The sequence below is a fragment of the Nicotiana tabacum genome, chromosome 16, assembly GCF_000715075.1.
Source record: "Nicotiana tabacum cultivar K326 chromosome 16, ASM71507v2, whole genome shotgun sequence".
Lineage (NCBI taxonomy): Eukaryota > Viridiplantae > Streptophyta > Magnoliopsida > Solanales > Solanaceae > Nicotiana > Nicotiana tabacum.
In genome coordinates, this window is record NC_134095.1 from 66,708,740 (window position 1) to 66,852,918 (window position 144,179).

Sequence of the window (144,179 nt, forward strand, 5' to 3'; positions counted from 1 at the left end):
ACTTCAGCTCCTGGGCCTTTGGCCAATTCCAGACCTGCAATCATGGCCTCATATTTGGCTTCGTTGTTAGTCAATCTTGCAGTTTTTATAGATTGCCTGATTATACTGCCCGTATGTGGCTTCATAACTATATCGAGCCCAGATCCTCATACGTTCGAGGAACCGTCAGTGAACAGGGTCCACACCCCGAAAGATGTGCCTATTTTTAGTAAAAGTTCTTTTTCTACCTCGGGCACGAGGGAGGGCGAGAAGTCGGCCACGAAGTCCGCTAGAATTTGGGACTTGATAGTCGTTCGAGGTTGATACTCGATATCATATCCCCCGAGTTCGATGGCCCATTTGTCCAGTCGGCCCGATAGTTCGGGTTTATGCAATATGCTTCGAAGAGGATATGCTATTAAAACACAAATACGATGGCATTGAAAGTAAGGTTTCAATTTTCGTAATGCACTTATTAATGCAAGAGCTAATTTTTCTAGGTGCGGATACCGGGTTTTGGTATCTACCAAGGTCCAACTTACATAATAAACAGGAAACTACGTACCTTGTTCTTCTCGAACCAGCACACCACTTACGCTATCTCGGATACGGCCAAGTATAAATACAATGTCTCATCCTCTTTGGAGTATGGAGTAAAGGCTGGCTAGTCAGATATCGCTTCAACTCCTCTAGGGCACGTTGGCATTCCGGAGTCCATTCAAAGTTGTTTTTCTTTTTTAGTAAGGAGAAGAAATAATGACTCTTATCCGATGATCTCGATATGAATCGGCCCAAGGCTGTTATCCACCCGGTCAGTCGTTGCACGACCTTCACGTTGTTTACCACCGTGATTTCTTCGATGGCCTTGATATTGGCGGGGTTGATCTCGATTCCCCTATTTGACACTATGAAGCATAAGAATTTGCCTGAACCCACTCTAAAGGCACATTTCTCGGGATTAAGTTTCATGTTGTAGCATTTGAGGATGTCGAATGTCTCCTGCAAATAAGTCAAATGGTCCTCTGCGCGCAGGGACTTAACTAGCATGGCATCAATATAAACCTCCATGGATTTGCCTATTTGTTGTTCGAACATTTTATTAACTAGGCGCTGATACGTGGCTCCCGCGTTTTTCAGCCCGAAGGGCATTACATTGTAACAGTATGTACCATACTTCGTAAAGAACAAAGTCTTTTCCCTATCCCCCGGGGTTCATCTAAATTTGATTATAGCCCGAGTAGGCATCGAGAAAAGTGAGGGTCTAATGATCGACCGTGGCATCTATCAAACGGTCGATGTTAGGCAATGGGAATGAATCCTTGGGGCACGCCTTATTTAAGTCTTTATAATCTACGCACATTCTTAACTTATTTCCCTTTTGGGATATACCACCACATTGTCCAGCAATTTAGCATACTTTACCCCCCTAATAGACCTTATTTTGAGGAGTTTTGTTACCTCGTCCTTGATGAATGCGTGTTTTACTTCGGACTGGGGGCTTCTTTTTTGCTTTACTGGTTTGAAACTGGGTCGACACTTAGTCGATGGGTGGTTATTTTTGGTGGGATACCTGTCATATCTAAGTGGGACCAAATCGATGTTATTAATAAGAAATTGAATGAGTTTTTTCCTGAGTTCGGGGTTTAGCCATGTTCCCAGGTATACCTTCCGATCTGGGAGATGTTCGATCAGAACAACCTGCTCTAGTTCTTCAATAGTCAACTTTGTTACATCCGACTCTTCGGGGGCAACGAAGGTTCGGGGAGCGAGGAAATCTTCTTCTTCATCCTCAGGGGTATGTTTGTCTCCCGGCTCTTCTGAGGTAGAATGTATAGAATATGATGTTTCCCAATGGACCGCGAACATTTCTTTCACCGCATGTTATTCTCCATATACTATTTTTATGCCTTCCTTTGTTGGAAACTTCATCATCAGATACAGAGTTAATAGTACTATCCTCATGTTGTGTAACCACGGCCTCAGACACATTGACTGAGAGGGTGATCTCCCGCTTTGTAGCTTCACCGGCCATGTTGAAGTCGTTGAGGCCTCGGAAGGTAGGTATAATCTGATCGAGCAGTCCGAGCTGCTCTACACCTTCGACCTGATTACGTTGGTCGAGCTACCTAAGCAATCTATTGTACCTCATATCACCGTCAATGACATGAAATTTGGCATCCTGAACTGCCTCGGACACGTTGAATGGGAGGGTGATCTCCCACTTTGTAGCTTCATCGGCCATGTTGAAAATGTTGAGGACTCGGAAGGCAGGTATAATCTGATCGAGCAGTCCAAGCTGCTCTACCACCTTTGACCTAATTATGTTGGGCGAGCTACCTAGATCCACGAGTACACGTTTAGTTTGAATGTTATTCAAGAGAAAAGAAATTACCAGCGCATCGTTATGTGGTCGAGTCGAGGTCTCAAAATCTTCCTCGCTAAATGCGAGGATGTCTCCGGGCATGCGGCCCCGAATTGACCCTTCCGTTGTAGCGAACACTTTTACCCGTTTGATCACGGGTCCCTGGGGGATATCGGTCCCCCTAATGATCATATGAACGATGTGTTGAGATTTTCCCGCTTTATTTCTCCTGTCTGCCTCTTTTTCTTCCCGTGTGGGATTTTCCCTAGTTTCCTGTTGACTTTCTTGGCGTGTATTCCCGTTAATGTGCGTATTGACGTCAACGTGTTGGGCGTTGTGTGAGACAGTACCCGTCGGGGTCGGTTCTGGCATACTCTCGGGGTTTTGTGGTGGTACACCAGTACCTGGAACAGCTACACCATTCTCTCCATGGTCCTCAAGACCGTCGTTTCACATACGTTTACTAGGTTAGACATTTTGACCTAAAATCAAATATTCTTAGACAAGAAGAAGTGTGAAAGATAACTTATGTTATTTAGTAAACCAGCAAGAAAACAATCACTATTATTTGTAGCCCCACGATGGGCACCAAACTGTTTACCTTCAAAATGGTAATTACAATTAGATTTGATTTTATGGTTCTAAAAATGCGAGATCTATTTTTATGCTAGTTTTTAGGTGATAGATGCTAAGTGTAAGACTAGAAAACAAGGTAAGAACTCGAAAGCAGTGTGTTTAAGAAAATCGATTGGCTGAGAATCGGGGCCTCGAGCCAGGCTATATGGGGTAGGGGTGGGCATATATCGGGTAAAATCGATAACCCGAACGGTTAATTATTTATTGGGTTAACGGTTCGGTAACGAGTTAAATTTTTTTTTATATTGGGTTATCGGTTCGGGATCAGTTTGGCAATTCTGTTATTGGGTAAAACCGATAACCCAATAAGGATTAACTAATTTACTAGTTTACCCTTAAGTATATACATACTAGGTTTTATAATTCATAGTTCACTCTTTGATTTCCCTATTCTTTCTTAGTTTCTCCGCCTCACGCCCTCACCAGTCAGCCCGTCAAGACTCAAGCCGGCGTCAGTCGCATTTCTCAACTTCTCTATTTCACTCTTCAATCGCATCTTCACTTCATTTCTCAGATCCATCAGATTCAGTCGCATCTTCACTTCACTCTTCAGGCGCATTTCTCAGCCGCATTTTTCAGCTTCATCTTGATTCTTCGTGTAAGTTTTTAGTTGCTTCATCTTCATTTTTTTCTTAGTTTGTTTGAAAGCATTCTAGCTCTGGATTTTTCTTAGTTTGTTTGAAAGTTGAAGTGAGATTTGTCGTGTGCTTTAATTGTTGAGCTATTACAAAGTTATCTTGTATTAGTTGTTATAAAATTTGTATTTCATAACTAATAAACTTTTTAATCTATATACATAATTCTGTCTTAGAGTAAAAAAGTAGATATCAATGTACAAAGAGTTACTGCTAGTCATTTGAACAAAGAAGATCTTAAGAACATTGTTTTTACCGAAACTGTTTTATACATTGCGAAACAGTTTTTTACATTGCGAAACTGTTTTAGTTGTTTTATCTAATCGGGTAAAGCGATAACCGAACCGACAATGATTGATAACCGATTAACCGATAACCGATAACCAATATCTTATCATTTTGGTTATCGGGTTATGATATTTGTAAATTGATAACCGATAGGCAAAACCGATAAGATTCATAACTGAACCCAATCGAGCGATGCCAACCCCTAATATGAGGCCTCGGGGTTGATCAAGGTTCTAAGCTATGACTGGCCGATGAAGGTCTAACAACTTTGAGAGCTTTGATGAGGGCTCTTTATGATCAATAATGAGCAATAAATGAAGAACAATTAATAGAACACAGTAAATGCAAGCAATAAATGTAAATAATAAAATCAAGGGAGAATGTGTTAGAGAGCAGAGAATATTTTTGTTCTTGTATTGAATGTTGTACGTGATGTTGTATCTCGTGTAATATCATGTGTGCAAAAAATAGTAAAGGTCCCCTTTATATAGGAGGAGGGAATCCCAACATAGTACATGTGCATTTATTATAAAGAAATGTAGCTGGTACAGCTACTTAGCAGTCTGGTACAGACTGGTACTATTCTTGTAGGTGTTGTCAGTTTGGACCATGTGCCTAGGTAACTTCCCATTTATCCATGACAACCACCAACTCGTGCTGCCCAGAGGTCGGGTATAAAGAACCCTCGAGGTCAAAACCTCGAACTGTGCCCCCGGGCCTTCGAGGCCTTTCGAGGTGAAGCTATGGAAAAGACATAATGACCGCGAAATTGGGCTTTCTGATTTCGCCCATATACAATAGCTTTTCTGTGATCACTTTATCATCAATAACTAAGATCGGTGATCATTCTACTCACTTTGTGTTTCTTATACATGCTATACATAATCCTTGTGGTAATTATACACATTTTCCCTCATTACCGAACATATTTTTCTTTTTTGTATCCCATGCTACTATTCGGGTTTCAAATCTCTAACTGGACTTACTAAAAAATTTCACATCACCCCTTAAACCAAAGGTCTTATATTTGTGGATCCTTCTCTTTTTGTTGGGATCCAAATAACTTTCCTTGTTCTCTGCAATTTGTTGCACTCTACATCAATGACGACTCATCTTCCTACTTACTTCTGAGTTAGGAAAAACTATATTATTCACATAACGGAAAGCTAATGTATTCACAACTATCATACACAATCTTAATAATTTAACTCTGCTTACACTATCAATCTTGGAGAAACTACATTTCGATAATTCCTAAAGGCTATTCTTCTATAGTTTGCTCTTTTACTGCTAGATGGTTGTTTTTCCCACTATCACTGTACTTCGGATTTAACTTAAACTCTTTGGGTTCTAACACACATTCGGTATTTCAAACTGTTATCCACTCACTAGAGTTAACCTGGCTAAATGAATCAAATTGTACCTCTACTAGCTCTATTGAAATTGCTAATTCATTTTATCAACTCAAAACTTACTTATTATTCTTTTACTAAACACCTGCTAGAATCACGTTTTCTTGTTCTACTTTGGATAATTAAAGTGAGGCATAAGGTTATTTCTAACTTCCCTCACCATCCGACCCTGTTCTACGGTCGCATACTTATTGTTTTTTTTTTGGACCATGTACATGGATCACACTTAGGGAAAGTTCATCTATCTTAAACAAAATTAGAATATCTAACCCCCAAACTTTCTATATAATACAAAATCACATCATACTATAAACATTTGTGGTAATCACTTAGTCACATAACCTAAGGGGAAACTGCCATATCTTTTATCTTATATCAGTAGTTGCTTCTTATAGTAACTTACTAACGTGGTACTTCTAGTTCTGATTTGAGTAAATATGAACAACTTAAAATCGATGCTTGAAATTCACTATATTTGCATGAATTGTATGAAATCACATCTTTGGTAATATCAAACGTTTCGAACTCCTAGGTATTTTAACCTTAGGCTCTTTTCTGTCCAAAACTATAGTGACCAATGTTAGGGCCTGACATCTGAACTATCATCATCCAACTTGTGGCTCAATTTCCAGAAATTAAATGAAGTTGTTCTAGGAGATAAAACACATATGAATACACTACTATGCACAAACTTATCCTTCAAAGTATACCATCATCTGATAAATCACTTCCTGCGCCATCCGGTGAATTTTGGTCTTAATCCAGACCTAAAATATACGAAGATTTCGTTACAATCACTGTTTCTTACATTTTCTTTTAGCACCCATAGGCATTACTGTATACCCACAAGTAACCAGAATTTTTATACACTGAAAATTAGAGATATGGTAACTGAATAACTAATAACCGGCATCCTAAATAACCATAAACTTGCTAACTGAAAGATTGTATAACTGGTAATTAAGGTAAACTCATAACCATAGAACATGATAACTGCCTTTTTTTTACTTTTTGATAAGATTATGCTCTAATATGTACTACTACCCATTGCATCCCACTTTTAACATCATCTTATGTCTCATATTTACCAATCTATACTCCATAATTACCCAATGGTCAATTACCCTCTCTAGGAACTTAGGTTTCTCCTGTGTGTCGCTTGGGCATCCACTATGTTTGAAATTCGATAGGAAGAGAATGTTAACTATTGCTCTAAGCTTCATGGCACGATGTAGAGTAGAAAGAAATGAGACAATCCTAGATGTCTTGGTAGTTAACCGTTTATATGAGTGGCCGGCACACACATATAAAGGAAACTCCACTAGACACAGCTTCATAGACTCCTTAGGACTCTTGAACCTAGTGCTCTGACACCAAGCTTTGTCACACTCCGAATCTGGGCTTGGACGTAACACGACACTCGGTGCCTGACTACATATGACCGAGCGAACCAACTGGCTGGCTGAATCAACATGTGATATCATAACATATTGAATGCAGAAGATAAACTAACACATGTTGGTATATGAAAGTCTGGATGATATAAATCAAAGTGCAGAAACGCTAATACAATTCTGAAACATATTTGTAGCCAACATAGCTTAATATGAAAAGCCTGCGACTCTGTCTAACTGTTACTCTAGTCTATGAAGCCTCTAATGAAGTAATGAAAACACTAACTGTCTGAAAATACTGAAGATTGTAAGGTAATGATAATGCCTCGAAAGAACTAAGGATCACCAAATAGCTGGTACGAGAATCCTACCGCTCTGAATTGTCAACCTGTAAATCATTACCTGCATCGTGAGATGCAGGCCCCGGGCAAAAGGGATGTCAGTACATTTGAATTGCACTGGTATGTAAAGCAACTGAAAGAAAGAACTATAAATGTTGAAACCGATACTGAGCTGATAATTGAGAATTGATAATTGATAACTGAAATGATAACTATTCAAACTGAAACTAAAATGATAATTGATAACTGATAACTAAAATAATAACTGATAATTGATAACTGAAATGATAACTGATAACTGAATTGAACAAAGGAAGTAAAAATATGAATACTCCATCTTCTGAATGATGAACAACATGTTTATCTAAATAAATAAACTGCGGCCTCAGGGCCAATATATATATGTGCACAATTGCGGTCTCAGGCCCAAGTATACGTATACATAACTACGGTATCAGGCCCAAAGATGCAAAAAGCATAAACTGCAGCCTCTAGCCCAAATATGCATAAAGCATTAACTGCGGCCTCAGGCCCAAATACAGGTGTTCAACAATCAGGGATTTATAATTAGGAACTGAGAATCATATTGCAATACATGATAGTGAAATACTGAATCACACTGAGTTACATGTGTTATACCCCGTTTTAACACGGGTCAAATCTAGAATATAACATATTGGTAATTCTGAAGGTTTAATTAATTAAAGAGAGTCGCCACCTAATTATTTTAACGGTGAATTAGGACACCAATTATAGCTAAGTAATGCTTAAAATTAACTCTGTTTTTATGGTCTGCTTAACCTTAAAAATTCTAGGTAAGAGTTCTACTTAATCCTATAGGGAAGGTTGTAAAAGCACCCTATGTGATCCGTTAATTACAGTTAACCGACCAAACTTAGGTTAATTAAGTCTAAGGTATATATATAAGTACATCATTTAGGTGTTGGGTATCTAAAGAAAGTAGCTTATAACTAATATATGCGCATGTTACTTAAAATAGTACACTACTAGAAATAGGGCATGTGGCAATGAACATTTATGCAACGGTAACAGAACCGTTGCCATACACTATATATATCAACGGTTAAAACCGTTGCCAATAGGGCTGGAGGATTTCGCTACTCTTTAATAATCTACCCGTTGCCATTGTACAGGAACCGTTGCCATAGATCTTACTGTAGCAACGGTTGTTACAAACGTTGCAATATTTGTATCTATTGGCACGGTGTTGGGGAAAATTACCTATAGGGACGGTTATGGGTTCCCTCCTTATTTTCCCTCTTCTATTTTGCCAAACCCGCCAAAATCTTTTCCTTAATATTTTTTTTACTCTTATTTCTTATTGAAAATATAAAATATCAGCTTTTTCATTCCCTAAACAACATGTACTCTATCAGACCCTAAACCCACTTCCTCTCTCCCTAACTCACGCTAATTATTTCGCAATTTCATCTCCTCCCAATTTCACTCCCAATTTCGCTCTCTCTCATCCAAATTTGTAACATAAACACTGCAATGAGGGTTCTTAGCTATGGGTGGAATTTAGCTTTGTAAAATTAAATACCCAATAGATTCATAAAGTAGCAGAATCGTGGGGTCTCAAAATCAGTTAGAAATCAATAGTTGAGATTTTGCAAAGTGTATTCGCAGAGACAAAAAGGTTGGGATCTCTTTCTACCATCAGCGTATGTTTTCCTATTTTTGGCTAGTTTCAGATTTTCATTTTTCTTTGTGATTTTTGTTTGCATGCACACAAATTGGTGGTCTTACTTTTTTATTTTAATTTTATATGCATTTTCTTTATGAGAGTCTTTAATTTATTCAGTAACTACAATTAGAAGCGAGTTTTCTGTTGGCAGATTCTCCGGAAAAGATCGATTCCTTGAGCGTGTTCACATAATTAGTTTCTCAGTTAGCTTCAATCGCGAGAAATTATTTTTCCAAAAGGCACACTGTGAGAAATCGCTAGCTGAAGAAGTTGTAAGTTCTTATTTTCTTATTTAGATATATTGGTTTTCTTTATTCTTTAGTCTTTTGGGTATCAGTGGTGTATATGTTGCTTTAGATTTATGATTTGAACCGAAACTGGTATGCTAGGCTTTGAATCGTTTGTTCTTTCAAAACAAAAAGGAATCATTTTCCATTTTTTAGGTACAGGGTAAAAGGGTTTCATTATTTACTGCTTTTAACTTATGTGGTTCATGTGGATCAAGATAAGAATGTATCTGTTAGTTCTATTTAGTTGCAATAAACTAAATATATGATGCTTGCATAGAAGGAAAAAAAACTGCCCCTTTTTAGATCTGCTCATGTTTTGTTGTAGCTTTGTATTCTTTCTCTTAAAAAAAACTACTATAGTTTAATAATATATTGGTAAAAAGATACATTAATTAATTAGTGAATGTAAAAGATACATGTATTGTTTTTTGATTAATTTGGTGCAAACTCAGGTACTAGTAAAAAATTTCAGCCTTCTTTTTCTCTTGTAGATGTGTGTTCCATGATAGCAATGTTTGAATATTTTAGAAGAGATAATATATTCCAAACTTTTGTTCAATGTGTTTGTTCAAATATGTATCACGTTTTTCCCCTTACTCTTCTGCTCTTGTGTTCGTCAATAATAGCAACATCACATATTAGGAAAAAAGAAAAGGGAAATTGAAAGGTTCTAATCAGGTGCTGGTACTTATTAAGTACATAGAAGTGCACGGTGTCGTCTGATTTAAAATTGGGATGTAGGGAGTATCTGCTTCTATTTTATTAGATCGTTACTTGTATTTAGTTTATGAAAAATATTCACTTTTATTCTAGATGTAGGTTTAAATTGTTTGATGGTAAGTCAATTTATTTGTTTGTAAAAGCTAGGTATCTGTTTTGTGAGAGCACTTCATACATAGATGGGCCTCAGTAAAGAAACATACCAAACTTCTACATCCTACTTACAAAAAACACACTCTAATTGCTATATCTATATGGTGCTACTTATAGAAAAAGTGAGCAGGAAATTATTTGTGTAATTTAAATTGAGATCTTGTTTGTTCAGATCATTTTTTATATCTGTAAAAGTGGTTTATTGGTTAAACCCCTTATATGCATATGCATTACAGTGAAAGGATCTTATTTGCTTGTAGAATACTTATAGTTTGTAAAGATTTAAAGGTTACATATATTGATGAGAACTAAATCGCCATCCTTGAATCCTAGATTAACAGAGTACTTGATCATGGTTTATTTGATAACATTAGTTCTCTTTAATTTTTTTGTAACTTAGCTTAACATAAATCTTAATTTTGGTGATTTACTAATATCTTATAGGAATTAAATGGATTATGGAGATAAAAGTTGGATGAATCTCCTAAGATGGACGGATGAGTATATTCGTGGAGTAAATACTTTTCTTGATAAGGCATTTGAACGAGCTTCCCAGGGAAATGAAATATTATGTCCTTGCAAAAAGTGCATGAATCGCAATTGGCATTATAGAAATGTGGTGGAGGATCACTTGGTAGTAAATGGGTTTGTTGCTGGTTATACCAAATGGGTTTTCCATAGGGAAGGATTTTCCTCGGCAAATCCACCTAATCCATGCAATGATGATGATGATTTTGACATGCGTGACGATATTGACGAACTACTTCATGATACATTTAGAAATATAAAGGGTTAGTCAAGGCATGAAGAAGGAGTGAAAGAGGGACTATCTGAAGATGCAAAGAAATTTTTTAGATTGGTTGATGAGGGAAAACAAGAGTTATATCCTGGGTGTGAAAATTTTACTAAACTAAGTTTCACCATTCGGCTATACTTGCCTAAATCCTTGCATGGGTGGAGTAATGTAGCATTTTCAGACATGCTGGACTTGATAAAAGAGGCATTTCCCTTTGCTCAACTACCAGAGTCGGTTAACAAGGCTATAAACATGATAAGAGATTTGGGTCTTCATTATGAAAAAATACATGCATGCCCTAATGATTGCATGCTAGTTTGGAATGACAATGCGAAGGCTGATACTTGTTCTGTTTGTGGGACTTCAAGATTGCATGCTATAAGTGTTGGTTGAAGAAAAACTACTATGAAGCCTATGCCAATGACGAACTTCGAATGGAAAAAAAGCCTTCCTATGTTTCAGAATCTGAGTTTAAGTACCTTCTTGAATACTGGAAGTCTGATAAAGCTCAGGTAAGTTATAGACACAGTAAACTTGATTTTGGACAAAGAGAATGAGTAATTCTTTTGAAGTTCATTCCCCGTCTTGTCTTTGTGTCCAACACTTTTTAGATTATCAAAATGCACAAGGCAGGAATGTATTAGATGTTTAACATAAAAGCTTACTTGTTGCAGCAAACTTCGAAAACTAATAATGAGAATCGAAAAAAGTTAAAGAATTCACACACTGCTGGCAAAACAAGTTTTGCCACAATCCGCGAGGTTCGGTATTTTCTCTTATTTTTCATTAATATGAACTTTTTAACCTTACTTAGTAAAATTTTTATGCTGACTTTCATGTAACTAGAAAAAAAAAGAAGGAAACTTCTGAGGAACCATCAAGTAAGGACATGTTTGTGGCTACGAGATCAAGAAAACCCGGTCGAGTATACAAGGAATCATATGAAGATACAATGCGCAAAATTGTACAAAGAGTTCTACTTTAAATCTTGTCAAGATTATCTTTTTGGTCCTGATTGTTAACTCAGTTTTATTTATTTGTATTTTCTTCTCTTAAATTTTATTTGTAGGCTGAAATGGAGCAAATACAAACTCAAGAAAGTGAAGATGATAACCAATCAATTGATGCATTTGCAACAGTCATGGGACCTGAATATCCAGGTCGTGTAAGATTGTATGGTCGTGGGGTTACAAAGACTATCTTGAAACAAAAATCTGGAAATTCTGGACCCTCTTCAAAGACTACTGATGAGATAATGGAGCAAAAAATGAAGGAAATGGAAGAGAGAATGCAACAAAGGATGCAGAAAAACTTCGAGGAACAACAGGAAACTTGGCGGCAACAAATTACACTTAATGTTGTTGCACAACTTCAGCATATTAACCCAGATTTACGAATTGATCCTAATATGCTAGCATTCGGTGGTCGTTCACTCGGAGAAGCTTCCTCTGCACAACAAGTTGCAATTCAACTAATCAATCGTCCATCTACTGGCAGTACTAATCAAGGTGTGTACTTAATTATTGCAAAATACTGCATCTCTGGATGCAGTATTTTAATAATTCTTCTTCTTTACACATTGTTGCTGTCGTTCTCTTTTATTTCTGGATTGAATATTATTAATAATTGGGACACATCAGGAAATGAAGCTTAAATCTCAAAAACTATTAGAAAACAGTGAAAACAACCTTAACAGAACTTCCTTAGATGAACTTCTGTTTGTTATTTTTGAAGCCAAAAGAGAGAAGAAATGGAAAAAAATGTTAAGCTTAATGGAGTGATTAGCTTTTGACCACCGCTTGTCCCATGAGAAGATGATAAAAATGTATCTCTTTAATCTTAATTGTTGGTATCTTTCTTTTTATTTTATTTCTGGAATTTATAGTGTGTTCAGTTTCAGTATCTATTTGGCAATGAGATCTTAATTTTCTGATATTTGATTAATTATCTGGGGTACTTCTTGTCGATTTCGGATATTATTCTGTTTCAAGTTGTCATTTTATGCACTTCAGCTTTATTGGACATCATGCAATATGTTCTTTTCTTTATTCATTTGAGTGCTGAAATTATTTCTTAAGGAATTCCTTTTTGGCCATGTACTACTTGAAATATGAAGGATATCAATGTGCTTATGTGAACTAGTTGACAAATTCAAGTAGTAAAAACCATATCTAGTACTTAATTTTCTCTCTAAACATGTAATTAGACCAACATCTGCTTGGAAATGCCACCAGTCCAACATGCCATGTACAGACTTTAGAAGAAGACAACAGGCCACCCACATCCAATGCATTGCAGACAGTTCTTGTGGCCACTCATAAGCAGCAACAAAGAAAATGAGGTACCAATCTTAATTTCTTTGATGTTACAAGCCACACAGTTACACCCATATCTCATACGCTCCACCTCTGATTCTCTTCTGTCATTCACAACACACAGAGGCAGACTACTCACGCATCTTTTTTGATTTCATGCTTTCCTATCTTCAACATGACTTTCTTTGATGATATTGTTAAAGCCAAGTTGAATATAGATGTCTTGTTTGTGTCAAGTGGTGTCACTTTATTTTATTTATCCTCATATTTGTTTCTTCCTTTTAATTAAATATACATATTTAGTATAATTTTTTGACCAAGCGATGTCATGTGACACCACTTGGCCTAAGGTACATCCGCCCCTGGTTCTATGGAAAGAAGTTCAGTAGGCCTGAAATTTAACATTGTAAGCCATCTAGCAATGTCCACAGTCTGCCACGTCTACTTCAGCTATCGATCAGTTTTTTTGTTTGATTATGTGGAAAGATTTTCCAATATGTAGATGCAGCAAGTTTACAACGAGAGTGACATGTAGAATCAGCAATTTGGCATGTGAATTCATTTGCTAGAATTGGTCATTTAGATTTTAGTCTAACTCTGCTAGTCTACTATGCATAACAGAGCGAGAAAGCAACTTATCTCCATTTGATTGGTTCTACTCCTTCTAAGTATACTTCTTGGTCAACTAAACTAGAATGGGTAACGATAGAAAGTTAATATATTTTCATGTAAATTCAACATTTCGAGACTTATCTTGCATCTGGTAGTTCATAATTGGTCTTTTAGGTAGTTGTTAAAAATTTCACTACACGTGCGATGTCCAGCGTCCTTTATAGAAATGGAGAGGTAACTAGTTTAGATTTCACTTCATAATAATGCAGTGCTCATAATAATGTCAAAAAAAAATTGTGTGTCTGGTATTCTTAAATCCTTTAAAAGACTTGACCTTTCATTTGTTTTTGAATGGTTAACTAGCATTTAAAGAGATAATGATTTTATTTATCCTCTTTTGTAGATGGAGAAAATGAAGAAAGGGAAGATTAAAGGAATGAAGATCCTGCTTAAGAAGATTTTTGGATTGTTGCTGAAACTCTAAATGTTCTAGGAATCTTTTGTTATCAAACATTTTGAAACTTCTTTAACTTTTGGATTGTAAAACTTATGTACTTGGTTCTTAACTTTTGGATTATTAAACTTATGTACATGGGTTCTAATATTTTGCTTTTATGGATATTACAACTTGGATTGTAAATGTTTATGATTAGTTTTATTTTGTGATTTATATAAATTATTGTGTATTATAATTTAATGTAAATATTTATTTACTATCAGGGAGTATATTGTTGGTTCAATTAAACCGTTACAATAGCTTATCTCAACCGTTGCTATAGGTAACAAAAACTGTCTCAATTAACCATGTAAACTGTTGCTATGATAGGTAACCGTTGCAGTAGGTAAACTAAACCATTGCCATAGGTACTATAAACCGTTGCAATAGATAACGCACACCGTTGCATTAGAACCTATTAGATTGTTACTGTAAAGAACCCGTAGCAATAGTAATTAAACCGTTGCAAAAGCGGCAAAGAATCGTCGTAATATCCTAACTTAACCGTTGCAATAGAAAAAATAACTGTTACACAAACATATATTGCAACGCCTTTGAACCGTTCTAGTTGATTGAAAATACTCGTCACAGTAGAATGATAAATAACCGTTGCAATAAATTGCTATAGGGCAACGGTTTTCGAAACCGTTGCAGTAGAGCTACTGCAACGCGACCTAGTTAGACGGACGCAAAAACGTTGCGATAGCTCTATGGCAACAGTTGTCTATGCGTTGTCATAGGTTTATTTTCCATTAGTGGTAATTTGTAAAAATGACTTAACAAGTGAACTGGATCAGCCAAGGCCTCTTTATAAGTGTTGTAAAAACTTATAATTGACCGTCAATATTTAAATGATCAAAATGGGACAAGACCAGTAAGTATGTTAGCCGAGTAACTATCTATATTTGAAAAGTAACTTTTACAAATAATATTTTTCTTTTCTTGTAAAAAGAAATATGTGTGGAATTGCTTGGCAAAATGTAGCTTCAAAGATGATAATAAGAATCTATTTTCAAAGATAGACTAAGAGAGTTGGTAAAAATTGTTTTGCATATACACTTCTAACAGTATTTAGCTTATTCTTTTGAAACCCGTTTGACTCCTTATAAAAGGTGTCTGAAGCATAGTGTTAAGCTTCCTAGAAAATGAATAGTTAATAAGAAAAGAAAGTTATAAGATTATCGATCTTAGATTCCTTATTCTAATTATCGTATCCTATGTGATATAAGTATAGCAAAGAACCTAAATGTCACGACCCAAAACCTCACCTGTCGTTATGGCGCCTATCGTGGTACTAGGCAAGCCTCGACTCAACATCTCAACACAGTAGAAATTTTCAATAAGGGCGGAATCAGTTAATATTAAATAAAAACCTTTTTAAATAGAATATAACTCCAAAAGTACTAAACAATCCATCCCCAAAATCCGGTGTCACTGAGTGCATGAGCATCTAACTGATAACAATATCAGACTAATAAAACATTGTCTGAAATATAAAACAGTACAACATGAAAGGAAAGGAGAGTCAAGGTTAGCGAACGTCATGCAGCTACCTCAATAGTCTCCTGAGTCTGACTCCTCAATCAACAACCCGTGACCAAAAGTGCCTGGATCTGTACAGGAGGTACAAGGGGTAACGTGAGTACACCAACTCAGTAAGTAACAGAAATAAATAAGGAACTGAGAATTAGTGACGAGCTATGCAAATACAGTTATCTCAATAACTTTCAATTTAACAGTTTAAGTCTCATCAGGGCATACTCAAGTAAATCAGATATCGAATATTCGAGAAATATGTATGACAAGAACAAATAGCAACTAAGTTCAGTAATTAACTGAAAACAAAAACGGCCTCTCAAGGTAACAGTCACTCATCTCATCTCAATAGCTCAATCACACGGCTCTCAGCCCTCAATAATCATACTCAATAGGTACTTGCGCTTACTGGGGGTGTACAAACTCCGGAGGGGCTCCTTCAACCCAAGCGCTATAAACTGCACAGACAACTCACGTGTTGCACGGACAACTCACGTACTATAATAAAATATTTGGATCCGCACGGACAAGTCACGTGCTGCACGGACAACTCACGTGCTATAATAAAATATCTGAATTCGCACGGACAACTCACGTGCTATAGTATCAATAACCTCACAATTAGGCCCTCGGCCTCACTCAGTCAACCATCTCTCCAGTCTCCCAGGCTCTCGGAAATCATATAAATAGCCCAAACAAAAGTAATGTCATGTATCAACAATGAACAGCAAGAGACAAGGGCATAATAAACAAGAAAAGCTATGACTTAGTACAAAACAACAACTAGCAGCTAATTCAGCAAGTACACGACCTCTCAGGTCTCACCAATGATCACATAAGGCCTAACATGATTTCTAACATGAAGTACAGTCAATTTCCATGAAAAACAGAGGAAACATATATTAAACAATAGGCCAGTTGATTCCACAGTCTCACGGGACGAACCAAGTCACAATCCCTACGGTGCACGCCCATACGCCCGTCACCTAGCATGTGCGTCACCTCAAAAAAATAGTCATACGACATAATATCTGGGGTTTCATGCCCTCAGGACCAGATTTATAACCGTTACTTACCTCAATCCGAGCAAAATCCTACTCTGCAATGCCTTTGCCTCTCAAATAAATCTCCAAATGCCTCGAATCTAGCCACCATAATTCGATTCAGTCAATAAAAAATATAGGAATTAATTCCATATGAAATTCTACATTTTTTATTAAAAATCCGAAATTACACTAAAATTCGCCTATGGTCTCGGAACCCGAAAAAAATTACGGAATATGAACCCCCATCCAACCACGTGTCCAACCATATAAATTTTACCAAAATTCGACAACAATTCGGCCTCCAAATCATCAAATCTTATTTTCAAATCCCTATGCCCAAATTCGCGATTTATACCTCAAAAATACGTAATCTAGCCAGGATATTCAATAATAATTCAATAATATTGACTAACAATGATCACAAGGGACTTACCTCAAAAATTCTCATGATTTCTCGCTCAAAATTACCAAAATCCAAGCTTGAAAATCAAAAAAAATGTGAAGAAACCCGGACTGATTGTCCTATAATCTGTCCAAAATTTGGGGTACTATTCACGCGTTTTTTACGGTTCACGGGGCACGGTTCACGGGGTACTGTTCATGGGCACTGTTCATGGGGTACTGTTCATGGGCACTGCTCACGGGATGTTCATGGGCATTGTTCACGGGACTATTCATGATGCTGTAAAAAAAGGCAGCAGCTGCCCAAAGAGAATTTCAACAACTTTTTTCTACCCGTTAACCTTCCGAAATCCACCCGAGGCCCTCGAGACCTCAACAAAATACATCAACCAGTCCTAAAACATCATACGAACTTAGTCGAAATCTCAAATCATATCAAATAACGCTAAAACCGTGAATCACACCTCAATTCAAGCATAATGAACTAGGAACGTCCAACTTCTATATTCGATGCAAAAACATATCAAATCAAGTCCGATTGACTTCAAATTTTGCACACAAGTCATAAATAATATAATGAAGCTATGAAAATTTTCGGAACTAGATTCCGACCTCGATATCAAAAAGTCAACCCCCCGGTCAAACTTCCAAACTTAAATTTTTTATTTTCGCCATTTCAAGCCTAATTTAGCTACGAACCTCGAAATAAATATCCGGACATACTCCTAAGCCCGAAATTACCTTACGGAGCTATTGAAATCATCAAAAATCCATTCCGGGATCATTTACACATATTTCACTTTCCGGTCCATTTATTCAACTTAAGCTTCCAAAACATGGATTGTTCCTTCAATTAAATTTTGAATCATCTGAAAACAAAACTTGACCACTATCGCAAGTCATAATACACAAAAAGACGCTACTGAAGACTTTAAATAGCTTGACGGGATAAAAATGCTTAAAACGACAGGTCAGGTCGTTACACTAAATAATTACATCCAAACTTGAGATAAAACCCAAATACACAAGCAAATTGACAATCACAAAAGTTAGATAAAATGAATGGCAAAAGAATTAAAAGAAGAACGCCATAGGTGCCCCCAAGCGTTTCGCTTGTTTTCTTGCTATTTGGTGCATTCTAAGAAAGACGGTGTAGGATGTGATGACTCCATGCTCGGGTAGTGTTGAGTCTCTATGAGACTCCACTGCTAGAGTCTTGAATTAAGACTCCATTTGCTCCAAAATGTACATACAGAGAATGGGAAAAGGAAAAGAAAATTAGGGGAAGGAATTTAAGTCTGTGATATACAAAAATGGAACACACAAGACAAGTCTATCTGCAACAACCTAGAAGCTTGAAAACAGTAGCATACTACATAAAAATGATTCTTAAAGGGAAGTAATGATTTATAATATGAGTTAAGGGAAAATCAAGCAAACAGGGATACTTTCTACTACTTTACGTTATTTAAAAATAAAAATGCGAGAAAAAAAATCATACCCAGTAATAAGATCTCTAAAATAGAATATATATGAGTGCATATTAGTATTCATTATTAGCTCAAGGGAATGGGTCCTAAATAAAGTGTTTTAAGCCTGAGGTCTAAAGGAAAAGTTTGACAGCATGCGAAATTGAATAAACATCTTCAAGTCCTACAATTATGACCTCTAGATTTTTTCTACAAAATATCACTCCTACCACCTGAGAACACCATAACGTTTTAACAAAAAAAATCCTTTAATTTACACAGTCCAAAAATGAGTGAACGACGACAAAATTAATTATCACGATGACTAATAAGTTAAATGTGAACTGTTGAACTTATAAGTAAGTTATTTAGTTACGCGATTTCAGATAATCAGGATCCCCAGTATATTAAAAAAATAAAAGATTCAATTCCAGAATTCACTCATATATATTTAGCACTCGTTCTTAATACATTTTAGGATACTTAATCGAGATAAGTGAAAAAGATTATGCCTTGTACAATCTGAATAACTTAAGGCTTAGTTTCAAGAGACATATATTCAGTTTATTATCCTCAAATTTTACATATATCTTGATCATGTTTTGAACATACAAACATTTTATATGAGTAAGGTTCAGAACTATCTACTATTTAATTTGCAATAAACATACGGACAACTGAAGCATGGTCTTTAAGAAAGAGAATCCTAGAGCATGATCTCTAATGTATGACCAATAACTAAAGAAAAACTAGAACATATCAGCTAGCAAAATTAGATATTGATTTATGCATCATTAACTATCACAAGAATACTCAAAATACGAGGAGCAAACCAGAACTAGCAATACGCTTAAACAGATGATAAATCTTATACATGTTTTGACCAGAAGCAAAAATGGGAAAAGAAGTGACCTTTTGCGGTGCAGTGAACTTGGGGCGTGCAAATAGGTCTACTGTTTTCAGTCTAAGATCCGCTAACTGGAACGACAGTCAAACTCCGAAAACAAAGACGGTAATGCCTCTATTATATGTTTACAGAACCAAGAGAGAAGCAAGCTTTTGGAAAGTGGTTTAAAGGAGTAAAAATGGGAGAGGAGTAACGGCACAAGGGTCTGAAGCGGCGGATACCAAGGTGCTGAAAATAGTCACAAAGTCTGGTATTTATAGGTGTAAAATTAGGGTTCTTGCTTCCTTTGAGCGGGAATTTGAAATTCGGATTTCAAAAGAAGTCAAATGGATCCGTTTGAATTTTAATGTTGAAACCTTTTAGATGGATTGGATCTTCACGTGATTCTTCAGGGATATGCTTCAGGTTACACTCGAAATGGTGAGATATGCTCTGCCACGTATGGATTTGAAGGTCAAACTTTGGCTAAAAATGGAGAAAAATGCCAAGAGAACTCTGCCATAGCAGAGAATGAAAGGGACAATGGAGAGTGGGAAAGGGAAGGCTTCTGTTTCTGAGAGAGAATAAGGGACCCTAGGTGATTTTTGGAATTGGGCTTTTGAGACTTAAAAATAAGGGATTTTTACGTACCTATACCATATACCAAATCTTATTATCTTCATTGTTTAAGGATTGTGTTAATTACATTTAAGCATACCAAATTACCATTTATATACCATAATTCCTTCATTTATTGTAGGCGTGATTTTAGGACCATATTTTCACTTTATTTCGTTTACCCGCCTCTCTCTCCTCCCACCCCCTACGATTTACCTTCAGTTAATCTCCCCTCCCTCTCCCCCACGATTTACCTTCAGTTTTCCCCCCATTCTCGTACAATCTCTTCTCACCCACAATTACCATCACTTTCTTATCCATTTAATTACCTTCAGTTGTATCCCCCACGATTTGAATTCACTTCCATCTTTGACCTCTCTTTTTTTTTGGCAGTGGTTGAAGGTTACTGGTTAACACAGTCGATTGAAACTCGAAGAAGAAGAAGAAGAAGAAGAAGAAGAAGAAGAAGAAGAAGAAGACATATTTCCAGAATTTGTAGATATTTTGTAGTCAGATTGTAGTCAAATTAGAAAAATTGTAGATAAATTGTAGACTGTCTTTTGCAGAAGATTTTGTAGAAGCTTTAGTCGTTTTGGATTTGTGAAAACAGAAAATAATGCATCTACAATTTATCTACAAGATATCTACAAAATAGATACATTGAATTTTAATATCCAAATTCTCATTTCAATTGTAGCATAATTGGCATTTTCGATATAATTGTAGAATATTTGTAGAAGTTTTAGTCTTCCCAATCTACAATTCATCTACAATTTATCTACAATATATCTACAATTCTACAATTTAACTACAATTTATCTACAATTTCTGGAAATACGTCTTCTTCTTCTTCTTCTTCTTCGACTTTCAATCTAAAATTCAGTCAAAACCAAGTCTAATCTTCACCAAAACCCCTCAAAATTGAGATATAAAATCCTAAACATATTCTGAATTACTTACAACAACACCCAATCCAAACAAATAATGATTTTTGAAAATCCAAATTTGAATTCAAAGCTTTCAAGCTTTTTAATGGCTATCAATGGTGGAAAATATATGGAAGAACAGATGAAGATGAAGAACAGAAATCTCCTTTCCGTTTGATTACTAGAGCTTCAGTAGCTTGCGTTTTTTGAGAATTGTAGTTGAGTGAGAGAAGAGAGATCTCTTTCCGTTGAGGAAGGAGAGAATTACGCAGCAATGAGATCTCCTTCCGTTTCAAAATTCGAATTTAATGTTGACAGAATCACACGCAGATCTGGTGCCTTCATTTTAGCGCATTTTTTATGGCAAAATCTACCTATTTTTGGATTGGTATATAATTTGTAGTAAAAGTGTGGACTACACGGGTAAATAACAAATTATGAACATTTTTGGTAATAAGGTTTGATATATGGTATAGATAGGTAAAAATCCCTAAAAATAATCTAGTTGGGATGATTGATCAATTGGCCGAATTGGGCTTGTTCTTATGGGTTTGAAACTGAGGGATTAAGGGATTTTGGGGTTAAGGATTGCATTGGGTTTTAGGTGACTAAATATTGTACAACTCACTTCCTTCTTCAAGTCTTTCTTTGAGCTTCTAATTCTTACTAAATCTCTTAATTAATTTAGTTACTTGATGTTTCTTATCAAAACATAAGATTTGCTAGCATTTAATTTTATAAAATAACTATTACATTAATTGTGAAATAAAGAGTGATTAAAATAAATACTACTATTTAATTAAATGAAGAAAAGTGATACACTTTTTGCAAGAGACAATAAGAATGATATTAAATTAAAATTAATAACAATAATAATAGTAATATCTTACGATGATGACGATGACTATGATGATAATAATAATAATAACAAAAATAATAATAATAGGGATAATAACAATAATACTAATTAGATCTATTTTGGAATAATAACTGTAAAGTAATTATTCTTAAATTACTAGTAATATTAGAAGCTTAAAGAAATAGTTTGGAGGAAAGGAGAGCCAAAATTGGATGTCAACAACATGATACTGGAATACTGGATCACACTGAGTTACATAATACTAGAATACTGAATAGGACTAGACTGAGACATGTATTCTTGAACTGATTATGAACACTGAAATTTCAATTGTTTATGGCATATTGAGTAATTTATACTAAAACTTAAAGGCATCAAACCCAAATCTATATTGAATACGCACTGAGCTCACAACGTTCAGAATGAAAGTCATGAACGAGTTATGAAGCTAAAGAATATAAGTTCTACAGCTATTCAAGGAACTAGGCTAAACTATATTTCTGAGGCAATTAGTAACATCGTAAAAGAAACGTAGTGTAGGGAGAATAATTAACGTTCCCAAACATAGAGAGTTAGCCTCACATACCTTAACTTCTTACTCTTAAGCATAATACAACATTCGTCAACCCTTTGAACTTTAATCTATATCAATACAAGTCAAAGGGATTCCAAATTAGCAACAATAGTCATGTTTTGGTCACTTAGGCATTTTATCAAATACTTGGTGAGAATAAAGCTTCGTAGTCCTTATTAATGGTGTCTTTACACCCAATAACTCATTCTCTTACTCCTAGATAAATTTTAAAGTCTCAAATGGTTATAATCAACATTATTCTTTATCACCCATAAGGTAAACAACACCCTTAATCAATAATCAACTATTAACACCCTAAACCTATAATCCTTCATGGTTTTCTATCAAACTCATAAACTCATATCTCATGAACTAGAGTCTATAATCATTAATCCAATGCTAGAATCAATTAGAGGATGAAGACATTACCTTTTTGAAGTTCAATCCCCTTGAATTCAAGTTCTAGGGTTCCTTCTCTCAACAATGATGTCCCAATCGAATATCTAATGATATAGAGGGTTTACACATGTTAATAAAATGTTGGGAAATTGAAATTCATTTATAATCACCATTAGAACTTACCTTGGGTGGTAGAGGGACCCTTAAGAAGTTAGTTTTTGGAGAGTTCCCCTTTCTAGAGCAAGTTTTTATGTTTTGGGGTTGTGGAGGACGAAGTAGGGCTTTAAAATGACCCCCAAGTGCGCTCCCGTGCACCTGCAGGCCCGACCGCACAAAATGGCAGTAACACTGCCACAAAGTGCGTGGCCGCGCACGGGGCGCGTATATTGTGCACTGTTTTGTAAATACACATAACCTTTTGCACAGAGATCCGTTCGGGTTTTATAATATATCGTTGGAAATATATTTCAAATACCTACAACTTTTATCCTTTGAGTTTTCTCAAATACCTTACACATTTTCACTAACTGCTGTTGGAAGACGAACATTTTGTAAACTTAGTCGATTTTGTCGAATCTTATGCATCTCACTCTCCATCTTGATTCTGGAACAACTATTTTCACCAATAATCATCCCTATAGGACTTCATATGTCTAAAATATTAAATAATACCCATTTAACATATCCACACCTAGTCCAAATGTATGGGGTGTTACAAGCTGATAAGGCGGTGGTATGGAGCAGAAGGATGCAATAAGAAGTTGTTGCCCTAAATCGCACACACAAGTATACACGGTCAATCAAGTAATAAAGAGTGAGTAGAGTATCGTTCCCACGAGGACTTGTGATCCATTATCAACTAAATCAAGCAAATTCTAATTTATCGAGTCAAAAACACAAAGTGATTTATGTTTTGATTAATTCTACTAACTATAGTTGCGAATAGAAAAAGAATTAACTAACTAGCACACTTAACACGAAAGGTTGAATTCACTAAGAATAATATTTAGGGGTCATGGTTGGATAATAATCATATTGAATTCTTCAATCAACATGACTTATCAATTTAGCAGAGTTATTAACCTACAAGGACAGTAATACTCATAGAAATTTGATAATTTTTACTCGCCTATTTGATTTATTCTAAACCCTATATTTCTATGAGATTAGAGATAAAAAGAACGCATTAACAATTTCTTGCACAATTGGCTAAGCACGTTAAATAGGTATATTTCTATCCGTATTCGCAAATTAATTCCTCAATCACTAGGTTCAAGATCGTACTCTATTCAATCCTATTGCAACCAAGAATTACCTCTTTCAATTTCAACTCAAGATTCATATATAGTATTTAATTATTAGCTAGGCATTAAAATAATCACGATCAGGATATGAATAAACAATCCAATATGATTAATTAAATCATCAAATCAATCTCTGAATATCAACATTCATGTAAACCATAACCCAGAATAAACGAGTTTAGCCACACATAGTCATGGTAGAAATCTCAATTAATTATCAAGAATACATAAAAATCAATAATAGAAGGGAAAAAGCAGAACTCAAGATGAATTCCATGGTTTTCGAACTATGTTATGGCTTTTCTCTGCTTCCAAGTGTGTTCTGCCTCCCTAAAGTCTTCTCTCCCTTCAAAAAGTGGCTAACTATCATATTTATATGCTTAAGGGTTCAGTTGGGGAGAATTTGGCTTCTCTTAATTCGAATGATTTTTTTTGCTCCGGTCCCGGTCTGGCTAAGTGTATCTCTCGATGTCCCAGATTTTTGTCTTCAGCTTTTCTTTCACCAATTTTGCTCCTATTTGATATGTTTCCGTGCAAATTAGTTCCTACACATAAGAAACACGTAATGAGCATATTTTAACTTCAAAATTAGTATGAACTCCCACAACTCACACACAAATTAATACACAAACACACTCAAAACATGCATTTTTCACCCATTATCAGAAGACGAGAAGGTCCCTTAGAGGGCTTGGCCATAATTACCCCTTTCCTGATATAGGGAAGAAGGTTGCCCTACCGCTGGCTCTAAAGCAGGGGACTCCAAATCTTGGTCTCCGAAAACTTCTTTCAATGGCTCAAAACTGGGGACTCCGACCCCACGTCCTCCAACTCAACTGGACTGGTGTCTCGAGGATGCTCGGATCGGGAGATAGTTCTGAGAAAACCCTGAACAACATCAGTACCTATCAGAAAATTGACCTTGTTCTTTTTTTAGGGAGACTTGCTGGAATAAAAATTGGAGGGTTGGGTTCTTTTTTCAAGGCAGAATTTTGCATGTCCCTTTTTCGAGCAGAGTCAATGGAGGTGGGAAGCTTTATCAACATGTGCAGAGTTGTTTTCCTCATAGGGATGCCTAGAAAGGAATAAAAAAAACGTTAGGTTAAAAAGCTCGAACAATTGAAATATAGTTGGTATGAATACTTACCATGATCATTGGCTCGCCACTCTAAAAACTCATATAGGAATCTCCAGGACCTCTCCGCTATCTAAGAAGACGCCAAAATCTTTCCTACCGACTCTTTAATATTCTGAATGCTTCTAGGGCTACTAACGTGGATGCCATACAAAGACAAAGAAGATCAGAGCAATTAAAGAAAAGGGGAAAGGAAAATGAGGAATGTTGGTACAATCAAAGGAACTATGGTTACGTTTGTCATTCCACCTCTCCGAAATAAGCCCATTCTCGGGCTTGACCAACTTATGAGTGGGGACTGTAATAAAACTATCAAACCACCCCTTATTGTGGTCATCCTAGTCATCCACAAGGGTCCGAGTACCTCGACTAGCATCAAAATATTTTTTCCCTGAGCGAATTGGGGGAAAACAAATGTTGAAGGTGCAAGAGAGAGAATGGAATGTCAGCTACACTTACTAAGAAATAGAAGCACGCACGAGCCTTCATACATTTGGCCCAACTTGGCCTAAGCATACATTGAAATGGCGATAAAAGTCAAAGATCACATGATCCATCGTCGAACCAAAAGGTGAACGGATAAGTGTAGATAAAGGAGAAACCCGGTATGTGATCGGAAATTCTTCGCCTGAGGGACGTGAATGGCGACACAATCACCCCATTGACAATCACGAAGGATCAGGGAAACACGTTCTTCACAGACGAGGAAATCTATGTTATTAACATGTGAACTCCCACATTGCACTACTGCCTTGTTCCACACTTCAATTACTTCCTCATAATCCTAGCTTCTGGTAAGTACCTCCAAAATTGTAGACTCAGAGGACTGCTTCATTTTTTTTTGTCTTTGTGAGATTTGGGAGCTTTTTTACCAGAAGGACCAGCAAGTGAAGCCTCCATTGAAGCGATAAATGCAGAAGATGGGACGTTTTTTGGCGAAGGTAAAGAAGCACCACTGGACAAAGGCGTAGAAGGATGGTTATCTCTCGAAGAGAAGCCAAAGCCTTGGGGATCCATGTGAGTTACAAACAGGGGGATAGAAGAAGGAAGAGTTGATCAAAAAATAAGGAAAACAAGAACAGCAGAGAAGAAAATCAACAAATGGAGTTTGCGTTAATGGAAAGGCCTACAACCCAATATATACAAAAACAACAACCCAGTGTAATCCCACTAGTGGGGTCTAGGGAGGATAGTGTGTACGCAGACCTTACCCCTACCCCGAAGGAGTAGAGAAGTTGTTTCCGAAAGACCCTCGGCTCAATAAGACAAAAGGACAAAAGAAAACAATATTAGTAACACCACAGAAACAATATGAAAGAAATATATATATAAACATCATGAAATCAAGAGGAATGATACCAAGCAAAAGCAAAATAGTATCCTTACCAAACTAGTCCCCCAAAGTTATGACATAAGACAATACTCAGCTACCTCTAGCCTACAACCTCAATACTCGACCTCCACATATTCCTATCAAGTGTCATATCCTCAGAAATCTGAAGCATCGCCATATCATGCCTAATCACCTTCCCCCAATACTTCTTAGGCCGCCCTCTACCTCTTCTTGAGCCCTCCACAACCAGCCGTTCACACCTCCTTACCGGAGCATCTGGGCTTCTCCTTTGAACGTGCCCGAACCACCTGAACCTTGCTTCCCGCATCTTGTCATCAATGAGAGCCACGCACACCTTCTCTCAAATATCATCATTCCTAATCTTATCCATCCTACTATGCCCGCACATCCACCTCAACATCCTCATTTCTGCTACCTTCATCTTTTGGATATGTGATTTCTTAATCGGCCAACACTCAGCCCCATACATCATGGTCGGTCTAACCACCGCTTTATAGAACTTACCTTTGAGTGTCAGTGGCACTTTTTTGTCACACAATACTCCAAATGCTAACCTCCACTTCATCCATACTACCCCGATACGGTGCGTAACATCCTCGTCGATCTCCCCTCCCCCTTGGATAACTGACCCAAGGTACTTGAAGCTGTCTCTACTTTGGATGACCTGTGATTCAAGCCTCACATCCACGCCCACTTCCCTCTGCTCAGCATTGAACTTACACTCTAGGTATTCCGTCTTTGTCCTGCTAAGCTTGAAACCCTTAGATTCAAAAGCTTGTCTCCAAACCTCCAGCTTCTCGTTAACACCGGTTCGCGTCTCATCAATTAGAACTATGTCATCAGTGAATAGCATGCACCATGGCACATCCCCTTGAATGTGATGTGTTAACGCATCCATCACCAGGGCGAATAGGAACGGACTGAGCGCAGAACCTTGGTGTAACCCCAGAACAACCGAAAAATCCTCAGAGTCGCCTCCCACTATCCTAACCCGAGTCTTTGCCCCATCATACATGTCCTTAATCGCCATAATGTAGGGAACTAACACGCCTTTTGCCTTCAAGCTTCTCCAGAGAACTTCTCTAGGAACCTTGCCATACACTTTTTCTAGGTCAATAAACACCATGTGCAAATCTTTCTTCTTATCTCTGTACTGTTCAACCAACCTCCTAACAAGGTGTATAGCTTTTGTAGTAGAAAAACCCGACATGAAACCAAATTGGTTGTCGAAGATGGATACCGTCATCCTCAACCTTGCTTCAACTACCCTCTCCCATACTTTTATAGTATGACTTAGTAATTTGATACCCCTATAATTGTTACAGCTCTGGATATCACCTTTGTTCTTATATAGTGAGACCACCATACTCCACTTCCACTCATCTGGCATCCTCTTCGCATTGAAAATAACATTCAACAACCTAGTCAACCACTCCAAACCTGTTTTCCCCACACACTTTTAAAATTTACCGGAATCTCGTCAGGCTCGGTCGCTTTGCCTCTACTCATCTTACTCATAGCTCCCACGACCTCCTCAACCTTGATGCGCCTGCAGTACCCAGAGTCAGCGTGACTCTCAGAATGCTCCAATTCACCGAGCACAATATCCCGATCCCCTACTTCATTAAGAAGTTTCTGAAAGTAAGTCTGCCATCTCCTCTTAATCTGGGAATCTTCCATCAATACTCTCCCATCGTCGTCCTTGATGCATATCACTCGGTCTAAATCTCGAGCTTTCCTCTCTCTCAGCTTGGCCAGCCTAAATAACTTATTCTCCCCTCCTTTTTCCCTAGTTCCTTGTACATACGACTATAAGTCGCAGTCTTAGCCTCCGTGACCGCCATCTTCGCTTCCTTCCTAGCTACCTTATACCTCTCCATGCACGCTCGCCTCTCCCCTTCACCTATGCTCCCCCCTAACACCCGGTACGCCTCCTTTTTGGCTTCCACTTTACCTTGTACCACTTCATTCCACCACTATTCTCCTTTGTGCCTGCCGGAGACACCCGTTGAGACCCCTAACACCTCTCTTATACAGTTTGCTGTCGTTGACCACATAGAGTTTGCGTCACCACTGCTCCTCCAAGCTCCCATAACCGACAACCTCCCTTCCAACTCTTGAGCTTTGTCCTTAGTTAAGGCTCCCCACCTGATTCTCGGTCTTCCTCGAGCCGACATTTTCCTCTTCTTCACCATAATACCAACGTCCATCACCAAGAGCATATGTCGCGTCACTAGTATCTCACCTGGAATCACCTTGCAGTCCTTGCATAAGCCTCTGTCGCGCCTCCTGAGTAGGAGATAGTCAATTTGAGTCTTCGCCACCGTATTTTGAAAAGTAACCAAATGCCCCTCCCTCTTCAGAAAGCAAGAGTTAGCAACCACCAACCCAAAAGCCTTAGCGAAGTCCAGTAACGAGGTTCCTCCTTCGTTCATCTCCCCAAAACCGAAGCCTCTATGCACTTCGTCATACACTCTTGCGTTCGACCCAATATGGCCATTGAAATCCCCTCCTATGAATAACTTCTCATTAGGTGGTACCTGATGTATAATCTCATCCAACCCCTCTCAAAAGCGTCGTTTAACCTCCTTATCGAGGCCCATATGAGGCGCATAGGCACTAACGACGTTTACGGTGCACTGACCAACCACCAACTTAATACTCATCAATCTATCATTCACTCGTCTAACCTCAACAACATACTCTCTAAGTTCCCTATCCACCAATATACCCATTTCATTCTTACCCTTCTGGGGAGTTCCAAAGTTTATACCCATCCGCCTCCCTCGCACTCGACCCTACCCACCTTGTCTCCTGGACACACGCTATATTGACCCTCCTCTTCTTGAGGATCTTCGCCAGCTCTATAGATTTGCCTGTCAATGAACCTACGTTCCATGACCCAATTCTCAATCGATGGACACCCTTGTTCCCTTTACCTCCATTACATCCCAACCCACCTCCTAGCCCCTGCTCTACCTCCCGACCCACCCCCCACACGCCCCGAGGATATGAACTCACTTGATCATCCCAGACTGCAGCCACTATAACTACAGCGGACTAGGGGTAATCTCTAACAGACACCACAGAACAAACTAGAATAAGACAAGATGTCACTACAAGTGCCCTAATATAGTGACTAAACTAATAAGAACTAAAAAGACAACAATTTTACTAACACAATAGAAAGAAATAGGCAAACAGGAGGTACCAATTCCCGTGAGTATAACATGGGAATTGTCTTAGTAGACTCGACTATATTGCGTCCACCTAGCTCGTTCGCGTCCAGCTCCTATCGTTCCTCGCTGATACTCAGGTTGTTCTTCACCGTTTGCACGTGCCCGTCCTCGCCGCCCCAAGCCACCGATCCAAACTGATATTGTCAGGCAAGTCTTGTTGCGTTATGTCGGAAAGTTGTTCGGGAGTCGCCGGAATTTATGAGACCTGCCGGAAATCTGTACCCACCTGAAAATAGCTTGACCTCGCCGGAAAAGAATCTGCACCTCTGGCTTAAAGATAGGTCTGGTTTATGTGTCACCACGACAACGAAACCGGGCCTTAAACCTGACTGTGGTTGTCCCCGCTCGCCGGCGACTGATCCGTGTCTCGCTGGAGTAAGAGGGGAGAAGACAAGACGGGGATGAAGGAGAGGCGGGGTGAGAGAGATGGGCAGAGAGGGAGAGGGGTGTTGGATGATGGGGAGGAGAGAGGGGCGCGGGGACTTACATGGGTGGGGAATGGTCGTCGGCGACTGAACTAGTCGTTGTTGAGCTCTTATGTTACCGTTGGCAGTGAGCGTTCGGAGAGAGAGCGTTTCGGAGAGAGAGCGTTTTCAAAGAGGGTTCTACTGAGTTGCAACCCAATATATATAGGTGGGAAAATTCTCCTTTTATAACTGCCAAAATCAGGAAAGATTCCCTATCATAAGTAGCCGTCATTACCTTTAAACCATAATAGGTGAGAAGTCCAATAAAAAATGGTCATGTGTTCTTGTGTATTAATTTCGGATTGCGCATGAGTCGCGTCAATCATGAAGATTGAACTTCGATGAGACTTTTTCTTGCAAAGGAAGAAACCTCTGCAAAATCGACTCCTACCAAGAAAAGAAGACTACCACTTATTATTGAGCATTCGTCATCGAGTCGCCTAATAAGTTGGGAACTGACTATATGGGTAAAAATTACCCTCTCCATGCATCTTGACTGAAAAGTTCAATGTGAAAATTAAGACCTAGAAATCAAGTGACGGGATCCGTTGTCGAATTCAGAAGATTCTAGGGTTATGGTCATAGAAGGGTCAAGTATTCGAGAGGTGGTCAAATAAGTTTGGAGACTTAGTCAACCTTATCCAATGGAAGCCACCTATGTTATGCCGGAATGGAAGCCACTATCGAGGATCCCGCTATCCACTACCTAATCCAATGGCGTGCTGGCTCAAAACTTGGAAGGACATTTTTCTTCTCGCGACTATAAAAGCTACTCCTACGCTCAAAAGGAGGATCGTCGAATACACACAGAAAAACTCTCTGTAACAAAAACACTATCTTGCGCTAGACTTTTTCTAACTAGGCATTGTAATTCAGTCATACTAGTGAGCATAGATCGCTCAGGACTAGAAATAAAGAAGAATTTTCTCTATCGCATTATTTCACTATTTCTGGTTTATCTTTCTTTATTTTTTATAATTGCATCGAGGCAAACAGATTGCTAGTGGCCCTTGAAAAATACAAATTTGATTGTTTTATCTCAAAACCAGTTTCTGGGTTAAACAACAATTTTCCCATTAAGTGCATAATAAGTATTACTTTGGTGCTAGTCAAACAAATTATTTTTTAAAACTAGTCTAATAACCCGTTTTTCCAAGCTGCAAAAATCAGCTTATTCTGAGAAGTGCTTTTTTTCAAAAGTACTTTTCTTAAAAGTAATTTTGGTGAGAAGCAGTTTGTATTTGACTAATTAATTTGAAAAGTATTTTTGAGCATCAATTAGTGTTTGGTCAAGTTTAAAAAGCTGCTTCTAAGTGTATTTTTCTCAAAAGTGCTTTTAAAAAAAGTGCTTCTCGAGAGAAACTATTTTTTCTGTTTCTCCTCAAAAACACTTTTTTCCTTTCAAAAGCTTGGCCAAACACCTTAATTTTAGAAAAAGCACTTTTGATAAAAAAAAAAGCACTGCTGAATTGTTTGGACCTTCACTTGGTGCATCAAAGACCTGCAATCATGTATAATATTATTAAGAGAAGTGTTGCCATTTTCTAAGCAACTAATGACATTCGTAAATAGGCGAACAAGCTAGCTCACAAGCTGGCTAAATATGCTACTCAGGAAGGCATCAGCAGGGATCTGACAATTATGTATCATCCACCATCTTTTGTAACCACTGTCTTATCAAACGACTATGATGGGTCTACCCCGCAGTCAAGAACATTAGCAAAGATGCATGCGATAGGCTTGCATCATTTGGAAATAAAAATATCTTTAGAGACAGGAATTTTCTTGCTTATTATTACCAATTAATTAAATAAGTTTAGCTTCCACCTCGTCTATGCTTTATATATATATATATATATATATATATATATATATATATATATATATATATAATAAGATCCCTGCTTATCCAAAAAAAAAAAAAAACTTGGCCAAACATACTATAAGTCTTTTAGACAATACTTAATTAAATATTATATGGTGTAATTTATTAGGATCTCGATAAAAAATGGCCACTACCCGATCAATATTTGACCAATAGCCAACACAACTATTTTGTCAGCTATTTGACATAATTAGCTCCTATTAATCAATTAACCGATATGAGTAATTTTTCATACATTGGAGGTTCATTTATCAAAATTACCGTCTAAAACATATCAAAATTGCTAGTGTGAGCACGTGATCTTTGCCTCATACGAATTACTCCAAAATAATTCCCAAAATTAGGTCTTTTCTTTAATTATGTGTTATTTTTAGGAAATATTGTGCGATTTTCCTGTTTATTTGCATAGATTTGTGTGCATGTTTAATTTTATTAATACATTAAAAAAATAAAAAAATATATATAGCATTTGCATTTAGGATTGGATTTTTATATTTTTGGAATTAATTAATAATTAGGCGTTTTACAAAAATAAAAATTCAAAAAATAATAATAACATATTTTTGTAATTTTAGTTAAAATTGTGTGATTTTATTTTAATTTGTCATTTAATTATTTGTGATAATTATTAGTTAGAGTTAATTAGTATTTTTAAGTTAATTTGGTGTTTTATTATTTAATTTAAGATTTTGAGTTAATTTTTGAGAGGAATAGAAAAGAAAAGGAGTTAATAAAAGAGGAAATCAAATTTGGGCTAGAAGATACTCAAGCCCAAACAAAATCCGTCCAAACCCACGCCAAACCAGCCCAGACCCATCTACCATACCTGGTCCACCCCTACCAGAACCAAACGACGTCGTTTGGATATGTTTCAAACTGGACCGTTGATCTCAGCCGATCAAACGGTCCCAAAGCTTTGGCCAAACCCGACCCCGACCCGCTTACCCTAAACCACACCTGCCCCAGCACTACCCCAAAACGACACCATCTCCAGGTGATGAACTAATCCAGGCCATTGATCGTGCCTGATCAAACGGCCAGGATTAGACCATCCCTTCCGTGTATAAACTTAACCCCTCTCCTCACACCCCCCTAAGCCATACCCTGTTCATCGTCTCTTTCAGAGACGGACCCCAAGCAACCCTCCCAAACCCTAGCCGTCCTGAAACCCCTTCGTTTGAAAGCCGGCGGCAACAACGCCGATGACCACCAAAATAACACCTCTGAACCTCCTAACCACCCTCTCCACAAATCACTTAACTGTTTTGCTCGAATCAGACTCCAGCTTCTCGAATCTTCAATCGAAGATTCGAGTAAACTTGAAACTCACCCCAACCAGTCCCAAACTCACACCAAGGCACCCCCTGACCACCCTCGTTATGGATCTGTTAACCGTTTTGCTCGAATCAGACTCCAGCTTCTCGAATCTTCAATCGAAGATTCGAGCAAAACCTGGACCTACCCCAATCTACCTTGAACTCACACCCTGACACCCCTTTACCTCCCTCATGACCAAACCACCGTTGGTTGGGTTCGAATCTGGCTAGAAACACTCGAACCCCAAATCGAAACAAACAAAACCCTAAAAAAACCAAATCTGGTTTCTGTCCGAATCATAAGAGGTTTTGGGTGTTTAACTGACCTTTTGAGAACACTCGATTAAGGTCCGTTTGACCTCAAAAGAAGTTCAAATTCGAGTCGATTCAAGTCCGTCTGTTCTTAGTTCTATCTAAGGTATTTTTCCTTTTTGTCTTTTATTCTATTTTCTAATGTTTTAAGTGTCTGTTTATGTGTTTGGTATTGTTATATTAATTTTTCAGTTTTGTCGATTATTCTTTCCTTCTCCATCATACCTTTTTATTTGGTCGAATTTGTTTCTGTTCGCTGTTAATTATAGGCTGTGTAGTCAATTCGAATAAGTTCGTCGATTAATTTAGCTTTATTATAAATCCATGTTCTTGTCATTGTTACTTGAATGGCCTGATTATCTATTTCTGAGTAATTGCTGTCAATTGTTGTAGGCAATCATTTAAATCAGTTATCATCGATTAAGTCAAGTTTTATCAGTAGTTTAGTAAAATGATTTAAGGTCGAATGTTGTGTGTGCTTGATCTGTGGACATTTAGCTACAGCGCATTGTCAATAGGCTGACAATAAACCTGCATTCATGTTACCTGGATTCATGTTCATTTTTGAGTCAATTTTCAATTTCAGTTTAAATAATTCTGCTGAGTTCTGTGTTGTGATTTAAATTCAGTCCATGGCATTCAAGGGGAACTCCACCTTAATCATTCAGATCGTTAGGAGAATTGGTTATAGCTGTTAATCAAATTAGTTTTAGATAATTGCTAATTGAGCAGATTTTAGAATTAAAAGTTTTAATATAGTTGAATAATTATATTAGGGGCAGTAATATTAAGGGTTTTCAGGGGTGATTTGGGAATGAAACAGTTAGGATAATATTTAAATATTAGTGTTTTGTTAGTGGGATATTAATGTCTTTAGATTAATATGGTAATGGGGAACAAAAGGGAATGGGGGGCTAAAAATAAGGAAAAGTTTTCCTTAGTGGGATTTTAAGTGGAAAATTCAGATTTTTAGTGAAAGGGAGGGGGTAAGGCAGTAAGTATAAGAAGGCAGAGAGAGGCTTATAGAAGGGGACTGGAAAAAAAATTGAATTCTGAAAGCTGGAAAAAGTTGAAAAAGAATAGCTATTTTCATTATTTGTCTGGTTTAGGATCTGAAATTAGTTAGAACTTTCTTCCTTTTACTTCTGCTCTATACTTGGGGAAGTATATAGTTGCTGGCTATTTGTGGCTACACTGCTGGTTGCCATTTCTGTTTGCTACTACTGCTGCTGACTCTCTTCTTCTTCTTCTTCTTGTATTGACAATACCAGGTGCATGCTTCGAACTCCTTTGATGTAGTTCCTTGAAGTTCACAAAAAATGGAAATATTCATAGATTTGTGTTTATTAGTAGGCTGTTTGTTGTTTATAATTGGATGAATTGTTAGTCAGTTATACCTAGTCAATATTGGCTATGCGTTTTACCTAGTCAATATTGGCTATGCGTTTTGTATTATGTGAACAATGGAAACATACGGATTGTAATTAAGAGCTAACTAAACTGCTATGTTCATGTTGACATGCTTTTAATTTACAAATTTGAACTGCTAGGCTCATGTTGATATGCTATTAGTTTATAACTTTGAGCTACTAGGTTGTCAGTGTGCCTTACCTAAACATGATTTGAGCTAGAGTTTGTGGTTATAACTGTTGCACCAGTATTTTAGGAGTAAGCTTACTTAAAGTATGATTTTGTGATTGTTGGCACTAGAACGTATTCAGCCATTGGTTAGCGTATCTGTTTATTGGTAGGCTTAAGGTAGAACTCAATTGTTATAAAGTTTTATTGGTCTTCTGGATTAGTTGGAAGTTTGATTCCTATTATGGCTCCACCTTGGTGACTGATTGAAATATGTTTGTGATTTATTGTTTACGGCTAATTGACAAAGGGTACACTCTATTGTTTTTTTATGTCTATACCATGTTCTTTCCAGGAGTCCGGGCAACAAAATTCATTAATAGGAAATATAACAACCCATTTCTTCATGCTTGAATACTAGTTTGTTATTGTTACAAAAAAAAGGGCTTATGTCTAAAGCGACGAAAACAGAGGCGAACGAACTTGAGATTTTGAATGATGTCATATAATATTTATTTGGTTGTGCTGATATTGGTTCTGAATTATTCTGTTAATGAGTCATTTCGATAATTGTTTAAGACACAAGTCCATTATGAAATAAGGAATGTATAGCCTTGCAACTCATTTGGGCCAGCTGCCAGCCCAATGCCATTTCAGCTGCACGCTTAGCTTCAATTTAACACAAACCCAATAGTTATTAAGTTAGTTTGAACATTAACCTAATAATAATTAGAATTCCTTTAAGCTCACCTTAATTAATCAGACTCTTTCAATTGGTTTAAGATGTGCTATATTAGCCAGGCCAACAATTATGGCCCTCCCTTAATTAACTTTAATCCTTTAGAAATCAAGGCGTACCATTTAGTGAATTTCCATGGTTGCGCAAAGTTAAAAACGCGTAGTGGCTTTTTAGGGCGATATTTTAATAAAGTTATTTTCATAAACTTGGGTGCACATTTATGTGACCCAAATCCAAATCTCAACGAAGTCGAAATATGTCGCTAATCACGAGTACATTGATTGTGACGTGGTTCGAGATGCATTTCCACGACATTGCAAATTCCTTTTAAAAAAAATGAATGAGACGAGCCTCGATAAACAAAAGTACACAAGATGTAAACCTCTACACGTGTTGGTAAAATTACTTAGACTTCGGGATGGACCGTTTAGCAAAATTTCGCGGCCTTACCTAAAATAATGATACGCTAGTCGCTTTAGGCGCATATTTAATAATGTTATCTTCTTAAACTCGGGTGCACATTTATGTGACCTAAATCCAAATCTCAACAGAGTCGAAATGTATCAATAACCACGGGTGCATTGATGTGACGTGGTTCGAGATGTATTTTCACGATGTTACAATTCTCTGTAAAAATAAAAATAATAAAAGCGGTACACAGTAATAATTTGCACACATATTCAACATGTATTAAAAATCAGATAAACAAGCTGAATATGACAGTTGAGCGACCGTGCTAGAACCACGGAACTCGGGAATGCCTAACACCTTCTCCCGGGTTAACAGAATTCCTTATCCGAATTTCTGGTGCGCAGACTGTTAAACAGATTCATTCTTTTCCTCGATTAGGGATTCAACCAGTGACTTGGGACACCACAAATCTCCCAAGTGGCGACTCTGAATCTTTAAATAAAATCCCGTTTCGATTGTCCTTTAATTGGAAAAACTCCCTTCTACACCCCTTCTTAGCGGGGGGTGCAGCTGAAAAAGGAGGTGTGACAGCTCTGGTGACTTTGCTGGGGATAAGAACCCAGAACTTCTGGTTCAGGGTTCAAAATTCGAGCTTAGATAAATTGTTATATTTGGCTTTATCTGATTTTGTTACCTGCTTGGGCATAATGTGCCAAATGATGCTTTTACCGCTTTGATATTATCTGAACTGTATATAAATTGTGCCGAAACCCTTCTCTTCTTACCTCCGGGGAGGAGCTTGCTGGTCGAGACTCCCTATTCTGTTAGTGTCATACCTTGAAATAAGAAAGAGGTAGGACAAGTTACAAAGCCGGATGATCCCGCGGGTCCCGAGTATGCAGCCCCCTCCTCGACTCGAGTTGTCCGCTCGGGTACACATTCTAGAACAAATACCCAGGTTACGAACCTAGAATAACTCAGCTTCATGTCGGATCCCTAGTAGGAGCGTTTGTTTGTATCATGTGCATTTGACTTTGGAGGCTCAACACAGGGGTTGGGTCTATCTAGGACAGTGTACCAAAAAATGAAAATGACCATCCTGATGCATCTTACTTGCTTCTACTTGTGCATTTATTTGCTTCGGACTTGCGTGCTGACCGACTTTTGAATATTTTGAGGAAAGAGAGATAGAGGTACGAGAATTAAAAAGAGTTAAATCGCATGTTTTGAAAACTAGTAGTAAACTCTGCCGAATTTTTGAGAAAAAAAAAGAAAGAAAAAAAGAAAAAAAAAAAGAAAAAAAAGGTTTTGTTTATGAAAAGTTTTTTCATTGAAAAGAGTCTTGTTTTCAAAAGAAGTTTGTTTTATCTGCTCGAACTACGCCGTTTTGATTCTCACAGGGTGCGGGATACGTAGGCAACCCTCATCGGGTCCAACCTCCCCTTTTGCAAAAATAGCCAAAAAATTGTCAAAATTTTAATTGTCAACATAAATAAATCAGGTGATGCCGTTTGGGCAGGAATAGCCGAATGTTCCCGAAAGGGACGCCGGAAGGCTGACTTTGCATAAACGACCACTTTTAGTCATTTTGGATTTTTGACCGGCTGACTCACCCAACTTTAAAATCTTCGTTCCCGAAATGCTGAAAAGCCGTGTGCGGAACCGGATCTTCCTTTCAGTCAGTGTGTTGAGTCAAATAAATTTCATCTCTTAATCACCTAAATAAATGTGCAGGATGAGCACAATGCAAAATGAACCTTTTTCAATAATGACTAAAACCTCTTTCAAGTTGCGATTATGGTGGGATGATTTAGGTGGTGAAGGGCAAGATGAGGTCAAGAAATATCTGAAAGGTCTTACGAGTTTATTGGAAATCCAGCCTCGGGGGGATATCATAAGAGCTTTGGTCACCTACTAGGACCCGGCGCACAATGTCTTCCACTTCTCCGATTTTAAACTCACCCCGACTTTGGAGGAAATAGCCAGGTACATCGGAAATGCTGAAGTTCCGTTGAGGCAAATATACCTAGTTGCTCCAAGAGTTGTCACTGTGCATCGGTTCTTAGATTCGTTAAAGATACCTAGGACGGTCCACAACCCAGATTTGGCCGCAGGTTTTTGTAATCCGCGCTTCATATACGACAGATACGGTCATGTCGGAGGATTCAACAACCCGAATAACAAGTTATGCAACAAGGGTAACCATCAGAAGTGGGACGAGCATAGACGAGTGGCTTTTATGGTAACCTTTTGGGGCCTTTTGGTATTCCCAAGGAAAAACGGAAACATTGATCGGAAAATAGCCGGGGTCGTCAGTACTTTTCTCATTCAAGACAAAAGCACTCTTGCGCCTATGATAGTATCTAATATCTTCAGAGCTCTCACAGCCTGCAAAGCCAGAGGGAGCTTCTTCGAAGGGTGTAACTTGTTGCTACAAATATGGATGACTGAGCATCTCTGCCACCGTTCCCAGCTCTTGAGTTATGGTTCCTCGAAGAAAACTTGTATAGAAGAGTTCTACACAAGAATCCAGTGGGCTAGTCTACCCAAGGGAGTTACAGCATGGACATTATTCTTTCGGGCCCTCACCGCCAGCCAAATACAGTAGACACTAGGATGGTTGCCCGTGGATGAGATCATCCATATGCCGGCAGCTAGGGCCCACTTTCTATTGATGGGGCTCAAGAGCCTTTAGCCTTACGTAGCATATCGGGTTTTGAGACAGCTCGGGAGATGCGAGACAGTGCCTCAGGAAGAAGATCTTAGTGCTAAAGTAATTGAGATTAGCCCTTATGGACAATTCCCTGAAGCAAGAGTTCGTCAGATCTAGAGTGAATGCCAATATTTAAAAGCAGATACTTGCGTGCAGGATCAGGCCAAGGGCGAAGTGGCGCCAGGATACCTTGCTTGGTACATAAGAGAACTTGAGCACGAAAGGCCAACCAAAAAACCTCATATTCAAGAGTTCGTTGAGGCATCACAAGAACCGTGGGACTGGTTGGCCAAAGAGCGCGAATACCGGGCCGAAGTAGGCAAGCTGAAACAACAGATCAAGGATCTGAAATTTGAGAACAAGGTGCAAGTTGCTGCCGATGAGGGAGAGAAGAACAGGTTAGCCCAAGCAAATGAGGCTCTCAAGGCTCAGATCTGACAAATGATGATAGATGCTGACAATCAACAAAGGAGTCGGTCGGATGAAAGATTGATTTACGGACTAAAGAAGGAAATCGGTGAATGCCGAGATGATTTGAAGAAATCTGAGGGTACCATATCACAACTCCAGGTACAATGGGCAAAGAGAACGGAAGAGCACACACTGTACCTACATCAGGCAAGGAAAGATTACGAAAAGACCATTGTCGGTCTAAAAAGGAATGTGACCACCCTCGAGAGCAAGGCGGCTAAACAAGCCAGGGCTTTTGAAACCGAGAGTAAACATTGTTGTAATCTGATGGCCTCAATAGAAGGTGAAATACAACAGTTACGGAAACAACATCTGCATGATTCTCGGGTTATGAAGGCTAGAGGGGATCAGATAGAACGCCTACTCCTAGAGAAAAATCAAACCAGGAACAAGATTCTGACTATTGCTCGCGCTATCACCAGGAAATGTCGGGAGTGTGAAGACATGACCTGCACTACCTTCATGTCAGCAGTAATGATTTTGTCAAACGGACAATGTACGAACTGGAGCAACTTGAAAGGGATCTCGCACCTAAGCCCGCGGCAAGGCCGAACGATACCTCGCGAGCACCAACTTTTGGAGCTTTAATGTATTTGTAGTTCAAGTCAGTACTTTCGTTTTTAGAGTCTGTTGTCTGTATATTCTCTTTTTCATCAAAACGTGTTAGTAGTTTTTTTGTCCGTAATTGGTTTTACTTCAGGTTGTTCTCCTTTCCAAAAATTGTTTAAGTTTGTATTATAAAGTTTCAGTAAAGAAAAAAAAGAATTCCCAAAATTTGCTTTCATATTTATGTGGCAGAACTACGCCCGGTCTGATTCATGCGGGGACATAATACATAGGCAATCCACATAAGATTCAACCACTCCTAAAAGAAAGAAAGAAAAAAAAAGAGAAAAGGCAAAGTGAGTAAAAGAAAGGAAAAAAGGACATAAAAAGAGAGATAAAGAAAGTAAGTCGGAATGACGCATGCGGTCGAAGCAAAGACATGATAGAAATGGTTATACTGCTTAGGAACATTGCACCCCCAACGTGAAATTGCAATATGTGTTAAGCTCTAACGCTAACAAGTTTGTTGTTGATCCAGAGATTTCGAAACAGTTAGCTCGTTAGAACGTTCTGGCAGATTACCATTACCACACAAGATCTAAAGGGCCCATTCTGAAAAGTATGTCTGGTTCGGACAAAAGTGTTGAGGAGGAAAAGACGGAGATGCAAATGATGAAGGAAGAAGTAGACAGGTTGAGACAAGAGATAGTTGGGATGCACCTAGCCTGGGCTAGGGGACAAACATCACCCATACTTCCCCCTACTCCTACCCTTTCACCAGCTCGGACTCCGGAACACCCTTCCACTGGTCCATCAACGAGCTTCCCCATTACCCAATACTATCAGGGGGAAACTTCCTATAATCCCCAAGCTCCACCACCCAAACAAAACCCTCCTCCACCAACTGTTCTTGTTTTTGTGGCACCTCCACCTGCCACATTGCAATAATCATCCGATGAACCAGTGTTTCAGGTTCACGACAACCAATACTATCCTCATGAACTCACCTTCAAAGCACCCGAGCCATATACTTACACCCCTCACCTTCAGCTCCCGGCAGAAACTGAGAGGCCGGCTAAGAATCTGGAGCAGGACGAAGTGCTTCGTAAAGTGAAAAGCCTGGAGCAATCCTTCAGGAATATGCATGGATTGGGCAGCCAAGTTAGTGTGGCCTATAAAGATCTGTGTCCCTTCCCCGATGTTCAATTGTCGGCAGGTTTTAAGATGCCAAAGTTTGATCTATATGTGGGACATGGTGATCCCATGGCACATCTACGGGGTTTCTGTAGTAAGATGAAAGGGGCAGGTGGAAAGGATGAGCTGATGATAGCTTATTTTGGTCAAAGTTTAAGCGGGTCTGCACTGGAATGGTACACGAGGCAAGATCCTAGCAAGTGGTATATCTGGGACGATCTAGCACAAGCATTTGCAGGTCATTTCCAGTATAACCTTGAGATCGTCCCCGACCGTCTCACACTGTTAAAACTTGAGAAAAAGCCTGGAGAGAGCTTTAGGGAATTCGGATTCCGTTGGAGAGAACAAGCAGCAAGAGTTGATCCACCAATGAGGGAAGGTGAAATGGTGGACTACTTCTTAAAAACTTTGGAGCCAACTTACTTTGGTCACCTGGTGATGTCAGTTGGTAAATCTTACAATGAAGTAGTAAAAATGGGCGGTATGGTTGAATAGGGACTCAGGTCCAACAAGATAATGAGCTATTCGGCAATCAAGGCCACAACTCAGGCTATCCAAGGCGGCACGGGAGGTGCGCTCGGGAAAAAGAAGAGAGAGGAGGTCACAACAGTCGAAACAGGTACTTGGTCCAGATCCAGAGGCCCTTCCCCTCGTTACCAAACCAGACCCCCTTACCCAAATTATCCACACACTCCATACAACCCTCCACAACCCTATTATCCACCACAAGAGCCACATTTCTCCGTCCATCACGCCCAAACTTACACCCAGCCTTCGGCTCGCCCGCAATGGCATGCGCTGGCTCCACAAAACACATATCCACCTCCACAAAACACATATCCACCACCAAGGGCCTACCGGAATCCTTCAGGGCCAAGCTTCCGCGGAAATTAGGCTTTCAGGAACGAAAGGGTGCAGAGGCCGAGAACATTCACTCCACTGGGAGAAACCTATGCTACTTTGTTCCATAAGTTGAGGCTGTTAGGCCTATTAAGTCCTGTTGAGCCCAAATTGCCAAATCCCCTTCCCAAAAATCTAGACCACTCAGTAAGCTATGAATATTGTTCGGGGGCTCCCGGGCATGATACTGAGAAGTGTTGGAAGTTAAAGACTGTCGTACAAGATCTTATTGACACAAATAGGATCGAGGTTCAGGCACCAGAGTCACCCAACATCAATGAGAACCCATTACCGGTGCACCATGAGGCCCACATGATAGAGCTAGTGCACGAAGGAAGCCCAAGAAACCCTCACAAACGGTAATGATGATTCGTGCCAGTCCAAGCAAAAAGCCAACCAGTGGAAAGGCAGTGGTACAGTTGGGAAAGGTAGATGACAATCCATTTGTGGTAGTGGGGATAGGTTCGTCTATTGCTGCGAAGAAGCCAGAGTCAGTCAGGGTAGTGCTGCAGGGAGTATCAAGCACACCAGTGTTGGTAGTGAAGGGGGCCCGCATAGAACCAGTTGTTATCAGGCCAGTAATGCAGTTGCCGATAACAAGTAAGAAAGTTGTGCCCTGGAGCTACAGTCAAGTGACGGTGATGCATAAGGGGAAGGAGGTTGTGGAAGAAGTATGTGAGGCCCAGGGATTAACCCGTTCAGGAAGGTGTTTTGCTCCCGCATAATTGAGAAGGGCCAATCCTGTAACAATAAAGAAGCCAGTGACGCAGGAGGAAGCAAAGAAGTTTTTGAAGAAGATGAGGGCACATGACTATTCCATTATAGAGCAGTTGAGGAAGACCCCGACCCAGATTTCGTTGTTATCCTTGTTGATCCATTCAAGCGATCATTGACAAGCATTAATGAAGATTCTGAACGAAGCCCATGTTCCGGACAAGCTCTCAGTGAACCATTTGGAGAAAATAGTGCACAAAATCTTCGAGGTAAACCGAGTGACATTTTTTGATGATGAGTTGCCAGTAAAGGGTACAGAACACAACAGAGCACTCTACCTGACTGTGAAATGCGAAGACTCGGTGGTCACTCGAGTACTGATTGATAATGGGTCCAGTGCCAATATTTGTCCTTTGGCCACCCTGAACAAACTAAAGGTTGATGATGAATAGCGTCTGCGTCCGAGGTTTTGATGGGGCGGTACTGACACAGTGGGTGATATCATACTAGAATTAACCATTGGTCCAGTCGAATTCACCATGGAATTTCAAGTGATAGATATGGCGGTGTCCTATAATCTTCTGTTGGGGCGACCATGGATCCACGCAGCCAAAGTAGTGCCTTCTATACTGCATCAGATGGTCAAATTTGAATGGGATAGACAAGAGATTGTGGTACACGGGGATGACGGTACATATGCCGTTAATGATGCCATTGTACCCTTCATAGAAACCGACGATGACAAGGGCCGATGGGTTTATCAGGTTTTTGATGCAGTCTCAGTAGACAAAATTCCTGAGGGCGGGGGCCTTCCACTTCCCAGAATCGCAGCTGCGACCTTCATGATAGCCTCGAAAATGTTAAACAGCGGATTTGTACCAGGAAAAGGTTTGGGGGTTGATCTGCAGGGTATTGTCCAGCCAGTTTCCTTGCCCAAGAACCTGGATACTTTTGGGTTAGGATTCAAGCCTACCGCATCGGATGTAAAGCGGGCCCGCAAGTTGAAGAAAAGAGTCTGGGTCCTTCCTAAGCCAATCACGCGCCTATCCAAATCATTTGTCAGAGTAGGTTTCAGAAAGTTGTCGGTCCCGAAAGTTCTCGGATCACTAATCGGGCCAGATGAAGATTTGAATGAGGGCTTTGAAAGGCTGTTCGCCGATGTCAACATGATAGAAGCTGGAGAAGGTTCCAGTAAGGTAGACATACAGTTTGTGGGGCCTAGGGCCAATGTCAACAATTGGACAACTACTCCTCTTCCTACTCGAAGGGAGTCTTGGTAGTTGACCCTGATTTTCCTTCTTGTTTTCTGGATTATTCCAGGGTTGTATTCCAGATTCCTTTTTATTTTTATTGCGTTCATCAAAGTGTGAAACCTTGTTATCCCATAATTCAATAAAATAAAAAGTTTCTTCTTTATTCCTTATTTTATTTTTTATTTTTAATTTTGTTTTCTTTTTTTCTTTTTCTGAATAGTTCTCTTTATACTGGTCTTAATGACATGACATGCACAACGGATCTTCAACATAGTCTAAAAGATCAATCTGATTCCGAACTAATTATACAAGAGGTCGATTATGATGACGAATCGGAATACGATGAGGATGAAGCCTTTGAAGAGATAAACAGAGAATTAAGCCAGTTCGAAAAAAAAACCCAAGCCCAACTTAAATGACACAGAAGCCATCAATTTAGGGGATGCAGACGATATCAAGAAACTAAAATAAGAATCCACATTGAACCAAATATCAGGGAAGAACTAGTCAAAGCACTCATTGAATTCAAAGACATTTTTGCATGGTCGTACGATGACATGCCGGGATTAAGCACTGATTTAGTGGTTCATAAATTTCCCACCCCGGCATGCCCTCCCGTCAAGAAGAAATTAAGGAAGTTCAAGACAGGCATGAGTGTGAGATTAAAGAAGAAGTAACCAAGCAGTTGCAAGCAAAGGTTATTCGGGTCACTCGATATCCTGATTGGTTGGCTAATGTGGTGCCAGTGCCAAAGAAAGATGGGAAGATCAGGGTGTGCGTCGATTACCGCAATCTAAATAGGGAAAGCCCAAAAGATAACTTTCAATTACCCAACATCCATATCTTGATCGATAATTGTGCCGGACGTGAGATCGGATCTTTTGTGGATTGCATGCTGCGTATCATCAGATTCTGATGGATGAAGAAGATGCGGAAAAGACGGCATTCATTATGCCGTGGGGGACTTATTGCTACCGGGTAATGCCATTTGGCTTGAAGAATGCTGGAGCAACGTACATGAGAGCAATGACTACTGTGTTTCATGACATGATACACAAAGAGATTGAGGTGTACGTGGACGATGTGATCATAAAATACAAGCATCAGGAAAACCGCGTAGCAGACCTAAGAAAGTTTTTCCAAAGACTTCGAAGGTACGATATTAAGCTTAACCCGGCCAAATGTGCATTTGGAGTTCCATCTGGAAAGCTGTTGGGATTCATCGTCAGTCGGCGAGGTATTGAGTTGGACCCATCAAAGATCAAATCTATCCAAGATTTGCCATCGCCGAAGAACAAGATAGAAGTAATGAGTCTGTTGGGAAGGTTGAATTATATCAACATATTTATTGCTCAACTCACAGCAACTTGTGAACCCATTTTTCGGCTACTGAAGAAAGATGCTGCGACAGAATGGACGGCAGAATGTCAGGAGGCATTTGACCAAATCAAAGGATATTTATCAAATCCACCTGTGTTGGTTCCCCCTAAGCCGGGAAGACCGTTAATTCTTTATCTAAAGGTCCTGGAGAATTCATTTGGTTGTGTATTAGGACAACATGAAATTACAGGAAGGAAGGAGCAATCCATCTATTATCTCTGCAAGAAGCTTACAGTATATGAGGTTAAGTACACTCAACTCGAGAAGATATGTTACGCCTTAACTTGGGTGGCCCAGAAATTGAAGCATTATCTGTTATCATATACTACTTATCTCATTTCACGCTTGGATCCACTGAAATATATTTTCCAGAAGCCTATGCCCACAGGGAGGTTAGCGAAATGGCAAATATTACTCATGGAGTTCGACATCGTCCATGTGACGAGGACGGCCATGAAAGCCCAAGCACTGGCCGATCACTTGGCTGAGAATCCTGTTGAAACAAATCCTGCCATATCAGGCCGAAGCAAAAGGAAAGTTCGCCCCGAATTGGCAAGGACCATTCATCATAACCAGAGTGTTGTCCAATGGCGCTTTATGTTTAACTGATGTCGAAGGGAAATGCGTCGACATGGCTATCAATTCTGACGCAGTTAAGAGATATTATGTATGATTTCTTTTAATTGTAATTGTTGTTGTTTGTACTTGGCATTTATCGGAGAATGAAATGACGGAGGCAATTCTTTCTTTTATCCAAACACTTTAACATTTGCTTCCCCTTTTGAGCCTTAGTTATTCTTTCATATCCCTCTTTTGGAATCAATAATTAAAATTAAAGAAAAAGAGAAGAGAAAATAATGACCATAAAGACCAAAGAAAGTCACAAGAAAAATAAAGGAATTGGGAACTACGTTTGACCTGATTCCTCAAAGAAGGATACGTAGGCGCCTCACGGCTCGGTCATAGTATAACATAGTGTAACATAGTATGCATAATGTAGCATAATGTAACATAATGTAACAAAAAATAAAAATTCCCAAGTAAGAAAAAACTGGGGCAGAAGTTTGTGTTTGTAATTTTGGAAAGAAAGTTCGATTCCAAGAGTTGTACTGTTTTACCCACCACGAAAACCCATATTGATGTCCAAAAAAAAGACCTCTCGATTAGTATTCGAGAAGTGCCAAGTCATGCAAACGGAAGTCGGGGATAGCACCCCGATTCCCGGCAGAGAAGAGGATCATGGACTGGAAATGTATTGATAGCCGGAAAGAATCCCCAACAGAGAGAGTCATATCGGCAGCACTCTAATCCCCAGCTGAAAAATAAAATAAAACGAGAGAGTCTTATCGGTGAAAACCTTCACAGGCACCATAAGGCGACGGGAGTTGAGAGAAATGAGAGAGTCTTATTAGTGAAAACCCCTCGAAGGGCACTATGAGGCGACAAGGCAAGATTGACGGAAAGGGTCCACATTTGGCAATGAGTTGAGTGTTTGTTTATCCCCAGCAAGATGAAATCGTCCGAAAGATTGATTGATACAAATAGACTGGGTTGATTAGTCCGGAATGCACGACATCATCGTTGGGATCTGTTATATAATTCAGATAAGTTCTTTTCTTTCTTTTTCCCCAGCATTTGTTCAGAAAGACTTCTTCTTTTTCTATTTTTTGAAATCATCACTTTTTCATTTGTTGGTTTAAAGACTTTACCTCCCTAGCAGTTTGTTTTTGAAAAGGATTTTCAGAGCTTATTACCAGTTGCCAAGATGGTACAAAAGCACAATGTGGATAGGACGGGCCAAAGATAATGCAATGGAACGAGAAAGACGTTCATTGCAAGACCAAATGATGGATTGGTCTAGGATTCCAGGGGAAATTGGAGAAAAACAGAAAAAACAACAGTGGAAAAGTTATGGATCAAAATCCAAGAGGATCCCCAGCAGATTTGCGAGATGTAGGAACAACTCCGACAGATTATCGACCAAGTTCCGCGATGGTCGGACAACATAGAGCGGGGAGGGAAGGAAAAAGAAAAACCATCCCCAGTAGGAATATCATCCCCAGCGAATAATATTATCCCCAACAAGTTTTTGTAATAAAACGCAAAGCAGGGAAAGGGAGAAGGGAAAACCATCCCCGGCAGGAGTGGCACGACCACTCACCATGTTTTAAACTAACAAATTTTTCTTTGATTTGAAGCAGGTAAATGAAATGTTATTGACAGCGGGAAGACATGGCCACAAAGAAGATTATCAAACTGGGGCAGAAATTTTCTCTCATTACGAAAATTTTCTTGAAATCAGATAGCCACTTAGGGAAGAGGGAAGATAACACGAGTTTTGAAGGAAGTGAAATCCCCATCAGTATACGAGAGAAAGTGATACAAGTTTTAAAGAAAGCAATATTGGAAGAAGCAAGATAAGCCAAGTTTCAAGGGTATTGGTCTTTGAATCAGTATCATCCCCACCATTGTTAAAGGGAGTAAAGTAACTAGTCTTAAAGAAGGAAAATAATTCCCCAGCAGTGTTATCCCCGGCAGGTTTCAAAGAAGTGAAAACACCAGCTTGAGGAAAGTAGTTCCAAGTGGAAGGAAGGCACCAGCTTTAAAGGAAGTAGTCTGTGAAGAAGGAAAATAACATAGTTGTGAATAAAACACCGGCGTTGTCCCCAGCAGTTTTCGGAGGAATAAGACACCAGTTTTGAGGGAAGCAGTTGAAAGAAGATGATTCAAGTTGAGGAGTCAGGAGCCGGCCTGGAGAATGGAGGTGTTACATGTTTAAGAAGCTATTGAAGTGAGGAGCCCACCTGGAGAATGGAGGCTGAATTATTTTCAAAGTTGATGTTGAAGTCAGGAGCCCGCCTGGAGAATGGAGGTGTTATGTTTTAAGAAATAGTTGAAGTTAGGAGCCCGCCTGGAGAATGAAGGTGTTAAAATTTTTAAGAAGTTGTTGAAGTCAGGAGCCCGCCTGGAAAATGGAGGTGTTATGTTTTAAGAAATAGTTGAAGTCAGGAGCCCGCCTGGAGAATGGAGGTGTTATGTTTTAAGAAATAGTTGAAGTCAGGAGCCCGCCTGGAGAATGGAGGTGTTATATTTTGAAAAGTTGTTGAAGTCAGGAGCCCGCCTGGAGAATGGAGGTGTTACATTTTAAGAAATTGTTGAAGTCAGGAGCCCGCCTGGAGAATGGAGGTGTTACATTTTAAGAAATTGTTGAAGTCAGGATCCCGCCTAGAGAATGGAGGTGTTGTATTTTAAGGAATTGTTGAAGTCAGGAGCCCGCCTGGAGAATGGAGGCTGAAATTTTAAGAAGTTGCTGAAGTCAGGAGCCCGCCTGGAGAATGGAGGTTGATTTATTTTCAAAGTTGTTGATGAAGTGAGGAGCCCGGCCTGGAGAATGAAGGCTGATTTATTTTCAAAGTTGTTGATGAAGTCAGGAGTCCGCCTGGAGAATAGAGGCTGGTTTATTTTCAAAGTTGTTGATGAAGTCAGGAGCCCGCCTGGAGAATGGAGGTGTTACATTTTAAGAAATTGTTGAAGTTAGGAGCCCGCCTGGAGAATGAAGGTGTTATATTTTAAGGAATTGTTGAAGTCAGGAGCCCGCCTGGAGAATGGAGGCTGAAATTTTAAGAAGTTGCTGAAGTTAGGAGCCTGCCAGGAGAATGGAGGCTGATTTATTTTCAAAGTTGTTGATGAAGTGAGGAGCCTGCCTGGAGAATGGAGGCTGATTTATTTTCAAAGTTGTTGATGAAGTCAGGAGCCCGCCTGGAGAATGGAGGCTGGTTTATTTTCAAAGTTGTTGATGAAGTCAGGAGCCCGCCTGGAGAATGGAGGTGTTAAAATTTTTAAGAAGTTGTTGAAGTCAGGAGCCCGCCTAGAGAATGGAGGTGTTATATTTTAAGAAGTAATTGGAATTGAAGTCACTAAAGCGGAGGAATACAACAAAAAATCCCCAACGGGAAACAACAAAAATCCCCAGCAGAGGAGGGCAGTTCAAGATTCGAAAGGAAAATAATGCGAAGCTCGCTAGAAGGAAATAAACAGTTCGAGATCGGCGATCAAGGGAGAATACAAGTCAAATTAGAAGTAAAGAAATACCAGAGGAAACACAAGGCAACAAGGCAACAACAGTCACATGACCAAGCTCGAGAATAAATCTTTGTAATTCATAGATCATAGCTTAGTATAACTTCTTTATCTTTCGTCAAAGTGTAATAAGGAGGTCAGTAAGCGGTAACATCAGCAGTAACATCAAAAGGCAGTCCCAGGGTAGTCCCAGCTATCCAAAACTTCCCGAACTACATTGACCTGATTCCTTTATAGACAAGGATATGTAGGAAACCTTTGAAGCAGAGGTTCGGTCAAATCTTTCAAAAAATATTTCCCACGGAGTATTCAAATGGGCAAAAATCGCTCGTATCCTCTCACTTTATCTTTGCACAAAAACTTTTCGTGTTTCCGGACAAAGAGGGGCAGCTGTGAGCACGTGATTTTTGCCTCATACGAATTACTCCAAAATAATTCCAAAAATTAGGTCTTTTCTTTAATTATGTGTTATTTTTAGGAAATGTTGTGCGATTTTCCTGTTTATTTGCATAGATTTGTGTGCATGTTTAATTTTATTAATGCATTAAAAAAATAAAAAAATATATATAGCATTTGCATTTAGGATTGAATTTTTATATTTTTGGAGTTAATTAATAATTAGGCGTTTTACAAAAATGAAAATTCAAAAAATAATAATAACATATTTTTGTAATTTTAGTTAAAATTGTGTGATTCTCTTTTAATTTGTCATTTAATTATTTGTGATAATTATTAGTTAGAGTTAATTAGTATTTTTAAGTTAATTTGGTGTTTTATAATTTAATTTAAGATTTTGAGTTTTAATTTTTGAGAGGAATAGAAAAGATAAAGGAGTTAATAAAAGAGGAAATCAAATTTGGGCCAAAAGATACTCAAGCCCAAACAAAATTCGTCCAAACCCACGCCAAACCAGCCCAGACCTGTCTACCATACCTGGTCCACCCCCACCAGAACCAAACGACGTCGTTTGGACACGTTTCAATCTGGACCATTGATCTCAGCCGATCAAACGGTCCCAAAGCTTTGGTCAAACCCGACCCTGACCCGCTTATCCCGAACCACACCCGCCCCAGCACTACCCCAAAATGACACCGTCTCCAGGTGATGAACTAATCCAGGCCATTGATCGTGCCTGATCCAATGGCCAGGATTAGACCATCCCTTCCGTATATAAACTTAACCCATCTCCCCACACCCCCTAAGCCATACCCTGTTCATCGTCTCTTTCAGATACGAACCCCAAGCAACCCTCCCAAACCCTAGCCGCCCTGAAACCCCTTCATTTGAAAGCCGGCGGCAACAACGCTGGTGACCACCAAAATAACACCCCTGAACCTCCTAACCACCCTCTCCACAAATCACTTAACCGTTTTGCTCGAATCAGACTCCAGCTTCTTGAATCTTCAATCGAAGATTCGAGCAAACTTGAAACCCACCCCAACCAGTCCCAAACTCACACCAAGGCACCCCTGACCACCCTCGTTATGGATCTGTTAACCGTTTTGCTCGAATCAGACTCCAGCTTCTCGAATCTTCAATCGAAGATTCGAGCAAAACCTGGACCTACCCCAATCTACCTTGAACTCACACCCTGGCACCCCTTTACCTCCTTCATGACCAAACCACCGTTGGTTTGGTTCGAATCTGTCTAGAAACACTCGAACCCCAAATCGAAACAAACAGAACCCTAGAAAAACCAAAACTGGTTTCTGTTCGAATCATAAGAGGTTTTGGGTGTTTAACTGACCTTAGTCGAAGTGTTCTCAGTTGAGAACACTCGATTAAGGTCCGTTTGACCTCAAAAGAAGTTCAAATTCGAGTCGATTCAAGTCCGTCTGTTCTTTGTTCTATCTAAGGTATTTTTCCTTTTTTTCTTTTTTTCTATTTTCTGATGTTTTAAGTGTCTGTTTATGTGTTTGGTATTGTTATATTAATTTTTCAGTTTTGTCGATTATTCTTTCCTTCTCCATCAGACCTTTTTATTTGGTCGAATTTGTTTCTGTTTGTTGTTAATTATAGGTTGTGTAGTCAATTCGAATAAGTTCGTCGATTAATTTAGCTTTATTATAAATCCATGTTCTTGTCATTGTTACTTGAATGGCCTGATTATCTATTTCTGAGTAATTGCTATCAATTGTTGTAGACAATCGTTTAAATCAGTTATCATCGATTAAGTCAAGTTTTATCAGTAGTTTAGTAAAATGATTTAAGGTCGAATTTTGTGTGTGCTTGATCTGTGGACATTTAGCTTTAGGGCATTGTCAATAGGCTGACAATGAACCTGCATTCATGTTACCTGCATTCATGTTCATTTTTGAGTCAATTTTCAATTTCAATTTAAATAATTCTGCTGAGTTCCGTGTTGTGATTTAAATTCAGTCCATGGTATTCAAGGGAAACTCTACCTTAATCATTCATATCATTAGGAAAATTGGTTATAGCTGTTAATCAAATTAGTTTTAGATAATTGCTAGTTGAGCAGATTTTAGAATTAAAAGTTTTAATATAGTTGAATAATTATATTAGGGGCAATAATGTTAAGGGGTTTCAGGGGTGATTTGGGAATGAAACAATTAGGATAATATTTTAATGTTAGTGCTTTGTTAGTGGGATATTAATGTCTTTAGATTAATATGGTAATGGGGAACAAAAGGGAATGAGGGGGAATAAAAATAAGGAAAAGTTTTCCTTAGTGGGATTTTAAGTGGAAAATTCAGATTTTTAGTGAAAGGGAGGGGGTAAGGCAGTAAGTATAAGAAGGCAGAGGGAGGTCTATAGAAGGGGACTGGAAAAAAAAATTGAATTCTTAAAGCTGGAAAAAGATGAAAAAGAATAGCTATTTTCATTATTTGTCTGGTTTAGGATCTGAAATTAGTTAGAACTTTCTTCCTTTTACTTCTGCTCTATACTTGGGGAAGTATATAGTTGTTGGCTATTTGTGGCTACATTGTTGGTTGCCATTTCTGTTTGCTACTACTGCTGCTGACTCTCTTCTTCTTCTTCTTGTATTGACAATATCAGGTGCATGCTTCAAACTCCTTTGATGTAGTTCCTTGAAGTTCACAAAAAATGGAAATATTCATAGATTTGTGTTCATTAGTAGGCTATTTGTTGTTTATAATTGGATGAATTGTTAGTCAGTTATACCTAGTCAATATTGGCTATGCGTTTTGTATTATGTGAACAATGGAGATATACGGATTGTAATTAAGAGCTAACTAAACTGCTATGTTCATGTTGACATGCTTTTAATTTACAAATTTGAACTGCTAGGCTCATGTTGATATGCTATTAGTTTATAACTTTGAGCTACTAGGTTGTCAGTGTGCCTTACCTAAACATGATTTGAGCTAGAGTTTGTGGTTATAACTGCTGCACCAGTATTTTAGGAGTAAGCTTACTTAAAGGATGATTTTGTGATTGTTGGCACTAGAACGTATTCAGCCATTGGTTAGCGTATCTGTTTGTTGGTAGGCTTAAGGTAGAACTCAATTGTTATAAAGTTTTATTGGCCTTCTGGATTAGTTGGAAGTTTGATTCCTATTATGGCTCCACCTTGGTGACTGATTGAAATATGTTTGTGATTTGTTGTTTACTGCTAATTGACAAAGGGTACACTCTATTGTTTTTTTTATGTCTATACCATGTTCTTTCCAGGAGTCCGGGCAACAAAATTCATTAAAAGGAAATATAACAACCCATTTCTTCATGCTTGAATACTAGTTTGTTATTGTTACAAAAAAAGGGCTTATGTCTAAAGCGACGAAAACAGAGGCGAACCAACTTGAGATTTTGAATGATGTCATATAATATTTGTTTGGTTGTGCTGATATTGGTTATGAATTATTCTGTTAATGAGTCATTTCGATAATTGTTTAAGCCACAAGGCCATTATGAAATAAGGAATGTATAACCTTGCAACTCATTTGGGCCAGCTGCCAACCCAATGCCATTTCAGCTGCACGCTTAGCTTCAATTTAACACAAACCCAATAGTTATTAAGTTAGTTTGAACATTAGCCTAAAAATAATTAGAATTCCTTTAAGCTCACCTTAATTAATCAGACTCTTTCAATTGGTTTAAGATGTGCTATATTAGCCAGGACAACAATTATGGCCCTCCCTTAATTAACTTTAATCCTTTAGAAATCAAGGTGTACCATTTAGTGAATTTTCCATGGCTGCGCAAAGTTAAAAACGCGTAGTGGCTTTTTAGGGCGATGTTTTAATAAAGTTATTTTCATAAACTTGGGTGCACATTTATGTGACCCAAATCCAAATCTCAACGAAGTCGAAATGTGTCGCTAATCACGGGTACATTGATTGTGACGTGGTTCGAGATGCATTTCCACGACATTGCAAATTCCTTTTAAAAAAAATGAATGAGACGAGCCTCGATAAACAAAAGTACACAAGATGCAAACCTCTACACATGTTGGTAAAATTACTTAGACTTCAGGATGGACCGTTTAGCAAATTTCGCGGCCTTACCTAAAATAATGATACGCTAGTCGCTTTAGGCGCGTATTTAATAATGTTATCTTCTTAAACTCGGGTGCACATTTATGTGACCCAAATCCAAATCTCAACAGAGTCGAAATGTGTCAATAACCACGGGTGCATTGATGTGACGTGGTTCGAGATGTATTTTCACGATGTTACAATTCTCGGTAAAAATAAAAATAATAAAAGTGGTACACAGTTAAAATTTGCACACAGATTCAACATGTATTAAAAATCAGATAAACAAGCGAATATGACAGTTGAGCGACCGTGCTAGAACTACGTAACTCGGAAATGCCTAATACCTTCTCCCGGGTTAACATAATTCCTTATCCGGATTTCTGGTGCGCAGACTGTTAAACAGAGTCATTCTTTTCCTCGATTCAGGATTCAACCGGTGACTTGGGATACCACAAATCTCCCAAGTGGCGACTCTGAATCTTTAAATAAAATCTCGTTTCGATTGTCCTTTAATTGGAAAAACTCCCTTCTACACTGCTTCTTAGCGGGGGTGCAACTGAAAAAGGAGGCGTGACAGCTAGTAGTCAAGGACATGACGGAGATAGCAAAATGCGATAAATTAGGTTAGTGTGAAATTTAATTCCTTTTGTCGTACACCCAAACGAGCTAAGAAAATTATTATTGTCAATCCTAAATTCTCACCTCAATCCATTGCTAGATGATAAGACCTTCATCCTTTTTCCTATGTCAAACCAAGCAAGTAAAGAGAATTTCTCTTTTTTTTTAAAAATCTAAACAAAAGTAAGAATATAAATTCATTTTCACTTTCCAACTTTTTACCTTCTCTCTATCCAAAAAACAAAGGCTAAATCCAAAATTCCAAATCATATCAAGTTTATTTTAGAAACGGAAAAAATTGTCTACTTGAAAACCGAGTTTCTATTGGCGTTCATTGTCGGAGCAAATATAATATACTATCCTCTCTTACCAAAAGTCACACGCTTGATCGATGATACCCATTTAATACTATTAAAACCTTTCCAAAGCGTTAAACAATTCAATTTCCCCCAATTCTCTTGCTCTATCTCTCCCAAAAATCGTACGATCTAGAAAACCCTAATGTGATAAATGCTACTTTAACCCCCAATTCTGCAAACCCTAGAGCTCGTAGCTTTTGATCCTCGTTAAAATTCTCCTTTTTATATCGTTTTTGGAATGAAGAATCCTACGGACGTTTTTGAGTTCAAACTTGAGGAGCAGCCTTCGGAAATCGAAGCTAATAGGTTTTGCAGCAAGTATACATTCACCCAAAATGGTAATTTTCAGCTTTGTAAATTTTTGTTGTTGTAGAATTTAACCATGGTTTCTGAACTGTTTATATTTTTATTTTTTACTTTTTGGTTCATGGGTGTGTAGTAACTTCTAATTTTATGAATTGTTTTTTTTTGTATTTATTGTAATTATATTTAACTGTTTAACTTTTTAGTTCCAAGATGTGTGGGTAACTTTTTATATTGTAACTTGCTTCTGTATTTTTCCTTCAGAAAGTATCATGTCTTTTAAAACTCTTTTATGAACGTTTGGGTTCTGTATTTCCCCCTCAGCAAGTATCATGTGTTATTAAGCTCTGCTCTGAACATTTAGGTTGTGTATTTTATTGTGTAACAACAACTACTTCAATCACAAGCTAGTTGGGGGTCATTTATATGAATTCTCAATTTTCATTTCCCTTCATTTGGATATTGTTTCATTCCGACTCTCAATATTTGGAACCCGATAACATTGAAGGTTCTTTAAATTCTCTATTGACATGCAAATCTTAAAAAAGATTTGTTTTTTCAGCACTTTTGTTGAGTTGGATTCTGTTCCCGTTTGAGTATAAATCAAACTCATGAACTCTGGTAGATGGAACACACTAGTATATTTTTCTTAGATCAAGAGTTTGCTTGATAGAATGTTAGAGTTCGTGGTAAGTATTAGAGTAAAGTTAGCCCCTGAATGGTCAAATGTAAAATTTTAGCTGTATCTTCACATCTATTTAATATCATTTATTGTCAAGTTATCTATTTATTTTATTTTAGTTTATTTTATTCCTTCTTTATTTTTCCCAAGTGGCATCAAAGCCTTTACATCCACGTTTCAAAAATAGATAATTTTGTATCTATATAAATGTGGGGGCTGATCTATGAATAGGAGATGTTGTACTAGCACCTACAAGCCCCAAATTATCAACAGGTTCTGTGAGCACATTAAAAATTCGTCTCAGTGTCATTTCACTGACCAGAACTAGGAGCTCCTGTCTCAATCACTTCTACTATCTGTTCCTCTCGTTAGACCGTTTGTAGCACTCATAGCTGCAATGCTTACTCGATTATTTCCTAATTATTATTATACCCCACTAGTCATATTAATTGGTTGACTTGGTAAATTGGGAGACTGTCACCACATCAAAGTGTTGGGGTGGATTTGGGGTCAAATAACTAAGGGTATTTAATGACGCACTATTGGGAAATTGGTTATAGAGACCTGGGATAGAGGAGAATGCTTTTTGGAGGGATGATTGCGGAGAAGTATGGGGTCTTGGAAGGGGAGGAAGTTCTAAAAATTTCTCACTCCCCTACGGGTGTAAGCTATGGAGAAATATCTTAAGGTTTTTAATGAGAACATATCATTATGGGTGGATTATGGGAGTAAGGTAAGTTTTTGGGGACCTTGTTGGTGCAAGAACAACATTTTGTGAATCATATTTCCAAATATGTATAGAATCTGCTGCCAAAGCCCAAAAGGAGATGCCAATCTCAAAGATATGGAGTTTTCAACGGGAGAAGTGCATCGGATTTTGAGGTTTATGAGGAACTTACAAAATTTGGAGATTACCGAATTTTTTAGTTTGGTCGAATTGCTTCACGCCCCACTTGTGGGATTACACTGGGTTGTTGTTGTTGTTGGTCGAATTGCTTCACAAACTAGAAACTATACTGGATAGCCATGATGTATGGAGATGGGGGCTGGGGATAACAGAGTTTTTTCTGTTAAGTCCGACTATGAGAAGCATTCGAATAGGGAGAAGTCGACTTTTTCACATGTCTCAGTATGGGCCCCTTGGATACTGCGAAAGGTGTGCTCTTTCACTTGACTAGCTACGAGAGGTTTGATCTTGACAATGGAGAATTTGAGGAAGAGGAAAATTACTTGTATCAAACTTATCAAAAAAAAAAAATTACTTTTATCAATTGGTGCTTCATGTGTAAAAGTTCAGGAGAAGAGGGGAATGATCTCTTTTTACATTGTCAAATTGCATTTTGTTTGTGGTGGAAAATTCTGAGGTGGTTTGGACTTCAGATGATGATGTCAAGCACTATAAAATGAACAATGTTTACCTCCTTTAGCACTTATGTGGACAGCATGGAGAGAGAGAAGTAGGAGAGGGTTTTATGGAGTAGAGAAGGATTTGCACACTTGAGGAATACCTTCTTATCCTTTGGTTCGTCCGTCCCAATTTATGTAATACTCTTTCCTTTTTTAGTCTATCCCAAAGGGATGATGTTTTTTTTTATTTTGAGACAATTTAGCTTTTAACATCACATTTTACGCCTACTGAATGATTTGTTGTCACACAATTATCTGTGCCTTGTTTTAAAGTCTCAAAGTTTTTCTTCCCTGCTTAAATTTTGTGCCCAGTCAGACATCACATAAATTGGGCCGCAGGTTCCTATGTAAAAAAGATTGAGTGTCATTTGTAGAAAATCATATCTTTTTTGTAAGGTTTTATACTTTTTCAGTTTCATCCCTTTAACGGAGTTGCTGCCGCTTCTTTTTGTTTCTTCTTTCTCTGTTTCCCAGTTTGTACAAGCAAAAAAGAAATCCAAAAAACAAAGAAGAAGACTGTTAATAACAAATTAGTATTTAATACTTTCTCAGTTTCTCTTGGGTATGTATGTACTTTCTCAGTTTCTCTGTTTCTGCTAATCTCTTGTTTAATAGTAAAAAAACAGCTTATATTTGCATTGATAAAGCTAATAAAGCTTTTTTCCCCTGTTTAGTAGCTAATTAGTGTTTGGTACTTTCTCTAGTTCTTCTAATCTTTTGCTAATAGTAAAAACTCAGCTGATATTTGCAATTATAAATTGATTAATGTCTTCTCTTCCTAATAACAATTTCAATGGCATTTAGCATTTAAAATTTGCTAATAGGAGTATTTTTTTGTTGACTTTTTGATTGTTTAGTTATTTTATTTATTTGTGCAATGCCATTTTGATATTCTTTTAAAATTGCGCTTCACTTCAATGAAGCAGCATTTCGCTTCTTCTCGCTTAAAGCCCTAGGGCCTTTGTTTCTTTATCGCACTTCTCGCATTGAAAAATACTGCTTTTTAGGTACAAATCTTGTATATGGGCATTTTATTGCCCCCTTTTAATAAAATTTATTACTGTATCAAAATAATGAGTAGACATACTATTTCTTGCGTTGAGCTCGTTTATGCTTTTGGTGTTGTTGTGCACTTCTCATTTAACAAGAAAGGGTAGATGCAATTCTAATAAGGATTAACTGCATGATCGAATTTGGGAGAATGACTTGACTGGTTTGTTCCTCTTACCTAAGCTGTTAAAGAAGTGGAAAATAGGGTTTTCTCTGGGGTGAAGTGAATTACAATGTATGTTAGTATAGGAGCATATTTATCAATTAGATAGTAACATTTACTGCGCAATCTGGATTTTGTGTAGTTGTTGTTCGAGAGTTGTGTTACTCATTAGTCTTGATTGGTGCTTTGGTCAAATGAATTGATGGGCGCATTTGGTTGGTTCAATATTTTTGTCGACTATCCATTTATGCATTCTTCCACCTCTATTTGATTATGGGTTATTGGTCATTAGGCAATTTGCAGTGACTAGTTAGATTATTCTGTAAACCCTGGTTGTCTGTTTCCTAAATAGAAGGGCCCATTGTGAGATACTTGAGGTTCTATTGGTCTACATACCTAATTTGTGATAAATTTAAGCCGGTTCCTACTGCCTGGTTCTGCTGAAAAAAAAGTAATAGAAGATCAGTCCTTTGTATTTGTGAATTCATCTTATATTAATTTTGGTTTGACATTTTTTATATAAATTTGTTTATCAATATTCATTTAAGGTGCACGAGGAACCAATATAAACTCAAAGGAGACTGGTGATGAACCTACTGTAGATATGGAAGCAGCTGACGGTGATTTTAATGGTAAAAGTGCTCCCTCAAGTCTGGATGCAGAAGATTGTAGTGATGAGAGAATGCTGAGATTGGGGGGCATTCCAACAATTACTTCGACAAAACAAAGGCGATATCCTGATAGGGAACCTAACAATTGTATAGATGGAAGTTTCTTGGAAGGCAGTTCATATACTGGAACAGCTTTTCAGGTGATTTTCTATGGATCTCCTTCCAAAATATAATGACATTCCATGTTTTTTCTTATTAGCTTTATCATTTTGATAGACTTTTCTCTAAAAAGGGCCATTTCAAAGATGGAATATGTGCAGGATGAATCAGTTGGCACGGATTCTGATGTTGATGAAAGCAGAAGTGATGAATCAGCATCATACTCATCTGCCACCCCAGACAATCATGGTGTGTTCTTATTGCCTGGGTCATTCTGTACACCAATATCACAACAATTCAAATATTGTGTCATCTGCTTACGTAGCTTCTTGTGTTTGTTTCAGACATCTTAGATGGACCATTATCAAATCATCAGTTTGACCAGTGGGGAATGGTAATGATAGCTGCTCAATTAATGAAAACCTTCATAGTGTAATGTAAATAATATCTAGCAATGAACACTCGCTAATCCTGCTCAGTTAGTAAGTGAATGATTGAAGTATCTACAGTTGCTGGCACCAAAGTCTTATCATTTTGTCTATGCTCTATTTCTATCGTTTACATTTTGAAAACAAACTGCATTTGCATTGATTATCGTATTCTCAATGTGTAAATATAAATGCCAAAACCGATAATGATATGAAACCAGGTGAAGTTTTGCAAATAATCATGATGTACTTGTGGAAATATTGACTTTCAGGGACTGTTTGGTACAAGCTCTTCATAAGGATTGCTGTTTGTTCTCTTTTATCCCTTTAACTCTGAGAAAGAAAAATGATACAGTTTTTGAGCAATAGCACTAGTGGAAGGTCCAGGTATCCGCATGCTGGATATTATCTATCTTGAAAAATTCATGCGCTAGGACTTCTACTTTCAAGGATATCTGCTATTCTTTGGCCTGAAGTCTCTTAGAATTAATTATTGGTCTACAGTAGTGAACTCATTTGAAATTAAAATTATTGCATGACTTGTGCAGTTTAGTTTCTTCCATTTTATCCTTTATTTACCAATATTTTTCTATTTTGCAGTTTGAAAACAAGCCAATTGTTTTCTGTCCTGATTATCTCTATTATCGAGGAACATCCTACGCAGTCACAGACACTACAGTAACCTTTTCCAGTAATTGTGTTGAGGTCAAAGGCTCAACACTGAACGGGGATTCAGAGACATCTTGCATTCGCTTTGGAGTTGAAGACGTATTCCAAATTCAATCTCATTTGTCAGGGAGGGTGAGTTTCATAGTTATTCATTTTGGAGCGAGTGTTATCTGATACTTGCGGATGTCATGGGGCTGAAAGCTCTCATTGTTTTGTTTCCAGTTTGACGTGGCTGTGTTTAAGATTCATGTAAATAAAAGATCAACAACACAAGGTGAAAATGCTCACGAGAGTTCTGGTATGCTTACACTCATGCTCTTTTTCTTTGATGTATTCATTTTCTGTTTAAACTCTGGTTATATCTTAATTCTATGCTCTTCTTGTTTTGAAGCTTTTATGTTATTATGTGTAAGTGGGGATCAGTAATGAGGCTGTTTGGTCTGATTTCTGTATCCAGTCCATCCTTCTCCCTTTCGCTCTATGGTTTTTGAGTAATGAACATAAGCATAGAAAATAAATTGAAAATATGTTTATTGTTTGGAGTTTCTTGTATGTGGACCTCTTCACTTTTGGATGTCCTTTTTTTTGATGACCGAGAAATCCGTCTGGGGATCATCCTTTGCACCAACCACAGCCTTTGAAACTCGGTGGATAATGGGCCCGCCTCTCTACCCTTCTCCACTTAAATACCAGGCTTTGCTTTGCATGGTGTGGGGGCTTGAACCTGTGACCTAAGACACAAATCCACCACCCTTTGCCACTTCACTTTTGGATGTCCTAGGGCTATGGGAATTGGGAAGTTGCTTATAACCTGCTAGAGCTGTCAAATGGGCCAGCCCAACCCAACCTAGCCCAGCCCACGTGGGCCTTGGCATTTCTATGGGTACTTTTGGTATGTGCCAACAATCTTTCTTTCTTTCTTAAAACTCTATGCCCAATCAAATGCCACCATATAAAATAGTGGAGGGATTACTATTATATAAAATAAAAATCGCAATGAAATTACTTTTTTCTTTGTTGCAAAGAATCAAACCATTCTATATTGATGACATACTAATTATAGGTAACAGATTCCGTATTGGACAAAGATAATGTAGAAGAAATCACGTCTCTTACCACTTTCCAATAATGTAGAGTTGTAGACAATATCAAGCTATGTTGTCGCACAAGTTTACTCTTCTGTCCTTCACTCATTGTATATTCACGTCTATGTTGCATTTCGTATCTACATAATGCTTCAGTCTCGTCATTTTGTTTCTTAGAATGTGATTTGGTTTCTTGAACTTTATCCATTGTATGCTCACATCTGTATTGCCTTTCTTATATACGTAGTGTTTCAGTCTCGCCAATGTGTTTCTTCTAAAATATTTTGTTTTCTTGAGTTTTTTCGAAAAAAAATTGTTTTGGTTTCTTGAAAACTCTGTTGTATATTCGCAACTGTAATGCCTTTCTTATGTATGTAATGCTTCAGTCTTGTCATTTTGTTTCTTCTAAAGTGTTTTGGTTTCTTGAGCTTCCATCTTTTTGGCAATCTCATTGATAGAGAGGCAAAATATCTTCTTGTCCTCTCTAGATTCTCTTCACAATTTTAGCTTCTACCCCACCGGATAGTAGAGTTTGGTCTTAAGAACCTTCAAGCCTTTGTACTTGCAAGTCTCTTCTCTTAACTGCTTTGTTTTAGGAACCCACTGGATTTTATTCTTCTTTTATTTCAAAAGTGAAGGCTCCTTCCAAAACTAAAGCTTTAACATAGTCTGTATCGAATGACAGGCTAACACTTGTGATTTGCTTCAAATTCAGAGCAAATAATGGTTATTTCTTCTAACTAGTGTGTAACGTGTAAAGAACTAAGCATAGCAATGAGTTTCATGCACACTAGACGATGCACTGCTCTTTGCAAAGGAAGTCTCGAGGACATTATCTGCAATTATGGGGGCACCATATGTTCTTTTTGATGAGATTTTGTGGCTTTGTAGTTATTGCAGAAGGCAAAATTTTGTTGGAGTATGCTATATTTGCAGTTCTGAGATGAATTTGGATTGAGTGAAATGCATTATTTGAAGTTAAAACTAGTCCTGGTTTCGGGCCCAGTAGTTTTCCTGGCATTGAAATAGTACAAGGCAGGAAGATAGGATCAAATGACATCCAAAAGGGCAGCACTCATTCTTGTATAGACTCTTATTTGCTTTAAAACTTCTGATGTTGCTTTTTGAGGATAGCGTGACGCCTTGGCCTTGTTTGATTCTTCATCAACATTAATAAATTATGTTTTTTCGTAAGAATCATGCTTTTATAATGTAAAATGATATTACTAGAAAGAATAATAAAAAAATATAGAAAAGTTATTGAAATGAATTTACTTTCCATCTCCAAGAATAATATTAACATCTCCATTGTGACCTCTAAGAAAATGCAGAATCGCATGAATCATGTGATCATGGCACAATACACATTGCAGAACTGCAGGATACTGATATTTTAAAGCAGGATATCTTTTTCTTAAAGTATTCAAGCAGAATATGGCAGTATAAGAATCTGGTATCATAACTTACGACAACTATGTTCGAGTCTTCAAGCTTACTCTGTTAAACATTAGAGCATTTATTTTGCTGTCTACAGCTTTTACCCTCAAAGTTGTATATTCCTTGCAATGACCACCAATTGATGTGGAGCTGTTTCAGAAATCTAAAATCTGGTTAAGAGTTCAGAACGGATGTTGCGCTGAAATGTTAGCAATATTGTGATGTTGTTCTACCAGCTTCTCTAACCTAAGTTCAGCTGCAGGAGGACAGCAGATCTTGGCTGATGAGCCTTTAATATTGCAAAATCACTGAATTTTGGAGGGGCAAATATTCAGGTTTTTAGAGTTGCTTAGGTTGGTGTGTCGACGTGCAGTGATTTGGAAATTAGGAGGGATACCATAAGATTGAAAGCTCTGAAAATCCTGTGTGCATTCCCTAGGAATGTCCCAAAGATGAGGCTGAATAAAGAATTAAAGAAGCAACAAATGCTTACTTTGAATCCATATGAATGTAATCATGATCTTTCACTATTTCAAGTTCCAGGTAAGGAAATTTTTATAACTTGGCTTCTTTTCCACTTAGAAATGCAAATCAAATAGGAAAGATTAATAAAATGAACTTAAGGCCTAATTGCCATATTAAGAGCAAACATGTTGAGAGATCTAAGGTTGTAGGGAAACTTCAACTCTAGAAACTTAAAAAGAAAACTGAAAAACTTTAAACAACTTATATTCTCAGTGTTATACCTTTGACGCATGCTACAAGGTAGGCCCGTATATATTAATTTTTCTTCTTTCTTTCTCCACTTGTGTTTTATATTTGTCTTAATAGAAAGGATTGTGTTAGAAAGGCTTGTGTTATATATACATTGATGCAACATGTCTAAGAGAGTATGAGGTGGTTTAGTGTTTGCTGCTTGTTTCCTTGAAATCCCTATGGTCTCCCCTGATAAATTTGATCTTGCCTCTGGTAATGAATGCTGAAGTGCTTAATGTCAAAGGTATTGAGGAGGTGGAGTTTGCTGTTAATGATTTTGACTTGTCCGAGAAATGTGAAGCAATTCAATCTTTGGATGGCTACAAAGCAGTATGGAACTAGTGAGTCCTTTCAATCACTTTTTCTCACTTGTGCTATTGCTTTTGGTTGCAGAATTAATGTGTATATTAATTCCTCTTATGTTTTTGCTAGTTTTTGTTGAATGACGGGGAATGTTTTCCAATTGAGCTGGATTTTGAATTGTTACCAGTTCTAATTACTGGGGCTAATTCTCCTTGGAGTAAAATTTTCTCATTCTTCTTTAGTTAAGAGAAAAAAGTTACTGCTAGAGACATATGAATCTGGCTGCTATACTGTGTTCTAGAGTCTCTTGTAGACTGAAATGCCTGGTTTCTTACTCCACTTTCATCCTCAGCTAGTTGGTTCTACCTTTTGAATTTAGTGCAGTGTTGTTTTGATATTTTAATAAGTCCCAGTTCTATCTATTTGCTCACAATTGCTTATTATTGGACATCATGACACTGCCCTTTCCAAATGCATGAACTGTAACATTGCTTCAAGCTCCATCAAGACACTGAACTTGATTGATTCAGCGACTCTGTGTACCTAGGACTTAAGCTCTTCGTTTATTATTTATATGTTGTAGTTGTGTTATTCTGCTCTAATCTTGATCACCTGGTCATGTAGCAATGAGATTGAAGAATGCAGGGAGAATTCACATGGAGAAACATCAGATCAGCAATCTAAGAAATATTTTCCAAGGTTAGTGAGGCAGTTTGTTATACTCTCCGTCTCTGCAGGTGGAGATTTAGATTCTGTTACATGAAGGGCCTCTTTTCTTATTTGTGTTAATAGTTGTCTTGTATCCATACTTTCTTATGAGATTTTAGTGATATTACTTTGACGGATGCTTATAACTTGGTAAAACCACTACCCTTTCTCTGTGCATGTGCAGTATGCAGAGCCATGACTTTGGTACACAGTATTTGGTTTCCATTTTATGGATGTTCTTTATTCTCATTCCATCTTTGACTTGGTAAATTATTCTTGTGGTCAGGGTTTCTTTGTCTTGGATTCTTTTCTCCCTGAAACTCTAGGCAGATGAGCTATAATGGTTGAACTTCTGTCCAACAGCTAGCTTTTTCCATATTCCTTATGCAATAGGTGATCCATGTTTTGGCACCTCCATGTTGTCCTCTTTCTTCTTTGTTTCCCTTCCTATTATGGTATTTATTCATTGAGCTCTTACCTTTGACTGGGTAGCTTAGTCCTGTAGCAGTAGGCAATGAGAATTTGGATGTTGAAATATCTAAGCTGCCTAAAAGATATTCTCCCAGTTGATTGAAACAGTTTGTTCTCCTTTGTATGTGGAGATTTTGAGTGCTGCTTTGCTTTTTTATGCAGGCTTTCTGGTTTCTTATGTGTGTGGGTGTCTTTTCTAAGGCAGAGTTTAACACATCGGGGTTCATTGTTTCACATAATGATCATCAAAATGGGGTGAAAATTCTTCTAAGAAAAAATGGGGTGAAAATACCCATTCTGTTTTTGATTAAAAACAAGTTTATGCAGCAATTGTGAATATCTTCAAAATGTTATAAACCACTAACTACATAAAAGAATCACCCAAGAAGGTAAATACGTTGCTGAAAATCAGAGTAGCATGCAGGATCAACCAATCAAAAGAACCAATGTATACATAGTAAACCCCCAAGTAAATTTGGTTTTGGCACTGTTTTTGGAGTGGGAATAAACTAAACTTTGGCAAGTGGGCGCCTGGGCGGTAGGACTTAAACCCCCAAACCGGTCCAAGGTTCGAGGCTCAGATTCACTGCACTGTGGTGGGCCCAACCCAGACTGACTCAGCTCCTAGGGGGCTGAGGCTGTCCACCCCCCCAAAAGCCCTAACCTGACAGGCCTAGTATACGGTTTAGCTCGAGACCTGCCAAGCCCACTTATCCCTCAAGACAAAGGTATTCTTTAGGATGCTACTTTCAAGATATGACCCTTATCTTGTATTTCCAAGTTTAAATTTGGTTTTGGCACTGTTTTTGGAGTGGGAATAAACTAAACTTTGGCAAGTGGGCGCCTGGGCGGTAGGACTTAACCCCCCAAATCGGTCCAAGGTTCGAGGCTCAGATTCACTGCACTGAGGTGGGCCCAACCCAGCCTGACTCAGCTCCTAGGGGGCTGAGGCTGTCCACCCCCCAAAAGCCCTAACCTGACAGGCCTAGTATACGGTTTAGCTCGAGACCTGCCAAGCCCACTTATCCCTCAAGACAAAGGTATTCTTTAGGATGCTACTTTCAAGATATGACCCTTATCTTGTATTTCCAAGTTTAAAGGGTGCAACCAACTACATAGAAAAAGCTTTTTGTGAAAAAATACACACCTTCGGTACAGATAACTTAATTACTATTCAAATTTATGACTTCGATACAAATTAAATAGTCACTATTGAAAAATTAACATCATATGAATAATTAGTATTAGATTAACTTTCTTACAAGGAATATGTTTGATCCCTTGATCTTGTATTTCCAAGTTTAAGGCCAAAATCAATTCCACCAAAAAAGAGGCTCTTTTTTTTTTTTTTGACAAAGCTCACACCTTTAATAGAAATGACTTATTTACTATTGAAATCTATGAATTTTATACAAATTACATATTCACAATGAACACAATTAGCATCATATATAAATAATACTGTAAAGTAAGATAATAGTTGTCAAAGAAGAAGTTAGCCGAAACCAAGATCGACGTACGATAGCCGAAACCAAGATAGACGTACGATACAAAGGAGGAACTGCAAGAGGAGGGATAAAGAATGGATCAAGACTTTGAAGGGTTAGAGAAGAGAGAGAGAGAGAGAGAGAGAGAGCACAAGATCCCGAGCCGGATTTTAGAGAAACTTAAAGAAAAAGATAGTTTCGAACCTTAAAATTGTTGTTCCATTGTAAACTATATACTAGATTTGAATAAAGGAGATGGTGTAGAATGGACGTGGGTTCTACCTAGATGGAGTTGTATCATTATCAAGGGTAAGGCGTTGGTGAAGATGACATGTGCTGGTGCATGGCTTGGCATTGACAACAGAGAAAAGGCACGTGAGCCTCAAAGGCTTTGGTTCAATGGCAGAGCACAATGCATGATGTGGGGGTTAGATGCAGGTGACAAGTTCGGATCCTGCCGCAGACAAAGGCTTGGTATTTTAGTAAAGAAGGATAGAGAGGCAGGCCCATTATCCATTGTTTTTGAATCTTGCACTAGTTGGCCCTTGGCGATTTGTTGGTCATAAAACAAAAGAAGCACATTTTCTCACACACGATGTGGGTGATGGTTTAGGTTGTGGCTGGGTTATATGTTTATATAAGAGGTGCGATTCAAAAATCTTCGACTAGAGATTAATTGAAGATTTTGTTCTAGTATGTTCGTCAGAGTTCTATAATGGATTCTTCTTTTTTTATTTTTTCGGTGAGTAGAAGAGGGTTTCTTTATTTGATAGGGGATATGGAGAAGCGACTTAACTAGCTTTGATACCATGTGGAAAAAGAAGAGGAGGAGAAAGAAGAGGTGGAAAAGATGATTAAAAGATTTTGGTTATGTCTAGATTGATCATTTCCTCAAGCCGTTGTGGTTCAAATAATTTGTTAATATGCTCTAAATTAGGAAATAATACACAGTGATAGTAATTGATATCCCTAATTACCTTTAATGTGCATGATATTTATTAATCTAAATTCATATTTACAGAATATCTGTGATTGCTTTCATTGGAAGAAAACTGTGACATCGCACTGCATTTATGTGTAGGGATTAAGGAATAGAATTTTGGCTCTGCTCCTGACATGTTCTCCCAGTTTGCAAACTAACCATTTTTAAGCTATGGTTGTTAATCTGGTAAAATTCAGGATGTCATGCCATTTTAATCCTTTTCAGTGTACTTTTAGTGGGCCTCACTAGGAAGTAGTTCAAGGACAGACTTCTTGGTGCAATATTTATAAAATTAATGTTGAATTATAAAAGGGACTCTTTTTGGCTTGTAAAATTTGGTCTTTCTCATTTGAAGTGTTAGTGGTAATTAGATATATATATATATATATATATAAAGCAAGATTTCTTTTCTTACTATCTGATGCTGAAGAAATTCAAAACTTTGCAGTTACGGTGAGCCGCTTGAAGAAGTTTATTATCCTAAAGGAGATCCTGATGCTGTTTGCATTAGTAAGAGGGACTTTGATCTTCTGGCACCAGAAACATTTGTCAATGATACAATTATTGATTTCTACATACAGTAAGTTCTCTTAATGTCATACCAACATATAATATTTGGCCTACAATGAAGAATCATTGAATATTCTGAAGCTAGTCACCTTGCTTAGTGGATGCTTCATACATTTTCTTTTCGTTTTTCTCACAGAATTGAACTTTTGTATGAATAATATGTGAGGACTGTTTGATTTCTATTTTTTTTCCTTTGACTTTAAACTTAATTTCTTGGTTTGCTTTGTGCCACCATTCTCATTTGGTATGAATTGAAACTAAAAATACTGACAGGTATTTAAAGAATGGAATTCCACCAGAGAAGAGGCAACGATACCATTTCTTTAACTGTTTCTTTTTTCGAAAGTTGGCTGACATGGATAAAGATCCAACCAGTGCATTTGATGGTCGTGCTGCTTTTTTGCGTGTCCGTAAGTGGACAAGGAAAGTGGACTTATTTGATAAGGACTTTGTTTTCATTCCTGTAAATTACAAGTAAGAAATGTGAACTAATGTTTTTTTTTCTGTAGAGGTGCTCTTTTGTAGTTAGTTGTAAGTAACTTATCTCGTGAACTGACAGTTATCACTGGAGTCTGATTGTCATATGCCATCCTGGTGAAGTGGCTAACTTTACAGGCAAGTCCATTCTGTTTTGCTTGACTTTTGCATTTGCCTTACTGTTTTTCCTTATAAATTGTTTCGTGTTTTTTAGATGATGATTCTGCAGTTAGCTCAGTCAAAGTACCATGTATATTGCACATGGATTCTTTTAGAGGAAGTCATGTGGGTCTCAAAGATCTTCTGCAAAGGTAGCAGTTTCCTACTAACCAGATATTAATATTTGAGAGAGTTCTTCAATGTTTGCCAGGGTACCATGCAAGAGTATCTAACAAGCAGGGGTAGTAGGCAGTGATGCTTGAATTATCACTGGTCGTTTCACTACCAAGCTATATAGCTTTTATGGATGTTTTTATAAACTGAACGTTTAGATGCTACAATTTTTTCTATCTTGTCTTTAGGAAAGTAATGAGTGCATATGGGGCCTGAGATTATGCAACCACAGGCAATTGCGTTCTACTAAACTAGGTGTTTATGGGGTACATATGTCATGCTCAGCCTAAGCGTACTCAATTAAATGGGCAATCATAACTATTGTATCATCTTAGGGATCATTTGGTTCAACGAATGTTATACGGGGATTATATACTGGGATTGTAATATGGAGATTAACAATCATGAGATTATTTTGTGCATATGTATGTATATACCATGTATAATCTTAAATATGTGTTTGGTTTTGAATGGTATACTATTTGTTTACTATTATACCCCTGAGATTCTTAGTAACATTTATTTGAATTAAAACAATGCTAATTTCCCATGTAAAGTCTTCTCAGTTCGTTGGAACAAGAAGGAATTGATTGGATCAGAGGCGGATCCCGGATTTAAATCCTATGGGTTCAATATTCAAAGTTTTTAGCATTGAACCTATTATATTTTTAAAGTTATGGGTTCATATCTAATGTTTTTGCAATTTTAATGAATTTTTACATACAAATTTTTACTCCGCATCAAAAGTTATGGGTTCAGTTGAGCCCGTTGGTTCAACGCTACATCCGCCCCTGGATTGGATCCAATATCGACTACCTTAGAAATGTGGATAAATAAATAAATCATTTTTACTTGTCCACTATACTAAAAATATGTTTTCACTTTTACTTGTCCATTATACTAAATCAAGAGAAAGTCAATCTTTTTTTTCCTGTTTTACCCTTATCATTAACTACTCATTCCCCAAGACTTTTGAAAATGCTTTCATTGTTATGGGTAAAATTGTAAAATATATACTTTATTTATGTTTTCTTAGAGGGAGTGCAAAGTCAAAAGTGGACAATTAAAAGTGAAAGGGGGAGTACAAAATAAGAAGAAAGATAATGTTGCCTTCTTTTCTTTCTTCTCACCTGGAAAAACAACCATTTAAAAGCATATATAAGTACAGAAGTTGAGAAGGTATCTGTGGTACTTCAACTCTTTCTCCCCATTTGCTTTGCGTCAATGCTATTCCGGTGCAGATTGGTGTCTTTGGTCACCTGAGGGGTAGTGGTTAGAGCTAATATCATCTTGAACCCAATTGTACCTTTCAGAATGTGATACTAGATAGAGTTGTGACTGGAATTAAAATACCTATATATTTTTTCTATAATAATAAGTAGCAGTCATTTGAGGAGATTGTCTTTAAAGTTTTTTTTTTTCTCATCAGGTGTGGAGTAGTTGGATTTGGAGTTTTTTATAGAGCAACTATTAAGATATAATCAGTTGTTTGTTGATTCTACCGATATTTGATAGGAACCTCGACGTGCTCGAACTCTCTAGTCGTGCCTCAGTGTAATCACTTTTCTGAACAATTATATACCCTGCAGAATCATCTGCTTCTCACTTAAGTCTTCATGCTACCCAACCTGAACCGAAGAGGAGTAGGGGAAGATAGACTTAATGATAAAAAAGATGCTTGAAAGATGTTTTATGTAAACAATGCAATCTTTCTACTTCCTCAGAGGCTGAATGTTACAAGTTAATTCAAAGTTTAGCTGGCATAGAGGCACTTGAAAGTTGTATCGTACTGCTTCAATACTCTATGCTGCTGCAGAATCTAATGAGTGTTGCCATTTCCATCTTACTTTCCAGTTATTTTCCTTGTAGATAGCATCAAATTGATTGAATTTGACTTCAATGCTGCCTTATTTTCCTCTTTTAATAACAGCTACCTCTGGGAGGAATGGAAAGAGAGGACAAAGGAAACGCCTGAAGTTGTCTCCTCAAATTTTCGAAATTTGAAATTTCTCTCTCTTGAGGTACAACCTGAAGTTTCGTTGCCCATTCTTATAAATTATTTGCATTCCCATACAAAACTTGTCTCATATGAGGAATTTGAATGTTCAGTATGAGAAAATAAATTTCAAGTTTATGAGATGATGTAATTTTACCTTCTTTGATATTGCCTTTCTGTGTTAGAGACATGGTCTCTAGTTGATTATGATGCTAGTTGGTTAAGAATTGTGGTTGTCATCACCCTCATGGACTCCTTGATATAAACGTTTTGATATAAAATTCATTGAGGGGGAATGGTATAATGGTAAAGTGCATCGGATGTATGACAATTTATTGGACAAGAATCACTATGAAATTGAATTTTGGTAGCAAAGTTCTGTTTTCGGTAATATCATTAAAATCTGTTCAAGCGTTCATATCCTACCGCGTCAAAGGCTGTGGTTTGAAAGAATTTGTACTTCCAAAATTACATTGGAGCCAAATTTGTGATTTGTGTATCTATGGTCTTTAATGTAACTTGGGAGGAGAGTTTTACTTGTACAAATTTAATGGAAGAGAATCACTTTGATGCATTGAATTTTGGTTCCAATGTTTTTTCGTCTGTAGGATTACTACTATCTGTCCAAGTTCATGGCCAACCATGGCAAAGGCTGTGGTTTGAAAGAATTTGTACTTCGAAGAAGAAAATGACATCGGAGTTAAATTTGTAATTTTATATTTTTGTGTCTAAGACCTTTAAGATAACTTGGGATAAGAGTGTTACTTATTCTAAAGAAAAAAAGTCCCTTATGTTTTAAGTTATCAATGTCAAGCACCTCTTTTAAGGTGTTGTTGTTTGTCAAATTAGATTAAGTTGGGTTTGTGTCCACAAAGGTTCAACCAAGTTGATGATTTTGGTAATCTGTCTTTCTTTCTGTTCCACCTTTGGTACTTATGCATCCTCCATTGGTATTTTTTTAGGATCTCTTGTACCTGACCCCTTTTTGATGAAACAAGAATATATTCCTATCATCATTACTAGTATAGCACCCACGCGATGCGCGGGGAATATAAATTATGTTGTGTGAGCTAATTTGTTTGACCACATTATATCATATTGCTTGAATTAAATTTCAATTCCCTTTTTTTATCCGGTGAAACATGCCCAAGAAGAAAATCTTATGAAATTAGAAAAAGGATTCATATGGCCATCGAATAACTTTTCAGTTCCTCACTTTTCTTTGTTACATAACCTACTATATTTAGTATTATTTCATTTGCTATTATGACGTTTTAGCTTGTTTCTTGACTTAATATTTTTGTTAATTCTTTTCTTAAATATAATATAGATATAGATATATATTTTCTTACTCCTAAAACTTTTCTTAAAACTTTTTTTCCATTGTACGCCTTCATCTGAATTTGTCCAAAATATAAATTAATTTTTTTAATAGTTATAAATCTACCGATTTTTTTTACTAATTGGTAGTCTATGCCTAGAGATTAAGTTTTTCTTCTCATTTGACTTTTTATTAAAATTTTGATTTTAAGATTTATTTGTTAAAGTCAACTATCTTTTAAATTATGCTTTATTGCTTGGTATTCCTCTATTGCCTAATATTTTTGGTTTTTGACTTTATCTATTAAGATTTGAGTTACGTGATATTTTACATATGTATGATTTTTATCATTATAACTCAAAAACGCTTTCTGATTTGAAATTCTAATAAATCTTTTTTGTAATATTTTATACCATTTCTTTTCCTTTTGTTCCTCGATTATCATTATTGCTTTATTCGTTGCTCAGTATGATTGCACTATCATGTGAATTTTTTATTAATATGCCTTTAGATTTAATGTCCTTGCTTATTACCTCCTTTAATATAATATAGATAACATATATTTCTTACTCCTAAGAAAGTTGGTTATTAATTTATTACTCTTTTATTTGAAATTCATTTATTGTTCTATATCTTTTTATTTTTGACCTTATCTATTATGGTTTTAGTTATTTTATTTGCATGAATTTTCTCATCATAATTCAAAAGATACTCTCTCTCAAATTTAAATAAGTTTCATCTCTACAATTTTATAATGAATTTTTATTTTTTTCCTGCGAGTAAGTTTATTTATTAGTCACTTGAAATTCTTTGATTGTTCAATATTATTTGATTTTGGTTTTATGAAAAACTACTTTCTCATCTCAAATTTAAATAAGTCTCATCATTTTATATTTTTTTACTTTTTCTTGATACGCCACTTGGTTCATATCAAGCTTGACTACCATCCTTTTAATATATTATCTTCATATCAAGCTTGACTACCACTTGGATTCACTTTCAAGCTTGTTTAATTCCAAAACAGGGTGATTTTTTTTTTCAAGTGAAAATAGTATTTGAAATTTAGAGTTTGTTTGGACATGAATATAATTTTGGGTTGTTTTTAAAGTTTTGTGAGTAATTTGAGTGAAAATTTTGAAAAACAACTTTTTGGAGTTTTTCAAATTTTCGAAAATTTCCAAAATGCATCTTCAAGTGAAAATTGAAAATTTTATGAACAAATGCTGATTTCGAAAAAAAAGTAAAAAATTTTTGAAAAAAGGGGAAAAATTTCTTATGTCCAAACGGACTCTGAATTTATCAATGATATATTGAGTATTATTTATGTACTTTTTCATTTCTTAACTTTTCTACTTCCGGTATAATCTATGACTCAAAAAAAATTCATAGTTAAAACTAATTTTAATTTTTTACTTCATCCAAACTATCTTCTCTTTTATTATTTTGTATAAAATGTATAAGTATTTTTAATATTTTTTTAAGCAATTAGATTTTTCTTCTATTTTATTTTCAATATAAAGTTCTAATTTAGTTTACTATGTTGCTTGTAATTGTTTCATTATTATATATCTTTTATTTTGTGTGAATTGATAATGACTTGCGAGACCAATATAAATAGGGGAAGAGAGAAGAATGTATTTTTTTAAAATTAATTCAAATATGTTTTGTCTCTCGATGCAATTTTATAAGTTTTATCTCGATTCAAATATTTTTGTATATCAATTCAAATATATACAAAATCTTGAAATGATATAATCTAATAAGAATATTAAAGATTTTATATTTTAGCTTTCAATTTCTCTTAGCATTACAAATTATCTCTATAAATCTAACTATAGATATAAATTAGATTTTGTCATAAAATCTAGTTAAATTTTGCTTTTAAAGTGTGAAGTAGCATTTTCTCTATGACACTTGGCTTGACTTCATGCTTCACTATTGTTCTTTTTATATAATAGAAGAAGTTATATTTTGTTTTGGGAACTTTCCAATTTAAAATTGAATAGGTTTCAGAATAAATAATTTTCAATATATAAAATTACTGTTTCCGTAAAAGAAATAGTTAATTCAAAAAGAGTAACTAATTATTCACATTACATAATGCATAATTAATTTTTTAAAATTTAAATTAAAAAAGAAACTAATTATTACCGAAACTAACTAACTTTGTCTTAAATTGTTAAGTGGCTTATTGTGAGGCTGCCACTTAGCTTAATGTGGATGCTTTTTCCTCTCGTTTTAATAATATATAGATTGCAAAGGAGAAATGTAATTGAAGAGTCTGAACAAAACAACATATACCCTTTTTTTGTTACTAGGAAAATACCCTTTGTCCCATATGATCTAAGATATCTTGCTTGCTTCTTCAGGTTAATTGAGAAGTTACCGTTTTTCTTCAAAACTTTTTCTGTATCATATTACGTATCAAAAAGATCATATACACTTCTAAATGAAGAGCAGAAGTTCACGTTATTATAGGAGTTGATTTTATCCCTATTTTGGACCTACTTGGATATAGAGAATTATTCTTGCGTGGAAGTTCAAATTATTATAAAAGTTGATTTCATTACCAACTTCAGACATAATTGCATTTAGAGAATTGTTCTTGTATTACTGCTCTGCGTAATTAAAGTTGTCATCATTGTTAGTGCTTTGAACACAATGATTTAATGGATGATACAACAGCAACAACAAACCCAGGGTAATCCCACAAGTGGGGTTTTGGGAGGGTAGTGGGTATGCAACCTTACCCCTACCTTGAGATGATAGAGAGGCTATTTCTGATAGACCCTCGGTTCAAGTAAAGATGAAAAAAGAAGCAGTAGCAATAAGTAACACCAGCAAGATAATAAGAAAGCTGAGCCCCCAGGGCCTACCTCAAGTGGCAAAGGGTGGTGGATTTGTGTCTTAGGTCACAGGTTCAAGCCCCCACACCATGCAAAGCAAAGCCTGGTATTTAAGTGGAGAAGGGTAGAGGGGCGGACCCATTATCCACCGAGTTTCGAAGGTTGCGGTTGGTCCAAAGGATCGGCCCCAGACGGATTTCTCGGTCATAAAAAAAAACAAAAAAACTGAAGCAAAAGAAATAACAAGTAGTAATAGAAATCTAAGAGTAAGCAAATACAAGACCAACACTTGTACTACTAGTATGGGCAAGGAAAACGCTCGACTATCTACGAACTTTCTACCCTAATCTCGATCTCCACACCCTCCTATCAAGGTAATGTTCTCTGTAAGTTGAAGCAACCCCATGTCTTGCTTAATCACCTCTCCTCAATACTTTTTTTGGCCTACCTCTACCTCTCCTCTGATCCACCAAGGCCAACCACTTACATCTCCTTACTGGGCCTTTTGTATTTCTCCTCTTCAAATGCCCGAATCATCTCGCTTCCCGCATCTTGTCCTCCACGGGGGCCACACCTACCTTGTTCCGAATATCTTCACTTCCTAATCTTATCTATCCTGGTATGCCCGCACATCCATCTCAACATCCTCATTTTTGCTACCTTCATCATCTGAACATGGAAGTTCTTAACTAGTCAAGACTACTCCATGCAACATAGTCGGTCTAACCACTACTTTGTAGAACTTACCTTTAAGTCTTGATGGTACATTCTTATCACACAAAATACCGGATGCAACTTTCCATTTCGTCTACCCCGCTCCAATACGATGTGTGACATCTTTGTCAATCTCCCCATTTCTTTGGATTACTGACCCAAGGTACTTGCAACTTCCTTTCTTGCAAGAGATGGCTTGTGTATTAAGCCCCACATCCACGTCCTCTTCATGAGCCACACGACTAAACTTGCACTCCAAGTATTGTGTCTTGGTCCTGCTCAACGTGAAACCTTTACTCCAGGGTTTAAAGGCTTGTTAAGAAAATAAATCACCCGTAGGTCCCTTTTCCAAATTAAAACTAATATCTCACATCGGTAGTACCAAATGTGACGACTTCCCCTATCTTTGCAGAATGCGCTTAGTGTGACAGCTTCTTAAGTCAGTAACTTTTTCCTCACTCAATGCATTCTGCGAATGATAAACACAAGACACCTCCTACTAAAAAATCTAAATCATTATTAATTTTGGACATAGGACTACATTTTATAAAACCGGTGGTAAGCAATATTTTTTGATTGTCTTGTTGTAGACTAAGGAGCCAATGCTTTCTCTTTGGCATAGGATGTGAGTCATGCTACCTCTATTTGGGCATCAAGAATTTGGGCATGTTTAGTGTGAATTGTGAAGAGAAATCTGAGGTTGATGGGCAGGTTCTTGGACCCAAGTTACTGGTTCACCTGTCACTTAGCTGATAAAAATTTAAGCTCTCTAATGTTTCTTTCACAAAGAAATTATTTATTTCTTGACTCTTATGCTTTGTTAGTGCATCTTTGGAGAGAATACCACCTTACTTGCATTTTCTCTTCACCGATTGTAGCTACCACAACAGCAAAATCTATCAGACTGTGGTCTCTTTTTACTACACTATGTGGAGCACTTTTTGGCGGAAGATCCTGCTTGTATCAGTCCATACAGGATAAAGAACTACCACAATGAATTTGTAAGTGTAGTGCTTGATTTGCACTTCAGTGTTATTCTTCAAAGTTCTTCAATTTTTGTTGTCTTCCACAATTTTAAATCACTTATTGCATATGAATGGACATTAATTTTTTGATTTCCTCTATTCTGATTTGATGCCTATCCTAAGATGTATTAATTGTTGAATCTTTTAACCAGTCTGGGAAATGTAGAGTCAGAAATAGAAACCTTCTTCAGTGAGATAGTTTTGAGACCACTTGGAAGAATTCTATGTCTGATATGTATTAATGTGAGACAAAAATGTTGAGCTGCCTTTACATCTCTGTTATCTTATTTGTATTTGATACATGTTAATAGCCGTTAATAACTGTGTTTTTTTGCGTGTATGTGCGCCTGATATACAATTTGGCATTAACTGGTTGCAGTTAATATTTGTTTTGTGGTGCCCAAAAACTTGGTTTCCCTGCGTTAGTGAATAAATAATGTACTATCCCCTCTTATGTCTTATGGGAATCTGCTCATTACCTTTGTCAGGCAATAGGTGCATAACCACCCTATGTTTTTGAACAGCCACTAACCCGTTCTCCAATTTGTGACAAAAACAAGCTCAGAAATGCAATCAGTCCTGTCTCTTTAAATGTGGTTTTGATGGGTGGGAGATTACCTGTGTGTCAAAACCCACTAGGAGTAGGAGAGTAACTCCACTCCAATTTCTTTCTCAAGGTGGGGTGATTTACTTAACTAAAAGTAAGGAAGTAATTAGTACTATATTGCATCAAGCGTGCTGCTGCTTCAGATTGCTTCTTCCTTATTTTGCTTTCACGAGCAAGTGACCCTGAGAAGATATTGTGCATTCTTACAATAGTACTCTGGTTATTTAGAGTTTCCTCTTTATTGTTAAATGAAAACTTTGGTGCACTTCTTAATTTCTCTCTTAACTAGAGTATACTGAGCATTAAATTTTTTTACTGGACTTATCTATGCTACTGGTTGCACCATCTGAGACCACCCATTATCCCAAGTTATAGAGAAGAAAGAGCAACCGGAAAGAGATGAAGGAGGCAACTACTTATGAATGGATTATGGGTACTCTTTATATCTTTCAGACATCTGTGCCATGAGAATCGAACTATCTCCAGGGAAAGAAAGGAGAATCTAGAAAAAGAACTGTCCCTGCTGTGAATATGAAGAAAATAGATCTTTTCCAAATTGAGGAACTTGGTCTTGTCTAAACAGAGCTCTCTGCTACTTCCACATAGCTGACATAGTATAGTGGTTACCTTGCTTAGTCTAGCATTCGTCCTGGTTAGCAAAGTCCATATCCTTAGATCTCGGATTGGTATACTAATTTTCCTTTCTTCTTCCCTTCTCTGGCATCATTCTTCTCAGTTCTCTTTTAGTGACTTCGATTATTTTATTATGCTGTTTATGTGTTTGTTTCTTGCATTTGTTACTCTTTTCTGGATTCTTGCTTGTATGATTTGGAAATTTATTTTTGGAATTTTGTTTCTTTGAGTTGATGAGTTTTCATGCCTAATAATTACTCTACTTTCTTTTGAATTCAGCTAAGTGTAAACTGGTTTCAACCTCATGAGCCTTCTATAAAGCGCAGTGCAATTCAAAGACTAATCAGTAACCTCCTCAAGAACCTTTCTCTAGAAAATTCTCCCTCTTGTGCGAGTGACAGTTGCTTTCCTGAAGGTGGTCTCAAGACGAGCAATTATGATGAAAATGCTGTAGAATTAGTATCTGAGCAATTTCGTTCATCAAAGAGTTCAGACAATTTACCATGTTCTCAAGCTAATGAGATAAACCCATTTCCTACTTCCTCCCTCGGGGGTGTTTGTGCTAGTGATTCAGGCCTTGTTTTGAACGAATCTTTTGAGCCTGAATCTGATGAAGAGTCATTGCTTGACATGCGCTTTGGTCACTCAGCATCTTTTAACGAGTTCAGGAGTTCATTGCCACCAATACATGTATGTAGTCATATATCGGTAACTACTTTAATAGTTCTCAAATTGGTAGACATAAACATAAAAATAAGTACCTATGGTTATAATGTAATCTTCAGATCATGAAGATCATCATTGTCCTATTTCCTTTCACTTTTCCCTTTCCTTTTGGTTTCAAATGAGAAAGAGGGTGGTGCTATCTTCTACGAGCAGTATACTGATTATTGATGCATAACATAGAAAAAGCTAGCTACTTCATTGAATATGTTCTTAGAATATCCTTGGGTACTAAAAGGTATTTATGGTTTATTGAACGATAAATTTCTTTTCCTTTTTAAGCTTATTTTTATGTTTTAATTTACAATTTTTATCAGTGTTATGTGTAATCCTTATTTTTTTAATCTTTTACGAGCCAAATATTATTTGAAGAAACTGAATGATATGGTTTGATTTATAATCTAATAAAAGTATATTAACATATTTTCTCTATATAAAAGAGTAAATTGTAATATAAGGGATAACTTTGCGACTTGTGAATTTAATGATAGCTTTGTTACATAGAAGTTAAAAGAGGGGAGGTTTAAATGCATGCCTCCAGTGAAAAGAATTCAAGTATAATTTTTGACACAAAATAGAAGAAAACAAAAATTTAGCACATAAAGGACTAAATTATTTAAGTTATAAAATAATTTTATTACACTAAATATCAATGAAGGGAGGTTTGTGTAATATCTGAAACCATAGGGGGTATGTGTTATATGCTGAAATCTCAGGGGAGGTTTGTGAAGTTATCTCTAAAAAAGTAAGAATAAATATAATAATCATATTGAAGAAGGCATTGAAAATTCAATTAATTGAAACATATGAAGTAAAAGCGATGTCAAACAAGCTCAAAAATCATTTTTAAATTTTTTAATTCAGATGAAGATTCTAATTCAATTGGTGACTTATTCTTCTACTAAAGTTCTAATTTCCTGTCCTGATATTCTTATATATTCATCTAAACTTTCCTTAACGATTAGTGTCGCTTGTCATATGCATTATTGTCTAATGTTGTCTTCTCTAAGAACAAGTTATGGGCATTGAGGTGTACGTGGTGCCTGCACTATATTGCCGGTTTAGCAAGACGAACGACCTAACCTATGTTATACCAAGAGTTAGGGGCTGGTGCGTGTATAAATGGCCTTAGCGACACCTGCTTTTATGCGCGGCTGAATAATTACTTGATTTTTTTTCAAATTTGATGTGTGGCATTTAAAACTATTAGTTTAAACACTTGCAGCAAAATTCAGTAAAATGATAATATCACCAAAAAGAAATAATGTGCAACTCCTTGTAAAGAAAATTGGATCCATCATAGTGGGATGAGGTACAGTAAAATTGAGTGAGTCCATTTTCAGCAATTCCAATAGCGCCAGTGATTTAGCCATCTTTTGGTACTTTTGAATGAACTTATCTTTGTACAATTTATGCTTTAAATAACTTGATAACTGTCAACATTTTTTTTTTGAAATGGTAAAAGTTGATAACACAAATTGTTTGTCTCAAAAACAGCGTAAAGGTTAAAATTGGAGTTGATATTATCAAAAAATTCCAGGATTTTTTCTGTGATTCCGAGTTCCAACTGACATTTTTTCAGAAACTTATCTCAAAACTAACAGTTATATTGTCACTATCATGCCTTCCATGTCACAATAGCAAATTGAAATGTTAAATGTCAGTTCTTTTGATTCTCCCTTGCAAGCCCCCAAGCCAATTTTCCTAATGGCCCATATTTACCCTCACCAACACCAGCTCTTCAAAGTTGCAGCTCTTCCCCTCAAGCCCCTCTCTTTCATTAAATGATACGCCTGTAGCTAGAGGACACATTAACATAATGATTGAATGCTTTAAAAAATGCTTCCTAGATGCACTTGAATCCATTGATTGAGTTTTTGTCTGTGTGGGTGAGAGAGAAATTGTGTGTGTGTGTGTGTGTGTGAGAGAGAGAGAGAGAGAGAGAGAGAGAGAGAGAGGGAGGGGGAGAGAGAGAGAGAGAGAGAGAGAGAGAGAGAGAGAGCTGTGCAAGCGAGGAACAGAGAGGTGATGGCAGGTGAACAGAAGCTCTGTTAATCATACAGGCATCAGAATTAATTTTTTAACATTGCAGCCTGACATCTTTTCTCTATGTATGTAAGAATCTTAGTGTTAGTTTTGGAATTACTTTTGAACACGTGCTTGGATGAGAGATATATATAATGCAAGTCTTTATATAAAACTTTTGCAAAGATTCCCTTTTCTGAGAATTCCTTAAAAATGGACGGTGTTCTGTTATCATGGTCATTTATGATACTGATTCACCTTTTGGACATCAAAGGAGTAATCTACAATGCATCTTGTTGACCGCTCCTGCTTGCTTTATTTTTGCTTGGATATTAGCTAGTTGTCCAATCTAAGTTGGATCTCTGATGGACTGATTTTGGTTGTATCATTCCACTTTTCTAAAGGGTCTGATTCTATTTTATATGCATTATATCCATAAATCACATTGAATTAGTATTATTGTGTTGAAACTCTGCTAGAAGTCACAAAGTTGTTGATCTTTTTGAAACAGGAAGAGGTAGAAGCTAGAGAGCACCTTGTGTATGCATCAACTGAGACTGGTCTTCAACATCTGGGTGGTAGTGGATCTGAACCCTGTGCTTTATCCTATTCATCCGGGTCTCTGACTGCTGAAGCTTCCTGGATACCTGGAGTGTCAGTTGTCGAAGCTGTGGACGAGGAAGACTCATCACCAACTACTTCAGTCCACGATTCTGAAAATCCATTGGAAGTTGAGGTTGTAGAACCATGCAGAGTAGATCAAAACATGAATTCAGATGACAAAATTAATCATCCAAAATCTGCATCTGTCAATAATATTGACTGTTTGGTTGATGGCGAAGCCGCTTCTGGCGAGCTGCTGGACATCACTTTGGCACAATGCTCTGCCGAGACACATGATAACAGTGATACTGGTCCTGTCACCTCTTGCCAGGAAAACCTATATGATATCCATGGGAATGGAAACCTTGCCTGTAAACGTTTGCTGCTCATTGGTAGTGGTCCTGGCTCAGAAGCAGATGCTCAACACAATGTGAAAAGGATACGTCTTACACCCTTGGATGAAGGGGAATTAGCATGTAGAAGTAACTTGTTAGATGATCTGCATTTGTAGATTAACCAATGGGAATTTTATCAAGCATTCTTTGCTCTCAAGGCACTAGGAATACAAGATTCTCTGTTAGATGCACACCCCTTCCTGTGAATATATTTTAGTGGGTAATATCTGTACACCCGAGATCTGATTTTATGTAAATGCTCTTAACCCGGGTTTTGGTATCATCCAGTTAGGCACTAATAGGTGCTTGATACACAGTATTTGGACTGATCGCCAATGCTGTCTTATTTTAGTTTCTTATCTATGCTAACAGATATTCAGGTGAATGGTGTCTTATTTTTGTTCCTCATCTATTTGATGCTAACATGCTTATGCAGAAGCACACCCTTTACGCTGCTATATTTGCAGAAACTCTACTGCGGTTGAGTTTGTGACAAGGGCTTTCAAAAGTTGTACACGGTTATAGCTGGAGTGGGACGACTTTTTCAATTAAATTGGGAAATGATTTGAATTGAGAGCTAGACTAGTAATAAACCTCAAGTTAGGAGTTAGCTTAGGATTTTGAGTTTTTACCTTAAAATAATCGAATCCTAGTAGGCGTTTGGACATGAATTCCAAAAAAAAAATTTAAATTTAGAATTTCACTAAAATTTGAATTGAAAATGAAGTTGTGTTTGGTTATAATTTTTGCAACATATTTGGATGTCTTTTTTTTTCAAAACTATGAAACATGATTTATACCCCACAATTTGTAAAAAATATCAAAACCACCACAATTCGATTATCTTACTTGAAATAAACAATCAAAATGTTATTGTTTAATTGTTATCATATTCTGCTTTACTGCAATACACGAAAGATACAAAATTAATATCACATTTTCTAATTCTACCAACACACAGAGAAGGTGCAAAAGCAAGCATAGCCATATATTTCTCATAACCATATAATCAAACTTTCAATAGGCAGAGTTTAAGTATCAACTAGGACTGATGTTCCATCATTAGTCGCCAAAGATAAAGACTGATGGGTCACTTTAAAATTTTTAAAATATAGAGTAAATTTGTAAAACTAAAAACTAGCAAATTATCATTGTCAATTGAAAAAGTGGTGAGGACCAATTTTTCAAATTTAGATTTTTAAGTGAAAGAGGAAAAATTGGTAAGAATAGAATAACCAAACATTGTTTTCAAAAAAAAAATTAGAAAAAAAGGAAAAATTGTGTATGTTCAAACAGGCTCCTAGTATATCAGTTTTAAAATCAATCAAAACATATAATTAGATTTTTCGGTTTCAATTCTTATTTGTTTCTGTTCTTCAGGTTTCTCTGGTCACTTAAAACAAAAATTCAGTCTCGTCTGGTCGCTTGCAGCTATGATAATTTGGTAGATGCCAAGATGTTTAACAAGAATTGACCAACGGACAAACCTATAATTCACGAACACGTTTTTGTGAGTAATTCCACCGTTACATGACCATTATTTGCTGCATAAATTCACAGCAATCTTTTATTCATATATATTCCAATATTACTCAGACTTAATGATCATAACAATAAACAAATAACCAACGAAAGATCTTTAATATGAAAGAAAACAAATTTTTAAATAAAAGAGTAAAGATGGATATGCTCCATTCATCAGAAAAGTATCGATGCAACGGTATCTTAAAACCGGGAAGGAATTTGGGACATCATCTCCAACTTTTGAAATATCAAGCACAACAATAGGGGACATCGAGAAGAGTAATAAAAGTTACACCCTAAACAAATGCTGTAGACCAAAGGAGCAGAAAAAGAAGAGAAAAGCTACATAAAGAGTTCCTATTTAGTTAAGTGTGGGATAAAGCTAAATCATGCAAACTCAGACATTTTGCTGAGGTTGAAATTTTTCATAAACAGATCCCTCCTAGCTGTGTAGTTGCAAGTGTAACCTTGAAAAAATTGCCCCTCGAATAACCCAACAAAAATATGTTTGCTTAACTTATCCATAAAGAAAATGTTATTTTCTCCAACCTGAAAAACATAGCTTGCAACAATAACAGTATACAAGAAATTCATTGGACATAATCTAAAAGATGTTTCCAGAGAAACATCAATAAGCACCATTCTTCTCTACTGGACACCAAAAAAGCTCAACTGCCCAAAACCTACCTTATCAAAATCTAAATCTTGATATTGAAGTAATCATGGTCAAAATGATGCAATCTCACATATCCATCTTCACCACCACTTGAGAAACTGCAAAATGAAATAGGGAGTTCACATGACACTCAAGATGGAAGAATCAATTAACCTGGTCATCACAAAGGCTTAAAACATACTTCAATACATGGAAATTGATCAACATTATACCATCTAGAAGTAAACGAGGATATAACAGGTAATTAGAAACAACACATTTTAACATGACAAAATGAAAGCGGAAAGCAGCATAGCACACATTGGGGCGTTAGCGGACATCAGATAAAAGATAAGATCAGGACAACAATAAAGACATGTTTGCTGGACCATGACATGAACCTCTGAGAATGACATCAAGATATCATTTTTCCTACCACAAGGTTTAGGATGCAACTGCAAAGGAGGAAGTTCAAAGGAGCTGTCTGCATATTTTATTGTTCTTTTCATAGCAGATTTCAAATGTCTACAATAGAATAATGGTCGCAGTAGTATGTTCTCCTATCTCATTTTGAGCTTCAGTTTTTATTAACCAATTGAAGTTGTAATCCTCAAGGATGCAATTGATTGATGGTAAACAGTGACAGACACGTTTCGGGACCAGAATAGTACCTCACTTTCCTATCCTTTTTTCCTTATCCAAAAAAGGGGAAGGAAGCTGAAAGAGGTTCTACTCTGAACTCAAAAAACATTTGTGTTTCTGTACTAGATTCTAGTGTAAACAACAACATACCCCCAGTATCATCCCACATAGTGTTCTATATTCTAGTGTATGTGTTTCTTTTACAACATGAAACCTCTTTCAAGATCTGTCCAACATCAAACAAAGATCCATTTTTATGGCCTTCCTATGTATCTTTTACTTCCTTCACCTCTACCCTTCTTCACTCACTTCACCTCTTTCGACCCATCATCTCCTCACCCCAATCAAACATAAGATGGACACCCACTAGTGATCATGGAAGAGAAGTACGCACATGCACTTGTTGAGCTTGAAGCTACAAGAGAAATGATATATATGTTTGTGTTGTGCACAAAAAAAATGCTAACGTCAAGAACTCTAGTCCACTATGCTTGAGCCTATATTCTTGCACCAGGCATGATGTAGCTACGAGATACTAAAAGTTGCAAAGTGAGGAAAGAGAGATGCCACAAGCTCACCGCTTGTTATCAATGTCCACAGCTGAGAAAAGACGTGACAAACCAACCAAAACTAAAAAAATACCAAAGACAACTACTTGCTCCATTACTTTTCTCATGCAGCACTACACTTCACCAACTTGCTGAAGATCAAATAGATATTAATGGAAACAATGTCCATTGTGCTCTCTCCAACATTGGAGAAAACAAGATTGAGTTTTGGAGTTCCTAAGAACCATTCGCACTGCGTTATCACATGGACAACTTAGCTCCGTTCGACACATCCACCAACATAAGTTCTCAGTAATTTATACACCATGAAAATTTTAAACTCCGAGCATCGAACAATAGCAACAGGGGCATCAGATTTTCAAAACCCCACCACAATGCAGTCACCAAACATCAACTAGAGTTTCCTTGATAATACTCCTACCATACAAAAACTCCTACCAAAAGACAGGAGGCATCAAATTTGCAAACCCCACCAAACACAAGATTTCGCCTTACTGTAAGCTTATCTTAATATGTGCTTTCAGTTACACCTCAATTTCAAACTAGTTAGAATCAATTACATGAATTCTCTTTATTTGTTCAGCTTTATTCAGGCCAATTTCACTAGAATACTAAATAATTTTTCTTGTAAAACAAATTACAGGTAGTCTAAACTAGAGATTCACTAAACTTAGTACCATACACTGACATACAAATCTCTAACAAAACTGCAAAGGTCCCTGACAAATATCTGAACTTTTTTTCAATCAAAATAAATCTTAAAAGCACTTCAAGGAAAATTAAAAAGGATCAAAATAAGAAAGGGGAACAGAGAGTACAACATGGAATCTAAACTAGAGATTCACTAAACTTAGTACCATACACTGACATACAAATCTCTAACAAAACTGCAAAGGTCCCTGACAAATATCTGAACTTTTTTTCAATCAAAATAAATCTTAAAAGCACTTCAAGGAAAATTAAAAAGGATCAAAATAAGAAAGGGGAACAGAGAGTACAACATGGAAGCAAACACAAATCCAAATCTAACTGCTTTTATATAAAGTAGATGATCGCAAAAACAATTGAATTAACTCAATTTTAACCTAATATAAAATTAGGAACCATGGTCCTAACAAAAGTGAGTTCCAATCAAATATGATGTCTTTCTTTTCCTCTTTTCACCTTTTAGTTGAAAGGATCCAAAACTCATTACTTCGTCCAAGGAGAGAAAATAAAGAGAATCATCAAGGACTGCCACACTGGCACCAACAGGCAGTTGGCACATTGAAACAAAAAATTTCACTCTTCTAGTCCAAAAATGGTTGCCTAAATTTCCAAGCTGTCCTAAGAAAAGTCCCCCTTTTTCTTGAACAGGAACCTTTTTATTCATTCATCATTACTTTTCCATATACATGCGATTCAAAGAAAAACTGATTAGGAACCACTATCATTCTTATTAAACTTAATTCTTGAAAAGCACAACTTCATCTTTGGCATATGGAGGTAGCAGTAATACAAAAAGAGCCGAGAAGACGAGAAAAGATATCTTAAAAACCCCATAAAGAAAAAGGCAAGAACACAATTTTTAGAAAAAGTATTGCATTAAAAATCTAGAACACGTGATTCCAAGTCAACTTAAAAAATGGGCACAAGTACGTGAGCACATCCACATATGAGATGCAAGAACATGGAATGATCAGTTACCTTTTCCCGTCAGGATTGAAAGCTAAAGCATTTATTGGTCCAAAATGCCCTTTAACGCCTCCTATCTCTTGTTGAAGAATCTGATGCATTTCCAGATAGAAATTACAAACACTCCGAAATGTTACGAAACCGAATAAAACTCACCCTTTCTCCTTTTTCTCTTTATCGGGGTGGGGGAGATCATTCCTAACACTAAGAGCATCTCTGCTTACCTTGTCATAGAATTTGGCCTCAAACTTTCCAGCACGGTGATCAGTAGTTGTGACAGCTGAAGCATCCTGACCACCTCCCAAAACCACCTATAGACAATGAGGAGCATTAGATTAGAAAGATACTTTAAGAAATATTACAGAAGCCATCGGAGAAACTGTTGCTTGTACAAACATGGTACCAAATTTTTAGACAAGCAAAAGCAAACCGGTGCAAATTGAGACATCCATTTTTGTTTTTTGTGAGTATTTTTTAATCAGTGATATCACAAGAGAAATATCCAGGATTAAAGATCTACAGCAGGATAAACAGATTATCCATTCTCTTGTGATAGTGGACTTGTAACTCTCCACCCAAAAATTGTATTTGAGCTTAAAAGACTCCATAAAAGACTTAGAACACTGACTATTAACATAAAGTGAGCTGCAATTGGCAGACATTATCTTCAAAGATGCAGGATAACTACATGAATATTTGAAAATTTTAACACGTCGCACAACAAAGCACGCTACATAGGGACAACAGATATTTGTACAGTAGAACCATTCAATGTATTAGTTAAGGAGTGTGTCAATACATACATGATTAAGAAGCGGCGACATTGTGACAGCATTCACTGGTCGTTCAGTTGTATAGTTCTTGATAAGAGTTAAAGTTCTGATGTCCCAAAGCTGGAAAATCAGCAGAGAGATTAGTAACTAAGAGGAACTATGAAAAGAAAGAAACAAAGTGTAATTTGGGCGTGCAAAGCTAAAAATAAAAAATGGAAGTATATTGCCAGTGAGTTGCAAGAACTTAGAATGAAACACTGGCCATACTTCCAAGGGCTATAAGGAGCTACCTTTGCAGATTTATCAAGGGAACCAGTAATGAAGTGCGAACCATCTACTGACTTTTGTAGCGATGTAATACCCTTTTTATGACCAACTTCCTTGTCAGACTCCTTCAGTATCTTTCCTGTCTGCAGATTTTGAAAGACCATCAGACCACTACAATAGCTTACAAACAGCCAGAACTATCTTAAAACAACAACAACAACGACCCAGTATAGTCCCACAAGTGGGGTCTGGGGAGCGTAGTGTGTACGCAGACCTTACCTCTACCCGATGGGGTGGAGAGGCTGTTTCCGATAGACCCTCGGCTCAAAACTAAATAAAATTTAAAAAAGAAAAACAAAACAAAAAAGCAGGCAGTGCAATGTAAATAGAGCAAAAGCAGGCCTACCTGACCAAAGAACCTAACTGTTCAAAAAATTTAAATAAAATATCTAGAGTAATAAGACAAATTATCTTTTGAACTTCACATATTGCCAGCATATTTTTCCATGATGCTGAAATGCACCAACGTACCTCAACATCCCAGATACGTATTACAGCATCTTCACCGGCACTTATGATTGTTCTATTCAGGGGTCCCCACACAGCTCTATTGATTCTTCCCTGGGGACCCTTTAATGTGAGCACTGATTCGCCAACCTCTAAAATAATAAGAAGATGACTTATTAGATACTGTGAATGTCAAGATCATGAGATGAAAGTCACGAAGTGCCCAAATTATGGAAGATAAAGTGGGTCACAGCAAGAGAGCAACCACCAGGGAAACAGCAGAAAACTATAAAAGGTATAAATCGTCATCTCGAAGTCCAAAGCATATCAATGCATTAGATCATAGAGTTGACAACTCTGGAAGCATATCTGGCTTAACCCTTGACAACAAACATTCCCTAATGATACGTATCCTTTCTCATTTGTATTAATTGAATAGAAGGAAAACCCTGATATTCATTCACTTGTGCATTAACCGCACACGTCTTTATGGTGGTCATTTTTGCTTTTGATAACTTTCTTTACAAGACAATTGTTATCAATTCTCAAGTTCTGATTCACGTAGCATAAAGGAAAATACGAAAAGCTAATTAGTCAAATATTAATGATAAATGAATTGGATAGAAAACAAAGAGGGAATACAAACTGACTAGAGGAATTTTTTTAAATCCAAAAATGAACTTAAAAGGGGCGAGTGAGAATAAATGTGATCTGTTTTGCCTCCCCAAGACCCCACACCAAGTTCCATATCCCCAATAAATTATTTATTAAGTCAGAAATAACACTAGTAACTCTACAGTTGAAAGGAGAAGTAATTGTAACAGGACAATTGATCTGGTTTCTTTAAGCTGCTTTCTGTGGAGTAAGTATGGGAGTAGCTCTGTACATCATCAGCTTCCAACATGCATCAATAAATTCACTTTACATACCCAATTGTATCATGCTCCAAAACCAACATATAGTAGATAACGGGACTAAGTGGCCAGTGGTAGAGGTACTCCAAACTTGAAAATAATGAGTGGACATAGTTTTATTCCAGTATTCTGGTTGCACTGATCACAGAGAATAAATGAAATGGTGGGATTTCTGCATTAATATTGGTTTTGGCAAGTATTGATGGATAAAGTAGGTGCCAGTATCGAAGTTGGGGTTTGAAACTGCTGTCACTGATGGCAGAATCAGTACCAAGAGGGAACCTTATGCAGGTTAAGTCTCCGCTCTGTTTTCAGCTTGAGAACAGGGGTCAGGGCAGACATATATAGAACCGGGTGGCCTGAGTTGGCAAGTCAGTGAGAAATAGAATAGCACATTAAATCGACATATTTTAACAACTAGTCATATGCTGATATTTGTAAGGAATAACCACATAGTCATATGCAGAAATTTATAATGACAAGCTTTCTTCAACATTAATAACCACTGCAGCCATACCAGGAACAATCTCAACCACCAAAATATCAGCACAAAAGAAAAAATAGAAAAACACCTGATAAATGATGGCAATGATAACACAACACGATAAACTAATTAAGAATCGGCAAAACTATTATAGCTACTTTATTGGTGACTTGAGAAACTATTCACAATATATCTAAGTCATTTAAAATTAGCTCCGTGCTTTATAGTCATAATCAAATAGAAAATGCATCTGTACAGCTCTGACTGAAGGTCATAAAAGAGTCCACTCTTCACATCTCTGAAAAGTTAACACAATGGGCTTAAGAATGGCTACAGTGGAGACATGATACCTGTGCACAAGATACCTGAAACTTCATAGCAAAACAGCTCGCTCAGTGCTTTCACAATAATTCAGTTCATTAAAAAGAAAAGAGAAAACAAAGATAACACATACTATACAATCACAAATATATTCCTGCAATTACTTATCAAAAAGACAACCCAGCGATTAAACAAGATAACACAACAGAAGATCACCCTTAGAGTTCCAGAAACTTACGGTCACTGGGATCTTTGCTGATGCGTTTGACATGGATAGCAGATGGCAGTCCCATAAAAGGATCAGTGGTGATCACTGCGAGCTTATCACCAACCGAAAAATCAACAGACCTAGCAGGGGAATCAAAGTTGAATGTGAACAGTTGGGTACCAGTTTGGACATCCCACAGCTTTGCACTCTGATCCGCGCTTCCTGTTATTAGCCTGGCCGAATCCCCTTTAGCAAACGAGCAACAAGTCAGCAACCACAGATAGTCATTTTACCATAGTATAGTAAACCTTTACCACACACAAATACAAACAAAAAAGTTTCATTTGTTCTCTCGTTCTGTGACTTTGTATATTCATTAACTTTTTTTAGAGAGAAAAAGAAAACATGTCAGCAAGTATTGAACCTCTGAGCTCTTTAAGTTAAAAACTGACAAAACTAATGAGCTATAGCTATTTTAGTACTTTAAATTTTCAATGACCAAAGTGGATATAATACAGAAAGAGAATACTAAGAAATTCCGTGTATTTAGATTGAGAAAATATGAAGAAAAATAATGTAGAGAAATAAAGAGATCTGTGAAAGAAAGCTGTATATTCTTTAAGAAAAAAGACTACTTGGGTAAGGAAAGAAGTAAAAGATAAGAGGACAATAAACCATCATAAACAAAAGAAAATAAATGACTTCCAAAAGTTAAGCGACTGAAGCAACTTGGTTTTGCAGTAAATCAGTAAGACAAGCCCAGGATGATTATTGGATATTCAACTCTACAGTAATCGCATTCATTAGAAAAATCTAAGTGGTTTAGCCAAAAGTGAGTTTAATATGTGAGAACCAAACAATGATCATCTCAGTTTCTTTTACAACCTGGACAAGCCCTTAATGTTCTTTGTTTTTTTTTTTTGAAATGGTAATGTTCTTTGGTTTTTTCACCTGACCAAAATCAATGCTTGGTTATTAGACTAATTATCACTTAATAGGAGATAATCAACTATTTGTCAACGAAATTGATTAATAACTAATTTTTTTTGAATGCCGCGGTTTCTGTGATGCCTTTTTCTCACCTTTACTAATCCACTAGGTAAATTGAGCCTCTATAGCTGAATAAAACCTCGCCGTTGTTACTTCTAGCCTCAACCATTAAGTAATACCCTAGGGAATTAATTGATTTCAAACTTATTTTTTTCTAATCAGTGGATAATCAACGCGCCCTCTACCCTTCTTAAATAAGAGGCTTTTTGTAACAGGGTTCGAACCCGTGCACTTAACCCAGGCATCAGGGTTGCGCTCTTGCCACTAGATCAAATCCCTAAGGGCGATTGATTTCTAACTTTAATAATCTGATAATCGCTCATCTAAATAATCAGAATCAATCAAACATCTAAACCAAACAGGCCCTATACTAGAAAAAAGCTAATAAGCAAACAAAACAAGATATAATGTTAAATAAATCAGTTAGGGGTAATTACTGGAAACGTCGCAACACCAAACAGCGCCGTTATGACCACGGTAAGTGCCGAGACGCTCGCCGTTATCGGCGAACCAAACGGTAGGGGTATGGTCCTTAGCGCAAGAGAAGAGCAGATCCCCGTCTCTGTTGTATTTCAGAAACGTCAATGGCCTTTCGTGGCCCTTCATCAATATCGGCCTCATCTTCTACCGGACGACGATTACTCTGTGACAGGGGCGGCTCTAGGGTAACGCAAGTCCGGACGACGATTACTCTGTGACAAGGGCGGCTGTAGGGTAGTAAGGCAAGTGAGGCCCTTAATAAGAAGCACTACTATATTATTATATTTAGAGTCCGTTTGGCTTAGTGAAGTAGCGGATAAAGATTAGGTGTTAGAAAAACACTTTTAAATACTGAAGTTAATTTAAAAAATAAGTAGTTATGTGTTTGAATAAAAGTGCTGAAATTAATAATAAACAACTGAAGAATTGAGTATACGAAGAATTTTATTTTAAAAAGAAATATTTTAGGGATAGAATAGTAAATATTTTGGTCAAATCTAAAGTGCTTAAAAACTGAAATTTGATATGTTGGGGAGACCAACTTATGACTTTTGACTTATTTTTGGCTCATAAGCACTTAACTTATAAGCAGTTTTAATTTTACCAAAACGCATAGATAAGCCAAAAAGTGCTTATAAGCTTAGCCAAACACCCTCTTAATACTCCATATACTTTATAATTTATATTTATATAATATTTAATAAAAATTTCAAAATCTTAATAATTTTTAAAATTTGATGAAAGTAGGATTGAGTGAGTTAATAGGATAATTTTTTTCTCACTGAATTAAATGATATATTTACCTTCTCAACAATTCTATTTTTCTTTCTTTATGTATAGTCTTTTTTCATGTTTCTCACGATTTTACTTTTTAATTTTAACTCAAATTCTATAGATTAACTATTCCTTTTTGTCATATTTGATTTATCTATATACTAGAAAACAAGTTATTTTGTGTCTCATCTTTTTTAATTAAGAAATCTACGAGACAAATGATGCAAGGGTTCAAACCCCGATGAATAATGGGCTCACCCCTTTACCATTTTCACTTAAAGGAAGAATTCAATATCATATGACGTGCGCCTAACTCATACATCATGAGTTGCGCTCTCAACACTAGATCAAAGTCATGTAGGTTTTATAAAAGAAGTTTCAGGTTCTTTTTAATATATTTTAGTTTTGGGCCACCAGTTTTGTTGAGTCGCCCCTCATTGATGATCAACAATTATTTATAAACTACTGCCCCACTATGAACGTATTGTTCAACCATCTTCATTCACATTTGGTAACTGAATGACACACTTACTGCCTTTAATGTTCTTACCATTGTTGTCTTATCTTAATTGAGACTCTACAAATTTGATTCAGAAAATCAGGGGTGGGCAAATGGCTCTAGTAGGAGACTAGTAAAGCCTTGATTTATGTCCCCAAATTTTTTAATAATGGAGTTTATAATTTTATTTCAAGTTACACAATATTAATATTTATAGAAAAAATTAAAAAAAAGTACAAAAAAATATAAAAAGGAAAGAAATATGTCTACTCTTTAACAGTAAAATATTTTTAAAACTACAAATTAAACTACTTAAATCTTCATATTAGTAAATATATTTTTTACAACAATATCAAAGGTACCATATTGCAAATACATGTCTAACATCTCATTAATTTAAATTACCCCTTTTTAATATAAATAATAATATTACTATGTAAAGTTAAGGACTTATATGTCATTTAAGAATATATACTATAAACAACAAGTATTGAAAAAAAAGGCAAGGTTATTTTTTTTTGCATATATGTGTGTATATTTACTAATAAAAAAGTATTAAACCTCTTATTAAAATTTGGCTTTAGCCACTACTTTTATGGAGTCGCCCTTGCTCTGTGACTTGGCAGAGATTTCGGCGAGGTGGCGAGCTAATATTCCGCTGTGTAAGAGTGACAGGGGCAGGTTGTTTTGTGTTTGGTGAAAGTAGGTTCAACTAGCATTGGGTTTATTTGTAAGGGTTTAGGTTTTGTTTTTCTCAACCCATCAAGAAGACAGTTAGACTTGGGCTGGCTCAATCCTTTTTGAGAAACTACAGATTATGCAAGCTCATAAGCAAATTAGTATCAAAGTTAGCCAATTCATAAAATATTAACAATATTAATCAAATGTTACTAATATCATCTAATTAGCTATTTGTAACCAACAAACGGTCAAACTTTTTGCTTTCATTTGAGCGGGTATTGTAGGAATACATTGAATACATCTTAAGGAGTTTGAATCTTGATTTTGGGATGATTTGGGGGAGTTTTAAGATGGTTTGAATTGAAAATTCGAAGTAGAAGATAAACATGGAAAAAATGATATGTGTATTACATATGTATCATAGTTGTACCAAATGTGTCTCACATGTATATCCATGTATACCAGTGTGTGAGATACATGTGTGATAGATGTGTCACAGAAGAAGTTTTTGAACTCGATTTTAACATTTTTTAAAACTCGATTTAACTATGAATTTTGATAGCAAATAAGTCCAAATCACATCTAGTCTTCCTCAAATTTTGTATATTGAGTGTTTTCAATGAATTCAACCATACATATTGAAATATGTTCCTTTTTGCTTAGATTATTTGAATCTTGTATATTTTTTTTCCTTGTGTTTCATCACCTTGTTTGCTACCGCATCTATGAAAATTCCTTTCTGTTTTGCATCTAATATTATTGATCACGCTTAAAAATATGGAAGGAGATATTTGAGTTTGATTCTTGGAGAACAAGATCCTTATTTATCTAATTTTTAATTTTTGTATATGCTTGGTTAGTTTTGGTAAGTGTGTGATTAATAGCTAGAGATTGGTAGTTTGGGCTTATTTTGGATATTTTCGTAAGATTCTCTTCCTTTTTTTCACGAGTATATTTCCCATGCACAGTTCCCAAGTCCTCCTAAAATAGGAAAAAATCAGGAATAGTTTGATTTACAACTACTAATTGAAAAGTAGCCACAAGTTTAAAAGTAATCCAAATTTAACTACTTATTCATGTAAGATTAAAATCTGAACAAAAAGACTCTTAAAAATTCACAAAAATTCTAGCTTAATATGCTGGAGTTCGAATTTTTTACAAATGAGTTTCCAGCATAATGTGTTGGAGTTCTAACATAAAATGCTGAAAGTTTATACGCATGAGCTCCATAATCCAGCAAATTATACTGGAACTTTTCGTATTTCAGTTAGGGCATTTTTGTCTAGATTTTATCTATGTATAAATAATGGTGATTTTTCATTGACTTTCCAAATATTGGATATTTTTCAATTACCAGTCCGAAAACTGGCTGGCTTATGCTATTTTGACCCTAAGATAAGATATATTTCCACATTCATACTTTACCATAACACACATTTTCTTAATTTTAATCCTATGTAATATAAAGTTAATGTTCGATGTATCGCAAAATTGGGGCATCAACTTAATTTTAAACCCACTTAAGAACGTAGTGAATTAGTTTTGGAAGGGTCCCAAATATGTTTTAATTGAACTTGCAATTCAACATGCTAATTGCCTTCTCATTTAATGTTTGACCTTTTTTATTAAGTGAGTTGAAAGTTTGATGTGAGTTATGCATGTTGTTAATGCATATTCAATTCATTAATTCAGAATTCAGTAAGTTAGAGTTTTGATGTTAATGTTCTCTAGGTTCAATGCACAGTTATGAAAACAATTAATGTACATTTAATTTATCAATGTAGTATTTAGTAAGTTGATATTTACATACTAATATTATATAGATTCAGTCACTTTGCGTGAATGCTTTAAATTGTATTATTGTTAATTATTTCTCCTTCTTTACCCTATTTAATCCCCTAAATTATTGACAATCCTCATAAATTTTTCAATGACCTACCATCAAAAAATTGTCCATGCCATCCATCTCCAATTCTAGTTTCTTAATTTTACAACAACTTATTGCTCCACCATTGATAATTCGACAAATTTGAGTCGTAAGCTTCTTTTCCCTCTCTCTTGCTCTCGCTATGTATATGTACTTTTTTGTATATAACATTATCTTTTATATTTGTCTCTTTTATAAACCAAATCCTGAATTTCCTCTTTGGCAATCAATTATTGGTGATATGATTATGAGTTATGAATTAGGTTTTTGGGAATTAGTTCTTGGTAATATGATTTGTTCATATTATAACGACATGACAGGTCGTTTTGATATTTAACATGTCGTTCGGTTGTTTGGTATCTTGAGAAGCTTCACTATATGTATTATGACTTGCACGTGCGGTTTGATATTTGAGAAGTTCAAAGTTAATTTGGAAGAATAATTCCCAATTTGGATGCTTTAAGTTGGAAGAGTTGACCAAGGTTGACTTTTGAGTAAACGACCTCGGAATCAGAATTTGAAGGTTCCTATAGGTTCATAAGGTAATTTCGGACTTGGACTATGGTCGGGTTAAGTATCGGATGGTCGGGGAGTGTTTCAGCGCTTATTATCGAAAGTTTGCATTTTAGAGATTTTGGAATCTGCTAAGTTTGACTTGGAGTGTGCTTTGGTGTTATCATACTCTGGGCGGTATTTCGGTATATTAGATAGGTTTATTTTGTTGATTGGAACTTGTGCGTGAAGTTTGGTCGTGATCGGGTATGTCTAAGTGTGATTCGGACACATTCAATGAAGTTTGTAAGTTTGAAAGTTAAAAGAAGTTGATCATCGCCTCGTGGTTTGGGTGTTATTCATGGTATTTTGAGCCTTTGTATAAGTTTGAATAAGGTATTGGGGATTTTTGATATGATTGGACGGGGTCCCGAGGGCTTCGGGTGTGATTCAGGATGGTTTCAGATCAATTCTCATTGCTTGGCTATTGCTGGTTTCTGGTGTCAGGCATGTGTTCCGCGATCGCGAAGGAGGTACCGCGATTGTGAAGGTTTGTTGGAGCTGGTGAAGACTTTGTTCTTCGCGATCACGTAAAAGGGGTTGCGATCGCGGAAGGTGGTAGATTCTTCTATGTTCACGTGGTAGGAATCGCGAACGCGATGTGGCTTGTGGGGATGGACTAGTTGGGGGAGTTGTTCTAGGCGATCACGTGAGGGGTTTCAGAATTGCGGAAGAGGAAATTTTGTATGCTGGAAGATTTGCCTTCGCGTTCGCGGAGCTGGGCTCACATTCGCGTAGGCTTGGCTGGCTGTGCGTCACGATCACAAGAGAACCTCGCGTTCGCGCTGAAGGAATTTTGGGACAAGGTTGGTTTGGCCTTCGCAATCGCGAGGGAACTTCCGCAATCGCGAAGAAAAAAGATTTGGGCAGTACATGAATTTAATACGGGATTTAGCTTATTTCTCTCATTTTTCACTTGGATTGGCCGATTTTGGGAGCTCTTTGAGGGGATATTTTTGTTGTCTATTGCAAGGTAAGTGATTTTCACTTATTGTGAGTTAAATAAATACATGGATTATATGTGGATTTAAACATGAAATTTTGTAGAAATTGAGAGATTTTAGAAAAAAACCTAAAAATTATATTTTTGGATTTTGACCACGAAATTGGACATGGAATTGGGAATAAATTATATATTTAAATTTGTGGTGCTACGGGTAATTTATTTTTGAATTTTTTTGGAATTCGAGTATGTGGACCAGGGTTTGACTTTTGGCATTGGTTTGAGGAGTTAGAGAGGCGTTGGAGTTGGTTATCAGGTTTCAGAGCACGATAAATCTCCTATCTAACCTTGAGAGGGGGAACTTACCCCGTAGGTGTATATTTGTTATGTGCTATATGTTTTGGGAGCTACACAACGTATGAGGTAACGAGTGTCCGTGCGTATGCTAGGATTCCTGATTAGTCCCGGGTAGACTTAGACTCATGTCATGCTTTAATTGTAATATTTGAGTTATTCTTGCATGTTTAAATGCTTTAATTTACATTTTTGCCTTAGACTAGACTTATGTAAAGTACCATACTTGCTATTTTAAATATTTGGCGAGCTACTTGGTTAGCATTAGAAATTGTACTTCATTTTACGGACTTCACCCATGTTGTATGAAATTGTCCGAAAAGTTTCTTAAATTTTGTAACTCACACATATATTCATGAGTAGGGCTAGTGACCCATCAAGTTTCACTATTCCTATGCGATCGACTGAATGCCTTAACAATATTAGCATAGACCGGACCGTACAACCTTGGTAGTATTATGAGATGTATCTATAGTTAGTGTAAGTCGACTCTCAGCATTGTACACGATTATTATGGGATTGGGCTAAACGTCTCAACAATATTATTTTTGGTTCGGGTTATATGCCATGGCAAGAAATCGTGCCAATACTCTTATGGGATCGGGTTGCTCGCCTCGACAAAATTGTGCGTAATATCTGATAAGGAGTAAGTGCACCTATGAGTTTTCCTGACTTGAGATGTGGCATATTATCTGGTGTTGACCATTATGTACTCTAGTCAAGGTTGTATCCAATTATTGGGGACTTCATACTTACTTTTCTGTTGAGGATCACGTTATGCACATATATTTGTTTCATTGCTTTTACCTACTATGCCTCATTCTTGTTTACTTTTATTATGCCCCATTTATTGGACCACTACTAAGTGTCAATGTTGAGCCCACATTACCACTTCTTCAGGGTTAGGCTAGATACTTACTAGGTACGCGTTGATTTACGTACTTATACTACACTTCTGCACTAATTATGCAGGTACTGAGATAGGTTCATTTGGTGGTCATCTTGGCACGTAGGTGCAGCTACTGAGGGAACTTTATAGTGAGTTGCATTCTATGTTACGATCCACAGCACATGGAGTCTCCATCTTATTCATTTATTTATCATGTCTATTTTATATTCCAAACAGATGTTGTAGCAGTCTTGTACTTCCTAGTAGATGCTCATGCACTTGTGACACCGAATTTTGGGGATTTAGATCTAGATTCTCGTTCTTGGTTATATTCCTGTATGATATTCAGATTCATATTTTGATCTCGTTTTAACATTTAATATCTATTAGTACTTTTCTATAAAACATATAAATTTCACTTAATTACTTTATCATTTGTCATAAAAATGTATTATGGACTAGCAATCAGCATGTTGTTAAGTTGTTAGCTTGCCTAACGACGATGTTGGGTGCCATCACGACCTATAGTGAGATTTGGGCTGTGACAACTTGGTAGCAGAGCTCTAGGTTCACTTAGGTCTCACGAGTCATGATAAAGTATAGTAGAGCCTTGCGGATTGGTACAGAGACGCTTGTACTTATCTTCGAGAGGCTATAAGATTGTTAGGAGAATTTCCTTTTCTTGATTCACTGTCGAGCGATTTGATTTTGTTAAAGCTTATGTCTTTACTTCCTTCATACTTATTCGAACGCAATGTTGAGCACTTGTTATCAGTTGGGCATCGAGGAGTTGTGGTGGTGCTATAGATGTGGTGCAGAATGTTTTTTCCTGCATATGCGGGCAGACTACTATCATCGCCTTGTGGAGGGGGTGTTATGTCATTTCGGCCAGTGTTAGTGATGCCCATGTTTTCGAGGCTATATACAGTGAATTATGATATTCATGCGTTATTATCGCCCAGTGTTGGAGTAAGTAGTAGGGTACTTACCTATGTGTCGCGGCAGTAAATGATTCGGAAGAGGATTATTCGGTTCATGATTCGACGTTTAATTCTAACAAAGGAGAGGCTAGTGGACTATGGACGTTCACGTTTTGGTTAACGGAGTAACTAGACTTGATATTTCCGAACTTAGTAGAATTCTTGTTTGTATTTTGGTATTGTCGTCCTTATTTGAGTGCATTAAGGCTCTTCAATATGATGTTCTTCATTTGTATGCCTTTGGGGCATAGTGTCGTGAAATGGTACCTAAGAAGCGGTTATCAAAGATTGCGGTATGTGGTGGCTTCAGGGTCGAACCGACGTTTCCATTATCAATAGTTCGAGGGAGATGATCGATAAGGCTCAAAGGTTGTGGTATTTTATTCGTTCGTGCACTACATAGATGGATCATGATTCGAGGTAACATTTTTAGAAGCGAAGGATGAGAAAGAACATAATGGGATGTGTCTCGCGGTGGTAGAATTGTTGGCAGGTCGAGTATGAGCAGCAAAGATTGAGTAGTTCACTTCGGAGGATGGCTAAATCGAAGTGGGTGTAGGAGTATATCATATGGATTTTGTGGCAAGGTAGCCACCTGCTTTGAGAACTCTTAATGTGATTGGGTCATGGTGGGAAGAAGTCTAAGTTTGTGTATTTTGTTTGGGATGGTGGCTTCTATGCTTTGGAGGTTCAAATGTGACAGAAAGAGTTGCTCGGAATGTTGGGGAATGTGAATGCTTGATTACCATTTGGGGTGTAACTATGGCAATGACGCTGGAAGATGTGGACATGAGGTTACACATGTGGGCTATCTCCTGTGAGAAGATTAAGGGTGTATGATTTCTTATAAAGATCCTATGAAAAGTTTTACCTTCTATCCAACGAGGAGGATATCCTACGATGTGGGCATGGATCACTTGAAGAAGATGGTGCGACTGTCAGGAGGTGGTGTGTGCGATTATTGCTGATAATTCAGGATGTATTATGATTAGTGCAACAAGAGCTTGTGAGAAATGTGGTTGGGTAACGATATGAGATTATGGTACCCAGGAGGAGAAGTCATTGTGGGTCATTGGATTTTGCAATTGTGTCTTAAAGCCATGTGGGGAGCCTACTGTCGATGATTGGGTCATGTGGTTATGTGTCTTTGTATTTTCTTATTATCAGTACATTGGTGGATTAGTTATGATCAATGAATTGAACATCAGGTGTAATTCGAGAAAATTGTTTGATTGGTGTGTGTATATTTCACCTTATTGATGTGTATAGGTTGTTGAATAACTCAGATTGGGTATTTCCTTGTGGATGCGACATGCAAGGAAACAAAGTCATTCAGTTGCTTATTTGGAGTATTCGAGTGCTAACAGAGCACTAGTTATTTGGATATATAATCGGGACTGGTTTAGAGTGGGTGACTCTCAACAATAGTTCTAGTGTGTTCAAGAATTAAAGCATGGTGCCTAATGATTTTCAGGTTCGTCGAGTGGCTAAGGGTTGGTTTTGCAGTGGGTTGTAAAGGAGACTTGGAGTTTTCTATGAATACCACAGGGCCTACGGCGTGTGTTAGAAGGATGAAAAAATAACTTCAGATTCACAAAAGATCTTTTCAGAATGAGTGTATCAATTGGAGATACTATTGAGTGCATGAGGAGAGTATAAAGTGACTTATCGGTATTGAGGCAATGTGGTCTTGCGGTTTGGGGTCACTCGAGATGAGTATTGATTGAGGTCCCTTGTGTGCTAAAAAAGAGGGGTACTGATTCTGAAGGTAAGTCAAGAGAAAACTAAGGAGTTGAGTTAGTTTAGCAGTGGTTTGGATCGACGTAGTAGTGGAAATGATCGGTCATTTTGTGCAATAAGGCTATGCGGGAGTTTCGTGGCTATACTTGGGTGCTTGGTAGTCTTTGTGATTTGGTTGATTTGGAGGAGTTCAATCGTGATGGTTTGGGTATGTGCAAATGGGTCCTGAAAAGGTTATGACGGTCTCGACACGATTTGAGGGTTGTGTCTTCTACAGTTATGGGAAGTTGGTTGCCTGCAACGATTCTTTCCCTTGAAATGAGTTAAGTGAAGGGTTCTAGCCGATGAAGTGTTTATTTCAATGGTGGTTCAGTATTTATTATGGGATTCTTGCACTCTCATGTAATAGCATGATAGATGCAGTGAGTAGTGTGGAATTTGATTTGAAGGATCAAGGTTGTGGTTTAATTTTGACAGGGATGTCACGATCTCGGAGGAGCGGGGAAGATTTCAGATGTTTAGAGTATGCTAGCGCTATTTTAGTGTCACCTGAGAATTGTGTTCTGTGGAAGAGGCATTATGTTGATATGCTCAAATTACATTTTAATTAAATAGTGTAAGGCAGTCGGTGTCAAATATAATAACCCAACAAGGTTGGGGTCGAATCCCACAGAGAATATGTGTGAAAAGATTACTCAAATAGTGTGTTACTTGACTAAAGTCGTAATTATATTCGGTTAACGGTAACAAGAGTATGAAATGATATTGGTTTGAAGAAATAGCTAGTTGTAATGTTGAGAATGTAAATAATTTGATTAAAGAAACCAAGGTTGTGTCCCCTTCAATAAAGTGTAATGCTATCAGTGTTAATGATATATTTCTAATGGAAAGTTCTTTTGATATGCAAATGATTTCTAAATGACTACCTAATATTTTTCAATAGTTGGGTAGTATTTTCTCTTTATGATTTTTCCAAATACAAAAGAGTTGCAATTAAGAACAATCAATATATGCCAAATAAAACTCACTTATTCCTAAGCGATTCTATTAAACAAGGTTTAAAACCTTGAGTCTTTGATATTTATTTCTACCAAATTCTAACCCACTTTCTCAAGCAAAGTAAGAATTTAATGGCACTTGTTAATGTTTGCAACCACCAATAATAAATAAAGAATGAAAAGTAAATAAATATCAACCAATCATTATACATATATTCAATGTTAAACGCCCATTAACATAACACCTATTTAGGGTCCACAACCTTAGTATTTAAAGTTAGCTACACATACTAGAATACAAAAGGATGAGAATATTTAATGCCATAAAGCTTACAAAGTGCAAGATTCTTCCTTCAAAAGCTTCCAAAAGAGAGGAATAATAAAGTCTTGTATTGTAGCTCCAAAATCAGACAAGATGCCCCCACAAAACTCCAATAAATCTATTTATAGTGGGTCAAAACTCGGGACAAAAATACCCTTTTCGGTTAAATATGCGACCGCATATCTGTCACATAACAGACATGCGGTCCGCATTCTTGACATAGCCATCGCATCTTCAAACCCTAGTTTCCAGGACTTCATCGCATTCACGTTTTGCGGTCCTCATTGCAGATATGTGATCGCATTTCGCGTGGCATTTTCCACCTTCAGCAACCTTCATGACAAATTCGCGGTCCATCATGCGGCTCGCAAACAGGTTATGCGATCGCAGATTGGACCACATTTCTTGCACTGGACTTTGCCCAAAAATCTGTTGTGGTTTGCGATTCCCTTGAGCATTTTGCGGCCCATATGTTGGATTTGCGGTCCGCATTTCCACATTTGCGGTGCATTTTGCTCTTTTCTTATTTTTTTGATTCCATTTCCATGCTCTTAAATCCTTAAACCTCACACACTGCAAAAACACTAAAATTGCATAAAGATAAAAGATAATTGCATCTAAAACAAGCTAAACTTTAAGCAATTTGTATTAAATGTGCCGAAATTCTCCGGCACATCAACACCCCCAACTTAAACTCTTGCTTGTCCTCAAGCAACTAAAACAACACTATCCTATTCTAGACTCCATCTAAAAGATATGAAATAGTAGTGACCGTGGGCGGTGTTCGCTGTCAGTACTAGAAGCATGCATTTTTGATTGTTTACCCTTCATGAACCATCAATATTTACAAAGAAACTAATCAACTTGTGAAACTTTGAGCCTCGACCAATTTGACAAAATGTTACCCTCAGCTGAGTGCACTTGCATTTGACTCAAAAACTCAACTTTTGACCAACCTCACAATTTGTGTGCCCTCACTAGAAAGAAAGTCTCAAACTTACAATATTTATAATGACAACAAAAAGGGACGAATTCATTAATACACTCACTCTCAAAAAAAGTTTCAAGTGTTACAACATACCATACCATAGACTTGCCCTTATTTTAATTCATCGCTTTATTCTAAGAACGTTCGGTTGGAGATCCCATAAGTACCTTTTGAGCTTGTAATGTAGGTTTAGGGAAGGGTCGAATAACATTTGGGTACAAGTGACTACACCCTCCTTGAACACTACTCGCATTTTTCTTGTTGCTCTTTGCTTCTTTTCAAACCACATAGCCCTCATTAGCTTCTACTTTTCCAACATTTTAGCCACCTTGACTACTTCTTTAATTCTCTTCAAGACTCCATATGCATATATATTTACACTTTTTTTTTTCTCTAGCAAAGTTTGCTTTTTGGAGCTTGAGTAGTTTCACACCTTGAGGTACACTTTCCTACACTCATTGCACAACCTTGCCAATTTCTGGTTTGACACCACACCCCCAACTTAGGCTTTTAGCCTCATTCTCAATGTTCAAGGAGGGACATGTTCAAAAGAGGGAATTATTTTACAAAAGATAAAGGTTTGTAATGAGGTAGCCAAAGAAAAGGTTAAAGGCTCAAGTGGGGTGACTAGTGATACTATCTGTACAATGGGTGGCTTGAAAGGCTAACTGGTTTTCCAAAAATCACAAAGACGACCTAAGGTCATTTATCCAAACAAATGTAATTATTATAAGCATTGAAAAACCAACCGGGCAAGTTCTAGATAGCAGAAGTAAACACAAGAATTATTTACACAAAGACTCACACACATGGCACACGAACTGTTTGGCTCACATAGTTTTAAGCCCTCGAGTCAACACTTGGCAACTCAAAACTTCCATCATATTTACAACTATAACTTTAGGTAGACATGGAGTCAAAGAGCGAGCCTTAAGTTCACACAGTTGATCTCTTTTTTTGGAAGGGTATAGGCTATATACAGGCACACATGCTTGAAACTAAACAATTACACCAAACCGGTCAAAATGTTTCATTCTACTGCCTTAGTTCTACTATTACACCTTTGGAAAAGAACCCGACGAGGAAAAACCAAGGGGAATTCATTGCTAATTACTAAAGATGGACATGTAACAATCTACTTGTTTTTATTTATATACAAAGATAACTTATGTACTAAAATCACAAAACACCAATATATATAGAATCACAAAACACAAATAACTACAGAAGTCTGCTTATATAGCACGAAAACATAAACATGTACAACAGTTGCCAATTTTACAAAAATATATACAAGGCTACCACTCCCAACTAAAAAGCATGTATTGTCCCCAATGCATAAGAATGAAAAATATAGTTTAGGGGCTCCCTGAGGCGCACTAAGTGCTATGGGAGTCGGAAGCCGGCTGAGTGATGGTGGGGTCACCCTCTGATGCTGAAACTGGGACCGATGAGATCTCGGCCTGAGGAGTGACCTCCACTAATGGAGGAGGGATCTCTGGCTAACCCAATACTGGAGCTGGGGCCTGTGAGCTGCTAGCCTCGACCGCTGATGGCTAATTGGTCGAAGGATTTGCGGGGGAGACCATGTCTGCTAGCGAATGTGCTATCGCCACCTGAATTGCTGGTTCTCCTGAGCAATCTGCTTGCCATGAATCCTCAACTGTAGAGGCAGCAATCTGCTTGCCCTTCTCTTGAGGGCCATCATCCTCCGTGGACCATGAATCCTCCTTATCCTCTCCCTCGTCTGCCTCCTCACCCTCGGACTTTGTAGAGTGCCCGGAATCCTCCTTAGAAGGAATATCAATACGTGCAGGGGGTACTGGAGGCTGGGGAACCCCGGCAGTCTGAGATGCACTATCTATCATCAGTGTGGAGAAGTCAAGATCCAGGCCAGGTACTACTGTATCTGCTCCCTGCTCACTTTCCTTGGGCAAGAAGGATGATAGATCGAACTCTAGAGACTGCATCTTGTGGAGTTCAGTCTTCATAGTGGCAACTTCCTCCCGGAGCTTTGGCAAGTCACTAACCTCACCCCGCTCTATCTTCTCAACCTGTATCTCAGGTTGTGTCAAGCGATCCCCATAAGATGTCTGCTGCTACTGGAGAGCCGTCACTGACGATTGGATATGAGTCAGGGCTTGCTTAATAAGGGTCGGGAGATTCTTCAGAAGCTGGTCTACCTTAGCATTGGCATGTTGCGCTAAGAGGCCTAGCCTCAAGACAGCTGGCAGTGCAGTAGAAGGCTGAGCAATGGTGGACTAAGAGGTAGGTTGTGATGTGGAAGTGGATGCAACTGTAGCCTGAGGAGACACATGATCCTGGGAATCTGCGGGCTCTACATCAACAAGAGTATGAGTCTGAACCTCTGGGGGGACAACATCATCACAAATGCGCGTGATATCAATATCCTTCAGCGCCTTCCCTGTCTTGTTAGTGTGTGGCATGGTAGGAAATTTCACAGCCTTACAGAGGGTTGTGATCAAGCAGAGGAATGGAAATGAAGTGGATGTCTGCTTTGCCCGGACCCCTAGCTCTCGGAAGACAAAGTCGCCCACATCAATCTTGATTCCTTCCATAATGCATGCAATGAGAAGAGCTTTCTCAATGCTTATGTCAGTCTCATTTCTGGACGGTATCAGCCGAGAGGTGACGAAGCTAAGCCAAAATCTGCCCTCTCGTGTGAGATCCTCCTTGTATATTTTGTGCACAGGGTTGATCCAAGCAGGGGTCCCCTTGGTTAGCACAGAAGCTATCCAACTACGCTCATTATCCCGGTTTGCCCATTTGGCGGCATACTCAGCTGCGCCCGAGCTCCAATCAGGGAAGTAAAACTCATTGATGGTCTCATTGCTGCAGAACACGCTCTTCCCCCGAACTAATATAGTGTTACAAAAAACCTTGTTGCGCTTGTGGTGAGCAGTCCTGGAGGCTCCATATGAGGCATAAAACTCACGGACAAGGGTTTCATTATAGTCATCGGGCAGCTTAGTGAAACACTCCCATTTTTTTGCTTTGATGTTCTCCTAGATGTGGGGGTACTGCTCTTGTATTCCATTCAGACTTAATTGCTTTTCGGCCAGGATTTTGCGTTTTGTCAACCCTTCCCTATGCAGCTCCCTGGACCCTTCATCCTCAAACCTAAGCTGGAAGTCATCTCCTCTTTTCCTTCTTGCCTCAGCTTGCAGGTCAACTGAGGGCAAGGTATCCTCATCGTCAGACTGGGAGTCAAGTGTAACAGTTGGGTCCGATCGTGAACGTTTTGCTTGTTGAGTTTGGCAACTGGTGGAGGCCCTTTTTTGGGCAGATGCTTTATGTTTCCTAGGACCCATATCTGCATAGAAATGAAAGGTGAGCAACATGGTAGGCAACACTAAAAAGAAAACAGAAAAGCTAAAGAAAATTTTAAGTATGCGACAGGTTATGCGGTCGTATAACCACTATGTGGACCACAGACTTGTCGCAAACTCGCAGACTATTCAAATGATCTAAGTATGCGATGGATTATGCGATGGCATAACCATTATGCTGTTCGCATAACCATCACATACTTGATTGGTCAGAAAATAGAATCACCAAAATGTGATCGCATAATCTACCGCAAAGTTGGATATGCGATCGCAAAGTGGACGCAAACAACATGTTATAAAATCAGGTAAACTATCTGGGTATGCGGTGACTTTGCGGTCCGCATATCAATTATGTGATCGCAAAGTCGCCGCATTGTGTCATCTTTTTCAGCCATCTAGGGTTCACTTTTGCAGCAAAAATCCAGACCACACTTTGATTATGCGATCCGCAAAACCCATCATTCTTAACCTTAACATTCAACCCTCAACAATGGCGGACCTAGTTTTTGCTACCCATTACCCAAACATACTATTTAAACAAAACCCCCATCACATTACGAACAGGGATCCAAAAGAAAATAGGAAATAAATACAAAAACAAAATTGAAATTAAAGCTTGCAAGGATGAAATCGGGACAAGGACAACGTACCAGTGACGGATTAATGAGCACACGTAGGAGATGGTTTCACAGATGTTGCCTTATGTTATTGGTTCACGATCCGGTTTACCTTTTCTCGTTTTCCCCCTTTCGTTCTTTTTTTTTTTTTTTGTTTCGGTTCTAATAAAATAAAAACAAAAATTTTCTTTTGTTTTGAACGTGTGAAAACTGAAGGGATGCGATGGACTTACCTGGTAGAATTGCGATGGATAAGTCACCACATAACACGTTATGCGACCGAATAAGTGTTATGCGGTGAATTCAAGTCGAAATGCTTGAGGGTGGAAATGCGGTGCACTATGCGATCACATACTAGGACTGCGGTCCGCAAAGTGCACATCTTTGCCGCATTCTTGTTACCAATTTTTGCCAAACACACTGCCCTGGTTTGCGACCGTATTTGTGTAGCAAACTTCCCAAGGTGATATTTCTTCCCTTTCACATGCAATCTTACCTAGTGTTATGATATTTTGAATCTCCTACACTCTAACACACACTTTAAATTGCTCAAGTAAATCTATCTAACAAAAAATTAAAAATTTAAAGGGCAAAAAGGGTGTTACCACGTATGGGTTGCCTCCCATGAAACGCTTGATTTAACATCGCGACACAACGAAGTTGGAGTTCCTTTAGATTCACTCATTGGTCGGGCACAGACCATCTTTAAGAGCCAACTACTCCACCAAATGTTTTTCTCCATTTGTGCCCAAGAAGTGCTTGACTCGCTGGCCATTCACTTTGAAAGTTTGGAGCTCATCCTCCGATTCTAGTTCCACAGCTCCAAAAGGAGAGACATTGACCACCTTGAATGGACCTGACCATTTCGATTTGAGCTTGCCCAGAAACAGTTTGAGCCTTGAGTTAAAGAGCAAACCAAGTCACCCGACTTAAACTCCCTCTTCAAGATCTTTTTGTCGTGGACGAACTTCATCCTTTCTTTATACACAACTGCACTTTCATATGCATGGAAACAGAATTCCTCCATTTCATTGAGTTGTGTTAACCTCAAATTTGCAGTTTCTGCCCACTCTAAGTTCAACCTCTTCAGAGCCCACATGGCTTTGTGTTCCAGTTCTACGGGTAGATGACAAGCTTTGTCGAAGATTAACCGATAAGGAGAAATGCTAATAGGAGTTTTGTACGCCGTGCGGTACGCCTACAATGCGTCATCTAGCTTCCTTGACCAATCAGTCCTGTTTGCATTAACAATCTTTGCTAGAATACTCTTTATCTCCCGGTTGGAAACCTCAACTTGACCACTTGATTGGGGATGATAAGGTGTGTCCACCTTATGCTTGACGCCATATTTCTTAAGTAGCCCCGTGAAATCCTTGTTAATAAATGAGACCCACCATTACTAAGAAAGGCTCTAGGAGTGCCAAACCGAGTGAATATGTTTTTCTTCAAGAATGTGGTAGCACTTATTGCCTCGTTGTTTGGTAAGGCAAATGCTTCAACCCATTTGGACACATAGTCCACAACCACCAAGATATATTTCATCCCACAAGATCTTACAAAGGGACCCATAAAATCAATTCCTCACACGTCGAAGATTCTATTTCCATCACAAAGTGCATTGGCATTTCATGCCTCTTAGAGATTGATACTTGCCTTTGGAATTGGTCACAAGCTTTGACCATTTGATTGGCATCATGATAGATTGACGGCCAATAATAACCACATTCAAGCACCTTAGCTGCCGTTTGATTTCCCCCATGATGACCCCCAACCGGCTAGTCGTGGCATGCCTTTAGAATTGGCATAATGTCTTCTTCTGGAACACACCTTATGATAATGTTGTCAGCACAAACATGGAACAAGAATGGTTCTTACCAATAGTATTGCCGAAAATATCTAAAAAAAATTCTTCTTTTGATAGGGTTCCAATCCACCCAGAATAAGGTTGCTAACCAAGCAGTTGGCAATATCGGCATACCAAGGAGCAAAAGTGCTAGAAAGTGCCAATATGTGTTCATCTTGGAATGCATCGTTGATCTCAAGATCTCCCTTTGGCCTCCCTGCCTCTTCAAGCCTTGATAAATGATCCGCTACTTGATTTTGAGTTCCCTTGCGATCCTTGACCTCGAAGTCAAATTCTTGCAACAACAAGACCCACCAAATTAATCTCAGCTTTGCATCCTTCTTTGCCATGAGATAGCAAAGAGCAACATGATCTGTGTACACTATCACCTTGGATCCCAACAAATAAGCTCGGAATTTCTCAAAGGCATAGACAATGGCAAGAAGTTCTTACTCAGTCACCGTGTAATTCATTTGCTCTCCATTGAGTGTCTTGCTTGCATAATAGACCGGGTGGAGAACCTTGTTGTGATATTGGCCAAGCATTGCTCCAATAGCTACACCACTAGCGTCACACATGAGCTCGAAAGGAAGAGACCAATCGGATGTGACAATAATAGGTGCCGTGGTGAGCTTTTGCTTCAATTTCTCAAAGGCTTTGAGGCATTTCTCGTCAAACACAAATTTTACATCTTTCTCAAGGAGTTTGCACATAGGATTTGCAATTTTGGAAAAATCCTTGATGAAACATCTATAGAACCCGGCATTCCCCAAGAAACTTTGGGCACCTTTAACTAAAGTAGGTGGAGGAAGCTTGGAAATGATCTCGATCTTTGCTCGATCAACCTCTATGCCATGTTTTGAAATTTTATTCCCCAATACAATGCCTTCATCCACCATGAAGTGGCATTTCTCCCAGTTGAGCACAAGGTTGGTCTCCTCACTTCTCTTAAGCACTTGTCTAAGATTGTTGAGACAATGCTCAAATGAGTCACCTACCACCAAAAAGTCATCCATGAAAACCTCTAGAAAATCCTCCACCATATCGGAGAAGATGGACATCATGCATCTTTGAAAAGTAGGCGGAGCGTTGCACAAACCAAACAACATCCGGCTAAAGGCAAAAGTTCCATAAGGGCAAGTGAATGTTGTCTTCTTTTGGTCCTCCAATGCGATGTTGATTTGGTTGTAACTGGAATATCCATCAAGAAAGCAATAGAATAACCTTCCCGCTAACCGATCAAGCATTTGATCAATAAAAGGCATAGGGAAATGGTCTTTGCATGTGGCACTGTTGAGCTTCCAATAATCCATACACACCCTCCATCCGGTCACCATTCTTGTTGGGATGAGCTCATTTTTATCATTTTCAATCACAGTCATGCCTCCCTTTTTAGGCACACATTGCACCGGGATCATCCAAGAACTATCGGCAATGGGGTAGACTACCCCGACATCCAACCACTTGATAATTTCTTTCTTTACCACCTCTTGCATGAACGGGGTTCAACCGTCATTGATGTTCCACACTTGGTTTCGTCTCACTCTCCAATTGGATCTTGTGTTCGCAAATTCCTGGGGAATCCCTCGGATGTCCGTAATTGTCCATCTAATAGCTTGCCTATGCTCCTTCAAGACTTCGAACAATTGTTCTACCTACACATCATTCAACAAAGAAGAAACGATTACAGGTAAAGTATCATTTGAGCCAAGAATTTATACCTCAAGTGTGGTGGAAGTGGTTTGAGCTCTAGTTGTGGTGGCTCAATAATAGAAGGCTTTGCGGAAGGAGTGGCTCTATTCTCCAAATCGAGAGAGAGCTTTGCCGAAGCATAAATGTAGGACCCAAGCCCCTCTAATGCATTTACCGATTCCATATATCCTTCCATATCTTCACCATCAAAGTTTACCAAAATAGCCGCCAATGCCTCACTGAGGCATTGTTCTTCCATCTTCATTTCAACCGCATCTTCCACTTCATCAACAACATTAATCGCCGAGATGCTCTCATATTCCTATGGTAGTTTCATACCATTGCTTGCTTGGAATGTGACCTCTTCATCATTCACACGAAATTTGATCTCATTCCATTCCAAATCCATTAGTGCTCTCCCTATGGCTAGGAATGGTCTCCCCAAAATGATAGGGATCTCTTTGTCAACCGCACAATCAAGGATTACGAAATCGGTGGGTAAATGAAACTTTCCCACTTTAACAAGCACATCAACAACAATTCCCAACGGTCTTTTTATGGAACGATCGACCATTTTCAATCTCATACTTATGGGCCTTTGTATACCTAACCCTGCTTTCTTGTAGATGGCAAGAGGCATCCAGTTGATGCTAGCCCTATTATCACAAAGGGCTCTTGCAAAATCATGTGCCCCAATAGTACGAGGAATGGTGAAAGCTCCCGGGTTTTCTTTCTTTTGAACGGTGGATGTTGCAATGATGGAACTAACCCGGTGAGTCACATTCACCACTTCATTTTTGGTGGTTCTCTTCTTGTAATCAAGTCTTTCAAATATTTAGCAAAACCCGACATCTCTTGAAATGCTTCCACAAATGGAATATTCACCGATAATTGCTTGAGAATGTCGTAGAACTTTTCGAGTTTGCTATCATCAACCTTCCTAGCAAGTATTTGAGGGAATGGAGGAGGAGGTCTAGGAATAGGTGGAAGAGTTTTTGGTGTCTCTTTTACCTTTTCTTTTACCTCTTCCCGGTTCTCTTTTTGCACTTGCAAATCTTCCGGAATCTTTTCAACTTCGACAACACTTGGCTCTTCTACCTCAACCCTTTGTTCAGACTCTTCTACTTCAACCACTTGTTCACCCTCTCCTTGTAGAACCTTCCCACTATGAGTAGTTATTTCCATGATATGAGAAGTTGGACCACTCCCACTACCCCTTGGGTTCGCAATTGTGTAACTAGGGAGTGCTCCATTTTGCTTTGGATTTTTTTCCCTAGAGAGGTCTCTCATTTGCATCTCCAATTTTTGAATGGATGCGGTATGAGAGCCAACAAGCTTGTTCATGTTCCTCATAGAAGTGTCGGACTTCTCTTGATTTTGCAATACCCGTTCAAGCATGCATTCCAACTTGGAATCACTTGAGGAACCTTGATTTGAGTATTGACCCTTTAGAGGAACATAAGGATTTGAACTCCGATTTGAGAAGTTGTTGTTATTCCAATTTCCTTGATTTGAGCCACCTTGGTAATTTCGCTATTGTTGGTTGCCTTGCCCTTGCGGGTTAGGCATCCATTGATTTTGTTGTCCTTGACCTTGGTATTGTTTCCTTTGATATCCTCCTTAAGAGTTGTTGATGTAGTTTGCTTCCTCAAAATCTTCATTTGCTATGGGTTGCACATTCTTTACCACATTCACCTCCTTTGTTTGGCCTTTCATGAACATTTTTGTCAACACATTGACATTTGTGGCAAGCCCTATGATTACTTGATCTCTCTCTTGATTCTCCTTAATTAGGTTGGTCAAGGAGGGAGAACCATATGCAATTCCACCTGGTGTCCTCGGAATGCCAAGCTTGATTATGTTGTGCCATTTTGTTAAGGATTTGTGTGATCCTTGTGAATGTCTTGTCCATAAAAGATCCGTCAGCTGCATTCTTGGCTATAGATTGGTTCATCGAATCTAAACCCATGTAGAATTTTTCCAACAAGATGGAATCTAGAAAACCATGATTGGGAGACCTCACCAAATATAACTTGAATCGATCCCATGCCTCATATAGATGTTCTCCCGGTACTTGCTTGAAAAAGAAAATTTTATCCCCGAGCTCAGACTTCTTACTTTGCGGGAACCATTTAGCTAAGAATGCTCGGACAAGTTCATACCAAGAATGAATGGAGTTTGGTGGCATATTTTGAAGCCATTTCCTTGCGTCCCCATCTACTGAGTACTTGAACACCCTCAACCTTAGGGCATCATCAGAGACGTTGTTCTGCTTATGCATCGCACACACACCCAAGAAGTTTCTAAGATGTTGTGTCGCATCATTATCAGTGGACTTCCTGAAACACCCCTCCGCTTTGAGCATAAGGATTAAACCATGTTCCACCTTGAAAGTTGCAGCGCCAACAACCGGAGGTACAACAGCATTTGTATCCTCAATGTACTCCTTTATGTCTGCAAAAGGATTTTCTTCCATTTCTGCCTCCATTTCTTCTTCATATTCGGCCATGTTTTCCTATCAACACCAAGCAAATCAAGCAAAGTGTGATGGAATAGAATAAAATGTAAAGTAAAGCACACACTAATTAGTAATTTCAAAACAGTATTCCCCGACAATGGCGCCAAAATTTGATTCACTCAAATTACACTTTAATTAAATAGTGTAAGGCGGTCAGTGTCAAATATAATAACCCAACAAGGTTGGGGTCGAATCCCACAGGGAATATGTATGAAAAGGTTACTCAAATAGTGTGTTGCTTGACTAAAGTCGTAATTCTATTCGGTTAACGGTAACAAGAGTATAAAATGATTTTGGTTTGAAGAAATAGCTAGTTGTAATGTTGAGAATGTAAATAATTTGATTAAAGAAACCAAGGTTATGTCCCCTTCAATGAAGTGTAATGCTATCGGTGTTAATATGATATATTTCTAATGGAAGGTTCTTTTGATATGCAAATGATTTCTAAATGACTACCCAATGTTTTCCAATAGTTGGGTAGTATTTCCTCTCTATGATATTTCCAAATACAAAAGAGTTGCAATTAAGAACAATCAATATATGCCAAATAAAACTCACTTATTCCTAAGCGATTCTATTAAACAAGGTTTAAAGCCTTGAGTCTTTGATATTTACTTCTACCAAATTCTAACCCACTTTCCCAAACAAAGTAAGAATTTAATGGCACTTGTCAATGTTTGCAACCACCAACAATAAATAAAGAATGAGAAGTAAATAACCATTATACATATATTCAATGTTAAACACCCATTAACATAACACCCATTTAGGGTCCACAACCTTAGTATTTAAAGTTAGCTACACATACTAGAATACAAAAGGATGAGAATATTTAATGCCATAAAGCTTACAAAGTGAAAGATTCTTCCTTCAAAAGCTTCCAAAAGAGAGGAATAATAAAGCCTTGTATTGTAGCTCCAAAATCAGACAAGACGCCCCCACAAAACTCCAATAAATCTATTTATAGTGGGACAAAACTCAGGACAAAAATCAGACAAAAATACCCTTTTCGGTTAAATATGCGACCGCATATCTATCACATAACAGACATGCGGTCTGCATTTTTGACATAGCCATCACATCTTCAAACCCTAGTTTCCAGGTATTCATCGCATTCATGTTTTGCGGTCCGCATTGCAGATATGCGATCGCATTTCGCGTCGCATTTTCCACCTTCAACAACCTTCATGATAAATTCGTGGTCCCTTATGTGGATCACAAACAGGTTATGCGATCGCAAACTTGATCGCATTTCTTGCATTGGACTTTGCCCAAAAATCTGTTGTGGTTTGCGATTCCCTTAAGCATTTTGCGGCCCGCATGTTGGATTTGTGGTCCGCATTTCCACATTTGCGGTGCATTTTGCTCTTTTCTTGTCTTTTTGTGGCTTTTTGATTCCATTTCCATGCTCTTAAGTCCTTAAACCTCACACACTGCAAAAACACTAAAATTACATAAGTATAAAAGATAATTGCATCTAAAACAAGCTAAAATCTAAGCAATTTGTATTAAATATGCCGAAATTCTCTAGCACATCATATGTATTGATTTGCGAATTCTTGATTTGCATTACATAAATGGTATGATTAGTAGCCATAGATGTGCAGATTTGCTACCTGGTACGGAAGGTTATGGGAGTATCTCCCACGTGATGATATTTTAAGTGTGATGTATCAGTCACTTAAGCGGTGGAGATTGAAGTCATGTATGAAGATTCTGGTACTGTCGTTGATTGGGGAGTTTATGTCTGAGAGATGCTTTATTCCTTTATTTCTGTACTGTGGAAGTTTGTTCCGGATTTAACGGTTGAGTGTATGTGTCATGGATAGGGTCATTGTGGATCTTTGAAAGACTATTGACCTATTTTGGGATGATCAGAATCGGCTTTGAGATCCATTAGTAGGCCTAATGTGAACATATGTTCTACACCAGATTGGATATGTGTATTCAACACAACACTTGTCTATGGTTAAGTCTTCAGGCATGTTGGATGTTATTCCTGTCGTCATCTATTCCATGTATTACTCTTTTATGCCACGTGGGTTGTGAAGCAGCTTGATTATTCACATGCATGTCATAGTCCTGTGAGGGATGTGGTGTTATATAAGCGAGATGACTCTTGAGATACTGATTTGTTTATTGCACCATAGTCGCGCTTGGGCCTTTGTGGCGCATGATGCTATACGTCTTCCCAGGGTTATGTTTATGCACTTGGCGTGCTCGTGGTTGATATGTGTGTGTTTAGTGGGTATGAGCACTTGGGCTCGATGGGTATTTCCTTACTGATTATTATGTGTGGATCGGGTGGCACGCCACCACAGGTATGATGTTTGAATTGGGTTGCGCGCGCAATGGTATCATGTGTGGATCAGGTTGCATGCTGTAATAGTGAGATGTTGGGTATAGTTCCTTATACTCATTTTGTGTGTTTTGCTTCCCCTTTGTGGTATAGACTCATATTATTTTGTTCGGTAGTCATATCTGTTGTGCATGTGGGTTAGTTCTGTACCTGGGTTCCTTTCTTTATTGGTCATATTCGAGTTATTGCTTGTTGGTGCTTTGATGATATTGTATGATATATTAGATGGTTTTTTGTGTGGCTTGTCAACCAAACAACTTGCATTGGGTGAGATGAGGTTGTTGGGCTTGGAATCAGTGTAATCAGATTGGTATAATGTATGTTTGGAGAAGGAATGTCACAAATAAGTTCAGGATGCGATAATGGTTCTTATGGAGCAAGGGAACTACATGATTTGTTGATTTGACGGGTAGTTATGAGATTATGTATGTCTCTTTCATCGTTGTAGTATTGTGAGGTTTGAAATAGGATTTTTATGTGTCCTGAGGTACATTACCGGTGTTGGGTTCAGAAATTTGCAGCCAAAGTGTTTGGAAAATATTACAATGGGCATATAAACTATACAATGCATCGGGTGGTTACGACTTGAGTGTATATGTATGTTTTGGTACAACTCGCGGAGATTGATGCAGTGTATGTATGCAAGAATTGGATCTTATAGGAATTTTCGGATGTTGGAATTTGGTTCTAAGGCTTGAGGGCTAAGGTCATAGAAAGGATCATCAACTAGATTGAGCTAATGTGCTCATATGGATTTTGGTGGTACATATAGGTGCACGAGGAGTTATATAGTGATTTTGGCAACTTTGGAACGATTCATGGCACGTCTGAAAGCGATCATATGTTTAACTGGTGGAAAATGTAATGACCCGACTGGTCGATTTGAGCTCTAGCGTGTCGTTCGGCGGATTGGAACCTTGAAAAGCTTCACTATACGTATTATAACTTGCATGTGCAGTTGGTTTTGATTTTTGAGAAGTTCAGAGTTGATTTGGAAGAATAATTCCCAATTCAGAAGCTTTAAGTTGTAAGAGTTGACCAAGGTTTGACTTTTGAGTATCTGGTATCAAGATTCATAGATTCGTAAGGTAATTTTGGACTTGCTCGTATGCTCGGATTGAGTATCGGATGGTCCGGGAGCATTTGAGAGCTTATCATCGGAAGTTTGTATTATAGAGGTTTTGAAATTTGCTAAGTTTGACTTGGAGTGTGCTTTGGTGTTATTAGACTCCAGGAGGTGTTCCGGGACCTTGCATAGGTTCATTTTATTGATTGGAACTTGTGCGTGAAGTTTGGTCGTGATCCGGTATGTCTATGTGGGATTCGGACGCTTTCGGCAAAATTTGTAGGGTTGGAAGTTAAAAGAAGGATTTTAATCATCGATTCGTGGTGTTTCAAACCTTTGGATAAGTTTGGATAAGGTATTAGGACTAGTTGGTATGATTGTATGGGATCCTGGGGACATTGGGTGTGATTCGGGAGGGGGGGGGTTGAAACCAATTCACATTTTTGGCTATTGCTGGTTTCTAGTGTCAGGCGTGTGCTTTGCGATCGCGATGGAGGTACCGCGATCGCGAAGGGTTGTTGGACCTAGTGAAGACTTTGTTCTTCGTGATCGAGTAAAGGGGGTCGCTATTGCGAAAGATGGTCAGGTTCTTCTACGCGTTCACGTGGTAGAATTCGCGAACGCGATGTGGTATGTGGGGCTAAACTGTTTGGGGAAGTTGTTCTAGGCGATCGCGTAAGTGGTTTCACGATCGTGGAAGAGGAAATTGTTGAGGCTAGAAGATTTTCCTTAGTGTTCTCGGAGCTGGGCTCGAGTTCACGTAGGCTTGGTTGGCTGTGCATCGCAATCGCAAGAGGACCTCGCGTTCGCAAAGAAGGAATTTTGGGGAAAGGTTGGTTTAGCCTTCGCGATCGCGAGGGAACTTCCACGATCGCGAAGAGGATAGATCTGGGGAGAACATGAATTTAACACCGGACTTAGCTCATTTCTCTCATTTTTCACTTGGGTTGGCCAATTGTAGGAGCCCATTGAGGGGAGATTTTCATCATCTACTTCAAGGTAAGTGATTCTTACTTATTGTGAGTTAATACATGGATTATATATGGTTTTAAACATGAAATATTATAGAAATTGTGGGATTCTAGAAGAAAATGTAGAAATGGTATTTTTCGATTTTGACCACGAAATTGGACATGGAATTGGAAATAAATAAAATATTTGACTTGTGGTGTTGATACCCAATTTTTCCCATACATATTTCAAATATGCATATGTATCTTCAAAATAGTGCATGAGCATTACCAAGTATTTTTTCATATTTTTTTATAATTTTTAAAGGCTTCTAATCAATTTATTCTTGCATTTTCTATATAAATAATTATTAATTGCATCACAAATAATTTTTATAATAATTTATTTTCTAAATTTTCATCATTTATAGCCATATTCCCTCTTTTATATATATATATATATATATATATATATATATATATATATATATATATATATATATATATATATATATGTTATTTACTTAAAAATGACTTTTTATATTTTTATAATGTTTGGTAATTATTTTAAATAATTTTCATGCACAAATGATATTTTTGTTATTCATTAATTATTTTTTATAAATTATTTACTGATTTAATTGGGTATTTAAAATCTAGCCCTTTTTCTTAAATAGTTTCGGACCTATACACTACCCATTACCCCAGCCCAATACCCATTAACCCAGACCCATACTCATTAAAAAACTCGACCCATTTCCTCTTTAAAATTAGCCGTTGATCTCAGAAGATCACCAACTCTCAATACCCCAACCCCTTTTAATTATACCAACCCAGAAACCCTAACCCCATTTCCTTTTACCCGCCGCCCTTGAACTCTCTCAACCTCTCCTTTTCTCTCTGTCAAACCCTAGGCACCGTCACCTAAATCCCCTCCAAATCCCCTTTGATTCCAACCAGATATGGAATCCCTTGGTGATTTTTTTACCTTATCGATCTCATCTCGCTACTGGCTACTCGATTATAGTATAACCTAATAGCTTGCCTAAAATGGCAAGCCGATCTCCTTCACTTTGAACCAAATCTAGTTCGAACTTTCATTTTCTTTCCTTCTATGTTCATTCTTCGTCTCTTATGGTATGAATCTCTGAGATTCTCCCGATTCTTCATTTTACCCTAACGTTAGGGTTTTCAGTTCTTTGATTTGAACTAGATTGGTTCAACTTTAGTTCTTTTTAATGTTATTTTTCATCTATATTTATTTTGTTACTCATAAATCTGCCTATTTTCCATTAATCTTTTACTTACCTAAACTAGGGTTTTAACCTTCTTTAATCGAACCAGATTTGGTTCAAATCTTATGTTTTCTTCAATAACTCTCTGTCTATGTTCTTTTATTAAACAAATGATCCTTTGCCTTTATTGCTCTATCAATTTGTGTTACTTAAAATTAGGGTTTTCAAATCTTAGTTGATTCTGCTATCTTTTAAACTCCTGTCTAGATTCACTATATGATATTATGCTGATTTTATGGTTTGCCTTTTGAATATTCTCTTGTCTACCTTATTTCACTCCGCTGATTTTATGGTTTACCCAAAAATTAGGGTTCTAAATCTTTTATTGAGATTTTAATCTTTCCTTTCTTGTATTGTACTGATGTTTTCTTATTTTGCTCGATTTACCCTGTTCTCATTATTTCCTTACCTTAGTTGATCCTGCACTTGACTGTTGACTGATTTTGTATAATACCTACCTTAGTCTAAGTAGTACTTGGCTGATTACACGTTGTTATGTCCTGCTAATTGATTGAATTCGACTTCAAATTGATTCTAGAATTATTTTCATTCCTTATTTGTATATGTTTGATTTATTCCCTTATTGGTCTGCCTAATTGAACACTATTTAAACCCTTTCCCCTCTTCCCTTTAGGAGACTCAAGCTCTCACACTCTCACTAAAAACTTGGTTCTCTCACTCTGATTCTGTGCTCATTGTTTTTGTTTTTGGCCAGCTGAAAGCCAAGGCCAATTTATTCTGGAACTTAACTGCTGTGGCATATTTACTTGCTTTCTTACTTAACTGGTATTGCCCTAATCCTTTGTATTTTCATCCTCTATGCTTTGCTCGACTAGCATGTTTTAATTCCAAGTATGATTCTGTCACTTTTATGTGATTCTTGATCTCATCTAGCCCTATGAGTAACATTGTTAACTTAGGATTAAGCTGTTTTGAATAATATGAATCCTCTTATAAGTTAGCCTAATGTCTAATTCTGTTTCATGCACTATTTGTTAATCTTACACTTATTCTGAACTTAGTATCCCTATAATACTGTTAGCATGAAATTGGTTCATTAATCCTAACTCTACATATTTTCGTATGGTTACTTAATTCATGTGTCTTGCCAACTTAACTATTTTTGCCAAATTACTTCTGTGATTAAACAATAGTTGTCTTAAATGTCAGCATGCTCCATAGTGTTATTAATTCTCTCTTCTGAATTAATCTGTTTGAAACTATATACTTTGCAAACTTTGGTGTTTTCTTTCTAAATGTATTCCTGGGTTTTAAACGTGGTTTCTTCTGAATTCAAACTATTTTAAAATCTGCCACTACCTCTTTTATGTACTGATTTTAAAACCCCCACTCTTAGTCCCTTAGGTTCTCAACCACTCCAATGTGAGCACCGCTCAGGGTCCACATGAGACTCCTGTGAACTCTAACACATTGAAGACTGGTTTTCAATCTCTTATGAGCTATCTTCTGAATGTATGGTTCTGGTGTGAGCATTACTCTGGGTCCTTGAGGCCCTTGGGAACTTTGACATACTGGAAACTTGGTTCTAATGTGCTATGGATGAATCACTATACTGTGCCTCAAAGTTGTTATGGTTGGAAGGCCTGGTTCCCAGGTTTATTTGGGCCTAATGAAGGCTCCCTATAGTATCTCATTACTATTATGTAATTCATTTGCTATTCTGGTCTGTAATAACTTTGTAATAACATATTTGAGGATATTTAGTAAATCTGGGGGGTTTTCTTATTTCTTTTTGCTAAATTGGGTAGAAATCCCGCCTATAAGATTTAGTTAAGTTGTTAATTCTGTTCATTTGGTAAAAATTGTATGAGTTCTATACTATGCCTAGAAATCCTGCCTATAGGATTTTCATTGATGGTGTTAATTTTGTGTTTGCATATTAGAAGTCCTGCCTATAGGGTTGACATTAAAATGCATACTAGAAATCCTGCTCATAGGATCTATCAATCCAACAAATGTGCATTAGCAATCATGTCTATAGGACCTCGATGTTTGATTTGATCGATTTTTTGGCAATCTGCTGTCAAGACCCTAACCCCGAACCCGGTCGAGATGGCGCCTCTCGTGAAGACAAGGCCAGTCAGACCAAAATAGAACCCCTCTTTTAAACAGTTAAATACCATAAATAGTTCTAAAACATGATATAATAACCATAATTTGCGGAAATAACGATAACAACAGTAGAAACCATCCCGACACAACCTAAACAGAGGTGTCACGAGTCATGAGCATCTATTAGAGTATAAATACGACTAAAAGGTCTGAATGTACAAAACCGGACTGATGAAAGAGAAGGGAGAAGAGCGGTGCTGCGAACGCTGGCAGCCACCTTGCTAAACTCCGATGACTCAGCCTCCGATCAGCTCAACACCCGCTATCGGGTGAATAAATACCTACATCTGCACACGAGGTGCAGGGAGTAAAGTGAGTACTCCAACTCAGTGAGTAATAAAGGTAAATAACAACTGAGCAGTAAGAAATCACGCAAAACAAACTAACTGTTGTATAGAAGCGGTGTAAAACCCTTAAGAAAAACAGTGAAGCTGTGAAATCTTTAGAAATATCTTAGCTTAGTTTAAAACTCTTTTGAAAATGGCTTTTTCAACAGTTATGGAAATGAATGCAAAACAATTAGTGCAGATAAACACAAAAATCCGCCTGTCGGGCTCAACACTCAATTTAATAGGTAATGCTAGGCAATCAGGAAGATAACACATAAAGTAACACAATCAACAGGTAATGGCAGACAAATGGAATTAAAGTAAACACATAGAACAGTACCAGCCTCTCGAGCTCACTCTCAGCCCCTCGGGCTCACTCTGTGATCACAATGGGTACCCGCTCTCACTAGGGGTGTGCAAACTCCGGGAGGGGCCCCTTACGGCCCAAGCGCAATATCAAGCCATCTCGTGGCATCAAATCTAGGCCCTCGGCCTCATGTCACTCAAGCCACCTCATGGCGTATAAAAGTATCTCAGACCCTCGGCCTCATATCACTCAGTATATCCTCACATATGGCCCTCGGCCTCACTCAGTCCGAAAATCATTACAAGCTCCTCGAGCATTAGTAAAACAGTAGTTCTCAGCCCAAAACATCATTTAGAAATATCATTTAAGTTTCAAATCTGAGTAAAAGTGGCTGAGTTTGTAAAATAGTAGATATCAACAGGACTGGGTTCAAGTAATAATTCAAAAACAGTGAGGAAATAGTGATAAAAATCCCCGAAGGGTTCAAATAGTTGGCACAAAGCCCAACTATGGCGATCAGCTCAAATCATGATGATAACAAATAAGTTTCAATCAAATACGCGGTAAAATCATCAATCAGAACGGACCAAGTCACAGTCCCCAGTAGTAAACGACCCCACGCTCATTATCAAGCGCGCGTCTCACCTCCACAGAGCACTACGATGTACAATTCGGGGTTTCAAACCTTCAAGACATCATTTACAATAATTACTCACCTCGAACCGGCAAAATCCCTAGCTCGCGACGCCTTTGCCCTTCAAATCGGCCTCCACGCACGTCGAATCTATCCAAAATCAGAACGAATACATCACAATATGCTAGGGAAATAAAGCCCAAGCGAAAATAATCGATATCGGGCACAAATCCCGAAATTACCAAAACCCGAGCCCCAGGCCCACTTCTCGAAACTAAGATTTTCATATCATTAGATTCCTTATCTCCTCAAGAGTTCATACATATCAAAGGTTCTCAAATCCAACCCCAAATGGTCCTTCAAATCACAAATCAAAAGTCCAATTTCTCAAGCCCTAGTTCTTCAATTTTAGGCTTAGTTTTCCATGAATTTCTAGGTGGTTTTCAATATATAATCGAGTTTTAAGACCAAGATTCTTGCCTTAAGTCGATTCCTCTTTAATTTCCTTCAAAAATCTCCAAAAACGAGCAGCCATGGGTGAAAATAGAACCAAAATTACGGACAAGATGACTTAAAAACATTCTGCCCAGGCCTGACTTACCTTTTTCGCGAACGCGGTCAACCACCCGCGAACGTGTAGCACAAAAATTGTGTTGACCAACTTTACCCTACGCGAACGCGACATGCCAATCGTGAACGTAGTGCTTCCATAGCCTTGACCTTCGCGAACGCGTTTGCTCTATCGCGAATGCGATGACTAACTGACCATCAGATCTAATTCCTCCTACGCGATCGCGTATACACCCTCGCGAACGTGATGCGGTCCTCTCACAAACCTTCGCGAACACGGCATGGACCCTCGCGAACGCGATGCTTACGAACCTCGGTCCTTCGCGAACGTGAGATCCCCTTCGCGAATGCGAAGGCCAACATGCCTGCAACTGAAACCTGCAATTTCTGAAGTTCTCAAAACATGAAATTGATCCGTTTAACCTCCCGAAACACACCCGAGGCCCTCGGGACCTCAACCAAACCTACCAACATAACCCATAACATCATTCGAACTTGTTCCAATCATCAAAACACCTCAAACAATATCAAATTACCCGAAACCCATCGAATTCAAGCCTAAGTTCTCTAAAAACTTCCGAAATACGTTTTCGATAAAAAACCCAACCCAACCACGTCCGAATGACCTGAAATTTTGCACACACATCCCAAATGACATAAAGAAGCTACTGCAACTCTCGGAATTCCATTCTGACTCACGGATCAAAATCTCACCTACCAATCGGAAATCGCCAAAATCTCAACTTCGCCAATTCAAGCCTAGTTCTACTCCAGACCTCCAAAACCAATTCCGATCACGCTCCAAGTCATAAATCACCCAACGAAGCTAACCAAATCATAAAAATTCTGTTCCGAGCTCATATACCAATAAGTCAACTCTTGGTCAAACCTTTCAAATTCAAAGCTTTCAATGAGATTGTTCTTTCAAATTCATTCCGATTTTCCTGAAAACCAAAACCAACGATCTACATCAGTCATAAATACATTACACGGGGCAAGTCATGCCTGAGAACTGGCGATCAAGTGCAAAAGCTCAAAACGACCGGTCGGGTCGTTACATCCTCCCCCACTTAAACACACATTCATCCTCGAACGTACCCAGAGTTGTTCTAGAAGCCAACCAATAACTGAATAACTTTACTATGCATATACCCGGGGGTGATCCCACATCACCCTATCTCATATAGGTCCGATAATATATTGCAACTGAAATTACACAATCCAGTCTGGCCCCTAAGCTATAGAACCACATTTCCACTTCTGAAACCATCAATACGATCAAAACCTCACACCTATACTCTGAATAGACCTGAACCAGCTGTAATAACCTATGCCTTCAACCTCGGGAGCAATCCCATGATATACCACATAACTCAAACACTTGTAGCAATAACTTCTATTCATAGCAGCTGCCCACAATAACCGAATACTAGTAGAAAACCTCTTATTAGACAAAGTCTCATTCCAACACTGTCATATACTGCCAACGATAAATGAAATACGCAGTAAACCATAACCATTTTCTCAGATCACCCATTCATGAAGCCACTTCTCCTCTGACAAATACCATAGCAAATTTCCGAGCCGAACCTCGATATTAACCTTCCAACATGCTGAAATCGAATCCGTTCGTATTCATTGATGATCCCAACGATCTCCTCTAATCCAACACACCACTCTGGTGACATGACACATCAATAGAGGCCTAAGCCACAACTCAAGCTCACTAGTGCCACCAAACACAAGGCTGAGAACCCGTCTCACATCATAGAATAGAACACACGAATCTAACCCGCAAGGTCACATCCCACATAGCTTCGGTGCAATGTGCGATCTTATCCAAGTACTGCTCCACATGAGACACCTCAAGTCACTATGCTCGAAATTGACAACCACGCACAATTTGATGTCTGGAACCAAAACAAATCATTACACCCACGGTGAAACAAGTAACATATACCACGCAAACCTGATAGGACATAACCAATACGCCGTTCACCGAGCAATACCCAACTACTCTTCCCGCTCGACTTCCACTATGAACCCCAATAGAACCGCACCATGTGTGCCCATAACTAACAAATCATAACATCTCGCAACACAGAAAGGCAACTCATAGATCTCCCCATCACTAATAAACTCAATAACGGTCGAATCAACCTATCCCTCAACAATACAATTCGGGGCCAACCAAGTCGACTCAAGCTAGAACACGCATCCACATTGGCCTGCCAACGAACTCCTTACCAAGGAAGCCTGAAGCTGCTCCTTCCACTACTATAACTCCTGCCGAAGCCATACGATATGGTTCCCGACACTAAATCAATACTGAAATCCGCAACCTCGCCCGGTGACATGCCCGACCACAAGAAACACATCCGAAAAGTTCCTCAACACCGGAATTGAATCAATGGTAGAAACCTCTGCTCTGACATTCATCACGAAGGCCCAATTAAGAAAGGCAATCCTTCCCAGTCATCCGCTGGGTCCTTGAAATATAAACCACTCTTTAGAACATAATCCGACACACCTCGCCACTCAACCCGTGGCATTTCTGGCATAGCCCAAAGAGCAATAGTCCGGAATAACCCAACACGGAGACAACCAGTCTAAACCCCAACATCACATCCAAAATCTAATATACCAAGCAAAGAAAGATCCACTCGGGCCTCCAAATCCCGATAGTTGCTAAACAGTGTCGATACACGCGATCTACAACCACATCATAGCCTGAATGTGAGAACTTCCGTCTCCACATCCACACGACACTTGAATCACCATATCCGACCCCAAGTTCGCCATCTGAACACATGCCATACCTTTAATACCCAACCTCCTACGATAGATACTCTAAAATTTCTCTATGCCGCCAAGCAATCCCGAATATCACCAGTCGATCTAACAAGAAAGTGCTGCAATACTACCGAAGTGCCATTAGCTTAATCATATTGCCCTTCCACTGAAACATATACTCTCGTCAAATCACTTACAATTAGCAGTACCATTTCCTTAATCATCTGAGGCTACCCACTGCTTAAGGGTTTCATGAACTTCCTTTCAGAACTGACTGTAACTTTACACATGCAAATCTCGATCCTCACAACATACCATATATACCATACCGTCCTAGGATAACATGATAATTTCATCTCCCTTCCGAGCCACAGACAACTACGCACTCCACTAGTCAAAACTTTCCATTGGCCCTGTCTAGAAGAAAAATCACTATACATCGCATGTCCACAGAAGATATACATCTCCAAACCTCGGTAAAAACCATCAATAACTCTCCGAGTTCCCTTTGCACAAATCAGACCTGTCAGGACTGAATCCTTCTAACTCGATCAAGCTAAGCAAGCCATCAAAACCTAAGAGCATCGCCACAAAATAACTGAAAGAACTTATTACCTCGAACACACACAAGGAATTAATCATATCCTTACCATACCGATTTGGTCTACTATCAAGCTACTCCATCTATCTAAATTTCCTTCTGATTCATCTTCAACTTGATATTCTCTCTTGCTGTAGCACCAAAATTCCTCAACCCAGGATTCCCACACGAGACCCAAGCATAAAACCACACTGTCTAAGACTCATAAGCCACTGAATACTCTCTTAAATATTCCCAAAAGCACCACATTCGAGATACTTTGCTCTGAAGAACTTCCTGCAAATCTAAATCCGTTACCTCCTAATACTGATACATAGAATCCCACAATTAATATAGAAAACACCACAAGTCTTGACATCTTCCAATGAAAACTCAGTCTCTAACCACATATACAACTTTAACTTACCCTATTGTTACATGTAGAATCTTGAACACATTAGAACCACTCCCACGAGTTATTCACTCTACTCAAACTGCAATTAGTCTGATCAAACAAACCGATCAACCTGTGCCTCATTAACACTCCGACACTGTAGAATGTGACATCATTCCATTACAACCAAGCAACTTCCTTCTCTATGCACCGAGCATCCTTTACGAATAACAACTCAAGACATTCCGTAATTCTTACACACTTATGAAGCACACTATATACTTTGTTAAGAATTTTTCCTTTACTCGAGCCATCCTCGGTCTCAATCCCCGTAGGCCATAACTGATTCGCCCGAATGCCTCGAACTGGGACCAATATAGCACATAAACGTGCAATCAATTAATCAATAGCAGACTCCCCCACTTGGCCCGAAGCCATAGATCAAAACACACTCAATAACTCATAACGCATATACTCTATTGCTGCCATAATACCATAGTGAGATTAACTCAATCCTTCACAAGCTCGTGGAACACAGACCATCTGGTACTTTATATCTTCTACAAATCTTGCATTTACTCTCGTAACAATTAAACCCACTCTTTTAAGCGACCCAAATTAAATTCACACATATGTTTCACTTGTAAATGAGATCTTCTAACAGACAACATAAAGATCACACAACTCCAGAACACTTTGCAGGAGATAACCCACCTGCTTCACCTTAAACTAACTTTTATGTATACCTTCCACTGTCATAACCATTATGCAGTCACTTAGTCTTACTAAGTCTGAACTCATACCCCAACTTGAAATCTACCCACTCCCAACTAGGAGACATGAAAAGATTCTTCACACGCCTATAACTCTGGCCATAACTCCAATCAAGACGGAAATCAAGAACCTAATAGTTCTTCTATCCTCCAGCAGACCTTTCTTGTCACTTCCAAATCATACGAATACATCTCGCAGCACTAACATTCTCATTACATAGCCATCCAACTGTCACTTCCACAATAGGGAAAAATTAACAAACATATAAATTCAAAAGCACTTGCTCACACAATCAGCACCTCGGTGCTCAAGCTATAGGCAAAAAATCCGGCCTCAAGTCCTCCAGACAGGCCCAACATCAACACACAGAGATCGTATCTCGCCTCGTGATTGGGGAATTACAAGCCATCGATGCATATCTGATACTGAGTGCTCATGCACGCATACAAACCCGTGGAAGGAATTTCAAAAGTTACTTTTCGTACTGAATCAAGGATGCACGATAAGAATTCAAGAATATGAAGTTTTCTTAAAGGTTATGCAGCCTCTCGAGGATAAATACAGACGTCTCCGTACCGATCCGCAAGACTCTACTAAACCTGCTCATGACTTGTGAGACCTATGTAACCTAGGCTCTAATACCAACTTGTCACAACCCTAACCCTAAACCCGGTCGTGATGGCTCCTCTCGTGAAGTCAAGGCCATCTAGACCAAAACAAAACCCCTCTTTTAAAAAGTTAAATACCATAAATAGTTCTAAAATGTGATATAATAACCATAATTTGCGGAAATAACGGTAACAACAGTAGAAACCATCCTGACACAACCCAAACCGGGGTGTTACAGGTCACGAGCATCTATTAGAGTATAAATACGACTACAAGGTCTGAATGTACAAAACATGACTGATAAAAGAGAAGGGAGAAGAGCGATGCTACGAATGCTGGCAGCCACCTTGCTAAACTCCGATGACTCAGCCTCCGATCAGCTCAACACCCGCCACCGGGTGAATAAATACCTACATCTGCACACGAGTGCAGGGAGTAAAGTGAGCACTCCAACTCAGTGAGTAATAAAGGTAAATAACAACTAAGCAGTAAGGAATCACGCAAAGCAAACCAACATGCTGTATAGAAGCGGTGTAAAACCCTTGAGAAAAATAGTGAAGCTGTGAAATCTTTAGAAATATCTTAGCTCAGTTTAAACCTCTTTTGAAAATGGCTTTTTCAACAGTTATGCAAATGAATGCAAAACAATTAGTGCAGATAAGCACAGAAATCCGCTCCTCGGGCTCAACACTCAATTTAATAGGTAATGCCAGGCAATTAGGAAGATAACACATAAAGTAACACAATCAACAGGTAATGGCATACAAATGGAATTAAAGTAAACACATAGAACAGTACCAGCCCCTCGAGATTACTCTCAGAACACTCTCAGCCCCTCGGTCTCACTCTGTGATCACAATGGGTAACCCTGCTCACTGGGGGTGTGCAGACTCCGGGAGGGGCCCCTTATGGCCCAAACGCAATATCAAGCCATCTCTTGGCATCAAATCTAGGCCCTTTGCCTCATATCACTCAAGCCACCTCATGGTGTATAAAAGTATCTCTGGCCCTCAGCCTCGTATCACTCAGTATATCCTCACATATGGCCCTCGGTCTCACTCAGTCCGAAAATCATCACAAGCCCCTCGGGCATTAGTAAAACAATAGTTCTCAGCCCAAAACATCATTTAGAAATATCATTTAAGTTTCAAATCTAAGTAAAAGTGGCTGAGTTTGTAAAACAGTAGATATCAATAGTACTGAGCTCAAGTAATAATTCAAAAACAGTGAGGAAATAGTGATAAAAATCCCCGAAGAGTTCATATAGTTGGCACGAAGCCCAAATATGGCGATCAGCCCAAATCATGATGATAACAAATAAGTTTGACTCAAATACGCGGTAAAATCATCAATCAGAACAGACCAAGTCACAGTCCCCAATAGTAAACGACCCCACACTCATCATCAAGCGCGTGTCTGACCTCCACATAGCACTACGATGTACAATCCGGGTTTTCAAACTCTCAAGACATCATTTACAATCATTACTCACCTCGAACAGGCGAAATCCCTAGCTCGCGACGCAATTGCCTCTCAAAACGGCCTCCACGCATATCGAATCTATCCAAAATCAGAACGAATACATCACAATATGCTAGGGAAATAAAGCCCAAGCGAAAACAATCAATATCAGGCACAAATCCCGAAATTACCAAAACCCGAGCCCTAGGCCCACTTCTCGAAACTCAGAAATTTTCATATCATTAGATTCCTTATCTCCTCACGAGTTCATATATATCAGAGGTTCTCAAATCCGACCCCAAATGGTCCTTCAAATCCCAAATCAAAAGTCCAATTTCTCAAGCACTAGTTCTTCAATTTTAGGCTTAGTTTTCCATGAATTTCTAGGTGGATTTCACAATATAATCGAGTTTTAAGACCAAGATTCTTACCTCAAGTCGATTCCTCTTGAATCCCTCTTTAATTTCCTTCAAAAATCTCCAAAAACGAGCAACCATGGGTGAAAATAGAACCAAAATCGCGGACAAGACGACTTAAAAACATTCTACCCAGGCCTGACTTACCTTCTTCGTGAACGCGGTCAACCACCCGCGAATGCGTAGCACAAAAATTGCGTTGACCAACTTTACCCTACACGAACGCGACATGCCAGTCGCGAATGCAGTGCTTCCATAGCCTTGACCTTCGCGAACGTGTTTGCTATATCGCGAACGCGATGACTAACTGACCATCAGATCCAATTCCTCCTACGCAATCGCGTATACACCCTCGCAAACACGATGCATCCCTCTCACAAACCTTCACGAACGCGGCATGGACCCTCGCGAACGCGATGCTTACGAACCCCGACCCTTCGCGAACGCAAAGACCAACATGCCTGCAACTGAAACCTGCAATTTCTGAAGTTCTCAAACATGAAATTGATCCGTTTAACCTTCTAAAACACAACCGAGGCCCTCGGGACCTCAACCAAACCTACCAACATAACCCATAACATCATTCGAACTTGTTCCAATCATCAAAACACCTCAAACAACATCAAATTACCTTAAACTCATCGAATTCAAGCCTAAGTTTTCTAAAAACTTCCGAAATACGTTTTCGATTGAAAACCAAACCAAACCACGTCCTAATGACCTAAAAGTTTGCACACACATCCCAAATGACATAACGAAACTACTGAAACTCTCGGAATTTTATTCCGACTCCCGGATCAAAATCTCACCTACCAACCGGAAATCGCCTAAATTTCAATTTCGCCAATTCAAGCCTAGTTCTACTCCGGACCTCCAAAACCAATTCTGATCATGCTCCTAAGTCATAAATCACCCAACGAAGCTAACCAAATCATAAAAATTCCGTTCCGAGCTCATATACAAATAAGTCAACTCTTGGTCAAACCTTTCAAATTCAAAGCTTTTATCTGAGACTGTTCTTTCAAATTCATTCCGATTTTCCTGAAAACTAAAACCAACAATCTACATCAGTCATAATACATTACACGGGTCAAGTCATGCTCGAGAACTGGCTATCAAGTGCAAAAGCTCAAAACGACCGGTCGGATCGTTACATCTGTATAATTTTTGCCCATACACAACTCGTAGAAATCATGCCTATAGGATGAAAAGTTAGCCTAGAAATCATGCCTATAGGATTTAAATCAATTCAGTAGTAGATACCATGCCTATAGGACTAAAACCAGTTTCAAACCTAGAAATCATGCCTATAGGACTTATGTAAATACAACAGTTAGAGATCATGCCTATAGGATTAAAAGAGAATATAACCAATCTCTGTAAGTTAAAGTCAGTGTTACACCTAGAAATCTTGTCTATAGGTTTGTAAACATCAAACTAGTAGAAATCATGCCTATAAGATTCTATCAATTGATTCTGAATACAATCGTCCTTGGCAATCACTTAGGCAACATACTTGTGGGATTTAATAACTCTGGATTTATGATTGTGTTGTATTACTACCTGAACTGCCCATATCATGCTGAATAGAAATCAGTAGGCAAACAACAAGTTTTAACACTCGCCTTAATAATATTTCCTTTGCACTATGTTTTCTCATAAATACATCCTACCTATAGGATTTTACGGTTAATAAGGTTTGCTAAATCAATTGTGTGCTTTTGTTGTTTATTTGTGGAGGTCAATATGAGCCTATATCTGTCTACTATCTGAAAGTCCTAATTGTTTTTGCTTGTCGACTAGACTTTTACATTTTTGAGAAACGTAGACTGGGTCTAGAACTGTCCCAAATAGAGATCCTAATACCTATAGGGCCATAGGTAAGTGACGGGTAGTGCATGCATAGGGATAGAACTAGAATCAATTAGAGCGCTTTAGGTAACAACTTAAAAATAGTAATCGAGTAGCAGGAGATGATAGTTTGTGCCCGCTGAATAATATGATTAACACGCCGACTCGAGGGAGTTACGAAGTATTATTTATGTTGCACGGAGTGATCCTTTAGGCTAAAAAATTTAGGACCCCCATCCCTATTAATATTCCTCTAACGTCTTTATTAGATTAATTCATAAGTTAAGTTTGGCCGGGACCCACCGTTGTGGACCTCGAGGAGTGCCTAACACCTTCCCCTCAAGGTAATTTTGAGCCCCTTACCCGATCTTTGGTGATGTAAACTAGTAACATGAGTTATCTGCTCTAGGTGCCCTAACACACCTTAATCCATTAGGTGGTGACTCTTTTAATCCTAATTTCCTACCCTCTCAAAAAGGAGTTGTCCCAGAAATGTTGAAACCCAATTTTGCGAGAAAAAGGGGGCGCGACAGCATGACGACTTTGCTGGGGATATATTTATGCTCTTACCATAACGAACTTGTTTGTGAATTAGTCTTTAAGCATGTCTTTATTATTCTGTTAATACTGGCACACCCCTTTCCCCTCCCACTCTATGTGGATTTATTTGCCTATCTTCATTCATTTATGATTTCTCTTCCCTATTTTATCACTTTTTACTATGAAATCTAACTTGTCTCCTTGTTTTTCTTTCTTAAACGTATTTACAATTATTTAGTACCATATTTTATCATTATCATCGTGCAAATACTTGACAACATGTTATTTTCCTTTGTATAAATACATGCTCAATATCACATCCCACTCGTGCGTACTAATACCATAGCGACACTTGATGAGTGTCCACACTCTTCCTAAAATCACCCTTTAAATTTAGAAAGGCTTATTTGCGGTAAAACTAGCTGATCAGCGGTGAAGTCGACGGTTCCGTGCCTTTCCCTCTCAAGTTGTCTGCTTGAGGATACCAGTCTAGACTTCTATAGAAACCTTACTCTGATAATAACTGTACATGCATCATGATCAAATCTAGCCTAGGTTAATATGTTGTCCGCATAATAACCCTCTAAGGAAACCTTGTCAAAAGTCCACCGGGATTTCCATAATCCCAACGGGCGCAACCACGATATGTGCATCATTTGGAGAGATAAATGCTGACATGCTAATCGTTAATGTGTAAGTAGTCGAATACGGAGGGGGCAAGGGTCTAACTCTATTTACTTTTGCAAAAAATGAGGCATGAAGTCCCCAGGTTCAGCATGATCCGAAGTATACCACAGTTATTGTTATATTGGTGGGAAAACCTCTTGCCAAGCAACAAAAAATCACGTGAAAAGAGTTCTTAGAAAATTACCTTTCTTATTGGACATCCAACCAAACAACATGCTAATCGAGGCTACTACTATGTTCTGGGGTGAAGAAAGAGCTGTATTCCATTTTGGCAATATAGAAATGACTCCTCTTTTGAAGGAAATAGGAGGATTCGCTAGATTACCATGGAATAGTCCCGGTTTACTAGTACCGGAAAACCACAGTACCAGGGGGTTTCTAAAAATGATTGGTCCGAGAAAGAATGATGACTTGGAGTTCCTGAAGAAATCCTACATACCCTTCGACTTCCTCTATGAACGATATGGACACAACAAATCTTACCGTATCTTTCATGATGAATTTTTCATCACTTCCCTGGGTTGGACTCATCATAGGGTTTTGTATTCATCGTCTGCTTTCTGGGTATGATAGTGTTTCCAAGCCAAGAGGACAGAATTCACACCAGGTTGGCCATGGTAACCAAAACTTCAATGGAGGGAATTGAGGGAAAAATCTATACTATTGTTCGATGATTGTAGCAGACATATACCAGGCTCTGGATCGTTGTAAGAAAGGGTTCAAACATTTTGAGGGTTGTAACTTGCTACTGTAGATTTGGTTGTTAAAACATCTTCAGAGGGGCCAATACCGCTAAGAGTTTCCACGGAGACCATGGAACGATCACATAACTTTCCACCATCCTAAAAGAATGAACTTTATCCCAGATAGATTTGCACAGCTAGAGAATGCTACAGAATGGGCACAGTTTTTTAGCAATTTGACCGAGGATCAGGTTCACTGGATGTTTGAGTGGTTCCCTACTAATGAATTCATCATCAGATCCAGGAATGTTCCACATTTGGTGTTGATTGGGTTAAGGGGAATACATCCCTATGTTCCTATCAGGGTCATGAGACAAGCTGGTAGAAAACAAGTCATATCACGAGTCTCCAAAATGAGTCATTATAGAGCAGATTTTCAGGATGATGCCATTCCATACAAATGTGAGGCCCAACACATGTGGCATTTGCAGATTATCGTGGAAAAGGATACCATCGAGCTAGATTGATATCATGCCGGTCATGTATACTTCTACCCATCATGGTTAAAAGATAACATAGCAGGAATGGTCGAGCCAGGGATTGGTCAAGGAAATAGAGTCATAGTTGAGGTTGCTGAAGCACAAGTGAAATATGAGAGGCTGCGCAAAAGAGTCCTTGAGTCTGAATCTAGGCATTTGGAACAACACAAGTTAGACATAGAGTCAATTAACGAGTGGAGGGAAATGGCTACAAGGTCAACAAAAATGTTGGAATATTTGGAGCAGGGTCTAATGGAACTGGAAGGGAAGATGAGGAAAAGGGTCGTAGACTGTCAGAATGCAGAAGTCAATGAGGGAGGACACCTAGCAATGGCGTACCTGCTACTGGACATGCACGACCTGGGGAATCTAATTAACGAAGCCAAGAGGGCCAAATATGGGGAAGGTACCTCTAGGACCAAGTAGATTAGGTTTATCTGTTTTGAGTCATTCGAATGCAATAAGGCAGATTCCATTAGTAACTCATTTATTGTCATTTTTAGGTTTGTCTTATTTATGGCATTAATGAAATGATGCATTTATCAGCATTAAATCTCTCCAAATCTACTTGTCGCTAGGCTTACCTAGGGCACAATAAGATTCCCCAAATTAGGATGCGAATTTATATTCCTTCAATATGTATTTAAATACTGCAAATGCTTTTCAGAATCCTTACTGACTTGTTTACCTTTTTGCACTTTTCTTTATTTTGATTATTCCCATCCCCTACGGTTGGTTCGCACATACTGGTATCGTCAGCATATCACACCAGATCTAGAGGCCCTCTACCTCCTCCTCCTCCAAGTAACCCTAAAGTAAAGGGAAAAGCTAAGATGGATGATATGAGTGGTATCCGAAAAGAAAATGCTGCACACGTGGAAAATGTTGAAACTTCAGATGGTCGGAGTACTCCGGCCCAGAATGATTTGGTCCTATGGTTGGAATAGAAAATACTAAAATTGCAATGGAAACTTGAGCAGGTCCGCAACTTGGCAAACCTCTCCCTAACCTTAAATGTCCTAGATGTTTGTCGCGCCCCTTTTTCCTTTGCGGGGAAGTCCGGGTTTCAACATTCATGGGGGAACAACTCGTTTCCTTTTGGGAATTGGGTATTTGAAGAGTCTCTACCTAACAGATTAAGGTGTGTTAGGGCACCTAAAAAAATTAACTCATGTAACCCGTTTGCATTACTAGAGATTTAGGGTAAGGGCTTGATATAACCTCGAGGAGAAGGTGTTAGGCACCCCTTTTGGTCCACAATAGTGGGTCTCGGACGAACTTATATTCACAAATTAGTCCATAAATAGTTGAATCAAATAGGTTGCAAGTAAAGCACGTTGGGTAACTCAAGTAATAAAATAAAGATTTTTGCGCAAGTTGTATAAAACAAAGGTTTTAAATAGGAAAAGGAATTTTGGAAAAAGGAGGAGTCCTAGGTTGGTTAGCATATAGGATCACCCCACACAATGTTCGGTAAACACTCCTCGATGAGGGGCTACACGTGACATTAACGCGTAGTCATCATATCCCATATATACCCTTCCTATCCCCTTAGTGGTCATTTAAAGTGAGTGTTTGGTCAGCGACCTCTATTGTGTACTGTTACCCGCCCCTTCATAATGGTCCTGGAGGGATTTAGGACCACTACCTATAGGTAGTTCTAAACAGACCCCCTAAGGTTTAAAAGGTAAAAATACTAAGGCGAAAGGATAGAACAGTTAGGACTTTTAGCAAATAAGAACAAAAAGGAGCAATTAGAGGCTCAAAGTTTCCTCCTCAAACAAGGCACATAAACAGCACGACTCAAGCACAAATAAGGTCATTTGTTAAACAGTATCCTAAAGCATAATGTCTAAGTGAATGTACAGAAAACAGGCAGTTTATTTTATAAACTCAGAAGTAATGACCCTATCAGTGGCCCACTGATTTTAAAGCTTGCTTAAATAGGACAATATTAAGTCACAGAAATAGTTTCAGAATTGCAAGTTTTTAAAACGCCCTACAGGCTTGCCTATACGCGGAATACTGATGACTACATTTTATATAGAATGAAACAAGGCAGGTTTTGAAACGAACTTTTTAATCCTTATAGGCATGCTGTCTAATAACAGATTAAGGCAGTTTTTAAAGAACTTGTTTAGGAAATATAAACCACTAATTAAGCCAATCAGAAGTGAGCTAATCGCTAGTTTATTTAAACCGAACTAGTTCAGACTGACAGGCAAAATTTCTGGTATTTTCTCCTATAGGCATGATATCTAGTTGAATACTGATTTTAGAAACTTGCAGGCATGAACACATGTAAACAATTGTCATAGCAGAATTTGGATTAAATTATATCCTATAGGAAGGACATCTATTTGTGAAGCTGACTTTAAGACTTATAGACATGATTTCTATTACGGAATTATTTGAAACCTATAGGCATGATTTCTAACATGGTGAGATAAACATGACAAGATGTAAAGTCCTATAAGCATGATTTCTACTTGGTAAGGCAATTAGATCAAAATGTAAAGTCCCATAAACATGATTTCTACTTGGTAAGGCAATCAGATCAAAATGTAAAGTCCTATAAACATGATTTCTCACCGTATTCCCCCATAACCATGTAGCTACCTATCCCTTTTTAATAATTACCCCAATATTCATTTACAAGTTATTACAGGACATATGAATGAATTACATAAGTAAATAAAGAAAATAAGAAGTTATTCTATAGGGAGACTACAGATAGGCCGAGGTTTCCAAAGCCTCCAATAGCATCAAATGCCTCAATTCCATAGACAAATTCATAGTCTAGGTGCATCAAAGTTCCCTAAGGATCTCAAGGATCCCCGGGCAGTGCTTACACCCAGACTTGGTAACCAAAATTGAATAAGTGCAGTGTGGAAGGGCCAGCCTCAGTATGCTAGAGTTCAAAGGGTTCTGAAGAGGATCCCAAGGCAGTACACATACTGGAGGGGGCATAACTTATTGACTTAGGAGTAGAGTGAGAGTGCTTGACACAAGTTGAAAGGTTTTTAAAAGGAAGTTTGTTTGAAATAATTTAGTAAAACAACATTGCAGTTTGAAAAGAGAGTGGAGTAGTGAACAACAATCCAAACACAACACCTTTAGGACAGGTTCATACACAACCAGGGTCATATAACAAAAGCAAGTTCAGTAGTTACAAACAAGGGTTAAGGGATTGGGGGATACATAGAATACTTGATTGTAAGCACATAACAAGCAAAGGTCTTAGGGATTAGTAAAGACATGCTTAGACCCAACTGACCAGACATGGTCACAAACCAAACATAAAGAACAAACTTACATACAAGGGTGATAGGGATTTGGGGGTACATGGAGCATATGAAGATAAGCACATAACTGGCAGATGTGATTGGTACAGACATGCTTAGAAACGATTGATCAGACATAGAGGGGGGAACATGTTTATACTGATTCTAAGGAAGAGGAGTTCATAACATTCTAATCATGTAAGCATATTAACTGCAAGTCTCACAGCAAAACCATAGATAAAAGCAAACTAGAAACAAGATGAATTGAAGCAATAAAAGAACCATATTATTGTTGGAACTTGGATTGAAACTAGAACATACCAGTAGAGAAGATAGTAAACAAAAGTGAAGGAGCAGGAGAACATAATGGTTAGCATTGGCTTGCAGCCGATTAACTTAGAATAGTTGCAAGTAGTACAAAGAGAGCAGAAAGTTTAATTGTGAGAGAGAGCTTTTAAACCAAAGTGTTCGTGTCTGTGCTAATAAGAGAATGTGTATATATAGTTTGAAAGCAGGTAGCAAATAAGGTAAAAATCAAAGTTCATTAGTAATTATGGGGACTCAGAATCAATCAGTCATGAAATCAAGGCAAGTACTCCCTTTAATTGAGGAGTTAACTTCAAAAGGTAATAAACATGTGACAAATAAGGAAGGAAATCGTATAAGGCTGAGCATAACTAATAAGGAAATATTTTTAGCATAGTACAAGTACACAACATGTAATTGAGGCTAGGTTCAGCATATTTCAATCAAGGAAAATACTTAGGAAATCAATTGATAGCGTAATTGACCATAGAATAAGGTCAGAAAATATTTTACAAGGTTAAAAATCAGTAGAGGTATCATGCGAAATTAGTGAAAGATCAGTCACAAAGACTCAAGGATAAAGTACAAAATAGCACTAATTTAGCACAAATTTATAAGAACAAGCACATAGTAAGCAAAAACCAGAACTCTAAGAGGTCGAGTAGGACAAAAATCATGTATAAATTAGGGATTCATGTAAAACATAGTCTAAATTAGTAGAATAAGCATGATACAAGTAGGAAAAGTGAAGAATCAGAAATATTGGTCAACAAAATAGGGCAAAATCACGTAATAGGCACGGATAACCATAATTAGGAACCTTAACAAGCAATCATAGGGTAAAATCACATAATCATATAAACATATAGATTAATTGAACACGTTATCAAAATAAAACTCAGAAACCCAAGATTAGAACTAAGAAATTAGGGTTTTCAACATAGGCAAGTTGAAGAGGTGGTATAATCATAGAATCAGTCGAAATATGCAAGAGATAAACATTTAAACATAAAGAATCGATTTAAACAAAGTTTTAAAAAGAGTTCCGAAACCCTAATTTTAGAAGAAGACGAAAACACTTTGAAATTGATGATTCTCATAAAAGAGTTTCAAGAACAGTGTTAACTACTAAAGAAATCATCTTGAATTGTCCTAGATCTGTACAGATCTAGAAGATATAGGGAGAAATTAGAGTTTTAGAAGAAATCCATAGAGAGATGCAAGAACCTGTATAGAATCTCAAGGATCGTGCCAAACACATCATGATTTTGCTTGAAATCACACTGAAGTAGCCAAGAACAGACAAATAGCGAACCCTAGATGCAAGTCAGCATGACCCATGGACTTTGAAGGCCTCAAAGAAGGCGAGCATGGCAATAGAGGAGCCATTGGAGGCTTAGGAGTTGAAGGGACATCACTAAAGAAGACCGGAGAAGGGAGTCAGCGGTTGAAGGAGCTAGGGTTAGGTTGAGGGGTTGAGAGAGGAGAGGAGATAAGAGAATACAGAGGTGACAGATTTGAGAAATGAGATAGGATCAGGGGGTCGTTTGGGATAAAAAATGTAAGAACTCATGAGGGCCGTTGATCTTTTAGATCAACGACTAGGATTTGACGGGTATTGGGTTGGGTAGGCGGGTTTAGGGTTTGGATCGGGTGTTTTTAATCTAAAATTGGGCTGGGGTTGGGTTCAAATTGGGCTACAATTGAAATCCAAATCTGGCTATATCTTAAATAGCCAATTTTCCCTATATAATTTATAATAAATGATAAATAATTTTTGGAAAATAATTTTGTGTACTAAAATGATTTAAAATATATATTTAACGTTTAAAAAATTTAGAAGGTGGATTTTATGCATATAAATGTAATTATACATTAGTGGGGCTAATATTGCAATTATATGCAATTTAGCTTTAAAAATACAAAATGCAATAATAAAAAATGCATAAAAAAATATTTTAACCACATTTTGGCATAAATATAGAAATTAAATGACTAAATCACTACAACGATAATTTGAGGGATAATTATTGGGGATTTTATGAATAAAAGGGAAGGAAGTAAATCAATTTAAATCCTAAAAATTATGGAAAAATTATAAAAATCTTATGCATGCTTATATATGTATATATATGCTATTTTGAAGGTATTTATGCATATATCAAAATATAGAAAAAAATTGGGTATCTACAACTGCCCCTCTTTACCCGGGAAGGATGAAAGAGTTTTTGGGTAAAGAAATGATGGCCAATTTTGACCGAACGGGATGTTTTGAAAGATAGAGGCCGGACTCCAGTTTTTGAGTTGCCTACATATCCCTAATTTTACAGGAATTAGGTCCGCGGAGTATGCCAATGAAATTACTCCAAGAACGGACACGCGATGCGGAAGCGGCTACGGTGAGTGGTTAAAGCTCGGGACGGTTGGAGGGAACTGGAGTGAGATTGCTCCTGCTAGGATAGCGGTTGCTCACTGGTTACCTACAGATAAAAGATGCTACAAACGTATTTGCGAAAATTTAAACATGATGCAGATTCCCTTTGGACCATGAAGGTTGTCTTTGGATGGTTAAAGATGGCGTTCTTAGACCATGATGTCCTGGGCCATGAATTATTTAGTGAGGGATTTGTAGGCCATGAAATGATGTTCTCGGACCATGACAATGGTGCCTCCAAACCATGACGCCTTTGAATAATGATATGCAAGTTTGAGGGGTCCTCAGGCCATGGCATGGTGTCTTCCGGCTATGAGGATGATGCCTTTAGAATATGACGCCTTCGGATAGATTGGCGATATTTTAGCCGATGATATGCAATAATATGATGTTAACAAGATAAGGCTTAGTCTTGTGAAATGGAGGGCAGAGCTCAGCCCGATTGGAAAGCAAATAGATAGTACTAGAAATAGAGCAATATTTGTGCAAAGAGGGACAATGCTTAGTCCCATGCAAATGTGGAGGAAAGGATTAGCCTTATGCGAAATATGGAGGCAGGGATTAGCCTCATACAGATATGGAGGCAGGGATTAGCCTCATGCAAATGTGGAGGCAAGGATTAACCTCATGCAAATGTGGAGGCAGGGATTAGCCTTATGCAAATATGGAGGTAGCGATTAGCCTCATGGAGTAAATGATTAGACTCATGAAAATAGAGAGTCAAGGATTAGACTCGTGCAGATAGGGAGTCAAGGATTAGATTCATGCAAATATGGGGGACATGGATTAGTCCCATGTAAATATGGGGGACAGGGATTAGTCCCATGCAAAGAGGGAGGCAAGAATTAGCCTCATGCAAGTATGGAGTCAGGATTAGACTCATGCAAATAGGGAGGCAAGGATTATCCTCATGCAAGTATGGAGTCAGGGATAGACTCATGCAAATATGGAGGCAGGGATTAGCCTCATGCGAAATATGGAGGCAGGGATTAGCCTCATGTAGATATGGAGGCAGGGATTAGCCTCATAGAGTCAAGGGTTAGACTCATGCAAATAGGGAGTCAAGGATTAGACTCGTGCAAATAGGGAGTCAAGGATAATCGTGCATATAGGGAGTCGAGGATTAGATTCATGCAAATTTAGGGGACTTGGATTAGTCCCATGCAAAGAGGGAGGCAAGGATTAGCCTCATACAAGTATGGAGTCAGGGATTAGACTCATGCAAATAGGGAGGCAAGGATTAGCCTCATGTAAGTATGGAGTCAGGGATTAGACTCATGCAAATAGAGAGGCAGAGATTAGCCTCATGCGAAATATGAAGGCAGGGATTAGCCTCATGCAGATATGGAGGCAGGGATTAGCCTCATGCAAATATGGAGTCAGAGATTAGACTCATGCAAATAGGGAGGCAGGGATTAGCCTCATGGAGTCAAGTATTAGACTCATGCAGATTTGGAGGTAGGGATTAGCCTCATGAAAATATGGAGGCAAAGATTAGCCTCATGCAGATATGGAGGCAAGGATTAGCCTCATGCAAAGAGCAAGTAGTAAGTAAAAATAGCATATGTCTTAGCTAGAAATGTATATTCGGTGTCTGATGGTCTGATTAATAGTGATCGTGCTACGTGCATATATCTGCGAATGTTATCCTTACGTCAAATGTGCCTGCTTTCAAAGAAAAATTGTAAGTTCTGTAAGGGGGAGGTTGGTTCGTGCTACTGTCTGCTGGCCTTACTTTGCTTCGTTCTGAAAGCCTTTCGATTTCCCCTGGGTGACACCTGACTGTTATGGAAGTAGAGTTTTGAAAATATGCAATATTTGAAAATCAGAGTTGTTTTATAAACGTATTGATATATCAAGTAATTTTTATGAACTAGTGACTGTAACACGTTTCAAAAGCATTGCAGCTATTTTATAGAATTTTGAGGGTCCTCCTCAAAATTCTGCCCCAGTTTGGTAGATGATCTTTGACTGTTTGTGGATGATGGACCCTGCTGAACCCCCTCCGGAATTTTGAGAATCCTTCTCAAAATTCTTCCCCAGCTCTTAAATGATTACTGACTTTCTGGCATGTGATGGAGTTGGCTGGACTTTCTCCGGAATTTTAAGGGTCCTCCTCAAAATTCTGCCCCAGTTTTCGCTCTTGGGGGAAATGAAAATTTTATTATGATATGACCGAAACCATAAGGCTTCCTACATATCCCCTCTTAAACGAGAATCAAGTCAAGAGTAGTTCAATTACATCAAATGAGGAAATGTAAAGTATCTAAGAATAATATCTCTTGATTGCGTCTGAATTGATCGGTATTGGCTAGATTTCTCCGTCAATTTTTGAAAGTATGAGTGCTCCTCCTGTTAGTACTCTATGAACCATGTATGGACCTTGCCAGTTGGGAGAGAATTTCCCTTTGGCCTCATTTTGATGTGGGAAGATTTTCTTCAATACCAGCTGCCCTGGTGCGAACCGTCTTGGTTTGACTCTTTTGTTGAAAGCTCTGGACATTCTGTTATGATAAAGTTGGTCGTGACACACTGCGTTCATTCTCTTTCCATCGATAAGGGCCAATTGTTTGTAGCGACTCCTCATCCACTCTGCATCGCTGAGTTCAACTTCCTATATGACTCTTAAAGAAGGAATTTCCACCTCGGCAGGGATGACAACCTCAGTACCATAAACCAACATGTAGGCAGGTGCCTTGGTTAATGTGTGGACTGTGGTGCAGTATCCCAATAGAGCAAAGGGTAATTTCTCATTCCACTGCTTGTGATTCTCTACATTTTCCTTAGTATCTTCTTGATGTTTTTGTTGGCGGCTTCTACGACTCCATTCATCTGAGGTCTGTAGGCTGTGGAATTTCTATGCTTGATTTTTAAAGCTTCACATATAGCTTTCATCAGATCACTGTTGAGATTGGCGGCATTGTCAGTAATAATGGACTCGGGAACTCCGAATTGGCAGACAATACGATCCTTGACAAAATCTGTGACGACTTTCTTGGTTACAGCTTTGTAGGATGCGACTTCTACCCATTTTGTGAAGTAATCAATGGCTACCAGAATAAACCTGTGTCCGTTTGAAGCAGTGGGCTCAATAAGACCAATAACATCCATGCCCCAGGCGGCGAATGGCCAAGGTGAGCTTGTTGCATTGAGCTCATTTGGCGGCACTTTTATCATGCCGGCGTGCACTTGGCATTG

The 144,179-nt window shown here is 38.0% G+C and overlaps 3 protein-coding genes and 1 long non-coding RNA gene across 10 annotated transcripts; 2 read left to right on the forward strand and 2 right to left on the reverse strand.

Annotated features, from left to right (window-relative positions):
• The first annotated feature begins 8,402 nt into the window (after positions 1-8,402).
• Positions 8,403-14,281, forward strand: LOC107831794 (uncharacterized). Of its 6 annotated transcripts, XM_016659586.2 has the most exons (8): positions 8,409-8,707; positions 8,907-9,027; positions 10,363-11,226; positions 11,389-11,475; positions 11,561-11,678; positions 11,784-12,222; positions 12,921-13,055; positions 14,045-14,281. In XM_016659586.2, exons 5-7 carry the CDS (start codon positions 11,604-11,606, stop codon positions 13,052-13,054), a joined length of 648 nt encoding a protein of 215 aa, XP_016515072.2. In that variant the 5' UTR covers positions 8,409-8,707; positions 8,907-9,027; positions 10,363-11,226; positions 11,389-11,475; positions 11,561-11,603; the 3' UTR covers position 13,055; positions 14,045-14,281. The 6 variants fall into 6 exon arrangements, with proteins under 6 accessions (XP_075089004.1, XP_075089003.1, XP_075089005.1 ...); XM_075232903.1 differs by lacking the exon at positions 11,389-11,475 and having other exon boundaries at positions 8,403-8,732; XM_075232902.1 differs by lacking the exon at positions 11,389-11,475 and having other exon boundaries at positions 8,403-8,707.
• A 1,206-nt stretch (positions 14,282-15,487) lies between these two features.
• Positions 15,488-20,090, reverse strand: LOC142170700 (uncharacterized). Its single transcript, XR_012700080.1, has 3 exons — positions 19,503-20,090; positions 16,750-16,817; positions 15,488-15,750 (listed from the first exon to the last, which is right to left on the reverse strand). It is a non-coding gene; the product is annotated as an uncharacterized LOC142170700 (long non-coding RNA).
• A 34,973-nt stretch (positions 20,091-55,063) lies between these two features.
• On the forward strand, positions 55,064-82,637 carry LOC107831795 (putative ubiquitin-like-specific protease 2B). Of its 2 annotated transcripts, none has more exons than XM_075232906.1 (16): positions 55,064-55,621; positions 59,437-59,699; positions 59,820-59,907; positions 60,003-60,052; positions 60,687-60,887; positions 60,978-61,053; positions 64,278-64,374; positions 64,961-65,035; positions 68,433-68,564; positions 68,828-69,028; positions 69,114-69,169; positions 69,246-69,342; positions 71,295-71,385; positions 77,120-77,242; positions 78,786-79,196; positions 81,766-82,637. In XM_075232906.1, exons 1-16 carry the CDS (start codon positions 55,522-55,524, stop codon positions 82,366-82,368), a joined length of 2,664 nt encoding a protein of 887 aa, XP_075089007.1. In that variant the 5' UTR covers positions 55,064-55,521; the 3' UTR covers positions 82,369-82,637. The 2 variants fall into 2 exon arrangements, with proteins under 2 accessions (XP_075089007.1, XP_016515075.2); XM_016659589.2 differs by having other exon boundaries at positions 55,211-55,621; positions 59,805-59,907.
• Positions 82,638-84,119: 1,482 nt separating this feature from the next.
• Positions 84,120-92,579, reverse strand: LOC107831796 (eukaryotic translation initiation factor 3 subunit I-like). Its single transcript, XM_016659592.2, has 8 exons — positions 92,278-92,579; positions 90,821-91,036; positions 88,888-89,015; positions 88,380-88,499; positions 88,120-88,209; positions 87,541-87,627; positions 87,329-87,408; positions 84,120-84,550 (listed from the first exon to the last, which is right to left on the reverse strand). Exons 1-8 carry the CDS (start codon positions 92,459-92,461, stop codon positions 84,475-84,477), a joined length of 981 nt encoding a protein of 326 aa, XP_016515078.1. The 5' UTR covers positions 92,462-92,579; the 3' UTR covers positions 84,120-84,474.
• Positions 92,580-144,179: the final 51,600 nt, after the last annotated feature.

Coding starts and splice junctions, on each gene's coding strand:
- LOC107831794 (XM_075232903.1), top strand. CDS start 11,120: ATGAAGCCTATGCCAATGACGAACTTCGAATGGAAAAAAAGCCTTCCT. Junction 11,679..11,783: donor AAGATACAATGCGCAAAATT/GTACAAAGAGTT, acceptor TTTTATTTGTAG/GCTGAAATGGAGCAAATACA. Junction 12,223..12,920: donor TACTGGCAGTACTAATCAAG/GTGTGTACTTAA, acceptor ACATGTAATTAG/ACCAACATCTGCTTGGAAAT.
- LOC107831796 (XM_016659592.2), bottom strand. CDS start 92,461: ATGAGGCCGATATTGATGAAGGGCCACGAAAGGCCATTGACGTTTCTG. Junction 88,210..88,379: donor CCCTTGATAAATCTGCAAAG/GTAGCTCCTTAT, acceptor CTGATTTTCCAG/CTTTGGGACATCAGAACTTT. Junction 84,551..87,328: donor TTCAATCCTGACGGGAAAAG/GTAACTGATCAT, acceptor TTCATTTTGCAG/TTTCTCAAGTGGTGGTGAAG.
- LOC107831795 (XM_016659589.2), top strand. CDS start 55,522: ATGAAGAATCCTACGGACGTTTTTGAGTTCAAACTTGAGGAGCAGCCT. Junction 68,565..68,827: donor ATTATTGATTTCTACATACA/GTAAGTTCTCTT, acceptor AAATACTGACAG/GTATTTAAAGAATGGAATTC. Junction 77,243..78,785: donor AGAACTACCACAATGAATTT/GTAAGTGTAGTG, acceptor TTTTGAATTCAG/CTAAGTGTAAACTGGTTTCA.